General features: G+C 36.6%; 1 protein-coding gene and 1 long non-coding RNA gene across 2 annotated transcripts in view; both read right to left on the reverse strand.

The window, feature by feature from the left end:
- Positions 1-17,379, reverse strand: part of LOC112948894 — a 25,794-nt gene extending 8,415 nt beyond the window's left edge. Inside the window, exons 1-3 of the long non-coding RNA XR_003249723.1 lie at positions 17,315-17,379; positions 16,914-17,067; positions 10,073-10,190 (exon numbers count right to left, since the gene is read on the reverse strand). This is a non-coding gene — a long non-coding RNA (uncharacterized LOC112948894). The remainder of the gene's footprint in view (positions 1-10,072; positions 10,191-16,913; positions 17,068-17,314) is intronic.
- Positions 17,380-53,558: 36,179 nt separating this feature from the next.
- METTL15 (methyltransferase like 15) lies at positions 53,559-114,017 on the reverse strand. Its single transcript, XM_026041241.1, has 6 exons — positions 114,007-114,017; positions 112,263-112,542; positions 87,170-87,306; positions 60,991-61,182; positions 58,421-58,599; positions 53,559-54,049 (listed from the first exon to the last, which is right to left on the reverse strand). The coding sequence occupies exons 2-6, from the start codon at positions 112,524-112,526 to the stop codon at positions 53,607-53,609; spliced, it is 1,215 nt and encodes a 404-aa protein (XP_025897026.1). The 5' UTR covers positions 112,527-112,542; positions 114,007-114,017; the 3' UTR covers positions 53,559-53,606.
- Between the last annotated feature and the right edge of the window lie 576 nt (positions 114,018-114,593).

Consider the following 114,593-nt stretch of genomic DNA (forward strand, 5'->3'; position numbering starts at 1 on the left):
CACCATTGAGAAAACAGCAGGATATTCTTAATCAACTCAGCTGTAACACAAAACTATAATATTCTGTATGTCTATATAGGAAGCTTGACTCCTACAGCTGCATATTCAGCTTAACATTGAAGGTCTAGGTTTCACTTAGGCACCTTACTTAAAAAAAATTAAAGCATAGTCTTTTGTGATGAAATTGAAATTAATATTTTGATGTGGTGTAGCTTTTCTCAGAATATTGACAAAAAATGCATGTTTTGAAATCCCATTGAAAACAGACCTCCCTTTAATCTGATTTTAGTCAGAGTGTCACAATATATGTGGTGTCACTTATTCTATGTGAAAAAAAATACAGTCACATGAGAACTTAGCTGTAGTTGAGGGGAAGAAAAAAACAAACAAACAAACAAGGAGCAAGCACACCAAAAAAAAAAAAAATCCAAAATATCCAACAGTATCTACTAGGGTTTTGCTGTTGCTTTGGTATCTGCTGCTTACCTGCTGTGATTAGGGGTTTTTTTTCCACATTAGAAAAAAAAAAGAGACTATAAAATACAAAATGAATAAATCACTTCTTCCCCTGTTTTCAATAAACATGGGCTTATCAACTTCTCAAGGCTTTACTGCAGATTCTATGATTTGATTTCTTCATCATGGTTTTCTAAGACAGAAGGGTGCTTAAGGAAATAAAAAGCAAGTTCAATCGTTTTTGCCTTTAGTTTTTAAATTAGCCCATAATATCTGACTAGCCCATGATGTAGATCTACAGGACTATACAGGGCAACATATGATATATGGAGCGACTGAACTAAATACATTATACACCACATACACATCAGAGGAAGAGGAATGCAGCATGGCAAGAGAAAGCCTTGATACAGTCGAGATTTGCACAGTCAAGTATAGTGTATGCTTCTTACAAGATTTGCACAGTCAAGTATAGTGTATGTTTCTTACTTGTATTGTGTCTGAGGTGCTACTCCAGGAAGGAGCAGACCAGGAAAACAAGGCACTCAAGGAACAAAAGCCAACCTGTACACATAAACACTGCCTGCTCATTTTTGACTCCGCACCTTTTTCCTGTTCAGTGGCAGAAACAGACACAGCAGGTATTCCAGGACTATCCTAAGATAGAGCCTCTATCACAGGCAGAGTAAAGAGCATAAGGAGTTAAATTAGGGTCAAAAGCAATCAGTTCCTCAACTTGCACATTTGGTACAACAGTTGTGTTCCTACTTACTGATTTGTTTTTGACTGAAGAGTAACATGGTCTTGAATAAAGCTGACTGAACAATAGATAAGCATGTTCTAGGACAAAAGTTTCCATCAGTAGCTGGTAAGCGTGCGTGACAGCACTAACTACCTTTCAGTAGTTTGTTACAGGTGAAGAGAATGCACAATAGCATCATTATAACATTATCAGTTCCCAACATATTAAACAAGTGATGAACTTAGTAACAGCAGTTGTAAAGAGGGATAATGAAAACTTAAAGTCAAATTACAATCCAGCATAATTGCACTGAGGAAAAAAAGAGTATGTATGAGAAAAAAAACCATGATGATACATATATTTCTTTAATCTTTTAAGGCAATCACTTCTCTCCAACAGTAGCTATATTAATTAATGTTACTACAGCTCATAGCTACAGCATTTTTGGCAAATTATATGAAACAGATGTCTGAGCCTGAAGACACTGGCTTCTATTTTTCCCAAAAATAGTGAGCTGTTAGCATTCTTTCTGCTGTTAACATATTGAAATCTGCTGTCATTTTCTCTCCTGTTGTCTCAATGTTAAAACAGAAAATACCTTGTTGAGTGGGTGAGAGGGAATAGATTTATTTGTTCAAATTTAGAAGAGACACAAAATGAACAGACACATGAACGGACTCCTTTTCACACTGTTGCGTCCCCCCACCACCCTCTCTCCCAAGAATATTGTACTACCAGCGGAGAGATTGATGGACGTATTTTCAGAAATAGATGAGAAAAAAGCATGGTACCTGGAAAGCTCGTGTAGTTGGGTTAGGAGAACATCCAAAAGGACTGATTCTCTTTCGTGTTGTTAGGCTGCTTTTATTATTGCTAAAGCAACATGAAAATTGAAAGCTTATATTCCAAAATTTAGCTATTTCAATGTTTTCACTTAGAAGCCTCATAAAACAAATCTCTTTCAAACATTTCTGATTTCTCCTTACAACTTTTATTTATGAAGACACTTGAAAAATGTTTTTGCTATAAAGCGATTTTCTTCATTGAGATCTGGTAAATGTGGAAAAAAGTCAAGCATGGAAATATTAAGGTGCATGGCAGATTTAATGTTGATGTTTCCTTACATTTGTTCAGTTGACTTAAGAACTGTGAAGGGAGGAGTTGCAAAATGCTTTGAAAGGAGAGGAAAGGGGAGCATGGAGTAACTGAGAGCAATAACAAGTAGCTTACACTAAAGCACTTTTACTGTAATGCTGAAAAAGTCCCATAAATCATTATATAGGAGGAAGACTAATCATTTCATTTATTAATGACTTTTTTCCTATAAAGAAAAAGATCGCCCATAAAATGTTTGCTTCAGACACCTCAGTCAGCTTGCCTTCTGGAACAGTCCTTCTGTAATCACTAGCACAGTCTACTGGCATTAATACACTGTTCTGTATGGCTGCTACCATATTGGCTCTGTAAATGGCAAGCTATCCCTCCCTGATCTAAAGCTAGTCCAACAACTTACACAGTGGTTGACTGAAGGGATCAATCATAACATGAAACAACCATAAAAACACTGTAAAATAACCAAATCTGAATGGCCTTCCCTCAACTTTTTCCTAATTTAGGTCTAAGGACGTTCAGTGAACAAGCTGCATTCTCAGTCTGTTTCCCAATTCAATTTAACTCAGCTTTTCCAGATGGAATAAGGAGCATAAGGCCGGTAAGACCTTATCCCTCTTTCAATTACCACAGAAAGCACATGTGTAACACTGTCTTCCTGTTATTGAAACGCTCCTCTTAATCGAAATTAAGGAACTATTGAAAAGTTTCTTAATGAGAAACCAGTTAGGTAGGGGTGTGTGTGCGCACGCGTGTGTGTGTGTGTGTGTGTGTAGATCCAAGGTTAGATAAGAAATTAGATAGATTGCTATGTCACAGGACACATGGTAATCTGCTAGAAAAGTCTAACACATCAATAAAAGCAAAACTTATCTGTACTACTCAATAACCACTTTCATCTATATTGGCCAAAAATACCAGAAGAAATAGGCTTGTTTTTAAATTTCTGCAAGCTTTGGTTGATATGCGAGCTTAATAATAGTAACCTTTTGGAACCATACTGTATTATTTTAGCTCAGATTTGCCTTACGGATCTTTGCAAGACAGAGAAATTTTTCCAAGGAGAAATACTTCCAGTTACAGAATATGCAAGGCAGCAATCACTCAGAAACATTGAAGTCAGCTTTGTTGTTTTGTAGGATTTTGGCTAAACTGTTCTGTGATACTGCATTGAATTATGGAAACTTTGAATTAGAAAGCTAAAGAAAGATGGAATGGACTCCCAGTAACAAAGGAGCTGGCAGAGAAAAAGGGAAAAAATAAAAAAGAAAGAACTCGACAAGTACGTCATGAGCAACGGAGATTTAACAAAAGAGGACTAGTCGACAGATATCCTCAGATATTTGACTAGCATTTTGAATAAGTAGGGCTACTTACCACAGGACATTTTATACTTGAGTGAGGTTGTGAAATTATAAATCCAAACAGAGGAACAGATTAGAGAAAAAAGACAAACAAAAAAAAATCTAACAATCAAATCCTCCAAAGACAGATGCTCAGTCACAAAGACATGTTTCTAGATAACGCTATAACTAGAACACAGATGCTCTAGACTCATCAGTTCTGTTACACATACTACCAGTGAGCCAAAGAGCAAACTAGCTCATCTCTTATTGCTTGAGTGGTGCTTTACTAAAACAGGGGCACTGGTATAGTCTCTCATTCTTTGTTTCATATATTTAAACTGTAAACCCTTTAGGGAAAAATTACTTCTTAACATGCCTTCGTAGATTACCTTGCACAATGGGAACCTAATTTCATTTGAGCTCTCCAGATGATGCCACAATAGAACTAATAAAAGTTGATGTATTAGTCTGCCGTAAAAAAAAAAAAAAAAAAAAAAAAAAAACAGCTCTCCAGTTTAATAAATGTAAATCCTCACTTGAGATAGTTAAATCTACTCTGGACTTAGAAAATATATTTCAGGGAATAATCCTGCACCAGTAGGGGCATAGCTGACCTATTTTTATCTCTGGTTCCATGAATCACAGACACTAAAATGGACGTATTACAGTATCAAATGTCTATTTTGAATGATATAACAGAAGGAAAATCTTTTGAAGTTCTTTTTCTTTCAGGCACAGCACTCTACATATTAAGCACAATGTAAGGTGCTTATCTTTGAAATATGGAATAAAAGCTGTTGACCTTTTAAACATAAAATCTTGGTGAGCTTTGGTATGGCTTGGTCTAATTATATTATAATGGATGGAAAGTAATCTCTTATGTATGCTGTCTAGACACATCATCTCTTATCAGAAATCTCAGGAAAAAAAAAGGACCTATAGCAAAGCAGTGATGTAGCAATCTGTTGAAAGACCAGACTACCATGGCTTCACAACAGACAACAAGAGATGCATGACATTGCTAAGCAACGCTATGAGCTAGTGAGGTTTTCTCTGGCTTCATATGGTGTGGTAGTTAGGGAAGTAAGAGCAAAGGAAAGACAGACAAAAACAACTAAATGAACAGGAGTGTAAGAAAGAAAGCTAAAGAACAGATGGGAAAGGAAGAAAAATAAGTGGAAATTAAAGGAGCTGTAGAATATCAAAACTGCTAGTCTAGAAAAGCCACAGTGTTAATAACTCCCCATTAATAAGTCATAAAAATTCATGCATCTAAAAGTATTCACTGAAAAACAATACTGTTCCAGATTAAGCATTAAAATTTTCCTGGTGTATTACTTTATCTTCTCTCTAGCTAATTTTTTATTTTCCTATAGAGTTGAACAATGCTTCTTAAGCTATGTTTTAAAGGAAATCACCATGTCTTAAAGCTCTTCTGCAGTTAGCCTTGAGAATGTTTGAAAACTAAACAAGTGGATTCAGGAGTAATTGATAGAAGGTTTAAGTGTTTCAAAGAATGGAAAAATCTGATAAATGATAAAACTAACTTTTCAAGCTGTGGAAGAAAGTATTTGCACTCTAGAAAGTACAGCTGTTCATTTGTCTCCATCTTTTCTCCGTGTAACACTGAAGCTGATGGTAACAGGTTTGTTATCAATTTGCTATAAATAGGCAATATGGTTTTTCCTTTTTAGTGAAAATTCTCACTATTGCTAATTTAATGGCCATGCAGACACTCCTGCTAAAATTCCTTCCATGAAAAATCCCACAACAGTTCACTTTTAAAAATATAGCTTTAATTGTTTCTGAATATAATCAAATTCAGGTTCACATGACAAGAAAATCTAATCTAGACTAATTTACTGTTGTCAAATGCATTCCAGACAGTTACAAAGGGCATAAATTAACACTTCCTAAAAAGTCTTCCAGTTCTTCTCCCTCAGATTATCTTTCAGTTCTAAGGTCTCTTAATTTATTTTGCAGGTTTCCTTTTCTGCCAAAGAAATGACATCTAGTGCACAGTAATGAATGAATCCTAACCACCTTATTCAACTCTGAGGAGGTGCACTGTCACTCCTCGCTTTAGGAAAGAATGCATGTGCCAGGTATACCTTCTGATCTTACTTTTCATGAAGTACTTCCCAGATTAACTAAAATATGTTACAAATGGCAACAGAATTTTAGTCTCATTACACCTTGAGGAGAAGGTGCTGATCATTGGTGATTATGACCTAAAATAGTTAAAAGGGCTGTTGAAAACTATCCATTTAGGATGTAATTACCACAATCATTACATGTTGTAATACATTGCATTTGTCAAATCAGAACAGTGTCTCATTTGCAGTTTGTCTCCTAGTTCAAAAGGGGTAATTTACCGAAGAAAACCCTAACACAGATTAGGGCAGCAATTAATAGTACGATGGCTTCTGTATACTTTTCTATTTCAACTAAGAGTTTTGAGCTTTCTGCTATTTCCTAACCACAAGAAAGGAACCACATAAAATTAATTCCCTAAGGAAAGAGTATCAAATACTCTTGAATGTATAATAATTAAGAATAAGAGCCACAATTTCAGTGCCACTATACTGTTTTCTATGATTAACAGGAGCAAAAGTAATCTTGGTAAACAAGCAATAATTACAAGTAGACTCTAGGTTGTCAATCTATAAAACATTACTACTGATGAAGGTGTCACTTCACAATTACTATTTTCATGTAGGAAACCTGTTTTTCTCCAGTTTTCTAGGAATTAACAGTCTTTATTAGATGTTTACTATTAGTAGCTTATTTTTGCAATGTCTGTCAGCCCAGAAGTTGTTTAATTATTCCTTCCATCTTAATGAACACATGCTTATGAAGCTTAATCCCTCTTATCTTAATGTTAATGGCCAAGAAACATGTTGTTAAACTAAGGACTCTCCACTTACATACCTGGCATGACTATTCGGGCTTTTAAACATAACGTAACTAAAGCTTTTACCTTCTGGTTAGAATGACCTTCAGTCTTACTTACTTTCAGTCTCTTAACACCTTAATATTAAGGGATATGAGAAAATTAATGAAGCCTTGGATTTTCAAATATTTCTGTCACTGCAAAAAGTGAAGCGGATTCATAACTTTAGAAATTAGAAATGTTTTTTGACCACAAGAGGGGGCTCATATTGTTCTGTTATGTGCAACAGCAAAATGTACAGGTTTGCAAGATAATTTTGTTGTAAATCTAATGGTTATCAAAAAAGTCATCAAGTATATTATAATATACTACAGGTGCAAGTTTTAATTGAAATCATTCTTCATTTTTTTAACCAAATTAGAATTGTTTCAGCTTTTATTCAATAAAACAAAATGGCACAAAGTACATTCTAACAGCAAATAGATGCAAAAAGATGTAAGATTTGTGCCTGCTACTCTTGCTTCTCTGAGGAACTCAACAGTTTCAGTGGATCCGTTAATGGTATGGCAGATTTCTACCATGATGAATGTCTACAAAATTAATTCCAGCTCTATACAAAATCATAGTGCTTTGAGAACAAACCTCGCATTCCCCATCAAGTTAGAACTTGATATAAACAGTCATTGTTGTAGCAGACAGTTCTTTGAAGGCTTAGAATACTCCCACCATCAAAATGGAATAAATTACCAACAGAATAATGTGAAAGAAAGAATATGGGCTTGGTCTGAAGACAGAAAGCATCACTCCTGTCTGAAGCCGAAGATGACCTTTGCTAGAGAGCAGCCCAAAGAAGAAATAATCTAGTAGACCATGAAACAATGATGTTAGAAAATGAGAATTCAATTACATCACTAAAATGTGTGTTCCTTCACAGATAGACTATTTTCTGAAGGCCATTTTCTAATATTAAGGCAATTTTAAGTGTCTTGAACTACAAGACTTTTATTAGTTCCCATGTTTGCCAAATTCCACAGTTTAAAACACCTGAGTTTTTTTTACAGCACTCAATCTTGTCTTTGGTCTTTCTATTTTCATCTCATTGCTTACAGGCCTATGTACCTTGATAAACAATCCCTTCTTGCTCATCTCTGAAATATTTGTCTTGTTCTTTCATCTACACATATACACAGGGACACAAGGAGCTAAAGGTCTACAGAAGATATAAGCTAGGTATTACAGCTATGAAACGTCAAGAAACTGATCCAAATACAAAGAAAGTTTTTTTTTTTTTCTCTTAATGCAACTAGTTCATAAATGGCTTGAGATGATGGGATCTCAAGCACTGCATAACTAAATTGGTAACAGACAAATGCATCCATTAGATTGGTGTATTTTAGATATTTTAAATATTTCCCTTGAACTTTCTCTTCTTTTCCTGGGCATTTCAATCATTATAAGAATTTTCAATAGGGATTTTTGGAACAAAAAAGAAATTCGAGAGGCATTGTTTCCTATGCAGATCTGTTTCTATGTTATTTAAACATTTAGAATATGGTGAACGCTCTACTGTGAAAATCAGAGAAAAACAAGATTGTGGTCTAGCATGCTGATAGGCTTGGCCACAAATTGTTCTAACATCTTGCTAAAATGTAACAAACTTGTAAGCCCTGAAACATGTATGTAGATCATTAGTGGTTTAAGCTAAGTGCTTTCTATTGATTTTATAACTACTCCTTTTTGTGAGTAGTGCTTACCATGTTCACCCGCAGCCCATTTTATCCCCAATAACTTGCTTGAAGAGAAGTTTCACCACTTCAAGTTCATTCTCTTACTATTACTAAATCAAATTAACTACTAAAGACTTGCAGAAACACGCTCAATGCCAGTTGCATGTAGTTCTACCTAATTTGTGCCGAACATTTTGCTCCCTTACAAATCTCTGCACACTACTTGGTTTAATCATGATATAAATGCCATTAAGCCTCTCAGCATTTCTTGTGGCTGTGTACTAATTTACATTTCAACTGTTATGTATCTTCTCAGTAAGCCACAGGGCATCAGACCTGCCTTTTATTACAATGTAAAATACCATTTGTAATTTAATAAATGATGCATATGTTAGAAAAGAAGAATAAAATCACATAGATGTCTCCACTCTCTCCTCACCCAAAGTAACAGTAGTAGTTGAAAAAGGAAAGAGAAAAATCTTGTTAAGGGTAATGCTATACACATTTACGTAATAAAGCATGGCTGACCTTTTAGCAGTCCCCAAAACTGTCAGCTACTGTAAGGCTTTCCACAAACTGTCTGCCAAATTGACAGAAAAACTGGCCACCTTCCTACAGTTCACATCTGTGTTCAGTTTGCACGCAATAAGAACATAAGCCATCAGGAATATTTGATTTGTGCGAGTCTAGCATTATTTTCACTAAGAAAGCCACTTTATCATGGAAATACGATGAAACAGGTGACTAGCACTCAACTTTTAAGGACAAATTTATTAATACAAGACTACTTGAATACAAACCTTGCTTCTCTGTGTTTAAGTCGATTCTTCTGTTTGACACAAACATCTCCCATACAGCAAGATTTCAGAGAAAGTACCATATCTCTGGTTTTGTACTGTCTGAAAGTCTGAATTCCAGTTCAAATGTGGAAAACATTTTTGGTGTGGTTTCACTATTAACGAGCATTTAATGCCACTAGCAAACCACAGTATGATCTGGCAAAAGAAGCAGTCTTTTCTAAAGAAATTAAACAAAACTACAATAGTCTACTTTGGAACACGAATTTTGTACTTTGCATTATGTGCAAGACCTTCTACACAAAACACACCCTTGCAAAACTGCTGAGTGTTTAATGAGTGCATTTATGTTAGTGCACCATATCTTTTTTATAGCTATGTAGTAGCAAAGAAGCTGTTCAACCCATCCTCTGAGGTTGCCATAATATTGTTTATTTTCTCTGGGACACAGCTACTTAAAATAACAACAACCTCCACCACCACCCTTAATGCCCTGTCAGTGTTCCCAATTCAAATCTAACCACACAGTCTCAGGACTCCCTAATCACCAGCATATTTAGTTTAAATGGGAACTTACCATCCCATGAAAGCAAAAATGCTTGCTGAACTGAGATTAACTGTTGACTCAGGACTACAAAGTCTACCCATAGAAGTTGCAAAGATACAAACTGTCTATAAATAAGCCCAAAACTTTCACATAATCAGAACTACATAAGAAGCATCTTTGAGTATTTTGCCTCAGGAACCATTACTGTAACTATTGTTATAATACTTTCCATATTTAACAGGATACTCAAAGCTCAATTGACAGCAATTGTAAGCTTACAAGCAGTATAGAGCTGGTAAATGGTAAAGCATTGATCCTTTATTGCTTGCACAGGCAAGTGCAACCTGATTTTTACCAGTTCAAAACTTTTAAAATAACTGGCAATTGCATGTAAGATTTAACAATTTGTTGGGTTATTTTTTTTTTTTTTTAAAAAAAAGCATACTGTCCTTACCTTCTCTGCTCTCAAATTACAGCACGTCATGTTTCTAAGTGCAATGTCAGCACTTTAATCCCCAATCTCTTTGATGAAGCTAAGCCAGACAGCCTCTTCTTGCGTCTCCTTTAATGACCTGCAGAGATGGGCAGAAAAAGAAAAGATGTGCTTGTGATTGTGAATATTTCATTTGGGAGATCACCAGCCAAGCTCCTTATTAGGCTTTTTAGGAAATCATCCCTTTCTGAAAAATGAGTTTTTCTTCCACTTCCCAAACTGAACACATCCATAAGCACTAATTCCATTCGGAGGTTCACCACCACCACCACCACCACCACAGCAGTGCTATTATTTAAATGACAGCCCCAAACTTAAAAAGGCTTACTGTAAAGGATTACAGTATTATTTCTAGTAAAGTGGCTTAAATATGAAAAGTGCCAATTAAGGCAATACAGATCTATCTTAGGCCTAGCCTTGATAATTGAAGACTTACAAGATTTGTTTCAATACTACTTTCTACCCATCTTTTCTCTCAAAACTAGATTAGAATAGTCTTTAAATATAATATAGTCTAAAACTAGACTATCATTATCTACCATCAATGTAAAATTCAAACTTTTGATATCTGTGGCTTTTATTATGTTGTTTTATTGTTATTAATATCAAAAATGTTTCTGGTACTAGCACCCATCTTCTATGGATGATAATAAACATTTTCCAACATTTTTTCACTGAAAAATACTCATGTGTCTGTATGTAACAAAGAACTTTTTTTTCTTGATCCTATTTCTATCTGTAGGAGTTAGAGTGTTCATAAATAAACCCTGACAGAGAAAAAGGGAATGTCCACACTTGTCCTTAATTCAAAGGAGAGTCAAATATCCTTGTTCCCACATTTTTAATGTTGTTGTAGGATAGTGGTTAATTTGGAGAGATTCTCTCATACGCGAAGGTAGTGAGGATATTACTAAAAGATATGCAAAAAGTCAGAAAAAACACAGGAATCTTTTCTAGGATTTACAGTCATGCTCAAGATGAATGTTAGGCCACAAGCTCTTTAATAAAAAAATTAAATATCTTCAAATAAAAATAATGTCCATAGCTTGTTTATTTTCCATAACTTGTATTTCTTGTATTCTTATTTAGCACAAAGATGTTTTCCTTTCCCCCACACAGGAAGAAAACAACCATGAAGGTATCTGAAAGAGCGGCAAGAGTATCCCTATGTCTTCCTGAGACTCAGATTTAGGCAAAGGATACTATTGCCAGCAACCTTGAAGCGCATCAACAGGCAGACACGAAATCTGCCATGCATCTACCATAAAGGAACAAAACATCCAGTTATTTTACCAGTTAAGCAAATAGAGATATTTTTCCAACTTACATTTCTCTACCACAGTGTTCCTGTTCCCTCAATATATCTAATTAACTATGAGGGAAATATGAATCAGCTTGCATTGTGCATTCTCCTCAGAGTACAACATCAAACTCTGATATCTTTTCTTCCCCATCAGCATACATCTCCTTGTTCTGTTCCAGTGCGAAACCATGAATAATGTGAAAAAGAACAAAATAAGTTTATCTGTAACCCTAGAGTTTTAGTCTGCACTTGGGTGAAGTCTGAGACTTTTTCTTGTCTGGTTGGTGGAGCTTACGTTCTATAAAGAAAAAGCTGTTGCCAATTAGGCAGGACAAAACTTCACAAAAGCAGAGGGACCAAAGGAAAAATTCCCATTTCATGTCAATTACTCTCATCTCCTCCAGCTAGCCCTAACATACCATGGGACACTTCAAGTTCAAACACTTGGTACTGAAGGAGAAAGGAAGAACTGGACTTGGCACACTGCTGTTTTCCAGACTCACTCCTGTTCTCATTCTTGACTCATTGCTCTCTGCTGAAGTATTTTAACATAGTTTTCATCTAAGTTACTTGCACATAGTTGCTAGGGAGTGAGGAGCTTAAAGTCATAGAAAAAGAGGCAAGAAACAAAATATGTGGTGTTTTGAAAACTATAACTACAATAGGGATAAGAGAGAGGCATATAGACATGTTAGGCTGGAAAGCAAATAAACCACAGGGGAGTGTTTGGCAAATATTAATCTTAAAGAGTTGAACTAATGAAATGCACTTGTTAATATTCTATTTATTGTTTCACTGGAGATTTGCATTTATAATACTGATACTATATTAGGCAAAATTATAACTGATAAAAATTGAAGCAGTTCATGTCATGAAGATAATATACTAAAAGTTAATCAAACTACAATCATTTTTCTCCACTTTTTCCCTACAAATACTCTTTTTTGCATGAAGGGAAAGCCTGCATGTTGTTGGGATACAAATGGACTTCTCCAAAACTACGTTCACTTGACTGCTTGTAGCTCCAAAGCAAACTCTACGAATGTTCCATCTTCCCCTCTCCATTTCTATGGGATATTTATTACAGTATGGAAGCCTGATCTCTAGAGTATATTGACAGAAATCAATAGACCTGCACAAATAGATCAATGTGGTATGTACCACATTTCAAGTACTATTGTTAATAAATCAACCTTCATATTTATATTAAGCAAGAAACATGAAGGAGAGCATATACATATAATTATGTATTTGAAGTTTCATGACAGGTGTCACATTTTTAAGAAACTTTTAAACACCTTAGTGTCAGATGCTGCATGAAGGTTACGAAATTTGATGTTCCCATAGTCTTTGCCACATTGAATCTCCATTAAATTAGCTCACAGAGCTCTTAGAAAGCTCTGTGATATTCTCAACGGCAAGAAAAGAGGAATTCATAATCAGTAAAAAACCTCTCACCCACACTATCACAAGAGTCTCTGGAGCAAGGCCCAGGAAAACTTTCAAATGCAAATGTTCTCCAATGGGAAGTCCAAGAGATACAAATGAAGCTAGCCAGTGGCACTATAAAACTGATTTTTAAGTGAGTAAAATAAGTAAAAAGGAATAATTAAACAAATTATACATGAAGCCCTATAACATTAATTTAAAACCTTCTAACATTAAAATCTGATGTCTAAATCACCCATCTGAATACAAAGGAAAAAGGCCTAAGGCATTTGATTTCCAAGTAACAGGGCTTAAACGAGACTATTATTTTCTAGTTATATTATTCTCTAGTTAGAAGAGAAATTATAGCTCAACCACATATACTTGGAGAGCAACTAAACTTTCTGGGCAAAAATTAAGGATAGCTACTTCCTTTGTCAAGTGGGAAATAACCGTCAGGCAGGTCCCTGATCACACAGGCTCACATTGTAAAAACAGGTTCAGTTGGCACTGAAAGGGAGGCAGTCGTCGCTGCTCACACGCATACTTTTTTAGAAGATAACGTCCCTGAAGTCCACGCTCCAACTCAAAAGAATTCGTCATCATCTTCCACAAGGTTTGGGCTAGTTTTTTGATTTGTAAAGAAACCATTATATTTTATCTGTGCCTAAAGGTATTTTGGAAAAACAAACAAATAATTTTTAGGAACACTTAAATCTACTTTCATACTGAAAATATCTCTATTATAGGATAAGTTATCTAAAGTGCTGTGCTAAAGTGCAGAAGAATATTTAATAAAAGGGATTAGAAAGCTCATAGCAAAGTATATAATACAATGAATACTTAAAAATACTATAAAACTGACTTACTATGAAGTACCAAAAAGGAAATACACAAATGTAATCAGATGGATGATATTTGCAGTGCCAAACAAAAAGGATAAATAAACGATTAGGTAAATGACACTCTTGCACAAAGATCTATAAGAACAAAAATTGCAAAATTCAATTTTACTCTATTACAACTTGGTATAATATCTACTTAAAGAATATAAAAAAGGTGGCATAGTTAAGCGGTATTGGAATGGACTGCATTTAGTCAAATATCTCTGACTCTAGTAGAAGTTTAGTAGATAAAGTATCTTCTTTAAGCTGATTAATGCAGACTCTAAAACCCAGAAATGACTAAATAGCACCTAAGCAGCTTTATTTGTTTGTACAAACACGAGGGTGTAACCTTGCTAGTCTTCAAACATAACCCTTCCTGAATAACCTCAACTCAAACCTCACGTTCACTGAAATAAGGACTAAGTCTGGGACAAAAACCTTAGCAAAATTCTTTCTCCTCTCTGACCCTGAAGCACTGCTGGTTTTCTGGATAGGTTCAAACTCTCTCATCTTCTGGGAATTTCAAGAAATTTTAAGCCACTAAGAATGAGATAGTGTTCATCACGCTTGGACTGCAACTTCCTGCAATTTCCTGAGTTTTGAAAATACTTTCCATGTGAATACTAATGAGAGATATCCTTTTTTATAACATATCTACACTTAGACACCTTTGCAACATGCTTAAGTAGAACATACAGTCACAAATAGTCTAGCACCCTCATAATTTTAAAATTAAGATACTTCTCTGCAGTTGTTTTTGGACAGTAAAGTACACCTGTTCTGAAAACTATTAGATTTATTGACCACTGAGATGTCCTGTCCTAGTCTTTGCTAAGTCTCATTTCTTGTTTCTTCTCTTAATTTAATTAGGTCTCATCACTAGGTACACAAAATGTGCTCAAATGAGAACAAAAAGCAGAAATCAGATATAGATTACTTGCTTGATAAGCCATTGAACATATAAGTCCCCCATTCTAGTTTTAGCCTCTTGTGTAACCCTAGAGGCATCAGGAGGCTTGAATAACCCACAGACAAAACAGAACAATATGCCCCTTTCTCAGCAGGTAGTATACGCACATATACTTCAAAGGAGGAAGTGTCTTCTCTTCAAAGCCTTATTCTCCCTGTTATTATAAGGCACCAAACTGAGGTCCCAACTTCAACTGCTAATACAAATACATTCTTACAGAGCTTCCCCCCCCCCCCCCCCCCCGTTAAATAGGTCAGTATTATCTCTATTTCACAGGTAAGAAACCAACATGTAGAAACAATGTCACTTCATTAATGTGGCAGTGGCAAATATAACCCAAAGAAGTTTTGGGTGGCACTTACTACTCTATTAAGCACTTACTTTCATCATGTCAGGTAGCTGACCAAAACTCTCAAAAAAGAAGAGTCTGGGTCAGTGTTTCCCTAACTGAGATTTGTACCAGCCAGCAGTTATGTCACTGGATAAGAAACCCCTGTAAAGAAATTTAATCTATAATTTTTAAAAGTCTGCACTGCATTTGAGACACTTCTAAAAATAACCTGCTTCCTTCTGCTGTCATTGCTTTTCGTGACTCATATGATGTCACGATGGAAAAAAAGATGTTTTTCATTGAAGAGTGCAACTCAAAAGACTTAAAGATTTCACAGCCACAATATTTGTTTGTTTCCTGTTCTTTTTTGTTTGTGGCTTGTTTGGTTGTTTTGGTTGTTTCCTACAAGGACTGCAGTCTTTACATCATCTGAAGAACCCAATTAAGTTGGGATACAAATGGTACTGACATGTCGCTCTTCTTCAAAGCCAAATTAACCGCTTTCTTATTGGCTGCGAGTTTTCATGCCGGAGTTTGGTCACATAAATGTTCAGCACACATTAAGTGTGTGTTTCTGATAAAAACAGATCTGTGTTTATGAAGGGCACAAATGGGGACAAAGAGCTCTGAATCCTTAAATGTATTCAGCTGAATTAGTCATATTTGAGAGAAAAAATAGATAAATGAAAGTGTTCCCAGAGCCTCTGGGGAGCAACATATGTTTACTAAACAACACATTTGATGTCAATTAGGATGTGATGTAATTATGTAATGATATTGAATAGTATGAAGCAAATTACTTTTTCTCAGGTCTCTACAAATTTGGTATATAATGCAATCTTTTCACCTTTCTTTTGAGGAAATAGCGGAAAATATTAGCGCTAATTATTAGGAAGCGCTATTAGGAAAATAATTAGTAGCGCTATTAGGAAAATAATAGTGCTACTCATTCAAAATTGTGGCATATTCTTTACATTCATATATCTGTACACTGACATATTATTCTACTGTGTAACTATATCCTTACCTAGTATTGATGTGCCTAGTTTTATCAAAAAGGCATAAAAATGCCAACAAGAAATTCACACCAAAATCAGTGAAAGACAGTTGAAAGAAGGAGAGGGGAAAAAAAGCCAAAATATTTATACAAAATACAACTAAATACAGCTACAAAGGGGGACTAAAAATCAGGCTTCATTTGTTGAGAAAGTTCTACTTTCGCTGTATTTTTACAAAATTAGTAAGTTTCGGATGTACACAACATATGACATTATTACAAGAAAATAATCCTATGAAATACACATGCAACGTTGCATTGTTCACTTCCCTTGCTGCATATGTATTTACCATGTCATTGGAATAGAATCAGAATTGTGCATAAAATGTATGCATTTACAGTATCACAATTCTTTCCATGGCAACAAATCTTTATGCTACAGATACAAGACACATGAGCTTAATGGCAGGTGAATAGGCGCAGAAAATATTAGTGGTGTTGAGGAGGAGAGGAAGGCATAGATCTACCTAGTCATCTAATTTTAAATTACTATAAATCAGCAGTTTTGGTAAAACAGACTTAATATACCTACCTTATTTTCATTATCCACATTATGCTAAGTCAGAGCATGATACATGAAAACAAAAATTACTGATAAGTTTCCAGAATAAAGGGAAACACAAGATCTTATCTATTTTTGTGATAGTTTCACTTATCAAAAATTATACCATAAGTAAAACTATTTTACTCACCTTGAAGTTACCTATGCACGTCACATTCTGGCACTTTTTAAGGAGGGCGGCAATCTCATAGCACAAAGTGGATGAAAAGCCTAACCATATTTAATGGACTACACCAAAATCAGGAAAATATGGCACACACTTACCTACTTCCAAAATTCAAGACTCTTGGTTAAGTAAATTTTTATTTATCTGGAACTGTTTAAGTGTAAAAGCTAGAAACCAAGGCTGGAGGCGAGGGTAGAGTGGATGATGTCTTGAACATAACAGAGTTCCCCTGGAAACTAGCAATGTTTCAAACTGGAAAAAAAAAAAAAAAAACAAAGAGTTAAAATAAACATGGAAGACCAGTATCATTGATAAGAAAAATATGCAAGCTACTGAAGCTAAACATTGATGAAGAAAAATTGCACGTTGAATTACTAGGTATGTAAGGAAATCCACTCTCTCCAAACTGCTCTGCTCGGGCACAGGGATCCACGTCTCCTCCTTGTCCACATCGTGCTAGACGTGGGAAAAAAAAAGAAAAAAGTGATGACGAATATACCTCGCAGGCCGCCAACAGCTCCTCGGGCAAAGCTCCGGCTCCCCCGACCTGCCCGAGCACACACAGGATGAAGATGGATACTCAGGAGCATCGTGGCAGAGGAGAAATTTGGAAAAACCGCCCCGCTGCGGCGGGGCTGCTGCCCGTTACCTGAGCCAGGGGGCGCTGCGCTGCCACGCCCCGCGCGGCGACCGTTATTTAACGGCCGCGTGGTGTTGCGCAATCCCAACCGCCGCCTGCCCAGAAACCGCCCGCTCCTTAGCGTCGCCTGCAAGCGCTGCCGGGGGGAGGGGCACCCCTTGCAATTAGCACCTGAAGCCCTTAACTCATCAGGAGCTCGGGCTCCATGAGAGCCCAAGTCCAAGCCCCGAGAGCAACGTGCAATCTGCAAGGAGCAGGTGCAACGCCCACGCAACCGGCACTTTGCGAGGTGCACCTGAAATGTTTGCTCCCAGGTCATTGTATTTTTGGGTAGAATCTCGGGCATAAGTTAAAAATAAGTCATTTAGGTTGTTTAAAAAAATACAATTTTACCATTTCCTTGCTTTTTAGTTGTAGCACAAGAGCAAATGGAGTCATAGTTTGATTTAAACTTATTAAAGCCTGCAGTGGGCAAGTAGCATGGATGCAAGAAGAGGGGAGACACAAAGAGAATAAATGAGCCCAGAAATGAACGTGTGTCACTATCAAAAGTTGGCAACTGATCCTTGCAGCATTTGCTCTACGTGAAAACATAGACAACAAAAACTTCAGATCAGCAGAAGCCAAGAGGAAAAAAAAAGTTAATACTTACGTTAATACATTTAGCTAAAGTTAATACTTTTAATAATTAAAACCATAGCCATTAGTGTGATAATGCCAACATCAGGCACTGAAGAACGGTTTCTTGAAACAGGGGGAGAAGGCATAAGGTGCTATTTAAAACCAATGAAGGCCTTAAAAAATAAGCCAAAGGGGTTACTTTTTTGAGTAGCATAAGCTGTTAGGAGTGCGAAAGGTGCATCACGCGTTCACCAAGCCTTGCCAAATATACACGCACAGTTCCCATCCCAGGGCACAGACTAGAAGATGAAAAGCACTACACTTTGCTGCTCTTTCTCACAAAGCTGGTGTCATAGATAGAGGACACATTTATCTCCACCAAATGTTGACATATCCATTTTCACAAATAAACAAAAGGGGAAAAAAGTGTGCATGAAACAGTGTGTTTAATAAGCCAGAGGTAAACTCTAAACACAAATTGCTGTTTTCTTCCAGCATTTTCCTACCAGATCTATCGCAGCTATCAATAGATTTCATTAAGCAAACAGGGGTAAAGAAAGGGTAAACGCACAGATATAGCAAAATGAATGGTTTCCAAAAATTTTTTTTTTTTTAAGTTTGCTACTTGATTCATGCCTGCAGAAGAGGAAAATATAAGAGGTATAAAAAAGAACAAAGCTGTTCAGAGTGTGCCCCGCCAATATAGAGAAATTACATGTTTCTCTTAGAAGAGGTATTTTAACACAGTAGGATGTTCTTATGTTGTGACAAGATAATGTGTGTGTAAAGCACTCCTATAATTTATCTGTCACACAGATGTGCCTACTCAAGTGCATGTATGTCAGCAGAGAATTAGCTTTTCTGTATGAGAATACACCAGATGATTTCCACTTCTTACTCTCAATCAACTCAATTTGATAAGAAATTAATCTACCCATTTTTCCTACAGGTATTGTCAGAGTGTTTAAGCTCTGGAACTAATGCTGTGACTGTGTGTAGCTCTCCATAGACCTAAAGAAAGTAATGGAAATTAAACTTTTTTTTTTTTCTCTCTTAGCATTGCCCCTTTAGAGTATGTATTTAAGGGCCACTGGGGTAACAAACTACATTATATTCTTTTCTGAGGAAAAAACTAAACTGTGAAATCGGGAAATATATTTTCAATTGCAATTTCAACCTTAAGGATGCACATGAGCAGATATAACTTTTTTTTTTTTTATGGCTATGCCTGCCAATAGTATAAAAATTGACTTAAATTTCCCATCTCCTCTCTCATCCAAACATCTGCAAATTCTAAGGGACAGCCATCTGGGAACTGTCTCCTACTTTCCTCTTTACCTCCTGTACATATGGACACTCCTTGGACACTCAAAATTAATCATAAGAAATTGAACATAAGAATATTACATGTTTGGCTCTTCCTGCCTCTAGCCATTGTACTCTTTCTGAAAATCTGTCTTTCTATAATAAAACTATTCATTTCCAGGACTTCAGAAGTCTTTAGTGTCAGTACCTCCACTTCCATAAAGAAGCCTATGTGCTAACACAATAGATATTTCTAACACTAGTGAAAGAAAAGAGAGAAAGAAAATACCTACACACAGATGAGCTATTTCAGCATTCAGGGAATCTCTAGTGACAGGTAGAGAAAAATAAAGTGATGATAAAGAACGTCTAAGCCTCTCAACTGATGAAGTAGAAGTGTAGAACAGAATGAGAACTTGATAACTGTGGTAGACCATCAGAAATCAGTTGGATAGGAGGCAGGGAAGGAAACATCCAATTCTATTCCAAGTCTGCCCATGGCCTTGCATGTGTGCACAGCTCCTAGCTGTAGGGCTAAACAGCTGCTACATCTCGGAACATCAGAGGAAATTTAATTCCTGAACTTGCACCATCTTCCAAAAATGGCTCTTAGATGTTAAGAGGATACAAGTAGTTATGCTTTTAGTTTCAGCCAGATCAGGAAAGGCAGAACAGATACAACATGACCTGTAAGACTTATTGAAAAAATAATGTGAATCAACAGGTTTGTCATGATCCAGTCACTGAGAGCATTATCCATTCACTGGTGCTCGCATGGGAGCTCACCTCTATTTACCCAGTGATACCAGCTTCTGGTAAAGGCATTTCTGCTTTCTTGCAAGTATTTGTGTACATTTTTTTCCCCTCACTTTACACTAACAGCATCCTCCTCCCTGCAGGAAACAAACTGAGGCTTCATAAGCTCCTTCAAGTCCCTCTTCACCACTAGCTCCTACTCTGAGGCCAGTATTGTACTAATGAACAGGCAGGAGATAAACTGCAGAGACAGCTGTTGATTTGTTGACCACAGAACAAAACCTACCTATTTAATTTTTCCTCACTTCTCTTTCTCTAGGAGTCCCATTCTCTTTGTCATGAAAGGATGGAGGAGATGGCAGCAGATGTAACCAGAACAGAAATCCTGAACTACTTATTCTTCCTCATGGGAATGCTTTTCTCCCCCCTCAAACCTTTTTTTCAGGGATTTTCTAGGATTTCAGCTTGGTCTGCATTCCTGGCTGTGATTAATTTGAAGTAGTAGTAGTAACAGGTGTACACAGAAGTAAACTCGAGCAGAATAAGATTTGTTGTGTGAAAGAAAGTACCAGAGAGGAATGCAAACCTGCTAAAGATGGCATTTTGGGCCAAAAAAAAACAAAAAACAAAAAACAAACAAAAACAAAAAACCACAAAAAAAAAGAGAGAGAGAGACAGAGAGAAGGCAAAGTAAGAATTTATGGAATTTGGGCCCCTTGGAAATGCAGCATTTTTATGTGCAAGAGTTTATTATATACAATCTGTAGGGTTTTTTTTTCTGGCTTGAAAAACAGAAATTTGCAAAGCCAGAATGTGAGTAGGCAGAAAAACTTAATAGATTTGTCCTCAGAATACATGCGGAAAGAAACTTGTATATCTCATCACAAAGAATTTAATGGCTTTCAAATATAGCCATTATTCAAAAAGAATCAAAAACAAAGATATACTGCAATTAATTACACAGGTTTAAATTAATATATTTGTTACTTGATGGCAAAATTTCTATTGCTGATAGATCTTGGCCTTTATACCCAAACTGAAGCTCAGAACTATTATGCAGCACAACGTGCAGTAAATACAGATCACATGCAGGGGCTATTAAATCTTTAGTAGTTTGCGTCCCAGCAATTCACTGAATAAAGAACTACAAGATATACCTGAAACATACACAAAGGTGGAAATAGGCATTCTTTACTGCAAAATGGAAAGGTAAGTGCAGTATTTAGAGAATTAACTGCTGCTAGGACAAGGAAAGCTGAACTAACTACTGAAAGACTAAAAAGCATCCAAATAACTAGTGCTCACTTGTCAAAGATTGGATGTCACTAGTTGCAAAAGGAACTAAGCACTTATCTATATTTTGTCCCAGAAAGCAGAGTTTGCTCATTCATTTTTGTTGCTCTAAGCAAAATTTTTAAAAAAAGCATGATATTTTAGGCTTAATTGTGAGCAAAGAATGGCGCTGGAACTTTCACATGTTAAACATCACACGAAGTGCAGAGAAGTTATATGCTATCTGCCCCCAGCTTCCTTTTAGTAACACAGCCACACAAACAGGGTACATGGAAAAGCTTTGCTAGATGGGAGAAAGGAATGAACTTCTTTTGGAAGCCATAGATTAGACTGCCACTTGTTCAACAATAAACATTTTTACTCATTATACTGTTTATTCGCTACTGTCGTCAAATAGGACCCAGAGGGTTTTGAATTTGATGGAGATACATACTGCAAATCTTTTCTAAGTAGAAAGCAGTCTATAAATTTGCTTGACTCTTAGAGCTTTTCTAGAAGTTACACATAGGAAGTACCATTGCAATATACATTTCTAAGCTCTGGATTCTCTGTGCCTTGAAATCACAAGATTTGCAGACAAACAGTGCATTAGAAATACTAATTCACTGTTTTAGAAAAAAGTAGAATTGTATGAAATAAGGGAAGTTATCAACTATGGCAAAAGATATTTCAGTCACTAAAATTTTCATAGACAATAGTAATAGAGAAAACTTGTAATACTGTCTTAGCGTATTTGAAAGAACATTACATATTAGCAGGAAAGCACTCATTTTTTCCCTGTAAATGAATTACAATGCAACCCTCTACTTCTACAAGGTGATATCGAGAAATGCAAAAAAAATCTTCAGTAATTTTGTATGTAAAATGTCGAGGGATTAATTAGCTAGCCTGAAGTCATTCTCCACTAAGTGAAATTAATTGCATAATTCCACGATACCAATAAGCAAGATGAGTTTGCAGGAGAAAAATGATGTGAAAAACTTCTGTTCAGTGCACAGGATTCTGCTGGACGTACCAGTAGGGCCAGTTATCCTAATTAATAATTAAAATCTGCACAAAATTCACATCATAACAGACTTTTTGCTGCAACATTAAAAGCTGGAGCTAGAGCTTTCCTTCTGACACCTTAATGTAATACCTTACCTGGTTGTTCTTATCTACTCTATATAATCTACAAAAACACTGCATCACATACATGTCCTGTACCCACACCTCTCTGCCACGTGCATTACTTATCAGTTATCAGTATTACTTATCATCAGTAATTATTACTTAGTATCAATTATCAGTATTACTTATCAGTTCTTAAGATGGAAAAAGAATCAATCAACAAAACCCAAAGGACACAAAAGACAACATTAACAACTCATTTTTAAGCCTCACCTTCTGCCTGCTGCCAGAACACCCTGCCCTGCAGAAAGCTGCACTTTGGATCCAATTATATAATCAAATTGTCAAAATTTGCAAATAAAAATGCTTCAAACAACAAAGCTACACGTATTGCTTAATAACTGTGAAATAACTACTGTAATAGTAGTGCAACAACACTGCAAAGCATAAAATAATTAGAATGAAATGGCAACTTCATGTGCATCTAGACCACCAAAACTATACACTTACACACTTCCATCACGTATTTCTCCATATTGCCAGAATGAGGTACGCAGGTATTTTAATAGTTTGCCATGCTAAATTAACATGCAGGCAGTACAAATGACGCTAGAAGTATCTGTGCAGGAGAGAGGACTGCAGTGTTACTCATCAGACACGACCACAGCAGCCTCTTAAGAGGACCATGTGGCTGCCGTGTGCTCCCTTGGTAAGGAGTAAGGATAAAAAGAAAGAAAAGTCTCCATTCTCCAACTCCTACCTTGAACTCACTACAAGATAAAAACAGAACACTCCTACTCTTAGAAACAGCTTTTGCTTTCTTTTCAGCTAGCTCCATTAATCCTGCACCTTAAATACCAGAGTTCAGGACACTGCTGGAACCGTAGTGCTGGTGTGGTTGGATGATGCAAAGGGGGAACATGCAGAAGGTGGAAAGTTGTTATAATTGTGCATCAAAAAAGATTTATTGCCACTTTTTTTTTCTAGTAAGAATACTGGGAAATAATATAAATTTTTTCTAATTTTAAACGTAAGTTTCCAGGCTTACTGTACTGTGCAGTCTTCCCTTTCTGCCTGTGCAGTGTCCTAATTACTTTTTTTCTGTTGGTTTTTTTTTTTATTACCATCATCTATGAATCAATGTTATTCACAGCATCAGACAAGTATACTGTCTCTGAAGTTAAAACTGCCCATTTTCAAAGGGTTGTTTTCAATAGGAGTTTTGTCGTAAAAATGGAAGGTCAGCTCTACAGCTCTACCCATACAAAGGATTATTACAAGATTACCTTACATTATAGCTTAGTATTAAATTTTGTGGGCAAAACTATACTTTGTTATGAAGGCCCAGTGAATCAGCTGTCCAGTGAACATAACCACCGTAGTTCCAATGGTTTGTATTTAGCACAATGATTCTCCCCAAGTCTGAAAACTCAGTTCCATCTAAAAAAAAAGATTTTTGTCTCAGCCCAAGACAAAGAGAACAGACCTGCAGCGATGAACACATGTTCTAAGTGTTGCTGGAGTATCGTTTCAGTAATTTATAGCTGAAGCACTAAGAACGACTTTTCTGCTGCTGAAGATGAAGAAGTCAGCTGTCCCCCTTACCATTTTGGGATTCAGAGTCTACTGAAGGCAGCAACAGCTCTACCTATGGGCTTCAGTTGGGGTAGATGGATTCTTTGCAGCTTTGCGACTTTGTTCCCTGATGGCAATTAATTTTTTTGATAAACTGTTAAGATAAAACCATGAGAATCAAAGTGATAGTGAGAGACATTAAGGAGCTTCTGAGTTCAAATAAAAATTTACAATAAATTCTCCTATCAAGACCTTGTTATTTTCAGCAACAAGCTTTAATAGCCAAGAATTGGCTATTATTCATGGTTCTATTTAATTGTTTTACCTTCACTGGAGTACCTGAGCTTTCAAAAGTTCGTATTTTTACCAAATTTTTATTGTGAATTGGTGAATAGCAAGATTCCCATCTGGACTCCTGTTCCTTCTCTCCATCTGGATTTGATCTGACTCTCACGAGCTTGGTCTTGCATCATTCACAAAAATTATTCACATAACTCCATCCTCAAAGAGGTCCACATAGAAGGCTTTGTTCCCCTCCTTACAAGGGAATGAGCTTTGTTCTGATTGCCATAGTATTCAAGCAAGTCCTTTGCCCTCACTCCTCCCTTGTTTAAAAATTTAAGGCCAAGTTCATTTTTATGCCATCTGCTGCGAACATCTTTTAAACACAACAGTCAACTGTTAGTTCCTTTTTTTAAAAAAAATCTAGCTATAGAATGTGTTCAAAGTCATAACAACAACAAAAAAAATCTGAGCATTTCAAAATAGCTTTTAACACCAAAGCAAGCCAAAATGGAAGTATACAGAAGCTTCAAAGAAGCCTCTTCAAGTCAGAAATTAACAATATTTAACATGTACTTTTAACTCATTATAGACACTTGCAAGCTTGAAAATTTTTGTAACAGCATATTACAATCTCATTACTGCTCAAATATAAGCAGTGTGATGACATTTTAAAATATCCATCCTAACAAGTTCAGAGGCAGCATCCACTTCTACATGCAAGAAAACTTTTACCATAAGTTAACAGTAAAATCTTTCTCAATACAGTGGAGATTTTCTTCTCTTCAATAATCACAGTCTGATATTCTCTTGAGAAATCACGGGAATACACTCTGCGTTTAAAGCTGGTTTTACCTATCCTGGGTGATTTCGGGGTGCTAATCACCTTATACCAGCTCATACTTATTTGACCACCTACTCAAATAAGGGATTGACTTTATATTCTTTTATTTATATGTGTGTATATATATTTATTTATATATCTTCTGCCACAAGCAGTCCCTGCTTGAACAGGATGCTCCCATAGCTAAAATAAATACCACCAGGGTTTGTTCTCTTGCCCCACAGACACTGAATCTTTTTGCATTTATAGGACTAAATTATATTTTTGCTAAAAATGTTCCCAGCTGTCATTTGAGAATGATCCCTGGCCCAGGCTAACTACTTTGTGCACAGAAAAATATTAAGGAAAACACTTTCTGAGCAGGCAAAACAAAAGGCCATTCTAACAGGAATCAGAATACGCAAGTTCAAGTTACAGTGCTAAGCAATATTCCCCAAATACTGTTTAATATTTTCTTAAAGATCAAGTCTCAATATGTTACTATAGAGATTATCATGAAGAAAAAAATTAAATAGAAAGAACTATTTTTGACTTAGCTTCAATAATTCATCTATCAATAGACCAGAATTACAGCTTGGCACTCGCTATAAACCTTTAAACCCCACTTTGTGCAATGCTAGAAACAAAATGAATATTTGAGGTCCATCTAAAAGCTCTTGACCTTTTTCCCCTTTCTTGCAGAAAGGTCACATAGAGCACTCTGTACTTTCATTAACAGAGCAGTAAAACATATATAGAAATGTATTTTTTATCTTTTAAAACTGACTGTTGACTCGAGTTCAAAACTCATGAAAGACTGGAAGTAACTTTTTGCTGCTGGCAGCCTTACGTTATTGACTGCGTTCACAGAGCAGGACAAGTTGTTCCATCTCGTTCTTCATCCACGAGTTCTCTCAAAAGGACACCAAACCTTGGGTTTCACAATGAAGCCACTGGCACCTGAATCCCAACTGTCACTCTCCTTCAGGATATTAGCAAAAGAAGTTAGTTTCGATAAAGAAATAACTAGATGCAATATATAAATGCATCGTGAAAAGTCCTATCCTAGCACCTATTTTTTTTAATACACGGAACTGGTTCTGCAGCCTGTATTTTACATACTCAACATTTAGAATCTCCATTATTCTAACACATGTCTAGCAATCTAATTTATGAAAATCTTTATGAAAACTCAGGATGCTGCTCCTGTAAATCAGCTGCCCTAACTTTTAGCCTTCCATTTCACTATAAACCAGATAAAGAACCATGATTTCATACATGTCTCCTGGTGAGTGAGCTTCTTTGCAGAAGCCTATTTCCAAACTAGCCCTTCATTCTGGCACACTGGATCAAATTTTTGTCCCACTAAAACTTACTGTCCCATTGCCTTCACATCAACACAGTCACAGGCCAAGCACCGCGGCAGTGATTCCAAAAAGGTGGTAAGTCTGAAGCCAATTGGAAACTGACTTGATTCATCGGAGATTTAATGGCCTATTTACATCTTCCAGAAGACTAAATATCGTAACATCTTGCTCAGTCTAACAGCTACTAGAAACAGCTTTTTTACAAGCCGTGACCCTTGTTTTTGTTTGATGGTTCTGCATAATCTGAAAGACACACACAGAGTCTCTCTCATAAAAGTGCGAATTATGCGATGGATTTATTCTCTGTATTCCCTCCACATACATAAATTTCCAATGAATCTCAGCATTTTGAAAAGAACAAAAACTCAAACAAAATCTTCATTTACAAAACATTTTTCCCCTCATGTCCTTCTCTGCAGTTGATTTCTTTTTGTGTTTTTATTCTTGTATAACAAAGGTATTTTATTTAAGGACCAGAGAGGCAACTAAGTGTCTGTTCAGGGGAAAAAGATAAGGACACTTCAAATGTGACTTTTACAGGGTAACAGTTATTACTGGTGTAACAAATAACTGATAAGCTAATAGGCCAGGTTCTGGTATGATGACACACTGACACATCAGATACCCCTGTAAAAAGGAAATAAATATAATACACGCTTGCAGTTCTCCAGCTAACTACAAAAATCATTCTATATATCAGTTCTGAACTCTGTTGCTAAATTTCTGTTCTTCTGAGAAAAACTAGTATATTAAACACCTTTTGGGTTTTCCCTCCAGAGACAACTCTTTCCTAGAAAGGAAAATACTGTTCCTCACCCAACTGCAAGAACGCAACATTCTCAGATGAGTGAGCTGCACTAGAAGTGCTTTATAACAATCACATATTCTGCCTTGTTCATCATATTTCATATCTGCAGTGGCAGCTTAAGTATTGCAACAAAGAACTTGATATTTTTCTTCCTATGGCACGCTGATAAATGAAGAGAGGTTCTAAGAAAAATCATTCAACCTGCGACTGAATGTAGCTGGTCAACTTTGTCACCGCTGGAATCCACCCCATCTAGCAACCATTTTTATGAATTAAGAGAGAACAGTCTGGAAGGATGCAATGATGTGAAGGATGTGTTCACTCAGTGTAAAGAAAGCAGAACACACAGGAAAACCCAATACCAATGGATTCTGCTTTTCCTGAAGATCTATGTTCTCTCTACAGCTACAAACATATCCCTTCTGCTCCTTATCTCTTAGTTTCATTCTTCTGACACTCTTAGTTCTGTAAAGCATTATTTTGGAGCGTATTCTTTCTGAAAAGTTGTATTGTATTCAGAACAACAGATCACTGACCCATAAAAGCTTTTGTATGGTTAGCAGCCTGCCTTCTGCCCATACGGAGGGATTCAAAGTTATCTAGGCTGATGAAATCTTATCAAAGTCTTGGTGCTATACCAACTGCAGAGGCATCAAGGGGAATTTTATGCTAATCATTCTCTTTAATCTCCATATAATTCAGGCCAACTAAAAATAGATCTTTTACAAACAATGAATCATCATAACTTTAAGTGTATGCAGTTCTGCTACAATCAAGTTGAAATCTCTGTTCCCAAGTACCTTTTTTCCTTCTCTTCATGTAGCACCCATATGACAGCCCAACAGACATAAATTAATAAAATTTATTTCTTCACAACCATTATTACAAGTATCACAACCATTAGTACAAGCATGACCAGGGGCAACAAAAGAAATGATGATAAATGCTATATTCAGTTGAAGGACAAAATAATTCCAGAATAGAAACTGAATTTACTATGATTTTAGAATTCAGAAAATCAGGCATGAGACTGTCAAAAGCCTAGGAACATTTCCTGCAGTTTCACATATAAGGAGATATACTTCCAGGAGAGACTTGTTAATGTATTTTTATGATAATACAATGATTTAGTAATTCACTAGCTTGATCAGTCCACCAAGTATCAACTGCAGATAGACTGTAAAATTCCAAGCATCCTACAGTCAGGAGAATTAAAGGAAAACAAAGAGCTAAGCAAAGGCAAGACCCCAAGAAAGCATTAAAACAAACCACTGTTAAGAGGTCAACAAGTTGCTAAAAACAATGTTATCAATGAGAAAATAAGTAATGTTTTAAATTAAATCACAAAAACTTTGGGATTCTACCCCTAGAAATTAAGGTAACATGCATCCAGGGAAGTTCAGTTGCATACTCTAAAGGCATTTAATAGGCCTGCAGTAATCCAGATGGGAAAAACTCTGCTAAAGAATATTTAGTGGAGTGTTCTAAGCTTAGGAACAGCCTGTTTTATAAGGCTACTCCTGCATGAACTGGCATGCACATAGTCAAGGAAGGGTGACAGTGAGTTCTTTCCACAATATCTCTAAAGGAGCTCTTAATGAGTGCAAATACATCTGGTATTCACTCTGCACAATAGCAATTGAAATAAATTCTTTTGTGTTATAAAGAATACCTGAGTGTCATCCAGCCCTGCGTGCCTCTCTATTTAATACTCTTTGTGCAATTTCCAAGGAGTTGTGAGGGCCTGTTACTATGCAATCACCCAGGATATCAATTTACAGAGCAAGACCATGTGAATTATTCTTAAGTCACTCTTGGCTAATAGTAAGCGTGACCTTTTCCAAACTTTTAGGCTTTATTATCCAATTGAGCCAGAAGTAGCTTATTTCAGGTGGGTTGAGTTACCTTGCATGTTTTGCACATCAAGCACATCAGTATGAAGAATTAGGGTAGAAAATTAGTGTAAATTCCCATATGACTTTACTTGACATTCCTTGTGTATGCATATTGTTATTCCTTGAAGTTTTCTCTCTGCAATAAAACATACAAATTATCCCTTTTCATTACTCAAACTTACTTATGAACTTAAACATATGCCACAAAGGTCTTTCCTCAAAGAATTTGCCTAAATCTTTCCAGATTTATGTATTGCATTATATGCATATCACGACATACATTTCAAATGTGTTTGGAGAATATTTGTAAAGACTGTTTAAAACTTCATGTTTACTTATTATTTCTTCACCATAGTAAGTTAAGTGAGACTTTTCAGTAACAAACCTATACCAGACAAACAGCAGAACACAAAAGATGCCTATTCATTCTTTTTCCCTTAACCTCCTGCTTTTATTTCATCACACTGTTCCTGCTGGAGAACATAGGACATACTTTTCAGATTTTCAAAAAGAAAGGGTTTTTTTCCCCCAAAGTTACTTCTTCACTGAACATCTCATTGTGCAATGAGCTATAAGCACTCTTAACCTGCCATCCCAAGATGGAGCAGGGGGGAAAATCCTACAGTCTTTGACTCCTAAGGTAATCTCTAATTGTGAAATCTATGAATGAATTCCATGAGAAAATATTAAAAACCAAATCAGTAAACTACTATTAGTGTTTTCAACTAAAATTATACATTGAGCTTATATGTTGCTTGCCTAAATGGCAAATAATGATGATAATAGCCTTACTTTATTACTGTCTTCATTTTTCAATTGCTGGAATCTCTTAACTCTAAATAAGATGATGTGCTGGAAAATAAGAAAAGGAATGAGTCCTCCCCTCAGTTCTCTTGATTCTCTCTATTCCACCTTATTTTTCTCACCTTCAGGATACTATTTTCCATTGCATATATTGGATAACCATTCTTAAACAGATGGAACAGCACAGTTTTTGCCCCCTCAGCAGACAAGTAACACAGTACTCCTGCAGAAGAGACCATCTTAAGTAGTTTAGTGCCAATGACCATTCCTGGGAAAGTCATTTCCTTTGAATCAGCAGAATTGTGTGCAAGTTTTTTTGGACTGTGTTTTTCTTTAAGGTAAATATTTGTTAATACATTTCTCTTTATATACATCCAATGGGATAGAATAGATATGATGGTGCCTGTAATTTATACCATGCTTTAAAGCATGCCATGTTGGCAATATAAATCACTGAGAAACTGATACTAAGGCATTTTTCAGGATGAACACTGAATCAGTCAGCACATGGCCTTTGAAGAATTTACTTTAAGACACATTTCTGATCGCCATAATAACTACATTTGTGACAACACAAATTTTGTCATCAACAAAATTAGCTCAACATCATAGATGAAATGTCCTCTATAATTTTGGCATTTGTTTGCCACACAAATCTAAATTAACCAATTAAAACACAGATGCCCATAAGAAGTTATGATTAGTTTTTCTCATTTTGCAATGCTAGCGGGGCAGGGGATACATAACTGCATTTATAGGAAGCTATCTAATTTGAGAGTACAGTTTTATTCTTTTTATTTCAAAATCATTTTCACATGATTTTTTTTTTCTTGTTACTGGGCAATAACACATATTTAAACAACAGGATAGCAATATTTCAAACCAAAGGCTTCAGAAACAACTCGTAACAACAACTTGCATGGGCTTAATGAACTTTGTAAGCACCTGGCCTACTGATTCCCTTTCCGAGGTAGTCCTACTGTGTCACCGTGGTGTATGAGTTATGCTTCTTGTTAAATATCAGAATAGTTCTTGTTTCAGAGCATTCTATCTTAACCACACAGCGTGGGCCCAACAATATATAGTTTAAAAAGATGGTTCAAAAAAAAAAAAAAAAAAGATACGTTCTTCCTTCTCTCCCCCACAAAGTAGTAAGTTCTACTTGTGCCTTATAAGTTGATTTTAGTGATACAGTTACAAGTTGGTGACAGGGATTGGAGGCGCATCAGTTTCCCTGTATTACTTCCTCTCAATATATTTATGTTTTTTTTCAGACAGTGCTTTTCCTTTTACATTTAATTTTATATATCAACATATCTTTATCTCACTGGCCTGCCAGAACAATACATATTTTTGGGGAGGGAGAGAGGGAAAGCAATCTATTTTTCTAGTAACAGATGGATAAACAGATGGGTGGAGAAGTCCACTGAACAGTGTGTTGGCTGCCTGTCATTCCCTGTGTGATAGCCAATAAATATCATACAAATTTAACTTGTAAACTAACAAGTTCCTATTTAATGAATTATTTCAGAATGGTCCAACGTTTGCTTGCCAATACCTGTATAAATGAAATACCACTTCGGATAAGATAAGTTTCTGCAAGACAACCAAGCAGCTAAGCACAACTTGTTCTAAGGTTGTTAATCAAAAGCCAACAGGAAAGGAAGCAGTAAGGTGTGTATATTTTTACAGATTATCTGTGAGGAGTTGCCTTTTGCACACCTGGGCAAATTCCTGGAAAGAACTTTACTTTCAGTGTGTTTACTTTTAGGATAAACATCTCAGACTTCTTACCTCTCTTCTTGTGAGAATTTTGCATTTTTTTTCAGGCTTGCATAAAGGAAAAGTGTTTAATTCAGTCGTCAATCATAAGATAACCAGTCAAATCAGCCCAACAGTAAAATAAAGATTTCATCGTCCTTTGAGGCATTCTCCTTATTAGAGACTAACAGAAAATCAATTGGGGGAAAAAAAATGAGAACGAAATTCCATGTTTGCTAGCGCCATATCACATGTTCTTGCATTACAAATGATTACAATTTGCCCATCTGCTTGTGAGGTATAGGAGGTTCCTGTTTAGCCTATTTATCACCACAGATAAAAGGGTAGTTTCTACACTTCACATTCGATCTATCACGTAACATTCACTGAGTAAGTCCTGGTTATTTTACTCAAACAGAGCAGGTAATTTTTCTTTTCTTGTTCAAACTGTTACTGATTTTACAGATAGAGAGCGAACACTTACCATCCCAGCTCCACAGGCTGAAAATGAAAAGGAGATAAAATAATTTCCGTAGATCTCATTGAAAAGTCTACTTTGAAAAGCAGTTCAGCTCTCCAGAAGCTTCAATGCCTTCAATGCAAGGGAATCTTACTCCTGCATTTCTGAAGAAAATACAAAAGCAAACATACAGCATGAATAATGGCATGTGAACTTAATTACTAAAACTGCTATGCCTTTATAAACATTTAGGTATGGCGCAACTAAATTACTGATTTTCAAATATTTGTTTTAAATTGGTATTCCTTAAAAGAAAAGGCACTTGCTGAGGTAATCAATCATAAACTCATTAGGTGTGAAAAGATGCAAAATAATAGGAAAAGCAAACGGAAAACCACTTCATTACGACAATGTAGTCTAATAGCTCAATATGAAAACATGAGGCTATTTTGTTTAAAAGTCTTTGAAAAGGTACTGACTTGCAGCTACAAAACAGAAATAGCAGTATTTCACAATGCTAGCAGACATAAAAATGTGGATGCGTGCAGCACTAAAGTGCAAGTTGAAACTGGTTGTAATATGAGCAAAACCAGAAAAAGAAGTAGAAAAACAGGTATCTGCTAGGAGAGAAAAAAAAGATTGGGAGGCAGAGTAAAGATAAACCTGAAATACAAAAATAAATTCTGCCATGTGAAAACACACTAGTATTAAGAGATCTTTACCCTTACGTAGTATCTTTTTAAGAGGAGCTGCAAATCCTGCCAAGAGGTTACATAAACCTTCACGACAAATTAGTTGATATTATTGCATTTATAGGAAAAGTAGTTCTCTGGCTAACGTGACATAAGAGGAAAGACACTAATATAAGCTCTTTAAAAACAAGGAGCTTCCCCTACCCCCAAAACGGTGCTGGGTGCATTCCCCAAAGCACATGTGTGTGAAGGGAACTGCAAAACGATCACAGGCAGCTCCAAGCTGCAAGGTTTGCCCTGCACACTGCACTGGCCAGGCCAGATAAGGCAGCATCTCCCAGAGTATAGAAACAAAAACTCAAAGTACTGATGGGGCATAATGAGGAAAAGAAAAAATTGCAAGAGATTTCCATTTAATTTGGATACTAGTTTGCTGGAAGAGTAAGTTTAGGCAAAAATGCGGGGCAAGGTAAGATTGGGTATCTTAGAGTAAGGTAAGCTTGATGAGTGAGCATCACTCATCTGGGCAATGCTGAGGGCGTAGTATGATTCCCTTAGTTGATGCCATCTCTGAAAGCATCACTGTAGCCTCGGAATACACTGTTCACCTTCGGAACCTTCCGCAAGAGCTTCTACACAGTCAATGAGTGCATAATGCTGAATGGCCCTACATCCAAGGTGATACTACTGCATACCCAGAAATAGTGTAAATAATCCATGAGCCCAGAAATGGTTAAGTTTTTGAAAAGCCAGTTATCTCTGTTCCAGTATCTCTGGGCAGGAGGCTTTTTTATTCATTTATTTATTTATTTGTGAATCTAACACCTGGATTCGTGCTGCCTAGGGCTGCAGAATTCCTGAGTGATTGCTTCAGTTTTCTTATGCACTCAACAGTCTTTTGAGTGACTGCCTAACTCCAGCTTGTACTGAAGGGATGAATTAGAAGTGGAATATTCCTTTTGGTGGAATATTACATGTCGATGCATCTTGCTGTACTCTTAGTCATCCCTCTGTGTGTGAATAAGCCCTCCTCTAAAAGGACTTCTCTACTCTGCATCTTATTGTGATTGACATTCCTGCATGTTATTGTGATTGACAGAATCTGTAAGAAACTGTAGAGAGATTTTTTGCCTTCTTTTCCTTAAGTTATATGTAACAGCAGAGAGTACAATTTCCTAAAGAAGGAAAAGAGATAATAAAAACATTAGAAAAAGAACTCAAAGACGACCAAGTAATTCTTTTTATCCCTCAAAATACTCACTTGAATCTTATCCAGCACCTCAACTTTAACAAAATAGTTTCATATGGTTTGTTAAACAGCTTTCTCTCTCACTTTTTTTTTTTTTAAGAAGTCTTACATTCCAAAAATAGCTAAAATAATTCCATGAAAATTGAGATAAAAATTAAACAAGGCTTAGATGTACATTTGAAGCAATTTTTACTCTTTGGCTGGCTGATCTCTGCAGTCTTAGGAATTCTCGTGTCTCAGTTATTTAAGGCAATTCAATGCTCCAAAAATCTGTCAGGATCCACGCTTTCAAAGTATCATTATATATGTATATATGAATTTACTCTACTGAATATGAGCAACACAAATCAACCAAGTGTTCTCAGCATCCTGCGCGTGCAGAAAGCTACTGCTGTCTGGATATTTTAGCATCCCAGCAGGGAGTACCAGGGAATAACAGCCAAAGCAATGAAGCAAGTAATTGCACATACAAAAGTAAATACAATAGTGCAAAATTATTGCCAGCCTTTTTATACCCTTCTTGACTGTTTGATTTGTTCTCAATATTCAAATTAAAAAATAGACTTAATATTCTCAATCATCTGGAGAATTTTAGTCCCTGCACACTCAGCCCTGTCAATCTGGTTTGTTCAACATGTAGCATATACATTTTAGCAGCTAGATGCATCCGTTTTCCTTATCTCTTTAGCTTTTGGCCTTATGCACCTTACGAGAGCAGGTATCCAGCAGATTAGACTGAGATCTTCAGCAGCTCCCCCTATATTCCTCTGGCAGGTGATTTTAAATGACTATCCGAGGTTTATACAAACTTCAGTTGCACTTACCCATGAAATGTTCTAACCAGACAGAAAGGGATTCCCCTGAAATAGCCAAAGTAGACAGCTAAAACAACTCCCTCCTTACTGCCAAAGAGGATCACCTCCAGAAGCTCCATGCACTTCACTAATCCCCAGATGGCTGGGATATGCTCTGTTGAGACTCTATATATTATACATATACACATATAAACACACACACACACACAAATCTCAATGCTGAACTACAGCTGACTACTTCTGGAAGGCTGGAGCACACCCAAGATGAACTACCTTTCCATGGCCACATGGCTCTTGTAGACTACTCCAACTTCAGACTATCCCCAGCCTCCATATGGTATTTTCTCTCACAGGAACTCTGGGCCATCTTGCCTGTAGAGAGAAGTACAGATGGGTTAAAAAGGAGCAGCTCGATAACGTACAGACACATCCGTGGGACACAGAACAGACATACTCTGTTGCTTCCAACACATAGCGTGCTCATGTGTTTTCCCCCCTCAGACATTAAAGCTGGGCTGCTACAGAGATAATCTTGAGAGGATGCCAGGGTGTAAAACCTGGAATACTTGGCTTTGAAAGTCTACCTTAAAATATAGCGGAGTACAAGCTGTATCAGTGCCATGCCAAGATGGAGGGAACTCGTAAGATTTTAATGATCATAAGAAATCCATAGTACAAGTTTATGAAAACATTTGGAAAAATAAACAACCAAACCTACAAGAACGAGGCTATGACCATTTTATTACTAAGGCTGGAATATTCATATTGTACTTAGACCTGGAGGTTTGGAGTCTCCTACCAGCAATGGTCACACTGGACTAGAAAGATAACTGGTCAGCATCCTCTGTACCAAATGTAATCTATGAAGTGACACTAAACCCAAACTGCTCGATTTTTTTTTTAAACTACAACTCTTTCTCTTTCATGTCAAATCATTAAATCCATTTTTCTAAGACAAGAACCTGCAGGAAAATGTTTCAAGATATGACTTGACACAAGTCTTGTTTTGGTGGTTGGTGGTTGACACGACTTGTTTTATTTAAAATGTTGGTGATTGTACATAGAGTAATAAACAAAGCCAACAAAATTCCAGAAAACACTGCCCACTATTCAAGCACTCAAAGATGAAGGTAAGCGTATGCAGGGATTTCCATCTTTTTTTCAATTCCTGCTGTTTTTTCAGATTCTGTAAATAAAATGCTTTCAGACATATGGCTCTTCCTGCGTGCCACTTGAACTTAATGTTTTAAATTAGAAATGCTGGAAAATCATTAATGAAAGGCTTATTGCAGAAGGTTTATGGACTCATTTAAAGCAATGTACAATGCACAGTACAAACTAATGTAAAGAGAAAAAAAATCCTATATGGTTCCCCAAACAGTTTTATTGTACTGAGAGGTTCAACAGAAACCCCTGAACTTTTGGGTGTTTTTGTTCAGCTGAAACTTTTCAGCCCAACTTTTCAACATGTTGTTTGAAACAAAACTGCCTTTTTAAGAATTGAACCTAACATCACAAGTACCTCACAACTTGGTCTTCCCATCTATCTGCCTTAATAAATCCCTCCCAAGCCTCCAAAGTGTGATTCAGAAAGAGAAGAATAGTTCAGGGGTAACAGTGCGGTGTGAGCCTTGAGTCACACACACTTCATGGGAAGAGTTGGTGGAGTGCTAAGTAACAGAGAAGGAGAGAATAATTGAGACGAGCCAAGAGAGGACAAAGGCTGCAGGTTTTGATGTGTGACTCAATGTACTCTTCAGCAGCCGAGTTATACACAAACAGCTCCCCGCGGGTTCAAAAGGAGCCTGGTCTTTACCCAGCAGAGCTGGGAACTTTACTTGGGTAATTTGCAACAGCCCCCAACGCTTCTCTGCGGCATCGCTCACATGTAAACACAAGCTAGGCATTCACGGGGAGATTTCGACAATAAAAAAATCTCCTGGTTATTTTTCTATGCTATATACACTGCAAAAATGGAAATACAGAAACCAAGCCACCCTCTGAGACAGCACATTTTAAAGTATCACTGAGGGAAAAACTGGAGTTGAGCAACTTCATTTGCCATCACAACTGTCATTTTACTTCTACAAGTTCATTCTGTTCCCTATATCCTTATTTGTACCTCAATGCCTCAGGCAGTGGCCAGGTACCACAGCAGTAGAAATACCCATGTATTTCATGTTCTTTTTAAACAATGTCACAGAAGGGAAATACCCACTATCCACTTTTATTTTTGGGGAAGAAAATGGGTATAAAGGTTGTCATGATGCCAAAAAAAAGAAAAAAAAAAAAAAAAAAACCCATAACAGAGCAAGGACCAGGTAGGTCATCACCAATATTTCCCACATTCAATTTCTTATAAATCAAATATAAGGACCATAGCTCAATTAAGTAGCACCCTCAAAATCAAGTGGTTTAAAATGAGACATGGAGAAGTTAGATTTGCTCCCCTACCCGTACAGACTAATTTATTACATGGGAGCTGTCATTTCTTTATCAAGTCTAATTTTAAATTTCCTGGCAAAGACACCTCCACACTTTCTTTGAACTATCTGCTGTGCTTTAATTTTTTTTTCCATTAAAAATAACCTTTTTAATCCACTTATTCAAGTTTTTCCTTCAAATCATCCCTAATTCTTCTTTCTTTTTCCTTCTATCCTATCCTATTTATACTCAAATATCACCTGCTAGCTAAGCACTCAGTTCTAAGGTTTGGACAGGTGAAAGAGTATTGGAACAAATGGTTTAACAAGTGCACTCAAGTTATTGTTTTTCATGCTGGATAATTTAAAACTTGGTAACTGATGAGTGAAGCTACAAAAGTGATTATTAAAACAATATACATCTCTGTACTAGTTTTCTTTTTATTTTCCTCCTTCCTCCTCCTTTTTTTCAGCTTTATGCTTTCAGCTGAGAATTCGGTATAATACTATCAAGCTAAGACTGCAAGATACAAAGATGTGATTTTGGTGACACGTAGAACAAGAAAATATATTGTGTATTCATGCAAACATCTTGGTGATATATGCAAATGACATGCAAGCTATTTTCAGGCTTACATATATGTGATTTTCCACTCATTAGCCTGCTACCCTCCTAAAGCAACAGGCCTTATATTGCTAAATATACAAGGTATAGGCATGCTAATTAATGGAACATGAACTCTTTTACTATAAATATGTGCGTCTGTGCACAACTATGTGTGCATGTAAGCAATTAATTCTGTTAAATCAAAATTAAACAATGGAAACAAAATTTAGCTTCAATCCTACAGCATAATACCTTAGATACAAGCAAATTCATAGCCTGACTCACTGAGCAGTCATTTGCCATTGTACTGCTCTTCATATTATTCATGTGTGCAAAATGCAAGTTAGGTCCTACCTTGAGCACAGGCAGTCCAAATCTTGAAAGAAAACAAGAGGCAAGAAATACATAAAAAAATTATTTCTTTACCTTAAAATGGAAGTACAGAAGGCAGAAATACCATCACTTCACATTGAAAACCCAGAATATATTTTCTTCTTTTCAAGTATACAATCTATTTCATTTTTAAAAAATAACTTTGTCTGAAACTGTTAACTATTCTCCAACAAATATTTTCAAGTGCAATGTTCTCACTAGGAATAAGTTAGATTCAAATTAGCTATGCATTATCTCAGGGACACGAAGAACAGAGAAATAGGATTTGCACAATGGAAAGGCAAAAGCTGAGAAGAAATATTGCAGATCTTGGGAGGCAGTAACTGGAAAATAAAACTATGAAAAATCTGTTTGCATATAAAATTTTTACCTCTTCCGTCAATACTTAAAGATTTCAACATCAATCAAGGAATACAGTGGTAATTAACATCATTTTAAAGAAGTTTCAATAGTTTGCAATTCATTGCTTAACTGCTACTTCACAACAGAAGGTATGCAATATCCACATAAAACCGAATTTTACTAGGAATGTGGTGACTGCTTTCTTTTACAGACTGAGTAGCATGCTCATAAAGACTGAGTTAGAAGTCTAATCCCATTGTGAGCTATGCTGGTGCAATGGCACTTTGCAGCAAAAACCTATGTTGTAATTATACTAATAAAGGCTTTGTGTTCAGACACTTCTCTGCATGCATGCCATTAGAATGACAGGAAGTATTTACATATTTATAAATATATAAATTTCTACATATTTAGGATCAACTTCTTCCTGGACAGAAATAACTAAAAGCAGTTCAGTTTAAAAAAACAAAGCACAATAAAAGCTCTTTTTTTCTCCCTAACTAACACTGGAAGACAAGGGAATTGGAAATACTGAATTGGCTAATTGGGTTGAAGCTTTGGTGTTCAGCACTTCTGCAAAGCCAAGCAAGGTATGAAATACAGAGGGAGGCATCTAACTTGTAGGATTTCTTTCCCAAACATTCCAGTTCAATTGACTCGCTTCCAGCCAGCCAGGGAGACAGGGCACTGGGCTGGGAACTGACCCCGGGGTCCCACCCTGCTAGCAAGAAACTTGCTTGCACATTCATCAAAGTACAATTTAACAGCAAGCTTACTATATTCTGCAATATGGTATTCCTAATTTTGGTCCTTTGTAAAGCAGGGTAACTAGATAGCAGTCTAGCACAGAAAAAGCACCTACCTTTTCTGTTAATATTAGCCCTATAGAATAAACTGTACCACTTTAAGGAAAGGCTTGCTTTCTATATGTTGTTTTTTTTTTTTTTTCCTGGATCCCAGAAGAGCACTTCCATTTTGATAAGAGAATAAGCCTTAATATGATGCACTGGAAATATTTAAGCCAGATAGATGGTTATTAATGGAGAGACAAGGACATATTTATACAGGCAGGGAAACCATAACTATTTTTTAAAAGCAGACCTAATCCACTTAGATAAGTATACCTTTAGTATTACAGAAAGCAGACTGCTGAAGTAGGTGATAACACTATTATTTTTAAGCCTTAGAAAAGCTTAAATAAATAAAAAGATAGGCACAATTAATGGAAAATGTTGTGTTTTGTTCTCTGCCAAGATGATAAAAGAAAACAATAGTGTATTTTCCTGAAACATATTAACCCTCACATGAACTAATCTGCAAGGAAAGAAATCTTTCCCAAGACAGCCACTTATATTAAATGGAACGAAATTATGCGATTGAATCATAAAGCTGTAGGACATTTATTTATATTACAAAGGAAAATGAAAGGAATTTATCACCCACTCTGTCTTCTGTAGATGATGCGACTTACTATTTTCTTTAAAGAAGCTAAACAACAAAATCACAATCTTCTATTAATGAATGTGCTTTGATTTTTGTGAGAAGAGTAGCGACTTCTTCCCCAGGCTGTTTTGGGGGGAAATTGGCTAATTTTCCGCATAGGGCTAAACATTCTGAATGACCAACTGTACAACAACAAGTAAATTTAAGTTGGTAAGCTTTTTTTTTTTTTTTTTTAATCTTTGGTGAATAAACTTTGCTAGAGAAATATACAGCCATCCCTTTTCACAAAATATATTTTTCTTCTTAGTTAGAATTGATGTAAACTGCTAAATATAGGGGGCAAAGTTTATTTCACTAACCCACTCATGGTGTTGGATGCTACTTGAATACAATCACCTACTAAACTGCCCTCTGGCTGTGAAAAGCAGTGAACATAATAAAAAATACACCTAGAAACATCAGGAAGGCATTTATCATGGGTTATTAATTTGTGAAGAGAGATCACAAGTCCCATTTAAAAACAACCTGTGTTGACTGTTAAAGGGGTTTCTATTTACTTAGCAGACAGCTTGGGTAGGAAACAATAATGAACAAAACGTCCATGAAAGTTTGATTTAGATTTTGCAAGCCAAGTGGCAGAAATTATTACTAGTTATTATTAGTATTCTAGTTATTACTAGAAGAATGCTGCTTAGTTCCAGTGGAACAAACCACCAGCTCTCCTCAGAGTGAAGTCCTCCATCTGCTCCTTCCCCCGAGGATACGGAGCAAGGGTGATGTCCAACGTCACCTGCTTGTCACCTAGGGAAATGCCCTTGTCTCCTGGGGTCAAGGGAGAGCTGCCAGTGTCTGACATGGGAGCAGGGAACATAAGGGACCTTCTGCTTTGCTGGGTCTCTGACCACTCACTCTCCATCTGCAGAAGCTGACCCACACTCACCTTAAGAGATTGGCCCCAGGGCACAAAGGCACCTGAATTGCCACAGAAGCCTCAGATGAGCAGCTGCCCCAGTGGTGACGTGGGCAAAAGGCTGTTCCTGCCGATACGCGAGAAATAGCACGGAGAAACTAGACCATAAACTGGGTTGTTGAAAGCCTCTCATCTAAGCCATTCGCAATGGAAAACTTAGTTTGGTTTAAATAGCTAGAAAACAGATGTTAACTTGAAGAGTCATAAAGTGTACATGGAAATGTAATTTTTCATTAAGAAAAATTAAACTCCTGAGAACTGAGATTTCTCAGCCCAAATTTGGTTCGAATATGTTCCCCAATTCCTCGGAGTACCTACATCCTTTTCTTCACATACATCGCCAGGGCTAAAGCTACATTTCTCAAATTCACTCAATTCAAACATCAGCAGCACCTTTGGATTGCTGGTGTAATCACAGGGAATCTGCAACACAGAGAAGAACAAGGTCATAGAAAAACATACGTGGTAAATATATAAAATAATGTATTTAAATATGAAATAGCATGCTCATTTCACACTTTGTACAAATACATACTTCATAAACTCCCGGTTGAACATCAGAAAGAATTTCCTATGTGCATTTAATTAGATTCTGAATATTTTATACATACCCTCATTATTTGGAACATTCCCAAAGTACAGGAACATAAATGCATATATGAAACACTGCACATTTTTGTAACTAGGATCTTCATCTTACCTTCTTGTCCATGTGAGCCTTGCAATGGTCTGCTGACCAAACTGTCCACAGGGGATCTGTATCATTTGTATACAGCTTGTTGTAACAGTAAATGGCCCTAAAGCTGAGGGCTTTCATCCACACTAAACCCTAGTTAGGTTTTTAAGCCAGAGGCTAAATTCTTTATAGAGGTTTTGATATCTCTTAAAGATCTGTACTTTGTCCCTTAGAAACAGCTTTTTAATTAACTTATTTATTTATTGATGAAAGTAGATGATAGGAAAGGAAAAAAGCAATGATAGTAAGAAATCATATTTTCCCAGGCTATTAACCTCTGCAATTCAATGACCTACCAAAACCCCCTTCATTCTCATTTTTCCTGTCTCCAGACAGATAAGACAACATGTTTTACATTCTGCACAGAGGAGAAATAGACATCATTGCCAGCTACATTTCTGTAGAGAAGGAGCACTAGATCAATAGATTTGTGTATTTACAGACATTTGCCTCAGATGATGAGTTCTCCAATAGATAAAACTCAGAAGAAATGACAGACGGTTGTTGGCAACGCTACTGGAGATGTTGCCTTTTCCCAGGAAAGGGTTCAGGTTTCTAACACTCTTTAACCTCATTGGACTAAAAACCTGCACTATTTGCCAAAACAGGATTTGTCAACTTATTTCTGAATTAATTTAGCACTGCGTTATTTATGTGCTCCACTAGTGCTCAGAATATATTAAGTAATTTTTAGAGAAAATGGCCACATAAAAAAAATTCTTATAAAGAGATATTTACAGGCACTGCAAAGAAGAGTTAAAGACGTAACCTGCTTTGGCATTTAAGGACAGCTCTACGTGCACAGAAGCGAGCTGACACGGATTACGCCACGTGCCACGGATAGGAACCCAAGCTACTGCAAACTCAAATTAACATCCTCGAGGATAGTGAGGGAGAATAATCATTTGCCCCCAAAGCAATATAATCATTTTAACATACTATCAAGCTAACACATTTTTCTCAGTAAGGATTAATATAGCTCTGGTTTAAAAGAGCTGCATTCATATCCAGAACTAATGCATCACAATATGCACAGGTTTAAGTTAGCTATTAAACTCAATTCACACGAAGCCATTACAAACAGCCAATTTTCTTCTAAGCCAGTTCTCTGTTCTGAGCAAAATCACAGCAAAGCCTCGACGCTCCTTTGATGTAAAATCTGCATTTGCTGTTTAACATTCAGGCATGCAACAACTTTACACAGCTGCATGCAGCTTAACGGAGCCCTTTGCTGAGAAAACGGATGATGTTTTTATGCTGTTGCCCCTTCTTGCCAGAAAAGGCCATTAAAGTGCAGACTGCCCAGGCAACCCATCAGCTGCAATTCCCTTCCCTCCATTTCCCCACACGATTCCGGGATGGAAGAGCTATAGGAGAATGCTAAGAGAGCTAATAAAGGCAGCAGCCGCTCATGGACTGGCTACTGCTCACACAGACTCGTCTCTCATCACCACCTTAATATCTGTTCCTATTCCAGCAGCCATCCTCTCTCAAACACCCTTCCCAAGCCCCCGTACCGATGGAGCAGATCCTGCGAGGCGCTACGAGGTGCCAGCCCATTCCCAGGGCTCAGCACCCCCAACACCTCGGGAACGCAGCGACGTTCCCTGGCCTGTGGAGAACCCTGTTTTGCTACAAACGTGTCAGCCGTCGCCCGCGTGAGATGCATGGGCTGTGTGATGGAAGGGCGATTGCAGGCACGTACTTTACTAAGATGCGCATCAGCTCATTACATAATTCGCATAAAATAGAATACAACATAGACTTTGCCCCATTTTAAAGGGGCTTGACCCATTTTAAAGGCTGGCTTGGACTAGTAAGCTGTTGGATTTAACACTGGGCCATATTTGTCAACTGCCATCAGTTTAACATTATCTAGGGAAAACCAGGAAACCTCTAATGCAACTTGAACTGCATTGGACTGCAATCACTCAATGCAATATTGCAGTCAAACACTTCTGCTCACTGCTGAACACACACCCACCTCAAAACTTAACCTGCACCAAAAGGGTGCAGGTGCAAAACTGTTGTCCTGGAGAAAAAAATGCTTCTCCATTTCCAATAATAAACCTCAATCTATACAGAGGGTTAGCCAAAGGCCACTTCATGCAATCCCCAGTTATACTACATACACACATTGGAGCAATAAGAAGCTCCAAACAGCACTGAACAAAACTCTTGGGTGTCTGTCAATGGTCAGATCCAACCATATGTTCATATCCTTGTGCCCGGGCACACAACTGCCATTAAAGCAAGAGAGAAGCAGAACTTCTACAGCAAGGATAAAACCAGATTGTTTGAGAAGTACCTACTTTTTAAAAAACTTTTAAATCAATCAAGGTAAACATATGTTTAATCCACTATTAATTGATGAAGAAAAAAAGCAGACATTTAACAGACAGGTGGTGAGAGAATTGGATTCATATTGTTTCAAAATACTTATGTAAGACTCATTCTACTTTTTTTTTTTAAATTTATTTATAGACTTTTGAACTTCCTTCAAACAGCAACTAGAGTTTACTATGCCCTGAAAAAGAAGGGCCATGTAGCAGCTCTGCCACAGAAGCAGATCTGATGATGACAAACGGTGACTCAGAAAGGAAGTGACTGAAATTCTAACCTTTTCCTTGAGACTGAAACAAGCTGGATATCTCACTCTTCAACTCGCAAAATGAGAGGAAGAAAGCGTGAGTTTTCCATTGCATTGTGATAGTGAGAACTAAACAACAAGGTACTAAGGATAAAGGTAATAAGTAACCCCACTCAGGGTTTTACTACAAAGCTATTCCCAGTAACTTTCTTATTTTAACATTCACAATGCACATTTATTCAAATACACAATCAAAACATTTTGTTTCAGGCTCCCACCTTCATCTTCAGTGCTTCCAACAGGCTGCAAATTGAGGCAGGTGCCAAACTGGGGACTGTATGAGCACCCCAGAGCAATGACAGTCCTACCTCTCCACAGCTCAACAGGAGCCTTCTCAGGGATGCTGAAAGCCCCAATGTTGGGTTCTTCTCCTGTGCTGCTCAGAAGACAGCTAAGATGACCTAAAATTAAGCAGCTTTTCAGCAGGCCAGGACAGACAGAGATTTTCCAAATAGAAAGCAGTAAGGAATTACAGAACCAGCCTTGCATTCTCCTCCAGCCTGCCACACACACACTTTGTAGAGTGTCAAACGGAGTGGTGGGGCAAGAAGGAAAAAGGGGAAAACAAACAGATCCCCAGATAAAAGAGCAATCCCCAAGGTACTGAGGTTTTTAATCTCTGCACACTGCCAAACCAAAACGCTCAAAAATGGAAGTGAAGCATCATTCAGGAAAGAGGTTTACCTTAAAAGAAGGCAAAAAAGGACAAAAAGAAGGATTAAATAAAGGATCACAGAAAGAGATAAGGAGCCTCAAGTTGCATGATTTTTCCTTCAGTTATGAAAAAGGCTGGAAAGCGACTTACATGTTTTAAGAAAGCTGAGACTCTTGTGCCCACAGGCAAACTTGGAACACCATTAATTGCATGGGTAATGAGTGCTGTCAACACTAAATGGGGTGTTGGCTCGAACACAAAAGCATTTCCTACTTTTTTTAATGCAGAAAAATAAAAAAAAATCCTAGCACGGACTTCACTTCGAAAAAAGAACGCATGGTGAGAAAAACTTATTCTATAACAAACACTATTAGAAGTGATTGGAATTAAGGCCAGTTAATGTGATATGATAGAGAAAATGATTGATAATTTTATTTGATAGTGTTAATTCTGTACTCTTAACGCAAACAATGAATGACTTGAAAAGAGACAGAAGTCAAAGTGACCAGATCCTTATTTACTGTTTAAAAATAAAAACAGAAAAAAAGTGCATTGCTTAATTGATACTGGATTATCAAAGGAATCAACTATCATTTCTAAGAGAAACTAAGTACTTTACAAAATTTAATAGGAGAAGCCCACTCAAATTAGAAACCTCAAAACTAGCCTAACTCTTAGACAGCCTGCATGCAGTCCCTACCAATTTTAACTATGGAGGGGCTAAATGGCAAACAAGAACAATTTGATGTGCTGCTGAACTACCAACTACTGCAAAATGTGGTATTTACGCTGCAGGATCATGCTCTCATAGGGATCGAACTGGAACTGTTGCTGTATTAAATTCATTCATTATTTTTCCTATCTCAAGGAAAAACTTTGACTGCTGATTATTTCAGGAACATTCCCCGCAATTTTAAAACTTGCTCCAAATACAGAAAAAGATATTAACAACAAAATCGAGATAGAAACCAGAAAACAACCCTACAATCAGCTTGTAACATCTTCCTTTATGCATCACCAAAGCTTATTAATAAAGTATTTGCTAATATGTCAAGGTTTTGAAAACTAAATTGTTTTAAGAGAAGCGTCAGATTTCCATCTCCTCCTCATCAGTCATCACACAGTATCAGCTACGGAATTGCTTCTACCCAGGTGTGGAGGGTGCAGCCCAGCACTGCTATGTTTACTTGGGACCCACACACCAAAACCAAGGCCAGTGTGACACATCCCTCATCTTCTGTCCTAATTACTTTTGCTTTAGGATACAATTAACTGCTGTACAACTATATTTAAAGCAGGGTATTTGCCAAGCTCATTTAATTAGTCTACCAATTAATAATTTTGTATCACTTGTTGATTTTTTTTTAATAGAGTGATTATGATTAATGGTGACAACTGCAGCACATGAGTAGATTAGGTCCTGATCCTGCATTTCTAATATCAGTGGAAGATTTTTATTAGCTTTCATTGTAGCAGCAACAGCAAATTCTTTTGTGGAATGAACTTCCTTCCCTCTCCAATCATTTTTCTTTTTCTCTCCTGTCCTCTCCCACAGACACTGTAAAACTTGGTACACGGACTTAGCATCAGGCTTTTTTCAAGTTTTCTTAGTCTTATTCTTCTGAAACCTTTTGTTGCTATTATAAAACCACTGCAAAATACATTACTGTTATATGTACCAGTATATCAGTCTGAATATTAACTTCGTTAATTCGCCATTACCTTATTTCTAACAATTTGGATTACTACTACATTATGCTATTTCCACCTACTTTCTAATTACTCCTCACACTCGATATGCTTAAGATAAAACTATTGAGCTTATCTCCACTTCTCTCATTAACTCCTAAGATTTTGACTCCCATTTCTAACACAACTTTGAGAAATAGGACACTTAGAAACAATCTGTGCTTGTAACAAAGCTATTTCCAGAGGTAAAGGTTGCGTGATTAGGCTCTCAGACTGTGTGTGTATGAACATGTATGGATGCGTCATTAAGCACTGCATTACAAAACAGTTTTACATAGATACCCTCATTTTCAGATAAGTATCTGCCAGAACTGTCATGTCTCCATAGTTCAGCTCTTTGCAAAGTCTTTGCAAAACGTAAAAATACATAGAGTTGACAATAATAAAAAGTTTGCTAATCTAAATACGCTTCAGTACACAGTTTATAGTACATAGCGCATAGGAATATATTGCTATTAAGCTTCTATACCTTTTAATACACAGGCTTTAATAGCATGCTTCAAAATAGTTTCATTATTTTGTCAGCATTACCAACTTGATATAAACTGTTATTAATAGTTATGTTAATGCTATGTTAACATTATATTAGTGTTATTAATAGCTATCAAATTCTGTTAATAGCATCATAAGCTTAATAGTGACTTATTTTGAGTCCTACTATATGGTCCATGCAATCAAGGTAAAACTGAAAGGCAGATTACACTTTCTCAGCCATAAGCACATCTAGAGGCTCCAACTAATATGATTTTGAAACAAATGAGCAGGATACTCCAGAACTTAAATTCTTATTCAGGTATCCTAGCATGTATTAATTCTAGGATGTGATTTATGTAATTTCATTTATTTTATTTCAGTATGTGTCAAATACTCTGACATTTTCCTGCTACTAGAGATTTGCCCATTGATGTAGAAAGTGCTTCTTCTATGAATGTTAACAACATTTGCCATTGTTCCTTCTATAGCAACAGCACCGAAGAATAGTTATGTATACAAATATTATTCTGAATACTTACAGAATGAATTTGATTTTGCATATTTTATACTTACAAGCTTAAGATGGTTATTATTCAAGCTGTCTTTTCTGTGTTTTGAATCAGATATCTTAAGTGAAGTATTTCCAGATGACAAAATGACTCACCCTTTGGTAGTCTTTGTTCTTCTAAAATTCCAGTTAGAATAAGTTAAAACAACTATCGACCTGTAAAATAAGTTATTCTAGTGTATTTCACTGGTGTCTTCATGTTGACAATAAACATACTGTTATAATAATCATTTACAGGTGCTTTCTTAATGGAAGAAAACATAGATATTCCCAAGACAGATAGAGGGAGCTGCATCTCCAGTTTTACTCTTTAAAGACACATCTATAAACAAGGTGTCAAGTTTAAAACACTATAGAAGTAAAAAAAAAAAAAAAAAAAGCTGCTTTTTTTGATTATTACAGTGAAGCCAAGTAGGTTTTAAAAACATCAGCAAAAATATAATTTGTTTAAAGATCATGATACAATGAAAAAGTTTTATTTCTTTCTATAAACATGCCTACACTGGTACAGCAAGAAATTCAGACAGCCAATAATTTACTATGTTTTTACAGCTTAGCCTTCTTGTGAACAAATATTTTTCCCTCTCCTGCTTTAGTTATGTAATAGCAATATTGGAAAACAGGGTGTGTCATCAGTGAAATATGTCAAAAGAAACAAAACTGAACACCACGTTGTTTACTAAAGTTGGGTGGATGTCAGGTACATGAGAGTATAATAAAGCTTTCTGAAGGAGAAAAGGGTCTCAGAGGTAATTTCACATTATAATTCAGAAAGGTAAAACAATTTTAACTGCATAGGAGAAGGATAAAAACAGAGGCATAGGTTTGAAAGCATCTATACCTTCCTGTTGGTACCTGTGATAATGCACTAGAAACCATGCTCGGCACCCATGTATGGGGACTGGTAGAACTAGCAGTTACACAATTATCCCAAAATAGGAAAAATTAGGTAAGTGATAAAGAAAACCTAGCAGAACATCCATGCATATGTAATTCTGATGGATGTCAACTTATCCAACCATAACATTAATTTTGAAGGTGGTGTTTAACTTTTACAAGTTTTAAAAACTTCTTGCTCCTTACTTTTTATTTAAACATTTTTCTGTTCCATCTTCCAGAGTGCTTGGGAGGGAATGAAAATTATTTACAAGATTCACTGCAGCACTGCAATTTTTAATTAACCCACAAAAGTCTACTTTTATTCCAGCATACCTCAAGTGTAAAAAAAGTATATATTTCACATATACTTTTGAAAAAAATTATGTCACTTTACTCCCAATTACAGATTTCTCTTTAACAGTTGCTATAAGTAGAAAAATAAATGTTTGCCTATACAGACTCCCATAGCATACTGAATGGTGCAATCGAAGTACAAATAGTCCTATTTTGGAGCATGGGCAAAAACAGGTCTGAGCCATTTATTAATCTTGATAGAGGTAGGGATGTTATACAGGTTGACAGCAATTAATAGGTCTATGACTTCATGAATTTCCTGTGTAAATTCCTCTCATTCTTCTCAAGCGCTTTTGTACAGTGATACTCAAAACAGTAAATCAAGACAGATCTCTGAGTTATTTAAAATATAAACTAAAAAAAACCATCAACAACCTGTACCTAAGACTGCTAGTTGAAATCATGCCACACATGCACCATCACCCTTACCTCAAAGCATTTTTTCTCTTGTTTCTTCCCCCACAGGGGTTTCTTCCCCCACTCTTCAATGAAAACCATTAATTTTGCAACAAAAAGGGAATATTGTAGCCATTATGTAAGTTGTTACTAATAAATAATAGAAATGTTCCTATAGAAAAGAGTAAACAAAGTTACATGCAGTGTATACTACTAGAAAGTAACCATTTGCTAAAAGCGTTTACGGAAATAACTTTGTCCCCTCACTTGTACATTGAGAATTCTCTCCTTCAAGCTACCATATGAGGAAACCTTTAATAGTTCTATACAAACCTTGACATTTTTAACAATAACTTCTCACACGTGACCTTCTTTTTATGTTACCATAAGACTCATGAGAGATGAGCTGACTCATTTGTAATAGATTTTTTAAAATACAATGAAAAAGCTTGTTTACAGCATCAAAAACATAACACACTAGGTCCTTATATCCCAAAGAAATGAAACTAATTTTAAGGCAGCAATAAGTGAAGCAATAGAACAGCTATACAGCTATTGTTAAGCAGGTTTTAAATACAGCTAATGACTTGCCCTTTACAATTGTGCTTTTTAAAAAGTATTTTTACTATAGAAACCTTCTTACAGTATAATTGTCTCAACTTTTCAAGTAATTATTCTGTCTTGTACTACTGTCTACCATCAGTAATCTCTTCTCCAAAGAGCAATGTTAGTCTAGAAAAATATCTACTTTACCTGTCCACGGATTACCCTGTTAAATTTTTTTTTAGATGCATCATTTCAAAATAAAGCATGTTAACAAGACAGAAATACTCACATAGCTCATTTCTGGTCATGATTTTATCACTATTTTCATTTTTGAACATATTTCTGATGTTTTGGCATTAAAAATATTATGTATTCTTGTAATAATACTCTGCACATCCATTTCCGTGGGCAACTGCACTGTCACGATGACTATTACTGGATATTCTTCTCTATTTCTTATTCCTGCCATGTTTAGCACCACAGTATTGTTATATTTCTTATAAACTTGGACAATAAGCTTGGCCCTTAGATTATTATTCTGCAATTGGTTCTACTGGAGTGAGCATTGCTCAAATTGAACAGCGGGAATCTAGAAATTATGTACAATTTGTGTCTTAAGACACAAAGGTGTACAGTGAGACTATAATTTGCATCAGGCACCTTCTCCTTCACAAAGGGTGAAAATTTTAGTTCTAATTCTACTAGTTCTACTAATCTCTCATGCATAGCACATTAGGAAACAAATATATGCTACATATATCTGCATCTTGAAAGGAAAGAATCTTAAATTCTTTACCTAATACATATAAAAAACACTTAATAGATGCAAGAATGCATGGACTAACGGTAAATAGAAGTTTTTTGCGGAAAAAGAGAATATTCCACTTTGAAACTAGTAGAAATTAAAACCCATGCACGCTCTCTGTATCAGCAGCTCAAAGCACCAGTTCAGGAGCTCGATGACCGATGTCCTACCATGGCTTGGGAACTCAAAGAGAATGTCAAGGAAGGAAGGGACACAAAGATGATTAAGGGACTGGAGCATCTATTGTATGAGGAAAGACTAATCGAGTTGGACCTGTTTAACTTGGGGAAGAGAAGATTGAGAGGAAGATTGAGATCAATATATAAAAATATCTGAGGGGAAAATTTAAATAAGATGGGGCCAAACTCGTTTTGGTGGTGGCCAGTAGCAGAACAAGGGGTCATGAGCACAAATTAAAACACAGGAAATTCCATCTCCATATGAGAAGGAACTTGTTCACTGTGAGGGTGACAGAGCCCTGGAACAGGCTGCCCAGGGAGGTTGTGGAGTCTCCTTCTCTGGAGATCTTCAAAACTCGCCTGGATGTGACCAGGTGCCACGTGCTCTGCTGGAGCAGGGGGTTGGACTAGATCTCTGGGGGTCCCTTCCAATCTCAATCATTCTGGAATTCTGTGTGACAAGAGAAATACAGTATCAAAGAAACCATGCCTTTGAAATTAGATGGGAGGAGTGTGGGTTTTAAACATGATTATAGACATAAGCTATTTGAAATAATGAGTACTTGAATATCATCTCTGAAATACACTTACCTCTTCCTGATGCTTCTACACGCTTTCCTGATATGCATCCCTGAAAAACTCATACCACTACATAACAACTCTAAGCCTATTCAAGAAGCATAATTTTTTCAACTTAAAATTGCAGAATGTTTCAATATATTTTAACCAAAAATAACTTAAGCTATTTATATTTAATGTTTGGATGAGAAAAATGTCTATTCAAGGTACAATTTGTTGCCTTTGTGATGTCAACAGTAAATAATATTATTTGAAGTGGAATGTTGTATTTAATATTTAATAGCACACATAATGAAAGCAGTAAAAATATTGAAATTTCAGGAAAATATGAAGTAGTCATCATCATTCAGGTGTTATTTCACACTAGTGATAGATGTCATGATGTATACACACCTAAAAATACCACTGGCATTAGATGACTTCATTTTATCAAGGAATTAAACAATATATATTTCAGCATAGCATATATTATAGATGAAAAAACAAAATTTCAACTTGTTGATATCTGACAATTCAGATAATTCCAGTGAAATAGTATTTACAACAACACAAGGAGGACGTTTCATGAAAATTGAGTTTAACATTACCCAGATTCCTTTCAAAAGCAACTTAACCATTTAACAGGAGTCAGAAATTGCACTTACTCTGCCATGCTCCATGTTTATACAAAATGAAATCCTGCTACAGATGAATTAACCAAATAAGATTTTTCCCCCTTCTGAGGAGATGAGTCAGAGCTCAAGAAAGTTGAAATTAGCACTATTTTCTGGTCAGCATTACGATGATAACAAAGCAATGGTCTTGTAAGGTAATATACAAGCTTGGGAAAAAATTCATTTCATATTAATTAGCTTTATCAACAATATCTCTGTTGCCACTTAAACTAGTTAGCACAGCACCCAAATAGAAATGTGGTGTTACAATCAGCTGCTTAAAAATATTTTACTACTTACCTAAATGGCAACCTTTAATAAATCATCATCAGCAAAAAAGGAACACTGCATAAGGTCTACAAAACCCCTTTCTGATGGGTTAATTATAATTGAATCAACACACAAAATTTTACAGGTTGTGCTCACAGAAGTTAGGGACACAGGAAGATATCAAAATCACCTAGTACAAAACTTCTTCCAGTTATCACTGCTTTTCCTGTTTGCGGACAAGCAGTGAACTTGTAAGCACCTTTTTCCCCCATCCCAAAACACATTCATGATTTAGATGCCATAAACACTACATAACCAGTCGATCAATTCAGATAACCTAAGCATTTAATAAGTAGAAGAACTCATTTATAAATTATTGGATTAAAACACTAGATACTGTTATTAATTTATTTAGGGGCCATCCCCTGAAATAGTTCTACAGTCATTCAAGTAACAATAGGAGACAAAATTATATATGCTCTTAGGTTATTTTAAAACTTGCATCAGACTATATTATCTGAATTAGATGCCCTAAATCAAGCCCTGCAAAAATGTGTCCGTATCAACTGGCTACTTAGATTGTTAATGAGAAAATTCTTAATTAAGTCTAAAGAAAATAGTGTAAATACACCCAAAGTGTAATTTTTATGAACATTTATAAACATTATAAACATTTATAAATAAACAACTCGGCTACCCATATTTTACCTTTCAATGCCCCTGTAACAAAAACACAAAAACAAGAAAAAAAATTACAGAAAAGTTTTTTCCCCCATTTTATTTTTCCATTTGACCTGTTCAGTTCTTCTTCTGGAAAATGAAATTTTAGGAAGTCACACAATTTTATAATGATATAATTTCATTTTAGAGTTTAATAGCAGCTCTTAACTTGGCAGATCTCCCTCTTGGGTTTGCTTGAATATCCTTGGCCTGGGGTGTGAGAACTTTTTTCTGTATAAAACTCCACTTTGAGCTGGATTTTGCACTAGGAGATTCTTCTGTGTCTTCTTGGGAACTATTTTTCAGACCTCGCCTTATTTTCTGCCTTGAGCTTAGATTGTGCTTTTCTGTCATGTCTATCCCATAAAGAAAGCGTTTGATGATACGATCTTCCAGAGAATGGAAAGAAAGGGCTACGAGGCGACCTCCGGGTTTCAGAAACTTCTCGGCAGTCCTGAGGCCCATAAGGAGTTCGTGGAGCTCATCGTTGACGAATATTCGCAGCCCTTGGAAAGTTTTGGTGGCAACATGGGTAGGTCTCTGGAGCAAGTCTTTTCGTGCAAACAGCGCTGATGGTGGAAAAGCACCTGCCAAATTTGAAGAGATATAATTTCATATTTTCTTATTTCGATGCTGACATTGATCCACTCAGGTATGCTGACTTTAAATGAAAGTATACTTACAACTGAACTCAGTGTAGCAGGCTTCCTTCTTTACAATATATCAAATTTGTTTGCTCTGATTGCTCCTTTCTGAAAGTAAGCCCTATTAAACTGAGCTGGAAACTAACCTGGGTGTTGTTTTTTTTTCCCCCCCTAGAACAATTCATAGAAATTCTTTCCTCAAACACTTCACAAAGCAAAAATGCAAAATAACACCTGAAACTGGAAAAAAAAAAGGAAGACAAGCTAGATGAAACCTACACCTTACAACTCAGTAGTCAAGGACAGTTCAGTATTTTTTTTTTTGCTGTGGTTTTTTGCTCTTAAGGCAAAAAGCTATATATATTTATATATGTATGTATACAATGAATGCTGGGAGACAAATTTTAAATATTATCCTTTAGATCATCATGCATTAATTCACAGACAGATAAGTGCATATCAGGTGGTAAACACCTTACCTAATTATTTAAAGCTTAAAAGAGGCAGCCTTGTGTGAGTATAAAAATTGTTTACCTGTGTCTTTATTTCTTCCTGTGTCTTTATATCTTTCTATATAAGCAGAGATATAAAAAGAGAGATTGAAATTTTGCCCGAGAGTGAAGAGGGCAGGTATGCCTGAGGGTGAAGAAGGACCCATAAATTTTAAGTATCATATATTAATGGTCTAAATACTATACAATTTTCTAAAAATACTGCTATTTTTCTTTCTGGGGACAATCCATTCCATTCTTGATATTCTTTAGAGTGTGAAAGGTTCCCCAAAGCATCAGAGACAGAAGGGAAATCAATGAACAAGGGGTCAGAGTGGAATCTGGGTACAAACCTCTGTATTTTTCGGGGATCAACCATAAAAACAGAAACTTAGAATGAAACCTATGAATTTAATCAGCTATGGGAAGCTTCTGCTATGCTATCCTATACCTTTTACCTATCAGAATTAAGAATAATTACATAAAGATATCCTCTATTTGAAAATTGCTTTTATAAAAATCTAGAGATGTGAAACAGTGAAATCTGATCAGGTTTTTCACAGTCTGACCACAAACACCACTCTGTGCTTTGGCAACTGCAACACTGCATGCACAAATAAAAGGATGAGGAACTCGGGCTACCAGGCTGACTAAAGCACTAAAATGTCTTGAGAAGGCTCTTCTAAGTGCATGGTCATGGCTGAGCGCAGGGTCTTCCTACAATATGAATTAACTGTGCCTTGAAAGGCACAGTTTACATCTGTAAAGTAAGTGACATTTGAAAACTGAATCCTCAGGATATAGATTGATGGCAGATATCGAAGATAAATTTATTCCATAAGTATAAATACATTCCATAGGTATAAAATGGTCTTGTATGCCTCAGATGAACATGCCCAAATACTAATGCAGGTCATACAGAACACTATATAACCCTAATATTCACAGTAGTAATTTGCAGCTTTATAATAAATATAACTTGACATTGTGATTTTTGTCATGCCACCACCCTTCCTTTTTAGTGTAGGCAGGAGATTTGATCTATTCTGGGCTGAAAAAATATTCCGTCTCACTGTTAATCCCTGTTTAATTAAACAATAATCTATTTGTGCTTTCTGCTAAGAGACAAGATCCCTCCAATTAGAACACTAAAAAAATCCCTTCCTGGTAATAGGGTGCACAACATACAATAATATGGAAAAAAGATACAGAGAGCTTGTAAAATGGATTTCATTCATAAAAATACCATGCTTCTGGCTAGATGACTGGTTTGAAATCCCAGTGAGAGAAATTATCATTTTAGTTTTGGGATGCTCTCATGCTACTTGCATTTCTAAAAATCTAATAAATTTACGTGTTCAAATGTATTGAAATTTTTAAGCTTGTGAATGAAACTAGCAACGTGCTGGGCCTGTCAATATGAACTATTAAAGTCCCTAGAGTGTAAGAGTGGGAGAGTTTAAAAATTAATTCAGATCCTGCACCTGTTTGCAGGAATCTGTCTGTTGAATTAGCATTGCATTTAATAAGTTTCTGTGACGCAGCTAATGTCCTTTTGTCTAGCCTCCCTTAGCATGGTGTTAATTCACACTCATCTGAAATTCAGGCAATATTACAAATTTCAAGCTGATAATTAAAGTCTATAAATGTGGACAGAGCTGGATGAGACCGGCTTTACCTACTAGTTCTTGCTCAAACTTCAGATTTAATAGCTCCTCATCAATTTCTGTCAGCTCTGAATGATTTCATTATCTCAAAATAACTTGCTAAGAAATTACCTAGCCATATTGCACTGAGAAAAATTAAGTTTTGAACACAAAGAGATAACAAGATATATTATCACGTGAAATCAAAGTAAATAGCCAAAGTCACAGAAAAGTATATTAAAATGACACTGAAAATATGAGGAATTCATTTTTAAACATTTTAAATAAACTGTTTTTATCATAACAACACTTACATAGTAAGTGTTAAGCCTAACATTTCCAAGTAGAACTCAACTAGCTACTCAGCTAACAAAAGTCACTGGAAGGGGCTTCTCAATCAACTCCCCACATCTGTTCCCAGATCTTCAGCTAAGACCCTAGTATCTTCAGAGCATTCTGGGTGAAACAAATACAGCCAGTGAGGGGCATCCAGAAAAATATCCCAAGCAAAACATTTCATTTTTTTGTAGGAATTCTTATTGGCACAACATATAGACAGATGATCCTTGGGCTCTACAGTAACTTGAACAAAGTATTTCCTTTAAATGGAACACAGGGCTGGATGAATCACTTGGACACTCAGATAGCATTGCCTATAACACCTTGGACCTAAAATATATAAATCTACTTATAAGTTTTTGCACTATTCCAAAATTATATCTCTTGCCATTAAAACTTGAACTTCAGATTTTCCCGTGAGCTTAAATACTTATATTTCCTGCACACTTACCTTCTTACCAGTTCAAAAAAACCTTTTTCTTCTTCTATTTAGACCACAAGTCTGGCATTCTACAGGCTGGTACAAACCCATCTTAGACTTGGCCAGATTGTGGTCAACACAGCAGGACCTTAACACACAAGCTTGGAGTTTTAAAAAATCTGTAGCCACAGTCAATTATGTTGTGTGAAACAAAAATGGGCAACATATTAATTTGCACATGCTCTATTTAGCAAAAAGAACCAGAAAGGAAAGAGATAGAAAGACTTATCTTTATTGCCTAGACTTTTTATTTCTTTTCTCACCCCCATACTGGGCAAAAAATGAACAAATAAATAAAATTCTGTTCTGGAGAGGCAATCACGTTCATATTACGCTGTGAAGTCTCAAACATTAGATTTTATTTTCCTATTTAATTTCTTTAAAGGACTTCACATTTAAACAGTGGGTCATAGATTCTATTCTGCTTTAATCTTTAATTACTGTGAGTTTTTGTGCTGGGCCACCAAGGGAATTCTGCAGGTGTTGGTGTCTGGCACTTCAGCTTACCTCAATTACTTCATGGGTATCACTCTGCAGTAGAACATATATTGATGAGAGATGACGAATTACAAAAACAATATTGCAACCAGCGTTTGGGGGTTTGTTTCCTCTTTCATTTGAAAATTATTTATTATTTAGAATTTCTCTTAAAGTATAATCAGTTTAAGTCTTGTGCTCCTAACTAAAGAAATCAAAATAAATTCTATCCAAATAGGTACCAATCTGGATAAAAATCAAATAAACTAAAATTGTTTTAATTTTTTGCTTACCTTGAAAAGGGGCACAAAACACATATGCATTTACCAACCATCTATGGTGGTTGTACACCAGATTTTCTTCAGCACGTATACTATATGTGCATACCAGATTCACATATCAAACTGCTCAAGAGGCGCTTCAGGCTGACCTGGTTGGCATTCACAAAGTGCACCCAGATATCCTCTTTGCTCTTTGGTTCTTTAAGGAAAGAAATAATCTAATTTCCTCTGTAAGCGGAAGCTGCTGTGGTAGACCCCATTCCCTCCAAAACATTAAAAAGGAGTAAGAGAAGCTTGTGACGTATGTGATATTTGAAGCCTTACCCGTGGCTGGGATAAAGAATTCTCTAGGCTGCTGTCACTCTGTGTTTCAAGTGGGTTGGCACAAATAAATCACTTGATGTAAAATCTATTACTATACTAATGGGCAAACTACAGTATAAAAAGCAGGAGCTTGCAAAACGCAAAAAGAGTTGACATCAGAGCAGAACAGGCAGGATTAGATGCTGCACGACTTCGAGTACAAACAGATCCCTCCGGGACTTGGGGGATGAACATTTTTTCCTCTCGCAGCCGCTGCGAGGAATTGAGGAGGGTACCTGCCACGATGCTCGCGAGCTGCTGCGTCCTGGTGATGGGGTAGACGCTGCGCGCCCGGGCGATGGCCGCGGCAATCCTCTTGGCGTGCCGCTCCTCGCCGTACGCCCTCAGGATGCACGCGAGCGCCTGCGGATCCAGGGCGTTCACCACGTCGGCCGCAGTGGGCATGGCAGGCAACCTGCGCACGAGAGCGCCCCGTTAGCTGCCTGACGTCAGCCTGCAGGGACACGGGGTGAAGCTCCGTGGCATTGACACATCCAGTCAAACACACACGCTGCATGTGAGTGCCCCGGAGGTTTCGAAATGAGACACAAACCCTATGAAAACAGAGAGGACTTGTACCTTTTAAATCCTGTCTCTTGCTGCTTTTGATGGAGTATGTTCTTTAGCAGTAATCAGGCTAGCTTGAACCTCCAAGCATTACAATTTAACTATGCCTGGTGTGTTGACATGAATAAATATGTCAGTGTCACGCTAAAATGGAAACGCTCTGCAGCTGTTTTTATTTAGACAGCTTTGGAATATAGACTTGTCCCTTATAGGTTATTTTAGTCACTTGTATGTCATTTGCTATTCAAAATAGATCTCAAGGATCTTTCACATCTACTGCTATGAGAATCGTTGCTTAGGAAAATATAGTTTCCATTACAAGACACCAGAAATTATCTTCAAATACTGTTTTGGGGGGGGGGGGGGGGGGCGGAATACAAATGTCTTAATGCTACAAATGAAAAGAACTATTAAGATAAAAACAATACGTATACCACACATACTTCTTTGATGACTTTACTAAAATAGATCAAGGTATTTTATATGCACTATATACAATTCACTAATGTGGAAAAGACATACAATCTACTGCTTAATAAATTCTCTTCTGCAGAAATTTTTTCAGCCATTTATTGCCCTCCCGCAGCATCTCACAAAAGATAACAAAACTTGGAAATCAGAGGCAGGTAGTATCATAGCAACAACCACAGCACAGGCTTTTGTTATGCCACGGGTATCCTTTGCTCTCATGATACTCTTACATGTTTGTATTCTTACGATACAAACACAAGCCTCAAGTTCAGATTCTCGAAATCAGAGGACTGAATCCCAATGGGATCATCTGAGTTTTTTTTATACAAAACTCAAAAATGAGTATCATGAAATTTGCACTGTGTTAAGATTTCTGAATGATTTCTCAGTAACGGAGGTTTCCCCACAGGCTCGGTGCGAACAATGAAAGGTCAAATGACATTTCTTAAGACTAAAGGTTCATCAGAACACCGAGTAAGAAATGTTCCCTTTCCTAGTAATGCATTATGCAGTCACTATCACCTACACAAACACCTTTGCCTTCCTCCTGTAAAAAGTACAATCTCATGTTAGATTGCTTAAAGGTGAAAACTCCTACATAAACAAAAATCTATGTTTTAAATAAACTGAACTCCTATTGCATTTCCTCCTACTAAACAAGGCCAATGTAATGGTCTTTAAGTAAACATGCAATTTACCGGTAGCTCTTAATTTGTGACTTAAGTAAGCCTGATATGTGTTTTATGCTACTTATAACATTGCAAAGGAAAGCTTGCAGTAAAAACCAAGTTTGCACAGGACAAAAACATACTCTTACGTTACAGGCAACGTTGCTCTGTGGTTTTAAATGACAGGTATGAAATTAAAACCTTGTTCTGTTCATCTTAATTCACATTGAAGAGAATAACTGGGTCAGATGGTCATTCCAGAAAAGATTGTTCCTTTCTTGAGGCAGCAACTGAATGTGGTTAAGTGAAGTTTCCACAAATAAGCGGCAATTAAGGAAAGAGATCTCGGTAAGGAGTTGTGAGACCAAATAGGACCCGAAAAAATGTTGAAGTGACCTCCAAGTGAACAAAAAGCAGCCTCCTAGGGGCCAGAGCAGGTTGACCTTGCTGCAAGTCACAGTGTTACTGAAACCAAGTCTAGAAATTACAGAGCAACTTGACAATAAAAAGTACAGTAACTTTTAAACTTTAAATTAATTTTTTTTAATTTAAGAATTTAAAGGAAAAAAAATCTCTTTCACTCAGTCATTTCTCAAGTAAAAGAGAAAAAGCAATTCTTGTTAATAAATATGTTTTTAGACTTTAAAAGCCTGTGAAATTTCTTTGGAAATTCACTGTAGGAGTTGATAGAGGAAACCTAACCCAGCGCTACCTTACCTAGGTGACTCGCCAACAGGTTGATCATACTTGGCAGTTTCTTCTCTCAAGGTTATCAAACATATTCCACTCTTGCATTAAAAGCTGGTCCAATAACTGTGTATACTATATGTCACAAAAATATTTTTAAAAATATTTTTTAAATTAGTCACCACTGGATCTTCTTCCCTCTTATTTCAGGGAGGTAAAAGAATATAACCAAGGTTCTAAGAATTGAAGTCTAGAGAAAACTTGGTTTTCTCTAAAAAAATGGCTAAAGGGAAGCCTACCAGTGGAAAAAAAAAGGGGGGGGGTTTATGAGGGGAATTGTTCAACTTAAATGAAATGCAGTTTTGCTGAGTGATACTTTTTGGAGTTCTAAGGAAAAATATTTTAATAGGTACCTGTCACAATCCATCCTCATGTCTAAAGGACCATCCTTCTGCAGGGAAAAACCTCTTTCAGGTGTATCAAATTGCATTGAAGAACAGCCAGCATCCAGGAGAACTCCATCTAGCATCCCTGGCTCCAGTCCAGATGAGGTCAACAAAGCTTCTGCCTGGCTAAACTGTCCTAGAAGAGCTCGAATCTGTTTCCTGTAAGAAAAATCACACACAAAAAAACCTCAGTCCCTATTTTAACTGTCATTATGCAGTGCTTCCCCCTTACATAGCAGGAATTTGATAACAGCACTTACGTGACTCCAAAGAGACAGGTGTTCACCCAAAATAATAGGTTAGGTAGTTTTTAGAAGCAAAACTGATGCAACCCACCAATGAGTGCCTTCTTTTTTACCTCCTCCCTGTTTGCTCTCAAAGAACCAGGCTGCTCTATATCCAAAATAAATGACAGAACAAGACCTAATCCCCAGGTCAGGGTGATACAGGAGGCAATGCAGAACACATCTAATGCACACCAGTAAATCTGAGTCTTACCAAAATGCAGCAAAAACACATTCAGATTGAGTTTTGAGCGTCCACGTCACAGCCTGTGGCAGCCATACAAGCTACCTACCTTTAGCAGGACAACTGGAGGCAACAGGAATTCCACGCCATTCTTCAACACACAAGGGCTCAAGGAAACATCCTGCACATCCCATGGGAATGCTCTACCCACCCGGAACCCCGCTCTGCGAAGGGCTCCTAACTAAGGCCAGAACGCAGAAAAGTACCATGATGACTGGAGTCAAAGGAAAACAGACAAGATGGACTATAACTACACAGCCTTGTGCTTAATCCTTAATCTGACAAGAGAAAATGTCAAGTTCTTGTTATGGGACAAATAATTATTTTTATGGTATACTTTTTTTTAATCATGTCAATAGCTGGGCATGACTGTGGAACAGGATCATGAGCAGATAAAATATTTCTGTGCAGCCCTGACAGTCCCTTCATCAGTGGCGAGCGCAGAATCCCATGGGCAGTTTTGTGCCCAGCCTTCTTCCTGCCTAGTTCTATGGTGGTTCTAATACATCTGGCTGGAAAGAGAGACAAAGCTTCAGGGGAGAGCAAGAAACAGACCTCTGAGGTCTCACAGCTCTGTCTTGGTGTCTAAGCCTGTTCTTTTATGCTCAATATACGTGCAATAGGAGGCAAGTCATTTTTGGATCTGGTTATCAAAGCTTCATTCACAATTGCACAGATTTATAGTGCAAACCAATACGCTGCTGCACATTTATCTGCAAAAACAACATTTTACTACCCTCTAAACAGAGGCAAGAGCCCCACATTTGAGTTTGGATAAGTGCTTCTCAGCCACAGAGATTAACATTCACATATTACAAGGTCAGCTGGGTTTAACTGCAGTCTCTGTAGCCAAAGTTACATGGGCAGAGAGCAAAGGGAGAGCAATTCCTCCAACTGCTGCAGCTACAAGAGGAGCGCTGCTTATGCCTTTTGACACTTCAGTGTTCTAGTCACTTGGAAAATGAGGCAACTGCCTTTCCAAAAGGGCAGCTTAAGTCTAATCCTTCTTTCTGATCAGTTTAACATTGACACAACAAGTACTCTGGCATAATTTAATTGACTGGATTGGCTTCATTTGAAAATTACTTCATGAACACAGAATCGGAGCTATTTTTGCACTCATCCAACAGGAGTAAGAAAATTGTATGAGAGAAAAGAAAGAAAAAGCACCATTTAAAAAAATCATGAGCCCATAAATACATGAAAGAACATTTAGCTATATAATTGTATCCTCATTACAGCAGAGTAGGCCAACTTATCTAACACAGTTCATTCTAGGAAAATACCAGGAATAAACCCTTATTTCATGAAGGATACCATGATCATATATATGCATTTTTGAATTTATTACTGTACTCTACAAAACTAAATACAACTATTGAGCTTAAGGACTGACATTTCCTGAACAGTACAATGACCCACTCAATGTATTTGCTTTAAGTTTAATAGTTGCAGGCTCTAGATTGCTCTTCCTTTCAGTATAAGGGGCATTTTCTAGAAAATCCACTTCACTTCCATTTCACTTCATGTAAATGCAGCTCGTTTAAGTGGTGTAAATGATTGAAATTTACTTTTCTGTACGTGGCAGAGAAAAACAAATGAGAATTTGGGAAAAGCACGTAAATTGCTATTGTCTACTATCCCCCACCAGACTATGAATTAGAGCAGTATTCTGCTGTCGATTATTTCAAAAGATTAATTTGCTCTATAGCCTTATGACTTGATAGCAAACTGACTACGTTTCTTAAAGAAAACATAAATGGATATCCAAAGTTGTTTAGGATTATGGCCTTTTATGGTCTGTCAACCCTCTGGCATTAAGAAAAGGTAATTAAAAAAGTGTGTCTATCTGCAGTTCAAATTTACTATACGGGATAGGCATCCTGCAGCAAAAAAAAAAAATTGATTTCGCAAAAGAAAATATTGGAAAAAAAATCAGGTTGACATTTTAATATCAGTCTTTTGCCTGTGTGAAAATACAGCCTATGTACAGAAACTGTATGTAATGAATCACAACTGTTTTTCACAGGATTGTCATGATGATGACGACATGGTGTAATCTTTTTAACGAGAACAGCATTTAATCAAAGCAAAATATTTTACCTAGTTTTCAAAAGATTTTAGTAGAACATAGTAAAACTCTCCCTTTTTCTGCCCATCTTAAAATAACTGCCTGTTAAGCACATGTTTTTCTACAAATAGAAATGTTTCATTTAAACTTAATTTCTTCTGCCTTCAGCCTGTTCACATTATTAGGTTATTTTGGAAAATGAGCCTAAAATAAATGGATAAGTGGCTGAATAAATAATAAAATCTTATGAATCCTATACTAAATATGTTTATTTTCTACAGTTGCATGCCTTCTGTTCCACAGATTTCCAGAAATGACCACATTCATCTAGCGTGAAAATCTGTCCACAATCCCCTTTTGTATTAATATCTTGCAAAAACAACGCTTAGATGGAAACCAGGAAAGGCAAACTAGTGACTTAGGGCACATCCCAAACCATGAAATGAAAATAGCCTGGTTTGTCGTTCAGAAATGCCTGAGAGGAAAGAAGACACAGAAACGTTACAGACCCAGAGGGAACGCGTGCTCTTGGGGACACCAGTGAAAGCTGTCAGGGCTGCTAACGGGGAGCAAAGATGGGAAATACTTTAATTACACAACTTTTGAAGGTAACTCCCAAAACCTAACTAGATCCCGTCCTCTTGCTTAGGAGCAAATACTCAAATTTAGTACTTGAATGCTGCTTAAAATACTTAAATACTTCAGAGGCATAAAACACTTATGAAGCGCCTTTACTTCCAACTTGTAAGTGGAACAACAAGACATAGGATTTGATAATAAATTACTTAAATTATGCAGAAAGCCACTAATTTTTAGTTTAAGAGATTATGGCCAGAGAATGTCAAAAAGTAGACAATGTCCTTCATTTATTTAGTTTCTCTACTTTTGCTTTTTTTCATTTTGGTAATAGCATAAATATATTTGGTAAATTCCCAACTGACAAGCAACCTCCAGCTTCTTCAAATATTCTACATGCTCAATCCATCTTTATTAATTTTGACAAAAATAAAAAAAATTATTGAAGGATTTAAAAAACACTGGGAACATGAACAAGTATAATAATAAAATGTTATTTCAGCCAATTTTATAATAATAAAATGTTATTTCAGCTGCTACATATGTTCTCGGACTTCTAAGAGATTTTATTGCATAACAGCTTCCAGGGCTTTCAGAGTTCTTGTAATACCTGCTATACCTGGAAAACAAGCATGATTTGGGGCTCAGAACCCTTGATGTGGGTCACAACAAAGTACTATTATGATACACAGCATAGTAATTCTGATAAAAGGCATCAGATTCACACTTTTAAACAACATAAAGAAGCAGAAAGAGAAGTGTGTAAAATATTATGGGCTGTTGTGCTTTCAAGGTGATCTCTGATAATTTCATATTGCTTTATAAAAATAATTATTCCAGTGAACTGAGGATGTAGCAGAATGATCCTAACTTCTACGAAGCAAACTGAGAAAGCAATTTTTTCTTCTTACCTACTTTTTCCTCAGTAGCAGTTTTCTTCAAAGTTGCTGTGACAAACACTCCATTTCACAGAAATCATGATTCCACTTTCATGGTATTTCAATATTTTTCACAAACATACAATTATAAACAATAATCCTTGTGCTTGATCTCCTACCATTGCAACTATTGCAAATTCCACGTATGAATATGTACAGTGTCAGGAAATGATGATCCCTTGTCAAGAATGGAAAAAAAAAGTCTTTTACTCAACTACAGAAAATGATTTGAGAAAAACAAAAAGAAAATGTTCCTCAACCAACTCTTGCCAAAGCAAATCAAGCTGATCTAGCACTTGGGCTCAGTAACTACTGATAGCCAATAGAGCTGCCAATTAGCACCAGCTGTAATGAGGATAGACCTGGTTTGGTATCACTGACTCATTTCACTTAGGTCATTGACCAGCTGTCGGATAGTTGTGATTTTCAGCTCCAGCTGCTCTGGGGTAGATCTAAAGCACTAAGCTAGGATTAAAAGCAAGGATATTCTATGGGCTGCTCCCTGGGCCTTGCAGAGCCTGAGCTAGGAGGAGCTTGGAGCCTTGCTGAGCCGCAAGCCCCTCACACGCACACGCCTGCAGATAATCCACGAGGGTGAAGCAGCCTTTGCCAAATGGGGATGGCCACAGTCTGTGTTTGCAAATAAATAAGAATTTCCCTATCTAATAACTTATTAGCTTATAAAGGAGCCGTGTCATTACAGCTCCAACTTTACAGAAATAACTTACAGCTCTGGAAAAAGCCTCTAGATCCACTTGAGATTGTTAACAAAGACTCGAATTCATGCAACGAAGCATATATAAAAAGTTATTTCCTCAGAATCAAGTCCTTATTTTAAAGTTTGATGCAGGTGGGGAGATGGAGGGATATAATGAAAATTTTATTCAGCACATTACAATTACAGAAACGCCATTTAAAGTATCTATGAATTAGCAAACTTACTCATCATGTTTTCCCACTGTCACAGCAAGTAAAGCAAAGTTCCATCAACTTCCAGTTCAAAGGACAAAATACTATCCGGGAGAACCACCATAAATATTTCTCTGTCTTTACACTGTATCATCCACGGGTTTTACTTTGCAGTAAACTATAGACATTCATGGCAATAACAGCTCAGTTTTATAAGCTTTGGATGTCAGAAACATTTTTGTAAATACTCACTTTCCATGACTATGGAAATCGAAGAGTGCAGACAGATAACTGAAGGAAACAGAAGCAAAGATTTCATTTCTACAACCAGAGTCTCTGCGGCTCTAAGTCCACTCAGCCACAGGCAGAGGAGGGGGCTACAGCAAAATTCTGACACAAGGAGAGGCTTGGGCAGTAATTTCTGCAGCCAATGTAATTATATAGCCCTCAAATAAAATAGATAGAGACTCCACATGACAATGACTCCACCTGTTATTTCGGATCTCCTAATAATGAAATACCTGGCTGCAAGAAATTTGATATTCTCATGGCCTTTCTGCTGACAGTCACAATATTTTAAAGGGGGAATGTTCATCTCAATCAGTTCCATCTTCTCAAAGCTTATTTCTAGTGTAAAAAAAGATAGTAAACTAACTTTACTTTGAGATGGTAAATCTTATGTATTATTTCCTCATTCTTTCTATAGTACAATCTTAAGATTTTTTAATAAAACTCCTCTCCCTCCAATTTCCCTCCAATTTCCACTTTCATTACTGATAAAATATTGATTTATTGACCACAATAGTTTTTCTAGAGGCCTTAGAAGAGAGCAAAGTCCTCCTAAAGTAATTTGCAAGTCACGTACAATAAGGAAAGAACTGATCACATTTCACATATACATACTTATTTCATATATACATTTTATATATTAGGCTCAATTACTAGTTATGAACAGCTGCATCTAATGACCACAACTGTACATATCAAAGGTGTGAGACAAAACCTTGTTGTTCCTCTATTCTAAAAGAATTAAAAAAAGAATACTTGCTCCGTTAACTTCATTCTTTCCCATGAAGATGTTGGTTTGTGTTGTCTAAACATGTTTCTGCCCTACCTAAAGCAGCAATTAACTATAAACAAATGACTCTGAACAATATGGAAATTACTGAACAAGGTTTTACACACATACTGGAAAATCAGATAATTTTTTTTAAAGGAAAAATAAGTCCTTACATTGTTCAGTGCTTTCACTAAGTCTATCCCCTCAGGAATCTACAGTAATCTGCTCATAAGCAAGGGATTATGGAAAAAGCACTCAGTTTGTAAGATCTGAATATAGCTATCTGAATTCTGAGAAGACTCATTCACCAGTTCAAAGGGTTAGTTTATTTTCCCCATATTTATCTATATGAGAAAAGATCTGAAGTTAAAAGATAGGTGATTTAGAGAGTAACATGTAATGAAGTTTCACCTGGCTACTCCAAGCTACAAACACGTGTTCAACTGTTTTAAGAGAACTACTACTATAATTTGGTTTACAGTTTATAAACCTGCTATAATCCACAGACGTGCAGCATGTAAAAAACTTCCTCCCTGCAGAACCGACTAACATGTATAACTATAATTAGCTTTTCTTTAGCTAACAAAGCAAATTTGCACAATATTTTTCTACATCATAAGTTCTGGCATTCTAAAGTGCTCTATTCATGCAGAGAGCTTGTTTAAAATTGTGCCTAATTGCTGTTTTGACAGATCTGTTGCTACTGATATTTCAAATATATTTGCACAGCCTTTGCCTAGCTAGCAAAATATGAGTTTAGACCTTCAGACTCAGGTAATAGTACGATAATAAATGGAAAAACAATCACAGTAGGTTTTATTTATTTTTTAATTACTCGGGAGCTGACAGTATTGGAATGCACAGAAAAAAAAATCCTGTACGATTTTTATTTCCTTTGACAAACTATTTCTTTGTTTGCTATAGTGGTTAAGCTACAGCAAACTAAGAACAAATATATCTGGCATCACAAATAGAAGAAGTAATTTAAGATCCCTCTTGTCCTTCTAAGTTGCCTCATAGAGCAGCATGTCTACACCCCTACCAGGCTGCCACTTTGAGCACTATCTAAACACTCAGATAGCATCATATCCCTCAGCTACAAACCTCTAACTGTGGGAAGGAAAAAGATAAGAAAAGAGTAATGCAAATAAACGACATAGTGAAGCAGGGGCGTCATTCAGCTGGAAATTACAGAGGCCACAAAACCTGGCTCTTGCACATCTTTATACCAGACCGCACCTTTCCTGGTGGGGAAACACCATTGCACAAAACAAAAAGCACAATGAGCTGAAATGACACCATAACATTCTCTGTTCTCTATTTCATTCCTAATAGTTTCTACCACATTCTTTTAACCACTCTTCAACATTTTGTTTTCACAGAACTAAGCATCACAAATCCAGTATTTCATTACTAAGCAGCCAGCTCACAGCATACTGCTACATAAGTAAAGCCTGGATGTTTTCTGGCACATCTACCATTTTATACTTAACTGCCTGGTAAGGTTTGGAAGTTCTTCACAGGAAGCTTGATCTTTGCAGCAGGCAACAATCACCAGCACCTTTCTCACCTATGGTCTTATGTATGGTCTTATATGGTCTGATATCATATATTATATGGTCTTATTATATGATCTTATATATGGTCTTATTTAGGTCCTTTCTGAATCAGCACATTGAGCACCCGATCTCAAGGCCTTACGGTACCTCGCTGGGGAGCTCATGTTTTTGACGTGACTGTTAGAGCCAGGTAGAAAACCTACACCAGAAAACTTCTGTGTTTCGATCTACTATTCATTCTTTCCTCAAAAGCAGTTACTCGGTTTTGCCACACTATACTTTTTCAACTTCTGAATCTGCAATTGTAAGCTCATGTCCCCAGTTGCAAGCACTTACACTCAAAATTACTTCTATTTTTATCACAGCACAGTGATGCACGCTTAGAAGGAAAAATATGCACTTAAACCTTGCAATCTTTAGTAGAGCTAAGTACATATTTAGAAGGATGTGTTTATTTACTAGTTTGTTGAATCCAAGCTGAAGGCGTTTCCCAAATTCTGTAACTCACAGGTAGGCATGTTGCCCTAAAATAGCAGAACTTAGTTACAATAGAATGCATTAGATCCTGAGAAGCTTTTCAATTTATACAGAAGGCCACAACAGATTCTGTAAAAATGATTTTGATTTAAAATGTTGTCTTTAAATACAATTTGTCAGGAATGCACTCTCCCAGTGACCTCAGTCATTTTTCTAACTTAAAAATATAAATTCTAGAACATTATCAGAGAAATAAATCTCATTTGTTTAGGGGCTCTTCAGATCTAGCTATTTAGCAGCAGACACTCAGTGCTCATGTGCAATCCGAGAGATAATTCGATATCAAATTCTAATTCTTCTGTTAAATCATATATTAAACATTGTAATATATATTTTTTTTTCCAAATTTTGCAGCATTTCATCAGTAATTATCTATTCTGACCATTAGGGCTTTCACTTCATACAAGTCCTGAGATGCAGCATTTAAATGATCTTTTTTTGTACCCAGTGAGCATCCAGAAGCTGTGCAAATCACCTTAATTTTAGTAAATGAGACCACTTATTTTTGACCAAACACCTTCTTCTCAGCTACCTGTAAGCTGCTTATGGCAGAGATTTCATGTGCAGGCAAGTTGCACACCACTGCAGATGACAACACAAACTCTAAAGCATAGTAAGGTTATCAGCATTACATTTTTATACAATTTTGCCTACAGTTTCAATGATACTATTGCATTAACATAACAGTATCTGGCTGATTTTTCAAGCTGCCACAGCTAACGTCTGACGAAGATACGATGTAGAAGTGATGCTGTTTAATTATAAAAATGCGTCAGGCTGCTAGAACAGAGGCTGATACACACATCCCAGTTACAACTATCAGAAAATACAATTCTTAAAACTGCATAAGCAAAAAAGTACAGCAATATTAATATGAACCTGGAAGAGACAGTAATATCAACTTAGTTAAATTATTTCCAACTCAGGCTCATCAAAATACATATACATTATTAGCAAATATATATGCATACTCTAACTTAATAGAATAATCTTTAGGAATAAACTTCTCATAAAAGAAAATTATCTCATATATAGGCTTATGTTTCAGACAGCACCTGGCTCACTTTGCACAACCCCTTGCAGAAAGGATTAGAAAGATTACATCCTTAATGCTTGCTTGAATTTTTCTTGAGGCTACTGAAAAAGCAAAACAAGGACCTCAAAACAACAAAGCTATGAGAAGGAATAATGAATTTCGCTAGGGAAAGTCCTTCCTATCAAAACTGCATCTTGGTCAAGAGAAAACACTTTTTTAGGACATTTGTGTCTTATATGCAGAGAATATGGAGCATACAGTTTGTGTTCCACAAAATTGAAGTACAGCACAGAAGGCGAAAATTTTGGTAAGGTGCATAAATGCTTTAAAAAGAGAGACTAGTCATTGTAACTGTAACCAAACTCAATGTCACTAACCATTTATACAGGCACTAAGCCTGGTTCTAATGCAAATCAGTATTTTCATCAAACAAATAATAATACTTTTAAAACTCCAGGCAACCGACAGCTGAAAACTCAGGTATAGCAGAAATAACATAATGCTGCATAAAAATATATTGCCAAGTTTCACTGCTCTAAGTCAGAATGTGACGCTGTTAGAAAGAACAGCACATATATTGACAATATAATCAACAGAAGCACAAGGAACAAAATTAAGAGTTCACCATGTCATGCTTCCCAGAACTAACCAGTTCTACATGTAAGTATTTCTTGGGCCAAGTCTTACAGACAGTATTTCACAAAGCAGTTAAACTGGAGGGGAAAAAAAAAAAAAAGAAGGATGCAGAAGAAAACAAAGAGGAGTTAGAAAACATGACTCATGCAGAAACATTGATAGCTTTGCTTTACTTTCTTTTTCTGTATAAAAGGCAGTTGCAATATATTGTTTTTATACCATCTATCCTCTTCCTTCAATATATCTTCCTATTTCTTCAATCAACCATTTCCCAAGCTCAGTGGAGATTGCCTAAACCTTTTCAGTCTCTTTACTCATCAACTCAGTCTATTAGTAAGTTGGTATTTTGCATTAAAAAAACATAGAAATATTTCAGCCTTGGTCTGCACATTATTGTCTGGGATGGAAAAGTCACAGGAAGAGAAAGAGGTTGATGCCTCATGGGGCTGCTGCTTCCTCAGCTCTCTTAGCTTTCAGATTCTGAATGCCAAAATATCACAGATGACAGCAACTGAGATGTAACATTTCTGAGGACAATTTCTGAGATTGATGTAGATCATTATGATATTGGAGCTCCTCCTGACTCTTAAGAAAAAAGTAACCTGTAACATCCAATTTTTTTGTCCGTGTTATTTAAATACTTGTGAGTTAGCTACCTGAGAGACCAAAGTCTTTCTTTCCTGTACAAAGAAGTGGTTTAAGAACTTTTTTTTCCAGCAGATCCTGATTTTCCAAAAGTGACAGGCAATGTTATAGAAGCTTCTGTAAATGAAAACATCATTAAAAAAAGTCTTTAACATAATCAATAGAAAGAGACAACTATTTCCCATCTCAAATAAGAAATCAAAGCCTTCAACTCAAAGCTAAGCATCAATGTTACCAAATAAAAAAATAAAATGGCTACTTTGTGGATACCCAACTCACTCGGCCTTCCAGTGCTTCCGAGACACTGCATTTTCTTCGGACTTTGCAGACACTTCTGGTCTTCAAAAGCCAGGCACAAAGATTTTCTCCACTGCCCATTCCCATTGTTTCTCCAGGCAGTATCAAGGCCAGACTACTGGTATTTCCTATACATCATATTTTTCATGTCAAATGAACACAGAAGGGGTATTTATCACACAGAATATCACTTTAAAGCATTACTTACAACAGCTTTTCCTGTTTTCTAGGAGGAAAAAAGTATTTTCTTAGAATATTTTTCTGCCAATCTGAACATAATCTTGCCTTTTTTGCTTGTTAACCAAGGTACCACAGTAACCAAGGTACAACACAAACTGTTTTTTTCCTGCTAGATCAATAGAGATCAAATCAAATATATTCACACTCACTGCAAACAGATCCTCTCTCAAGTGACTTGAGATGATTGAAATTTGACAATTCTGCACAAATGAAGACCAGCTGAAGGTAATAATGCTTCCAGCACAGGTTTTCCCAGGTGCAGTTGAAATCAGAGGGCCAACACACTGAACTATAGGTGTGATTCAGTTCTTCACAAAAAGTTTGCAATTAGTTTGAATAGCCATGTGTAGGTGGCTTTGGGAATTAGTTGACATGTAAATTGTCAGCACTTGAAAAATGGCAGGAAGAATATTGTCTTGTAATTTTTAAGCTGGACTAACACTAGAAAGTAATTAGAATGGCCGCATGTAGGACTTAAAGCATTTTTAAATTTTTTCCAAGCTGCTACATGGTGAATTTGAGATAAACATTTCTGTTCATCTTCATGGTACTTTAAGCTAGACTAATGTTAAAAACTCTAAAGCACTCACATTTGGAGTTAGGCATCTATATGTTATATGCATGTATATCATGGAGATGAGCAAAATCTAGTGAAATAAAGGAAGATAACTGATACCTTGCAAGACTGAGCTGCTTCTATTCCCTGGGCAAACTGGAACAGACTGCCAAAAGCCAAAGGCTCTTTATCTTGCAAGCATGAACATTTATACAATATATTAGAACTGGTCTATTAAAACAAAAATCAGAGACTTCAGATAAGTGTTAGCACAGGAAATGCAAAAGCTGACAACATTTCTACTACTGACCTAGGGAATGCAAGATCATTAACGGAGCGCAGGAAGTGAAAAATCTCCCGTAAAAGAGCACTCAATTCAACAGGAGCTCAAACGCCCTAGCAAAGCAACGTGTACAAACTGGTGTTTCATCAGCCTCGCAGGCAGCCAGTTGCAGCTTCATGCACCAATATCGAGCACACGTGACCAAGCCCCCAGGAGGAATATGCCAAAAACGCTGCAGAGAAAAGGTTGGACCATTGCAGATGTTACAGCCGTACACAGCGACATTTCTCATCTCCGGAACAGCCCGACAACGCCTGCAAGCAGGCAGAAAGACAATCAGATCCTGCAATGCTTTTGCTGCATTAAATACTGCATTTAAACAAATGCTCTGTATTCTGTATTGCTCAAGTTTATGTTTGGGCAGAAGGAGTCGGGAGGGGGGGAATAGTAACAGAAATCTAAATTAACAGTTGCCTAAGAGAAGGGGATTTTTTTTTTTTTTTTTTTTTTTTTTGTTTTGCCATTGCTGCTTTCCCTCCACACTGCCTGCATCCTCCCAGGCCAGGCGAGAGGACAGGCTGCGTGTGACTCAGCTGGAATTGCGTTAAGTTTAATAAAGCCTCAGGTGCTTAACCCCGGCCTCCGCGCACGCGGACAGGGCGGCGGGGCCCGGCCGCACGTGTCGCCAACTCGGGGGCAAAAGGGAAAATCACATCAGAACGCTGCTGTTGTGGGGAAGCTATATTTAAGAGGATTATAAAAAAAGAGCTCTTCCCTTATTCCTCTATCGAGAGAGAACCCTAATTGGCCAGAACCAGTCATAAAAATTTAACCATGTTTCTGAAAACACGAGTGCCAAAGGGTAATGCATTGCTAATGGTTGCCAGTGGAATAAATAGCAGTTCTGACGTCAAAACTTTGTTACACTCCAGTAACTGGCTCACTTGGGGTTTCAGGTACAGCAAGTTACATGTCAGTTTTAAATAAAGTTACAAAAATAGAACGTATGGTGAACCATATTGTCACTATGCAACCTGAAACTACATGATTTACGTCTAATACGCTGTTAACAAAGGTGATAGATAGTATAAAAATAGTGTTTTCTGTCTCAGAATATCCTCTTCAGTTTGAGAGGTCAGAGCAAGGCAGATATTTCTCTTCTGTTCTTCAAAGGCACAGCTAAAACCAGAGTAAGCAATTTCTAGATAAAATGATGTTTTTTAAACATTTATACTACCTTTACCCCAAAGCGAGTCCAGTAAAATGCAAACTGTAAACCTAGCTACATTACCACAGATGTTTGAGTTCTCCTTTAATAAACCCATTAAATGGCAAGAGACTTTATCTTGCCTCTCAACTCCTTCTATGCAGCAGCAAATGCAAAGAGCAACATTTTAACAAAATGTTCCCTTTTAATTTTATTTTTTTTTTAGCACAGACTTGCATGCTAGTACAACCAATGGCTACACATTCAATGACACAGCCACCAAGATGATGGAGAAACATCTACGGTGCCAGCGTGGAGCTTAATACCCCAAACTTCTATCCAGGTCCCACACAGATAAGACTAGCCCAACCCCATCAAATGGTACCATTAAATCTGACTTATCTTTTCCTTATTCTTTCCAAGTGTACAATCTTGCCAAAACATAAACCCAGATTTTCCAGTTCGGAATAGCCAAAAAGTTCTAAAAGGCTTAATAAGCCCTTCTGTAACATCCAAAAATGAGGTTACAATAAACATGCTATTTCACCCGAAGTGTTATGATCATTTGAATGAACATAGCCAGTAGTTCACATCTGCAGCTGGAACCTGCAGCAAGGCAGCTGTGGGAGACACAGCTACAAAGAGAATTTAGAAGGTAGTTTAGGTAGAATTTGAATCATCTGTTCATGTAGTCACCAAAAAAGTCAGCTTTACTTAAACAGTAAGACATGTTCATCTCAAATCATTTGTACTTCAAGTTCCTCCCAAGTTCTCTTAGGAGAACACATTATTTCCATTTCATAGATCAGAATGTGAGCTAAGTAATTTAGATGTCTGCACCACACTTGGCATGAGTGTGTGTGTGAGCATAAAGATACATTAAAGAGAAAAACAAATTCATTCACAATCACAAAAGCTTCTCAAGATGCTGCTCCAAGAAAACATACAGCCAAAATTGGTCCAATCTGTAGCTCCTGAGAAGTTTTCCCTTTTATCACAGTTCTGCACCCAGACAATACACCATTTATAGGAAAAGGTACTCTACACTTTCTGAATTGCTGCGCTAATAGGTGCCTGAGGCTACTGCGATACTTCGATATTCAAGAGTACCCAAAACATTTGGGTAATCAGTCTTTTATATTTAAAGAAACTTAGTACATATAACCATTTAAATACTACTTCAGATGATACTAAAATGTAATAAATGGTGCTAATAAAATAATGGTTTGCATTAACATCCAATCCTTTTAAAAAGCATTAGGATAGTTAGTGTCAAACTGAAAAAATGCAACAAAAAACGTGCAAAAAAGAATCCTTCCATATTGACTAGCACAAGCAAGCTGAGCTTTCCACTTGGAGTTCAACAGGTTTTATTGCTGAAAGGTCTAATCCATTCTCAGTACTTGATTCTGAGTGGAAAAAAAAATGTCTGCAAGCACCTTTTAAATAGTAAATTGCGCTCTATTTATGTATTACGAGCATGTTTTCCAGCTGAAAAGCAGCTTAATTTTTCCAGTAAGTTTTTGCCTCCAGTAAGTAGCAGCGAGTGCCAAAAAGAAGAAAGAACAAAACTCAACAAGAAACAACTGCCCTTTCAGAACACAATGAATTAGAAAAGGCAAATTTCTCCTACAAAGATAGGACAGCTCTTAATCCTTCCAATAAAGATGACTTTACTTTCATATTCATTTCAATTACTGTGCACATAATAGCTTTTTAAAGTTCTTTTATTTTCTGACACTGCAGAAGCACCATTACATTTTAAATACACCATTGTTCCAAACACAGGCCTACTGTTCTCTTGCCTTATTTTAAATCAGCTGATGCACTTGCCTCGTCTAGCCACAGGAAACTCGGCTCAAGAGTGAACAAGCATTTTAGCCATAGGTCTCCATGAGGAACAAACACCCGGACATGTAGGAGGATCATCTGAGACTTAGTTGCAGGGAGTGATAGTAAAAGAACACGCACTTGGTGCCTTGGCCATGTTCCCTCACTCTTTTTTCCTCCTCCCCTTCAAATGTCTATCTAATTTTCATGTCACTTCCTAATATGGCAGAAATGTCAGAAAACTGTCCCTGTGAGTGACATCCCAAACGCTTCATTCATTGAAAGGGCATTAAACAATTCCTATCTAGGCTAGAAGAAATGGCCCCGGGAGTCGCAAGCAGCAACATCTATCAATTCTCCCAACTCTTCCAGAGTACTTTCCAATAGGAATCAAACAACATGTAAAACTCAAGCAATCAAAGCAAAGGCTTATAATGCAAAAGAAAAGTTTATCTTAAAACTTTAGGTGAGTATATAAGGAGACTATAACAAAAAATAAGCGGAACAAGTTGACTGAACATCAGTACTCCCAGGCTGTGAGATAGTTCTCCAAGCTGCTCTGCTTCAGCCTAAGCTTCAACAAAGGGCTCAGGCAACTGGCCTATGTTCCATTCAGTAAATGACTCAAAGAAATTGATTTTAATATATTAAATTAGAAAATACTCCCATTGAAGTTTATTTCAATATATTAAATTAGTGCATGCAGGAAGTTAAAATATCCTGCAGACAATTTCCAGACAAACCATAGAGACAAACTATGGCCTAAGAAAGGAACATAAACCTCAGGACTGAAGTCTTCAAGAGAAACAGGGTGAGCCCATCCAGTTAAACAAATTCCTTTTAACTATTCAGCTTTTTCTCCTAATATTAAAAGAGCATAGCTACATTTTACTAAAGATTCACTTAACACAAAAACAAACTAACCTACCGGAATGTGCAAATTGAAACTTATTTATGACTAAAAATGCCATGTAAAGTGATCACGATACATTCAGAACTTGATGCAAGATCACAGCGTAAACTGTTCATATTTTAAATCCCAATCATAACGTGTAAACTTTAAAAGCCATTTCCACATTATTTAGTACACAGTTCAACATGCAGCACAAAATATATCCACTTGATGCTCAAGTTGCAGGAGCCATTCTGGAAAAAATTATTTCAATCAGAGGAGACTTAACTGCTGTATTTCCAACTTCTTTCCTTCCAATTACAGATGAAGCCCAAATAGATTTATTCATTTAGCATCTTAGTCATGCAACAAATGTATAGCTTTCAAAAGACCGATAAAAGCATTCAGAACTAGGACACACTTCCAGATGAAAGTGTGAACAAATCGGAGCTGCTTTAGGAGTAATGAGAGTTGCCATTTTACCCGTGAATGAGAAGAGCATTCAGTGTTCACTTCAAAAATATTGAAACAGGCGTTAATGTCACGATATACACGTGCACATCACTCTGAAATCTGTGCAGAAAGGGAAGATTCCCCCAAGTTCTGCTTTGAAAGCACAAGAATTGCCTACATACTACGTAAGCAGTACCCTGCTGAGGTTGATTAAAAAGATGAAAATATAACCAAACATTTAAAATGTCTTCAGAAGCCTCCAGCCTTCATTAGTTAGCAGTTTATAAAAAATTAACGTATTTGCAAGGATCCTGAGGCTTAAAAGAAACACCAAGAACAACACAAGGAACATACTCTTCAGACAGAAACCTTCTACATGGTCACAGAAATGGCTGCTTTTATTGCCTGTCTAGGTTTGCAATATCGGAAAATATGTTGCCTTTGTGGTAAAACTCAAGGCTTATGAATAACATGAGGATAAAAAGTTGGAAAAAAAAATAAAAACACATATTAAGACTGTTATTCAACTGAGTGTTTTGAGCAAAAGTCATACAGCAACATTTAGTATATTGAGTAATCCCTACACTGAATATTAGAAGGGAAGTTTAGATTTTACTTACAACTGCAGCAGAGAAATTATTTGAATTGGTTCCTTGTGCTCCTTGCAATAAAACAATTTATAATACCAAATTAAACAAGAAAATAAAATACTTATTTTGACTTCTATAATTTTTGTTCCTTTGTTCATCAGCATCAATTGCACTAGAGGCTCCCGCTGCTTATTGTCCTGGTCGATTTTAAGCCCTTAGGTGACTTGTTAGCAAATGATTTGGAAATAAAAAGTGACGCAAAATGCTGCGCAAATCCTTATTAATCGTTAACCCGCTCTACCTTCGAGCCACCTGCAGTATCTTTTTAAAGTTGATTACAGGAAGAAAGACGTCACAAAACTGAAACACTGAGAACATTCTGATTCCAGTTAAAGGGTGCACTTTTTTTTCATAAAAACACCTCTATTCAGGTTGTCATTCAAGCTTAAAATATTCAATGAGTTGGACTATGCTACTTCTCAGAAACAGGCTAAACAGGGTGTGACTGAGCATTGCAGAGAAGAACTAAATAGCTATATTTAATTATGAAATAAAAACACAAGCTTTTGAGAACTATCATTCTCACTCAGCACATTCTTAAGGTATACTCTGAACTAATCACACTTACAAGCAAAACAAAAATCTGTAACAGTCTAAAATAAACACCCAATCCCTCTGACCTGCACAGGTAACTTTCTGAGCCCATCTGCTGCTGTAGGGAGGGCCAGCACTCCTTGCAAGGATAACACTTAGTGTGTGTTGTTCTTTACAAGCAAAAGGTGCTCCAAGCATCCTGTACCAAGGACCTGAAAGGAAAGGTACCAATACCTAACACAGGAGGATGAAGGCAAATGGGCAAATATAGCAGCTGGACCTACACAGGGCTTTGGGATTAGATATCCAAAAGTGTTGAAGGAGTTGCCTAACACCAGGAAAAGGCAAAAAACACTAGCAGCATCCAGCAGTACAGGCTGGCTGACCTGGTCTCCTCAGACACTGGAAAATAACGGAGTGAGCCCTCACTGAATCAATTCCCTGGCACATAAGAGACAAGGATAAGAAGAGATAGCATGGATTAATTGAAGGAAAACAATGCCCAACCAACCCAATTCCTTTTTAAGGCATACTAATTGCTTCTGTAGATAACAGATAAACAGTGGCTTTAATTTGATTCTAACACAGACTATATTATCTTACATTGCCCTATGCTATCCTTACAACAAACCCCATAAGCATAAATTGGATACAATAGCCAAAAGCAGAATTTAAGGGATACTAGGGGACAGGATATATGTACTGTAATTCTATTGAATGTTGATCTTCTCCTGAGAAACTTGTAATAGTTAATGACAAACTTACAGATCAACATCCAAAGACATACAAGACTCAGAAGCTTCCAACTTCTCTTATCAAATTAAAACTGTTCACAAAGTAATATTAATGCTACAGCTTATTTCTGCTGGTGAAATGCATCAGGTAGTATTTCTCATACACCTGTGCGAATCCAGGTAAGGCCATTTACAACTCAACAGCAGTCTCAAATACTCACACCCCTCACTGGTGCCAAGGTAACTTGCATTTCGAGTTATGTTGTACAGCAAGGTTTTCAGCAGAGTCCTCCGGAGTCATCCCATGCCATCTTCACTGCACGGCTACGGGGTTTTTCAAGTATTCAAACACAAATCACCACCAACTGTCTGATTTGACTTTCAGTCCTTTGAATATTCTGTACTACACTTGGCATAGCTGAGTCACACTGTCCAAAATCAAATTAAAATGCAAATGATATTTATTCTAATGACACAAAAAATAAAATTATATAGCCAAGCTCAAAATAATTCATTTTTATGGTCTATGTCACTTTTAATGCATGAACCTAATGTATCCAAGAGTAAAAATAACAGTATTTGTAGTGTACTGTCTCAAAAGTTGTCTGAACTCCAAATAACTTCTCCACATGTGGAAACAAATAAAGCTCAGTATTGGCGTAAAAACATCAATTGCCTGATACTTTCATTCAACGCAAGTCTGTTTTCCTGTTTCTTTATGGAATTTGAAGAAATAAAAGCATGGATCAGAATAAAAACTTTGTTTATTGTTACCTAAACAACCTGTTTAAGGGTAACTTCCCATGAGTCTTTTCCTAGTTAAGTCACAAGTACCCTTTTTGTACATAATTGCTACTATGTGATTCACAAAAAATCTATTCCTCAAAGTTATAGTCTACATATTTATGAAATAAGTTTTAGTTTTTTGGTCTGATGCAAAGTAAGTACCAGAGACCAAGTCCTGTAGTTTTGCCTCTGAATGCTTCCTACTGCAAAAGTGAACAAGGGTAGGCTATTAATAGAGCATTTGACAAACACCAAGCTGAAATACTATTACCGAGAAATATGAAGATATCACCTTCCCAATAGGAGAAAAAGACCAGGAGCCTGACTGCTGGCCTGGCAGACACACAGAAGCTCAGGGAAGAACTTGTGGCCTCTTCCTTCCCTGCCTCCCCTCAGAACCATCCCCAGAGGTAATCTGCATGTACGAGCTAAAACATCAAACTCTGAAGACCTTCTTGAGCATTCCTCTACCATACTGACAATTAAAATGAAAACTTACTGATGCATATGAAACCTATACTGGTTTAAGTAATACTATACAGCATATTGAATATAAACAGCTCTTTTATATACGTGCAAAGTTCTAAAGCTAAAGTTAACATCTGGGTATTTATATATATTTTTATGGTATACCATAAAAAAATCAAACCTCCCATACTCAGCTCTGTGTGCAACACCTAGTTTTTTTTTTCCCCCTCCCCATTTCAAAAGTCAATAATACCTCTTAACCAGCTTAATTTAACAAAGTTAAATCATCCTCAACAGTTACCTTTTTATATCTTCCTTCAAAACACAGATAAAAACACATGGCAGAAAGAAAAAAATCCAACCTTTGACAGGATAACTGTTGGTTTCTTTCAAGTGCTTTCTTGATCTACCTGTGGTCAAACGCGCAGTAGCTCTGCAAGGCAACAGGTCATTAAGTTGCTTGGGCTGCATTAGGTGATCACTGCGTATGCCCCGACCAGGCGAGATCTAGAACACAGCAGCATGAAAAGGAATAATGGGACTGTGGAAATGAACCACGAAAACAGAACCTCTTCCTACACACTTTGGATGACGATCCACTGCAAGAACTCTGGGGAGATGACAACATGATGCATCTCTCTCAATTTTAATTCAAGCTCCATAAACAAGACAAACCAATAAAAGTCACTATCATATTTGATTAGGTCTCTGTGGACACCCTCAAAATACTACTGCACGCTAGTGCACAAATTAAAACTTGTCATCTAATGCAACAGCACTACAGTAATATCAGAAAGCAAACAGATCTCTGAGGCATCCTATTATGCCTCAGAAATATTTAAAAATACCCACCTATATCAGATGACAAGCTCCACTATGCAGTTGGTTGTACTGACCGTGCTTGAAGCAGACTGCACTAGATGACTTAGAAGCCATTTCGATACGAATCGATTTGCTATTTTTTATTGTGTGATAAATTGCCTAAATCACTGAATCAATACACACCAATTATCTACAAAATTCTAATTTCCATTTAATATTGAAATATAAGTGACTCAATAACAGTAACAGGAAGAAGAAAATATGAAAATAAAGCAGTTCAATGCTTCAGGCCTAACATCTCTGTTTCAGACCAACATTTCCAAGATCTTCCTATTCTTTTATTCCTAAAATAATAGGAAGATGCTTCTCTCAAAACTACTGGAGTCAATTTTTTTCCCTAAACCTAATTCAGTTGACGGGAAACAACATTGCCTGGCACGGCTACATGAGATATTATGTACAAAAACAGATACAAAAAATAAATTTAGGACATCACATCAAAAACCATTCTTGGTAAATATAACTGACAGCTAATTTGCCAAGATGAAAGAGATAAATACATGCAGTATAAAAGGGATTAACAGAAACCAGTAAACAGAATGAGTCTAGAAAGACGGAATAGTGTTTAATCATTCCCCAAGTGTTTATGGTGTTAAGTAAAAGCTTCAATGCGAATGTCAACATAATTTTACACGTGTTGAAACTAGTGCTGTTGTATATACATATAGAGGCAGTATTTGGGCACAGTCATATTCTTAAAAGATACCTTACTCCTTTGAGACGTAAACAGTGCAAATAAGGACTTCTTTTCTAAATAACTACATATTTAAATAATGTGAAGTTTAAACTCAGCTACTAATGGTACAAATGGCCTGTAGCCATCCCACTTCAACGCATGAGCTACACAGATCTCGAGTTAAACAACTGGGGCATAAAAAATTAGAGCTCTGAAATGATTTTGATAGCTCTATGTTGTAAATCCAGCAGACAAAACTTCTCCATGTCATTCAGCATTAAAACTCTGTTTTGACACAGTGGTAAAAAGAATTCTGTGCTAGAGAAGTGGGAGATGTTGATACCACATGCAATTATGCTTCACATCCTACCATCAGACATGAAGTGCTCTGCTCCAGCCTTCCAGAAACACGTGTCAATCTGTTTCAGCCCATTAAAAATGCACTTCCCTGCCCACATTGACTATGCAAGGTGGGTTAAAGTTGCCTTCTGGTTTCCCATGAACACAATAGCTCGCAGTTCCTGCCACTGATTCTAGCACAGGCACCAATGTTTTACGACTCATCTCACAGCAAATATTGGCACACAAAAAAAAAACAACAGGGAAAATACAACACGGTCTAGGATCCCATTCAGTTTTTCCCATACAGATATCATCACAACTCACTTTCACATCCATGACCACTCTATAAGGTATCTCCTCCCTAGAAACCTCTGTTGGGTTTCTTTTAATGTCTCTTCACAGTTCCTCTTCTCCCACAATGTTTTTCCACGATGTCTGGAAAAGTTTTCCAGTTTACCTACCTGGTCCTGCACAGTGATGTGCTTTATGGGTGCTCCGGAAACATCTGTAATTCAATGACCATTTCCTGTGAAATGTCCTGTTCTGCTTCAACCAAATACATTTTGTTTATATGAACACACACAGAGATCAATGTAGGCATTCACTGGTTCTTACCATGATTAATTCTCCTTTTGTGACAAACTCTAATGCGTCCCTTTTCCCAACTATGTAAAAATTCATCAAAAAGACCAATTATACCCTAATAATGCACTGCTCTGTGACTATATTAATGCATACCTTTATTTCCTAACTGAAAAACCATAATACACACTCCCAAGGAGAATAATTCTTCCCGTTTGTTGAAAAGCAATACAACTTTGGATGCTCACAGAATACTACTAAGAACTAGATAGTAATGTGCTACATTAAGTCATTGTTTTTTACTGATAACTATGATTATTATTAATCATAGTTCACTTATTAACTATAAAAAAAATTTATTTCTATTTGTAGGAGATCTTCAAAGAAATGACTTTTCATTACGGATAACTATCAACAGCAGATAGATGGATAATTTTGGCTGAAGACTAACAAACAGGGCCTTTTCTCTCAACTGCCAGTGGTGCACGGTATGATACAAAGCCTATATTTACTATATGTGTTTCAGTTGCTTCGATAAAAAGGCATATTTTTCTCTATAGAAAACATGTTCAATACCTTTAATACTTTACAGTGCGTGCTTTCTACTTTGCTCTTTTATATTTTTATTTTGTAACTTCCCTTGTCACTCAACATGTATAATGACTTAATGGTAACTCAGGTCAGTGGCGAGAATATGCAGGCATCTCAAGTGCTGCTGTATACAGACTTACCTAAGCTGGTTTTAAAATTCAAATTCAGATATAAATTGTTACATGTTTTAGAAACCATTTGTATTGAGAACAAGTTAAAAATTATTCTACTAAGAGATTAAAAATATGATCTCGATGAAGAGGCATCAACATTTCTTTCCATTATCTCTTGATTCAGCTAGAAAATAACCAACAAAACATTAACAAACCAGCCTGGTCTTAACTGCATGTTAGTCACTGTTTCAGCTCCTTGATCTTAATCCCTAAGAAAAAACTTGTCTTTCCCAATTCCTCAGCAGCAGTGCATAACTGTTAACTGTATATGACTTCGATTGCAATTCAGAGTATTACCATAGGAATGTCAGGCAAATTAAAAAAACATCCAGTAACATTCAGTGCTGCTAGTTAACATGGTTGAGTACATAAGAATCTCATATTCAACATAAAAGCAAAAACTGCACATATGTGGGTTTTTTTTAAGACTGGGAACATAGTACTATTTGAGACATAGACACTGAAAAGCATGGAGAAGCCTTTAGAAAGTTTTAAGGTTATAGAGAGCTTCTTTTTTTCCTCTTTTTTTCTCTCACATATAGTCAAAGCATCATTATCATGACATATACATGCCTCGATGACAGGCAGTGAAGGTACCTTCTTTCAAGCCCACAGTAAAAAGTTAAATAATAACCTGTAATATAATGGAAACATCAATATATTACATACTCAGCTACAATTCACAACCACTGAAGATGGGTTTAACATAAAAAAGGTTTGTTTTCCTCTAAGATCTAATATATGTACAAATTTTCCCCAGATGGTTCTGTTTTCTTTTGTAAACTTATTACCTGAATAAAAAACCCACAAACCTCAAAGTTACTTCAGAATTGCAGTAAAATATATTGCCGTTCAATTAAGTGAGGAATTGAATACTATTCTTCCCTACTTCTGGGGCACGATTTCTTATTCAGTGCAAAGAATTAAAGAACATGCTGTCTTTTCTGCGTAGGCTTTGCGTAGGTTTCTCATATTGAGAAGCTTGCAATGATATTGGTTAATTGCTAGATTTCAGCCACCTTTCTAACCTCTCTCTTTCAGTGGGTGTGAAAGGGTTTACTTGTAATATATATTGCTACTGACAGAATTTTAGCTTGTTCTCCCAGATTCTCAGCAGCAATTCCCAAGTTAGAGGCTTCCCCAGAAAGCACGTCAAAGGATTCCCACCCACACACTGAATATCAAACAGCCCTGACCCATTTTCTCCTTATTAAAGCAGCACTACATATTTAAAAATAATAATAAACAGAGAAGCTAAATGAATGCAAGAATTGCAGAGGGAACTCTACTCTTTTTGTATTTTATTTCTGACAACACCACTACCACAAAGCTATGATGCACTTAAACTACAAACATCAGAGACATTTTTCCCCTCAGTGTTCTCTCATTCAGTGACTTATGGCTCCAGCTGTCTTTTGGCTATGTACAGTTGAGACTGCATTTATTACTCTGAAAACAGAAAAAAAATCCCCTAAGTTAGCCATACTCACCTCTTCCAACCATATCTTTGGACATATTTCTGCAACTTGAGCTTTAATAACCTCACAGCTCATTGACATAAGATACAGGATGTTGCAAACAAGAAAAAAAGCACCCCAGTGGGTAACAGTTGAAATTACATGGCTTTACTAAGCTTGAGTGGCTTAACCAGAACAAGTAATAGCAATTAACATACCTAAAGACTTTACGGTAGAATAGCCTACTACAAATGGCACTACAAGATTTAAAATCCAACATAGTCAAGATGCTGAAATATTTGAGCATTCTTGTTTAAAAGGTACAAAGTTTTAAGTAGAAACAAAACTGCAACAGAAAATTCAATATATGTAGGACTTGCAATTTTCCCATTGTATTCAAAATCCCACAAACATACGATGAAACTCCAATTTTACAAATTAAAGTTGCATAAAGGCATTTCCCCCCTCCTTGTGCTATCACCTCCGAAGTGAAGCAAAGCACTTTGGTAATTCTTGTAAAATCTCTTCATCTATCTTGAAAATAAACTTCCTTCACATCAAGGTTTGCATAGGGTGCTTTGTGGCTAAATATATTGAGTCAGAGAATCGCTGATCATTGGATTACGCTTGGTAAATGTTTTTCATAATTTTTATACCCATTTATTTCCATCGAGACTACCTGTATTTTTTTCAGTGCCTAAATGTAGAACAGTAGATTTTATGACAGCAGAATCTGTAGGAATGCAGTCGAAAGTTAAGTTGGAGAGAAAATGGACTTACCTTAACACAATCTCCACAGTATTCTGTCAAAAAAAGTTATCCTGTAGTATTTGAGACAAGAATTCTATGAATTTCTGCATCCACACTATCTCACTTGCATCCATAAAGAAGTAAAAATTTAAGATGAGTGTTTAAGTGCTCTTATTTAAAAGCAGGAAGACTACAGAATGAGCTAGGCATTCTTCCCACATGCCCAATGTTTTGCCCTGGGCCTCTGACCACGCACAGGAATGCCTTTTCTCTCAGAAAAGACGAAGAACACCTTCTGCATTGCTTTGACTACTGCTCTTTTAAAATCCATTTCCTCTCCATTGATGGCAATGTTTAAACTATGTGTTTCTAGTATAGAAAACGTTGGAAGAGGTAGATTAAGCATGATACTAAATATCTTCTTCCTCCACCTTTCACTCAACCCCTTAAGTATTACCTTCTCCACAGTATTTGATTTTGTGGCTATACATTTTTACTTCCTGGACAAATAAACCGCTTTTTCAAAAGCATTTACTCAAATCTAAATAGTCTACACTTATGCAGGGATGTATATACATGCTGAGTAGACTGCTTCTTGAATAAAATACACGAACCTTTGTATAATTAACATTGTATAACTTGATAACTAAATGCTTGTATAGTTAACAAAAATCTGCATTGTAGCAGCTTTTCATTTAATGAATTAGGTACTTGACACAATAAGGGAGCTGACAGACATGTTAAACAGCATTAACACAAAAAGAGAAGCTGTTTAATTGGCAAGTAGCTTCTGAAGCCAGGGGCACAGGAAGATTTAGCAAACAATACTGAATTACAATAAATTGTGTTTGCTTTTAAAAGGAAGTTTTCAGAATGAGTCATTTTCAAATTACTTCATTATTTAAGTGTATCATTCCATCTTTCGTGAAACTTTTGTTAGCAAAATCATGACATGCTTTTCTGCAGCTCCGTTGAGAGAACAATCTCAAGTTAGAAAGTACATGAATTCTTTTAAGACATAAACTTTAAATATTAAACTGAAACATACACAAAATTAATGGACTACAAAACACGTATTTAACTCTGAAAAATTCGGAAAAATTTGCCTGCAATTACTAAAATAAACTGAATAGTATTTCTTCTTACTGCTTACAAGAAGATATTAAAGACTCTAGAAATAAGTACAAACTATAAAAATAGGTTGAATTAGATACATATCACAGTATTAAACTCATCTCACACATTTAAGACAGCAGAAAACTACTTACGGGTAGGATTCTGAGAGCTGCTGAGCTATTTTATATGCCGTGGGGTCCCTGTCTAGCGCATATACTGTAATGTCCTTGGCTTCCTGCAGCAGAGCTCTAGTATGACCGCCAGCTCCAAACGTCATATCAAGGAAACACTGTTGAACACAAATGACAACATCATCACCTTTTAGGGGAGCAGAAATAAACATATTGCTGATTTAAAGTTCATTTAATCATTCTCTCTTGATTGTTGGAAGAAGAAAGACCATTAAATATAATTATGGTTTTGGAAATATTTTCATATTTTGCACACAACGGCAATCAAATCAGAGTAACACTTTTCTGGGGGTTGTAAGCCCCTTAATAAACCTACCTCACCTATCTTTCCAGTTCCCCAAAGGAACAACCATTTCCACAGCATCATATTTTTCTCCCTCTTCTTCATGTTCTGAATTTAGAGGAAGCCTCAGCTCCTCTGCAACAGGTTCCTTTGCATAGGATTAACCCACTCAAAGCTGCTCACAACAACCTCAAGCAGCATGCAAAGCTGTGCTATTTTGCAGCAACTTGAAACAATCAAAACAAACCTAAAAATGAGAATAACTCATGGAAAAAAAAATCTAATCAAAACATTGACCATTTTCTTTTAAAAATGAAAACAGTAAAAGTAAACACTGTTGTTTGATATCCTAGCTAGACACCATTACATAGAGACAAGCTGTCAGTATTGCAGTATCTCCTCAAAGCTCTAGCTGATAATTCATGGAAGTATTCACAGCAAACATGCTTGCTTACAAAATTATATTGCCCTTTCTGCAAAAACCATAAAGCAACAGGAGACAGCTATAAGATGATCATCAGTAGGTAGCAATACATAATGGTCTAGGTAAAAGCATGTTAGCATTCTCTAGGACACCACGCTAAGGTAAGTACATTTTGGTACAACTTCTTAAGGTAAACAAAGCCCTTCCACAGATAGTCTTTGAACAGTGCATATATATATGCCTAAACTTGCAAGGAAAAACTCCTAAGCAAGCCTTATAATCTGGCTATTCCACTCAAAAGTAGAGTTTTAAGTCTAAAAAGCCTCTTGAACAATCTTGAATAATCAAGTTATTTGATCATTTCCACAACTATCTTGGAGCACTAAGCTGACCTAAAGGTAATCAGTAGACTACAGCGATTGTAATACCCGTTTTATTTATCCCATTCATCTTTCATGACTGAAATAGAAGATGCTTCATTTTTCTTTCACTTTCTCTCTTGCCTAGTAGTTTTTAATCAAATAAAATTAAATGACGCTTTATCCTCCTGGTCCTATAAAGACCGGAAAAGATTATTACATGAGTTCTTCCTACAGTGACTCACAGTTCCACTGTTAAGTTATGATAGCCCCATCAGGCTTCCCCTTGGGAATTTTATAATCTGTTTATGACTGTACATTTTGGAAACCATTTGGCTCTTTCATGACATACACATAGCAACAAACAAATGTCTACAGCCCCCATTTTACAGTGAGCTCCAAGGGACTTACATAGATACAAGTACATTTTATTTTTCTATATGAGTTCACTGAAAACATACCTCCTAATGAAGGCCTTTTAAAAACTTGATACTACCAAAAACTTACTACCAAAGTCAACTCTAATTCTCCTTACCACTACAGTCCACGTAAAATTTCTTCCAGTATACTCGACAGTTTTAGCAATTCTTTTGTTTTATTATATATCAAAATAATGAGTATAAAATTGAAACAAACTCAAAATTCCAAAAACCTCTCAAACAATTTTGTACTGCATGTAATTTTTTTTTTTTTTTTTTTTTTTTAGCCCAACAGTTTTTAACCACTTCAACAAAAACCCACACAACACATATAAACATTAAAATATATTTCCTCTACTGGTAAGGACTGGCTAAAAGTACAGAATAGCACTCAGTGAAACTATAAACTCATTAATGGCAATATCTACTTATGGGGCTCATACAGTAAATGCGAAGAAGCAGGATGACAATTAAGAAAGCTCTAACATCAGTCAAATAGAATGGTAAACCAAGCTGGGAAAGTCATCCTAATGCAACAGGCACGAAATATGATCTCTATAAATACAGGACTAACTCTACTTGCATATTTGCCTAGGCAAGCAGTCGCATACTGATGATTCAAATGTAGTTTTAAGAGAAAACACTGCTTATCATATAATCCAAAAGAAGGGAAATTCTTTTTTTCTCCCTAAATTATGAAGTCATCACAGGTTCTCTTCAATTTTTGCTGCATCTTTGAAACTGATACTGTGCCTCTCACTTGAGCCTTGGGAAAGCGCTTCTCAGTTCTCGTTTGGGGAAATCAAAGAGAAAGACACTGCGCATTTCTTGTCCATGAAAGCACTCACAGGGACTTTCTGCAAACCTTGATTTAGGTATATAAAAATAAATGTTGCTCAGACGCTGTATTGTTATAAATAGGTATGACCAGCTTGCATAAGCTTTCTTTTACTATAGTACCTCTATGTGGGTACTTTGAAGTAGTAAATAATAGCTGGTAATGCTAACAAAGGGAATAATGCCAGGCCATTAGCTTGCAGAACATTCATTTTGACAGCAAATGTCACTCTTTCTACTTTTTAGAGGTTTAAAGCAGATGTCGCAGAAAATACCAAAATACTGATTTATTTGAAACCAACTTAGCAAGAAAAAGAAAAGAACAATTATCCAGCGGCAAACCCGTCCTGCCCACCTACCGCGCTCGTCAGAATTACCAAAAACAGTTGAGATCCATCGCCTGAAGAAAGAAAAATGAAATGAAGAAAGACTTTCATGCAATTGAGATCTCAAACATCAAAGTAACAGTAATTTACTTTGGCATACCGTTACACTGGAGACCCTAACAAAAACAAGTACACAAGGAGAAATGGTATTTTGATAAGCACAATGACACACTTGCATGGTACTGAGGTCACTGTTTACTAGCGTGTTCAAATCCAATCAAGATGGGCTCATATTTTTTCTTCTAGCTTTTTCCAGTCTTTCTTAATGGGAGGACAAGTCAGCAACTGCCACATGACAGCTTCTACATTTGCAATAAATAAGAGCATCCTCTTGTAAACAGAAAGTATTACTACTACCCTTGTGTTTTGAACTGCAATGCTTATTAACACTAACAAATACTTACTATTACATTGCCAGGCACCATTAGCAAGTAGGTGCATAGGAAACATCACATACTCAGGAATAGAAAAGTTTTATCATAAAAAGTTATATCACTAAGAAAATAGCCATAAGTTCACTAACAAATTGCATGACTTTGTCCTCTTCATTCTACTGCTATTACTATGAGTCATTCTCTCTAAACTGTTAACACTTGTGGTCTAAATTTCCTTGTTATTCAGAACAGAAATTGTTCATTGTCTCCTCACAACTTGTTCTCCACTTACCTTCATTCTTCAAATATCAACTCAAAGTGCATTAAACAAATATATTTGACCTCTTGTGCAAACATCCTGATTTTACCATCACATAGAATTTTAATACATTGTTCGTGTACAAGAATTGTCATATACATGAAAGGAGAACAAACAACTTGTGAAAAGTGTGAGGCAGGGGAGAGAGAAAAATCTATTTTTCTTCTAGCAATGATTTTTTTTCGATCTGCTAAGTATACTACTTACTTCGATCTGCTAAGTATACTACTATTTACAATACCACTATATTCTTTCACAGCTAATCATAGATTACATTAAAAAATAGTTCTTCATATAAAATATAGACTACTGTTTGGGCACCTATTTCAAGACTGCATCAGAAGGAAGAAGGTTCTCAATTTTGTGAACTTTTCTTCCTTTCCCCAAAGCTCAAGTCCACTAACTAAAAATTGAAGATTTCTGCTGAGCGCTGGCCTTATTAATATTAACCTCCCTGAACCTATGGTTTCAATATAGAAAAAAAATCACAAATATGAACCTAAAAATGATACTAAAATGAAGAAAAATATATCTCTTCAAAAAAAATGCTACCGAACTTGGGGATACTAGAAAGGAGAATGGTGCAAACACAGGGGAACCCAGCAAATCCTATTCCATCCAACGGGCAGGACTGAGCATGCGAGGTTGTGGCTTCTGTCAGGCCCTGATGGCAAACACCGCTATTAAGGGTCTTAACATTACAATTATTTTTGTTATTGTCTTTCTTGTCAGATTTAATTATTTGTTCTCATCAGTTGTTACTTACGGCTCGCCCTATTGAAAATCATTTTCTGAATTTCAATAGAAAACAAAATTTCAGTGCATGAGAAAAATAGCTTTCATCTCAAAATACACGTGATCAATAGTATAGAGGATGGGAAAAGACTTGGTGCTATTGAAACTATGAGACCTACTGGAATTAAGCTACAAGCAATTAATTCAAATCTTTCTACCAGGTATTCAGATAATTTGCGATGTAACAAAATATGACTTGTAAATGACTTGGATTTTTTTTCCCTACTTAAAGTCTACATCATACAAATCACATATGACATTACTATGCATCTTTGAAAAGCAACAATTTAAAATTAAGGAACATGAACATGTTCATCAAGACAGCTGACCAAGCAGGTAAAGAAGAAAAAGACTTCACAAGACACAGTATCTATCCTAATTGAAATAAATTTGCCATTTACAACATGCAGCAATGCAATGCATATTAGTTTCAGGGATATAACACAATGATCAATAGCTTCCTATAAACAAACACTCCCTTCATTTTTAAGCATAATATATGCAATATAGACATGCAACGTGTGTATGCATACACACAACAAAACTACGCAGTTTTTTTATAGTTCAAACAACTATATAGTTCATTTTATATCAGAGTAATATAATTAGCCTTTTAAGTCAGTTCAGAATTACACTATTTCATTTTGTCCAAATTTTAAAATTGTCTCTGAAAACTAAATTTAACCTTACTCCCCATCAGCAAATTAAACCATGTGTGCATATACATACAGAAATACCTACATGTCTATGCATATAAGAATGCTTATTTATGCAATATATATTTTTATATACACATACCAACTATAATGGAAAATTAAAACTAAATTCAGAAGCAATTGTTTTTTCTAGTTGCTTTTTCTAATACATGTTCTGAACAACGCAGTCCAGAAAATGAAAGTAAAAGCCAGTACGCTAAATTTAAATAACTTTAACAAGCATTGTAAAAGCATAACTTTGGAAGAGAACGCAGAAGGAATCTCCAATCTCTTTACATAAGGTTTTATTTTAGGCACTATTTTATGTTATTCATTACTTAGAAGTCTAAACAAATTTTGATGGTCAAGAGGTGTAAACAAAAGAATTTGTTTTTCTTTAGTGCAAATATCTGACGTTACCATTCTGAAAAGATTTATGTAAGGATAAAATGAACAACATGAATTTCAAAACTTCACATATTCAAAGAAAAAAAAGCTCTTAGTTGCCTCACTGTTGCAGTCACACACAGGCTAAGTCACTTACACCAGCTCAGTTACACAGACCAATCCAAAATGGCGGTGCTGACTTTGGAACATCTTATTATGGTAACAAACAATCTATTTAAAAGAGCCTAATGGAAGTGGGATCACTTTTCGTCTGAAAGACATATGGAGTCCTTTTCCTGTCAGCCGAAGTTCACGCCTGGACTCAATTTACAGCTCTGTTTAGAGCAATATGCTTAAAAACATAGTGTGCATACATCGCCCAGACAGCTTTCCTATCAATAGATAACAACTGTTGCCTTGCAATGCACATAAATAATCATTAATAATGGTCTTTCTGTTAAATGTATTAATACGTACTCAATTTGGTTTTAGGGTGCTACTGTAATTTTATTTAAAAACTTAATTATTAGATGGTGTTCTCTTGGAAAAAAGTCTTATTGAAAAATAGAATATTTATTTTTCCTAATCCTATTTGGCTGAAATAAAAGGATGAGTTTATCAATTACAGACAGGCTACAAACTCAACTACATTATGAATGAAGCTGTTGAACAGAATAACTCTCAACTTCATTAAACTAATCTCTCCTACTGGTATCATTTCATATAACATTTTCCACTGACTGATTTTAGGCAGAAGATATTTTTTTAAATATGCATATATTTTAAGTACACACTATTTTTCAATGAGCAATATAATCTATCATCTTTATTTCAATAACTTTAACAAAGTCATTAACTTTTTGCTGAGTAGTAGCTCAGCAATTGTCTGCCTTCTCCCTCTCTGACCACTCTTCTTAGCATTAGTATTCTTAGTATTTGAACTTACTAAAAACTTCACTAAAGTACTAAAGTTACTAGTTAATACAGTACTACAACTTTACTAAAACTTATTAAAAACAAATATTGGAAACTTAATATTGGAAACTTAACATGAGGGTGAATGTTTTTAACTGTACAAGCATGTATTCAAACTAACAGGTTATTTGTGATGCAGCTTATGCTAAGGTTAGTCCCAGACAGTAACATTAAGTTTTCCATGAAGCGTATCACAGAATTTTCATTTCATAAGGGGAAAAAAATAAACAAAAAAATCCATATGTCCCCATGAGACAATCCACACAAAAAAGTTAGATCTAAGAACCTACGAGTGCAGACACGACACAGACTTAAATACTCTGAAAAATGTTATCATGAAGTAGAAGTCTTTACCATAAGGCGTATTCAGGGAAGATGATATTGTCGTCCTACCAACTTGACCCTTTCATTTTCTAATTCATGGTTCAAGTGTAAGCTATAAAATTTCTTTATGGTTATTTTGTTTTCAAAACACACACGCCCCCATAGAGGAATTTGCCATAGGATTAACAGAATTAACTCTGCTCTCCAGAAAGCTGAGGCTCAGCTGAATGGCAAATGAATCCCATATTCCATAGCCTACACCTATTCTTTTCTCTTTACATAAAAGCAATTTGTCACGCATATTCAGGCTATGCATCACATTTCTTAATCAACAGGCACCTTCAAAACAACATCGAGCTCCAGCTCAGCTAAGCCTGCTATTTATCCTTTGTCTCAAACATAGGAATGCTAAGAATTACTGGAGTTGGGACATGTTCACTTAAACACAACATACTATCAGCCTTTATGTTACCAGTGAACTAAAATGACATTGTTCTAGTCCCAAGATCAGTATTTATTTGAAAAGGTCAGGCCTACAGACTATTTGCTTCCTGCTCAGGATATGAGCAATTCACTACTACACTAGAATGGGATAAAGCTCACAGGAAGCCTGTAATTTAGATTTTTTTTTTTTAAACTGTTTTTAGCAATTAGGGTACAAAGTAGAATAGATTCGAAGTTTCTGAGGGGGTCATTAGCACTCTGCACATCCTGCCAACAAAGAAAAGTTTTACTTGGATAAAATTAAAAACCATTTATGAATCAAAGGAGTCATATTCTGTCTTTCTCCCAAAGCTAGGACTTCTTAAGTCTCCACTCAGTATACGTAATGCAGTAAAATCCTTTTTTGGCCTTCCCGTCTGCTGCTTGGCCATCTAACTGTACATGAAGGAAAGCACATTTTCTTCAAAGTTGCCTGCAGCTTGTACTGGTAGGCAATGTCAGATTAAGTATAGAACTCTCTCCTGAAACAATTCAAAGTTTTGTTAGCACTAAATACTGAATTAATAGCCAAGCGTAACAAATAGGTTTAACAGCGATGATTCTAACACAAGAAAAAAGATCCATCCAAAGTAGTGGTCCACATTTGGGGCTGGGAAAACCAATAAGACTAGAAATTATTTTAAAAGTTTCTCCATGCTACTACTGATCATTTTGGAAGAAAGAATTGAAGAACAAACTGCACATTCAGATGAAATGGCCAAGCTTTAATACGTACAACCACCAAGGAAGCTGATCCACACATCCACGAGACCCATAGACAAGCAGATTGCTAATGAATTTTACACGTCACCATTTTTAACATACCTTTTAAGGCAATTCACATGCCAGGACTTGCAAAGCAGATGCTCTACTCTTGTATAAAGACAAATTTTGCCCTGCTTGAGTGCTTGACAGTGTGTTGCAAAGGTGACTTGACCAAACTGTGATAGGATGAGAGTACGTGGCCTGGAACCTGCACGTTCTTTGGGTTTACGTTTACCCTGACTCTCTTGCTCCTAATCCATGTAGCCAATAAGTAGGGAAGGTTGCTAATGACTTTGAGTCTGAGCAGTTGTACAACATAATAATTCATCATATCAATTCATGTTAACCCATCAAGTAGAATTTTCTGCTCTTTGAAGAAATAGCCTCCCCCTAACAGAAGCACCAAGCTGACTTCACATACTGCAGAAGGGGCATTGGACGTCAGAGAAAGAGACTTTCTACCTGGAAGCACGGACTGTGCCGCAGGTAATATGGTCAAGGAGTTGTCTTCAGAAGCCAAACACCCTGCTATAGTCTGGAACACCTTGAACGTGGAAAATGAAGGGAAGAAACAAGGGTTTTTGGTGTCTCCAAACCTTGGTTGTTGCCTATAACTTTGTACTGAATGTCAGCTAATTATGTCTGTGAATGGGCTGGCTCATTAAAAGTTGTGGCATGCCATGTTATTGAACTATTTTTGAAAATAATGTCATCTTGTGTTGAAAAATAAGTCCTTGTTCCATCCCTCTTAAGACTACTTACTCTCCAAACAAATCACATAGACGAATACAAGAGTTCAAATTGCACCAAAAGATGTAATTCTGTCAGTTAGACCACTAGCCCTATTCATGATACTACTTAGAGGTAACTCAAACTTAAATCCTACATATTTGCACCACGGCACAAAAAGGATCCACAAGTTTTTCCACAAAAGGAACCAAAGTTTATCCTAACATTCACTGCAGCAACTGTTTGTACGTCCAAGTCCTATGGTTTACAACATAAAGTTGGTTCTATCTACTAAAAAAAAAAAAAAGATATTTTTGCAAATAACTTTGCTTTGGTTCTTCTCTATGGCTCAGAATGCTTCCTACAAGTTTCATAGTACCTTTTAGCAAAAGTAATCTGTTCAAGAATGAATAAGGTTAACTGTAAAGTGGTAGACAAAGGCACCTAACTTACATTTCCATGAAAAAAGTACACATTTTCATATCATAGCAGAACTAAGCCATGCACATATGACATAACAGAAGTATTAAAAACATTAAAAAATACTAAAAGTTGTAATAATTTTGAAATACTTTAATGTAAAAAATTAGAAATTTTATGATATTTATAATGACTTTTTAAAAATTGTTTTCGTACTTTTAAGTGCTTACAGCAATTGTTTTCCTTGTTGCCAAAAATTTCCATGGAGTTATTTATGAAGTGAAAGATTGTGGTATCCTAGCTCAGCACAGCTCTCTAAAGCAAGCAACACAAACACAGTACATTTCTCAGTAATTAGAAATGCATTGTTACTAAACTTTGCCGAGAAGAGAAGATTTAATGACCTCGAATACCTCGTAACTTGAGATTCTCATACTCTCATCTAGTATGCTGGTACAATACACTAATACATAATTAAAGAACAGGCAGTTACTGATTTATATTTATGTGAGATCAGCTTTACAAGAGGAGCACATTTCAGACTCATGGGCAATTAAAACCTGATTAATTTCCTACCACAAATATGAGTTCAAATTCCTAGTGAGAATAATATAAATTATCATTTACTTGAATACTCCTTATTGCATTAATATAATAATGAAAATACAATACTGACCATGAGGAAAAAAAAAAGGCCTGTCACTTAAAGCAAGCAAAAATAACGAGGATAAAAGTCCTGTATAACTATAATTTTTTCACATAATTCACTGATTACAGAAAGGACCTACTATGCTATTTAGAGCACGAAATTTAATACCAGGAACTTACAACCTCTTGTTTCAATTCTGCAGCTGGTTCGATAGCAATATAAGAAGTCTTAATCAGCAACATGTAATTATAGTAATAAAACATGCCTGAAGTGTTTGAAGTGTTGACATTCGTCACTGAAAACAAGCATGTGACTGTAGTCTGTATTCCTAACAGCTGTTCCTTCAGTTCCTAAGGCAGACACCATGCTTAATTACCTTGCTTAGATAATACAACATGCAGTGCTGAAAACACACTGAAAACAGTGGCAAGTCTCTAGATTATTCAAGTTGACTCTGGATTTTTACCTACTACAAAAAGAATAAACGGCACATTAAGAACAAGATAAATTATATTCTATATTGAAGCTATTACACTAATTGTGTTTTGACATGATATTGCAGATACTATCGTTAAGTCCTCATCCAAAGCTGGCAAGAGGAGAAGGCAGCATCCCAAGGCCGCCTCCATGCGCTGCCAGCGCTCTGTTCATGACCTCAGCACTACCTGCAGGATCGTGTAACAAAAGCAAGGGTTAGTTTGGCTCACCTGGTGATTCTTATGGGCTAAAACAAAAAGCATAGAGTGACTTTGCCCAAATTAACACACGTTAACATATGCAGCAGTTGTCTCAAGCATATCTAACGCAGCATTTGTTTAAAACACATCAAACAGAAGCAGTGCTAGTTAATACACTCTAGTCTGTAAAAATCTCTTTTAAAAAAATACGTAACAATGCATGGAAAGCGAGAGAGCTTTAATTGTTAAAAGCTGGAGAAAAAGCTTCTTGCTGTTCTTTGTCTATTATTTATGGCCTGAAAATGAACTAGTTCTACTCAATCGTGCTAAAATGGTGCTTGTGAGCCATGATTATTTACTACAGAAGCCAAAGATGTTACCATTAGCAAAAACCCTTTTGCTTTATGAGATGTACGGAAATACATGCAAAGCACTCTAAGTTAAGACATGATTAAACAAATGAATGTGACAGAAGGAAAGACTATGCAGATAACAGTAGCAATTTCATGTAATTACACACATTAGTAATCATTCCCCTCAGAGCAAAGCAGTTAAACACATATTTATCTTTCGACTTAGTTTCACCAAGCTCCAAAAGGCTACTGAGGGTTTAACATTATGGGTTAATATTTAGAACGCTGAGTGGTCTCAGAAACAGTTTGAACAATTAGGCGGTTTTACTAGTTTGATAGTTGTTAGTTTTGTCCTCTATTTCCAACCAAACGCTGTCTAGGTGGAAAAGAAGGTTCAAGAGCAATCATGAGTTTGAATATGCTCTTCCTGAGCCACCAAAATCTCCGTGAGGATCTCGCCCTCACCACCGCACCTAGTGCAGAAACTTCCTTCTGCTCGTCCGCGCTTCAGAGCGATCGCTGCTGACCCTCACTCACTCTGCACTAACTCTCACACTCTACAGCTAACAGCTCTAGCTCTTAACTAGCAGTGGATTTGCCTTATTTCACTCATCTTAGGCTATAGATTCATAAAGCTAAAAAAAATTAACTCCAAATTAATGCTATTTATTTCCCAAACAGTACATAGAGGGAAAGGAGGTTCACACTTCTGTTACTTAAAGAAAAACCCATTACTAACCTACAGCTCGTGCATTACCCATTTGTATTATATTTCCCTCAACTTTACCCCCAGAAACTATTTCTCACATGACAACGTAAAATCAGTTTAAGGAGCACTGAACAAAAAAGGGGACAATTAAAAGGAAAGAGCTTGCTCTTTCCATAATGTCTCGTTTAGGATCATAGAGACAGGAAAGACAGGAGCTATTGGCAAGATCGATGGAAGCTAGAGCGGGTCACAGACATAGGTAAATGTAAGCATACAAATTGGCCCTTGCAAGTAAGGACTTGAGCATTTTCACTGATTAAAAAATAAAGTCGAACTGCTACTGCCTCAGTTGCATGAGCTGCTTTAAAAGTAATGCAAAGAAGGAGAGATATGATTTTGTCACTACAGCACAGTCACAATTGGCAATTTAAAAATAAAAGTGACTTTTCACCATAATAATGTACATATCCACTACATATAGCACTGTTTTACACGTATGAGTAGGTCATTTAAGGAAGCTTGGAAAGATTGGAAGCACTGCATGTGATTGGAAAAGATTTACACCACATTTACAACACATTTCAAGGTGGCGAATACCATCAATAAAATCAAGCAGGAAAAAGCCTACCACTGAAAGACATTTATCAAGTGTGTTTGAACAGCAACATTATGTTTTCATCATTAATTCTTGTTCTTGCTTAACCACAGGCACCAAAACCCAATGATTCCAACAAATCCACCAAGTAATAAGTTTTCAAGTTTTCCAAGACAAACATCTTCCACAAGAACCACACATGCCATTAGTCTTACAACATTAAGTGTCTGGTACAACATTTTAGAAGTGCTTACAATGACCGCCAGGTCAATTTTGGTAATTTGTGCCTTGCATTCCACTCCTTTGCTTTTATAGTCATCTAATTTAATGTACTATTTGAATAGACAAAACCTAATGCAAATGATCTGGCTCCCTGAAAAAAAAAGATATTTCCAAATTTAGTTTGGAAAACTTTTTACAAAACCATTAAGATCACTGGATTAAGAATGTGTTTCCATGTGTAACTCATGGATTGTTTATTAAATTATATTATTATAGCCTCTGGAATTACTCTAAAACTGGTATCTTAACATCTTCTGTTTCATGCTTCAATAGGTATTAAATTTTATCAGTTGGATTTTCTAAACGCCAGTTCTGCCAGGCTCTGCCATTTACTCCTGCCCACTCAATAGACTCAGGTCAACAGGAGAGAACTTCTGCATAATGTTTGCTGAAATTCAGTCTTAATTCTCTAGTTATTGTCTACTAGTAGCCAAGAGACTAAAAAACACTTCAAGAAATGTGTTTCTGACTCCATTTAATGGTGGGGTTTTTTCCCCCTTATCCGAGTAGAAGCAGCAAGTGCTGCAAAATTTGTACAAGTAATCTACTTAACAGAAGAAACCAAAACCACAGACTAACATGCAAAATGTCAATACCTACAGGAGGCAAGCTAAAAATATGTCACTTATCTGCTTTATTGAATTACATGGGGAAAAAAAACAGGCCTTACCACCACTGGGCATTCAGGAAAATGCACAGCACCTTCAGTTGCTGCTGCTTCAATTGAAACTGGGCTCAGATGAGGACAGAAAGATCCAAAAGGAAAAAAAGGAATCCCGTAAGGTACATCTCTTTGGTCCAATCTAATGCCCACAGGTTCAAGTTTATTTTCTGTGGAGAACTATTAAAGTGGCTTTGAAACAGCTGTGACAGATGGTATGATTCACTATAGCTCAAAACACAAGAGCTTGGGGAACCCAACAGTATTAATGGGCATTAAGTTAAAACAAATAAAGTGCTTATGCAAATGCTGAAACTACAGATCCCACACTGGGGGAGCCAAGATGGGACACATTTCTAAATGAGATTAATCAAACCTACGAAGAAAGTAGACACCAGTGGATATTACATGCCCATCTCCTCCTCCCGTCCTTAAAGTACTCACGGCCAGAAGCTTAAAGGTCATTCTAAGCATAATCCCCCTTCCTATAATCATTATGTTATATATATTTTCAACATATAATCCTTATCAGTTACTGTCAGACACTGACAGTCTGGATACCCAATCATTAACACTTAGGTCTGAACCACTGCTGAGCTACTGGAGGTCTTACAAGATCTTTACATCTACATAGGTTAGGAGAGAGGAAAAAGTGGTTAAGATAGAAAGACAATGAAAAAATCTTGACTCTTTCTCAGGACTCTAGGAGGAGAAATCTCTTCCTCACAATCCCACCTCCTGCACTTACTATATCCTGATATGGCATAGATGATTTCTGAAATTTCTACAAATTTATCCCAAAGAATTGAAAAGAAACTCAGTAGCAAAGCAGCCTGTGATCCAATCAAGGTTTCACATAAGTATCACAGCAAGTAGAAAGCCTGCATAGAGCTGGCTTTTTTTTTTTTTTTTTTTAAACTGCAGAGCATAAAAACAAACCTATTTTTCTCTCAAGACTGGATTTTTCCCTTGATGAAAAAGTTTGGAAAAAATCCCCCAATGCAGCACTTGCCATGGTACTCCTCTAGGAGTCCAAGTAATAAACATTCATGAAGAAATTGTACAAGAGGAAGAAGAAAAATTTCAGTGATACTGGAAACTACTGCCATTATCTGCAGCTGCCAGCAGATACTGGGATAGAGCCACACGTTACTCTAAAACAAGATGAATATGGAAAAGCCATCCATACTGGGAGTGTCATCTGCAAGTACATTCAAAACAGATACAAAACCATTAATTTGACCTGTAAGCAATTCTGCATATTTACAATATTTGGGGAAGAGAAAAAAGTGCTTAGAGAACAGTTCATAAATAAAATTTAAATCCTCAGAGGACTCTAAATACCTGCAAATTTACCAGCAGAGTAAAAAATACAGAATTTGTGACTTAAGGGAGGAACTAAATGTGAATGGCATAAGAAAAACATAAAAAGGATAAAAAGGATGATGACAATAGGTCTGTCCAACAAAAAAATCTTAAAAAATACAAATTTTAGCAGCAGAGAACAATTAATGCAAGTTGCCAAAAACAAAATACTTCAGTGGGATGTCAATCAGTAACAGAGCTGACAACTGTGCTTTAATTAAATTTGAGACTGTTACCAATTAGTTAGTCTACAGCACTACAGGCTTCATGCTGCCTATGACTCAGTGCACTGAGTCATCCAGCCAAACTTTTCTTACTGAAGAACTATCCAGGCACCCACAAGGATGCAAGATCAAAAGGAAAGGAGTTTCATTGACCTTCTTAGCAAGAGTCATGTTAAATTTAGATGACCAGAAGTACATACTGACACAACGTTCAATAGGTATTAAAAGGAGAGAGAATTTCAAGAGTTTGAATATTTATCCAAAATAGAATTAACTCAGAAATCAAAACACCAGTAAAGCTTTGTACAGTTTGAAAGCCAAATACCACATTTTCAACTTGCCTCTTTACAAGCTGCTTGAGTGGTGCCATTAACGGTGAATAAGATACCTACCATTTTTCATTGAAACATTCTATTTTCTGACACTTTGAGAGTCCTGACCAATTTAACAATTGAGGACTAAAATTTTTGTGTCAGAAGGTCTTCAGCTGACGCTGCAGACTGCTAGGTAGAATGATAAAAAGTCTTCAGCCCTTTTCCTAGGCTCAGTAAAAAATGTTTGCCTTGATATTAAAACTAGGAATTTCATTAGTGCATTAAGTAGTGCAAGTATTCTTAAATTGGAGAATAACTAAGAGTAAAATAACAGGAGGACCACTCTGGGCAAGAGACCTTACAGCATTCTCATGAACCTTCAAAACCTTTCAATGTCAAGTAGATTTAAAGCTAAGACTTGCTCCCCCAGGTATTCTTTCGGAATACTACGTCTTAAGACGTTAAGCACAGGATTCCAGAAATGGAGGGGGGCCTCCTGTTCTCAGCTCCCATTCCGATGCTGTCACTTCAGAGGGAGCAATCGGTCCGTTTACTGTAGAACAGATGAGGAAGGTACCTGGAACCAAGACATGCAACTTGCATCAAAACAAATTGGTCTAATCTATAAAAATGCCTCAATAAGAAGCGAAATGAGCTATGCTCAAAACACCTTCTGAATAAATCTACTTATTTGTAAAAACTGAAATTTAATACAACCCATCAAAAAAGAAACTAAAAAAGAACTTGGTTATATGACAGTATCTCAAATTCCTCAAAAACAGAAATCCAGCAAGACTATGACAGCATGAGAGAATAATCTCCATGAGTTTGCAATCTTTTATAGCTCCTCAAATCATTACAATCGTTCAAATCAACATTATCCAAATGCTCTACGCAAAAGGAAGGTAGAAAATATTAGGTCCTGTTAGTGTTACATAGTATCTATACTAGAAAGTCTTCTGAAAAAGAAAAAAGTACTGCAATTCTAAAAAATAATGAAGTGAAAGTTCTGGTCAAGATTTTCCTACTTCAAAAATTAATGGTTTATTTTCTACTAACAAAGCCTTTTCAATATTCATTTTTCCCCACTTATAAGAGGTCACTGTGCCATATATCTGCCTTTTCTTGGTACTTGTTTACAGATTCAATCCTGCTAAACAATTATCTAGAAAATTTTTGATGGAAAAAAGAATTCTCCCTAAACAAACTACATACATCTCAACTCATTCAAACTTGACAGCAGTAATCTGGCTGGTTGACAGAATAGAATCTGCCAGAACTTAAAGTACTTGAAAAGTTATCAATCTAGAACCATCAGACAGTAACAATATTTATCAAATAAATATTGACTTGTGGTCATATATTTCTATTCATGGCATTAGGCCCTCAGTCACCAAAAAGTAAAAGAATTATCCATAAGAAAACAGAAAGTTGCTACAAGCCCTCCTGCTCTCTGAGGGAGCATTTACTACTTCTAGAAAAAAAATTTAAAAAAGACATCTCTCAAAAGAACACGGCTCATGTTAAGCTGAAAGACATGCAGCTTCATTTAACACGGTCTAAAGAATTATCTTGACTTTCAAGTCTATCTACCTACCCAATTAACTGCTATGCAAATATCTATGTTTTTTAGTGATGGCACTTCTCAATTCTAAGTATTTTTTTCTTTGCTCAAGATTTGGCTTTTGCTCATGCTTCAAAGTCATTTTAGCCTCAAAACTTATCCCCAACCTGTTTATTCCATCTACCACTTATGTCCTATTTGATGTATGCATAGGCAAACCCTGCAGAGCAACAATTTTCTTCCTTTTTTTGCTCAAGTATCTAATTATTTGCCTCTGATTCCTGCTAAATGCATGAAAATTAAGGCAGCATACTTATTTTACATGACTGTCAAAAGGCAACGCTTTTACAATTATTTTAAATCAAATAGATCGTTAAAAAAACTTTCTGCACAGTGTGACATGTTATAAAAACCGGTTATTCATGGGTTCAGAACAGATTTGTACAGAACTCTACTTAGAGAAAGGCTGGGTTTTAGTATTTCCCTAAATAAAACAAACATACTTTTAAATTACAGTTAGAAGCCATGAAAACTTATATGCAGCTTTTCTCTCTGCAAATAAATTGTCCTAGAACTAAGAAAATGAGAGGTCAAAGACAATCTCCTGAGATATTCTAGAGTTATCAGCATCTTTTTATATTCTCACAACCTAGTAGCAAGTACTATTTAGTCTTAAGCATACTCAAAATGTCTTTCCTCTGTCTTACAAAAATTTAAAACTTTTAAAAAATGTTCAGCTTCATAAGGTTAACCAGACGTTTTTATGCTAAAAGGTATCTATTTGATCCTTAATTTTTTTTTTAAAGCATACAGAATACAGGCACTCAATTAAGTATTTTTATAAATATATAAAGATACACACTAAATATAGACACCTAGAAAATCTGAAGGTCCTACATCCAATCCTGGAAAAAGCTGTACTTCATATTCCATAACTCCTATGAAGAATTCCTAGAATGAAACCCAACTTAGTATTTTAGTAGATATTCTAATATCATTCCAGTTTTAAACAGAAACAAAATACCAGAATGTTGTAACAGAAAATTATTTGATATTGAAAAGTGAATACAAAATGAAACTTCTGGAGAATAAAAACCATCTGTGAATAAATTGGTTCAAGTTACCTTCTAGATTCAAAGCAGTCAACCCACGTTTGCCTACAGGAGAAGCTCAAAAAACTAAAATGCAGAAGCTAAACCAAACCTTTGAGAACTTTGCACTTACTATCAAAAAAGTGATGCCAATTACAGCGATCCAAAATACATAACGAGACACATTCTACAGTCAGTCATACAGCACTACAGCTCCTACAGCACTAAGTGGAACTCTGCTCAGGTACAAGCAGTAAACTTGACAGTAATTAATAAGGATAAAAAGTCTTATGCCTCAGGACTTTAACTTCTAGAATGTAAATACAAAAAAAAAAATGGTCTATGCTCTTGCTAATAGCAGCATATTATTCTATACAGCACTTCTGTAAGTGAAAGAAAAAGACAGAAAAGAATGTTTTAGTTGCAAGTGAGAAACTTTCCCTATTACTTGTACATTGTACAAAACTTCTCATCTATACAAAAGCTAGAAGTTAAAAACACTGACAGCAGGACTAAGTGGACTGCATTTTTTTCCGGAAGTACATTATATGAGGGCATCTTTGAGAGATTATGAAAGACAAAAGATTGTCTACACCAGTAATTTATATGGTTAAAAAAAAATAAATTCTTGGCATTTTTAGGAAAACTTCTCACAAAGAATGGTGCATTAAAATAGAAAATAATTTTCAAACAGCATATTTGGTAATTCAACATTATACTGTTATTAACCATTTTTCCAAATTCATTTCATTGGTACATTATTAGAGACTACTGCTAAATTATACTGCTGTACAGCTCACTGTCTCTCAGATTATGGACAAATACTCAAGCATAACACTCACTTGCATTTTATATCAATTTCTACATCATCCTATACAGCAGGAAAAAAAGTTGTTAGAAATGTAATATTTTATTTCCCTCATGGAGTTTGGAATTCCTGACTACAGCTAAATATGAAATAGCAATTCAAAGGCAAGATATTTCTTTATTTAAAACATTTCTGGTATCGAAGTGCCAACACAAAAGCCATTTACCTGCTGTGTTGTTTTGCTTTCTTATTATCCAAGCCTGAATGTCTTCATTTCAGATCTTGCATCTACAGAAAATGCTGGAATACTCTATCAAAAGCCATCTGCAATTTCTCCTAAAAGACCTTACAGGCTTCTCAGTCACCTGCAGCTCCTTTGCAGAAGCCTGGCAGGAGTCTATTAACCAGCAAAACTTCAGGACTTTCCACATCCAGAAGCAACCGGCTGTGACCCAGACCCTCTCCTGCCTGCAAAGCGACATTCATTGCATAGTAGAAAACTTGACACCCATCATTTGAATAAGAAAAACTTCTGGAAAGATGAATGGGACCCAATTTCCTTGAAACAACTAAATATATCTGAGCCCTTTCCCCACTTTCCTCTCAAAACTGGGAGAAGGGGAGCAAGGAAAGAAACACTAACTGCCTTCACTGCTCTGTTAGGCTGCACATCAGTAGGCTCATTCCATATTTACTCATTTCTAAGAGTTATGTTGTCTGTAATTAAATTTATGACATTATGACTCAAGCAGGCCATTATTAACATTTTGATAGGAAATTAAAATTTAAATCTCCATGATTTCAGCTAATCACTAGATGTAGCAAGACAGAGATGATTTCCTCAGCTGTCTCAGAACAAACTTCTTTCTTGGGTTATAACAAGGGAGATACTGAAGATACAATGAAAATTTTACACAGGCACAACAGCAAATCTAATTCATTCTTTAATATTTATAGATATACAACCTTAAAAAAGCCTATGTACACACTTTCCATAGGTCCTGACTGCCAGATGCATACAGCAATTTTACGTTATGGAAGAAAAAAATCATTATTCAAAGTTATAATCTGAAACATTGGTTGATTTCAAGGTTTGAAGCTATCAAAGAGCCTTCTCACAAGTCACTGAGCACCAGCAGACACTAAAGAAACCCTTAAAAGACAGACCACACATTTGCATGTACCTGCTAATTTGCAGTTCAACCTCTAAATAACTAACACCTAAATTATCAGAGCAACTCTGCAAAAAGAGCTACCTAAAACAGGATTATCATAAATGAAACAATAGAATAAGAAAAAAATGCAGCTATTTCCTGTATTCCTGACATGATCTTAAACTCCCAGTAATATTTTGCAGGGTAGAAGTCTGTATTCCTGTTTGCAAACTAGAATTCAAATATTTAGTACGAAAACTCAGCCAAAAGGCTGACTAAATAAGGCACACATTACTAGATGGGGAGGAAATGAGCAGCTACATATATTAATTATCACCCTTTCTGGAATCACAGTCTCACTCAAGTTAAAATTTAAAGGGCTGAGATTACTTTCTGGTGAATTTTATTAGTTTTCCCCAAGAGGTGCAAAGACTAATGCTGTCACAACAGAAAAGGAGAGCATACACAGCGTCATTACAAGCTGAGTCACCCAAAAGCACTGAATCTTGCTTTATTATAACACAAAGTCTTAAATAGTCTCCTGAAGCACTATCATTTGTTATGAGATAGAAGGATAACAGCGAGCTAGCTCGGTGTTACCATAAAACGAAATCTGGTGCCTCTGCACAGTTGCTCTCAGTAGACAGAACAAATTCCCTTGCTGGCCTCTTTGGAGGAAGCAGCTGCAGGTTTCCCTTCCTCTCTGGCAACAGAGRAAGAAGCAGAATGAATTTGGGAAGAGCAGTCATGTCTTGTTGCTGAGGATAACAGTCAGATTTGCCTCTGGAGAGTCATGCTCAGATGGGAAGAGGAAGAGGTCTAGTGCATGTCTAAGAACTATAACCCAAAGATTCTCCCCCATGCAGCTGTAGTCACCAGCTTACTCATTTTTCACCCTCAAGTTTTTGAGTTACACTTTGGTCCCTAGAGGAAAAATAAGTCCCTTAAATTAACTTAAATAAGTCCCTTAAATTTAACTCTGAGGTAAACTCTTGACCATGTCTTGCTAATGTCTTCTCATTTTCCACATAGAATATATGAGTATTTCTCATTCACTGGTACAATCACAATCTAATCTGAAATAAATCATACGTTTTAATCAGTCTGTCATGAAGGAATATATTATCCTTGTTTTTTCAGGACTCACGACAAGACAGAAAACTGAGAAACTTCCTTTCTTTCTCATCTCATGATGTAATTCACTGCCCTAGAAACTGTAGAACACAYATGACATTTGCTGCCACCACTTTGGAAGATGACATTCATTCCTCCCGTTATCTGCTTAGCTCAATTGCTCTTCACAGCAGGGACCAATTGGTTAAGAACCAATTATAAGTTAAAGACCAAATGAAAACAGTGATCTGGTTTGCCAAATCCCCATTCCATACCACTTTCCATAACACAGATATTATTACTCTTAATAAAAACAAGGTATTTGAGGAATTATCTTAGTCAAAACATCACACTTTCATTTTGACAACCTATCTTCTACACCAGCTTAAAACAATTCCTTTTATATATAATTGTAGCTAAACATTTAAAACAATACTCTTCAATGAGATTCAATGTAGCAAGTTTCCTCTTCCACAATGCAAAAACCAGATACATTTTGTATACATACAATTTACAAACTTTTTACTATCCCTCCCCTTGCACAGCTGCAGCATGAAACCTACCTAGTCCCTTTGGAAATTTACAATACACACTACCAAGCAATCAGACAAAACAGTAATGACCAAATAGGATCTGCTGAAACACCTCTCATACATACCTCCCCTGCCAGTAACTATGCCCTGTAATTTCCAGAATATCTTCAGAATTTCTCCACATTAACTTACTGCCTTTTCCCCCCACCCTCCAACTTTTACAACATTTTTCTTACTTTCATCCATCACAGTATAAATCACTGTGCTGGTGTGTCAGAAAATTAATTTCACAATTTGCAGGCAGAAAATATATATTTAATAGGAAATCAAAACAGGCAGCTATTACTATAATATAAAAATAATCTGAATCACTTGCTTTATGCCACTGAACCCACTTTCATTTTATAACTTAAATAGATTAAAATAATATAAGCAATTACTCTGTCCATAGGGTGTTGTGCCTTTCCAAAACATCCGTTTCAGCATTTAGCTTGGCATTCTGGGATTTCACTTGTTGCACAATACATAATATTGCATACAACTTGAGAATTCAAGAGTCCATTTTTCCAGGTCCCTTTTCAAGTTTCTCTTTATTCTGCAAACTCTGCTGGCCATTCAGACTTTGAGAACCTTTAGTGTAAATTCCAGTCATAATTACTTGCAGATGGCTTTGGAATTGTTATAATAAGTACATGGCCACATAACTATTTATATACCATGGTATTTGCAAATCCTTCTCTCAAAATAGAAGTCCACTCTGCAGGACTTCTACAGTCCTAGTGCACAAAGGAAGCTTATTTCTGCAAAGAGCTTGCATTCCGTATAAAGGGGAGGTAAAAAGACATATGTATAAGGATATAAAGTAACTATGAGGATAAGATCAGAAGAACAGACCAAGCTTTTTGCACACCAGCAGTCTATCTCAGCTTCTTTAAGTGTCACATAGCACATGTCTAACTAGCACTGAGTAACAGGAAATTACTATACTCCAGATCAAAAACATTCAAGAGTGGCAACAGATCTTGAGTGGGTGAAAGACTATTGTCTTCAAACTAAATGCAGACCTCATGCAACACTTCAGTGGTCAAAGTCCAACGTGAAACCTCCATGAGCAAAGTCTGTATTTCCTCCTGTTATTGGGGAAGGCTCATGCTTATACTCTCTCAGATCAAAAAGAATCTTTCATTTGACATTTGGATGCATGAAGACAGTAGCTGCTGAGAACACTGGAATACATACCCAGAAAACTGAAAGGAAAAATCACAGCAAAATTGGATGTATTTAAGTACGTGCCTCTTTCTAAAACCTCAAAATTCCTTACATATTACTTCTAAAAGAAAGAGGACAGCCTCTCAGTGAAAGCTGGAGAGAAAAAAATCCAAATAATTCTACAAAGGACCGAAGAAGATGCTTTCAGAATCCCCACTAACTTAAGAAGATATGATGTAATATCTGCTTGAGGAAATTAACTGTATGGTTTTTACCAGTTAATTAACTAAAAGGAGCATTTGGCATCAACTTTTTGATGAATCACTTAAAAACAGATAGAAGGTATCAGTCTTGTCATTCATTCTTACCACAACTTTGACCACCTATTCAACTCAGAGACATAAAAGAAAGTTTGAAGACCTTATCATAAACCAAGCAATACACCTAGAACTTACTAGATCTCCATTCCCTTCTATTCTAGACTGTCACACTACAAATCCACACGTGCTTCCAGATTACAATTTTACTCCTTAAATCTGATTATGGTATACTAGTTCTTATTCTAGACAGTGCGTATGTGTTTATGTTGTTTATGCTGCAGCAGTAATAAAAATAGCTTCCTACAGACGTGGAACTTGTAAGAAACTTAGTTATAAGACCCTGATAAGGATAATTAAAGCTCCAAAGTTTCCTCTTCTGGCATTCATATTAGAATTGACTGCTAGTAAAATCCTTTTTCATTGTAGCTGTATGATGTCCAAGACATTAATTAAAAGGCAAGTGAATGAGGCAAGGGAAAAGTTAGGAAAAAGCAGGGTGAAAATAAGGGAAGTGTGGTTATGAAGGACAAAGACATTAATTCTGAAAAGCTACACTACCTGTAAAGCTCACAAGAACAAATAAAGTTTAAGCCACCCAGACAAGTGCAAAAACTGCTATCAAGGTTGCATAAAAAAATACTGGAAGACTGAGAAAACTATGATGTAGCTTAGTCAACACAGTAAAGTTAAAAGAAGAAATTTCTTGTGTGTGGATTTCTGCAGAACTTTCATTGAGAAGTGAAATAGATGGGTAAAAAAAATCTACAATGTGCTTCCAAGAAATCACCACCACAGAGACTTTGTAGAAATAAGCACTAAAGCAATAAAAGGAAACTCAAAGGTAAGTGGAAATATTATTGCTTAAATCTCCGACAAACTGATTCTGCAAAAGAGACATCCAACAAGAATAACCAACAGGGGGTACTAATATCTTGATATCAGCTGTGACTCATAATATAATTTACTTTATTGGGAATCCCTATAGGTAAAAAGGAAATCCCTTTCATTGACAAAAATCACAGGGAGAATGTTAGCCTTCTAATTGGATTTTCTCTATAGTGGCAACTCCTTATCTTACAAGACTACAGGAAATAAAGGTCCAAATCAACTTTTTCATAATGAAGAAAAAAATCTTGTTAAAGTTGAGTACAGCAACCTCTATGAAGTACAAGGAAAGAAATCAGGAAAGCAAAACCACATCAACACATTACAGGTAGGCATCAACCATATTTCGTCATCTTTCCCATCCTACCTAAACAACACACCGTACTCTTTTGCATATGGCTTACTTTCAAAACTGCAGACTTCAAAAAGTTTTAAAATTAAATATATGGCTGGCTTTGTCCTCAAAACAGAAACAGTCTTACCAATTAGCATTTAACATTAAAATCACAGAGAAATAAAAAGGTGCTATTCTATGAATAATAGCTCAACACTCATTTTCAAAGCTAAGCCATTAATGAGGAAGCATTCATTGAAACTATTTCAAGTTACATAAAGATATTCAAATACATCTCGGCCAATGTTATTACACAGATTAGCCACAGTTTAGTGGTTAGAAAGGTCTCTGTCCAAAATAATACATTCTCAACTGCCCCATGTCAGAGACTAGTGGCCCATTATTAGCTTAGAAAAGCTCACAAAAGCAGAGAGACCTGAAAACTGAGATAATTACTAGTCATGATCAAAACTTAAAATCCAGTCCTGCTAATAAACCATTTTGCATTCCTAAGTTCTTATTTAAATTTCTCAAAAAGTCCCTTCAGTGACAATAAAAAATTAGCGCCTACAGTTAATAATCAGGAATGGAATTATTCTTGCAAGATTCCCTTCCCCTACAAGTTTTTTTTAAAACCACCATCACAGTTAAAGAATTAGTCTCTTTCCCCCCTAGCACCAGCCTGCTTAATCCTCATTAAAGTACAAACYTACAGAACTGAAAAGCTACTTTACATATAATGTCTTAATTTATGCATTCATTTAATGTGGAAAAGTTCATTCCCAACTCCAGAGAAAATTGAACTCAAAGTTCAGTACATATTTCACTAATTTGAGTATCTTCAACAGTAAGATGCATGCAAGAACATAAGTACCCACACTTAGAATTCTYTACACAAACAGGGAGAAAGTGGCTCATAAATCAATTGCCTAACTACATWTGAGAACTCCCTTCTACTGCTAGTAATTAACACAACCCTTAACAGGCACAAAAGCAATCCAGAAAGACTAGCACAAAAGTGATAAATATAAGTACTTACTTGCAGTTTTAGCAAATAATATTTACTTTATGATCCACGTATACAAACAACAACTCTAGTCTTTACGAAAAATAATAAAAAAAGATTAGCATATCAAWTTAGAAGTACAAAACATGTTTTAAGAGTGCTCCTTTACTCCCCCAACTCTGGGCAGTGTATTCAGGACTGCTGCTCAATCACAGCTGTTATCATTTAACTCACCTGGCCAGGCTGTGGGGATAAGAAATTAACGACTTCCTCCACCATCACTGGTATATGCAATCTTTCAGAATTGTTCTCTGCACCCTGAAGCAACTCTTCAGTTTCATGTTTTTGTTTGGTTTCTTCAGTTAACTCACAATCAGAAAATGGTTTTACTGAAGAATGGATCCTTCTGGTGGAAATAACTGTATTTATCGAGCTCAGCTCTAAGTTGCRTAGAAGCAAGGATTTGTGCAAAACTTTGCACAGGCACCGAGATAGCATTTTGGACTTGATCAATCTAGAAGAAGAGTAAATATTCAGAATTATTTTAGAACACATTTAAAATAGTATGCTCATATATTAGAAAAAAGGAGGTTCCATAGAAAAATCACATCAACAGAAAACAGAATAGTCAACAGAATCTTTCTTTAGACTGTTTTTATAAATTTCAAGGCCATCTACACATCAATCATATTAAAGTCAAAATGATTTTCTTTTTACAAGCACCTTCCTTTTGCTCCGCTTGGCCTTTAACAGAATTATAAAGTTCTAGAGTTGATGGTATTAAACAAGAGCAATCAAATTAATTGCAAATAAAAGACTAACTCTGCTTCCAGGAGGTTCCTATTTCTTTCACTAGAGACAACAATATATTTGTATTCTACAGTCGCACTCGGGTTGCCAAATTCCCCATATTTTAAATTAAAACAGAAATTGGCAAACGAAACACCTCAAGCAGTTTTAAAATAGTACTATATTTACATAGCGCTACAATTAAGAGACGCATAGTAAATATACTATCTTTATCACACATCATGTCTAGCCATTAAAAATACACAAAGGCAGGAATCCTCAAAAACAGAACTGCTAACTCCGACTGCTATTGCTAACTGAAACAGGAACTGAACCTGACAGGTCCCTGGGAATTTCACAACTGCTGACTATAGGAAAGGGTTTTTTAAAGGACTCCTTTCAAATACTTGAGAACGGGTTCACCCCCCCCACACACACCATGCCTGAGTGATGAGAAAGAGAAGTCAGTGACCCACTAGCAAAATACCATACTAAACAAAGTTTGCCCTATCAAAAAAAGGTTAATTCAGCACAGGTAATAGTAATACCTCCTTAACAAGTTTACTATGGTTCTTTTTGGAGTTGAAATCTTGCATATTACCCTTCACACTCGCTCRTGCCATGCGGTAAAGTTGCCAACTTTTATATAACGGCTACTAGAAAATACACCACAGTGCATTTAAAACACCAGCGGCTGCCAAACGTCACTCATCTTCCGCGTTTTTTGGTGTTTTCCCCCGATTCGGCTGGCGGGGGGTTGTCCCTTTGGCCCGCGGCGCCAGGAAAGTGCCGAGTCACCGTTTCTGCCAAGTTAGGCTCGCCCGCGGCACGTAAAGCGCCCCCGGGGCGTTGCGCGCCCTTCAMTCGCGGTTTTAGGGCCCGCGCTGCGTTCCAGCCGCGAACGGGCAGTCCCCGCGAGGAACCGCAGCCCCYCAGCTGGGATTACCGTAGGAATAAGGGAAAAAGAGGCGGGAAGGACGCTCTAGGGGCTCGCGCGCTGGCACGGGATACCACGAGCCTCCGGAGGGACGTTTAACCTCGGCGGTTTCTAACCCCTCGCTCACAGCGGTTATCGCTCCACAGCAGGTGCGGAGCCGCCTCCCCCGCGGGATCCCGCCGCTCTCCGCCCCACGGGCCCCACCGCGCAGGCGGCGACGCTCCCGCTCTGCCTCCCCACTGCGCCGCGTACCTTAGCGCGCCCGCGGAGGAGCCACCGCCGCCTCAGCCCGGCGCCCACAGACCCGCGCGGGGCAGCAACGGCCGCCAGCCCCGCTAACGAACACACCCCGCCTGTAACGGCAGCTCYACCTCAGCGCGCGCGGAGCCGACGGCCGTTAATAACGGCCACTGCCCCCCGCCCCACTACCACGCGCGCGCCCTTGCCGTCGCGCCGTCGCGCCGCTGACGTCACGGCGGCGGCAGCCAATCGGGAGGCGGGCCACTGGCATTTGAATTCGGCGGCGGCCGTTAGTGGCGGCCGTTATTTTTTTCCGCCGTTGARCCGCGCGCGGAGGAGAGGTGGGAGGTGAGCGGAGCCCGGGGCAGGGGCGCGGTGCCCGGGAGGGCCGGGGCGGCAGGACCGCGTAGGGGTTGTCCGAGGGGGGCAAGTCCGCCCCTAATTCGGGTGCGGTGTCTCGGGCGCGCTGCGCGGAGCCCCCTTCGCGAAGGGCCTCGCGCCCGTGTCTAGCCGAGCAGCCCCCGCCCCGGTGTAAGTAGGAAGGGCTCGTTAAGGGGAAGCCCTTCTTGGGCCTCTCTTGCTGGGCTGAGCGCGGCGTC

This window comes from Nothoprocta perdicaria, unplaced genomic scaffold (assembly GCF_003342845.1).
Source record: "Nothoprocta perdicaria isolate Ctin4 unplaced genomic scaffold, notPer1 scaffold_28, whole genome shotgun sequence".
Taxonomy (NCBI): domain Eukaryota; kingdom Metazoa; phylum Chordata; class Aves; order Tinamiformes; family Tinamidae; genus Nothoprocta; species Nothoprocta perdicaria.